This window comes from Stomoxys calcitrans, chromosome 1 (assembly GCF_963082655.1).
Source record: "Stomoxys calcitrans chromosome 1, idStoCalc2.1, whole genome shotgun sequence".
Taxonomy (NCBI): domain Eukaryota; kingdom Metazoa; phylum Arthropoda; class Insecta; order Diptera; family Muscidae; genus Stomoxys; species Stomoxys calcitrans.
The window spans coordinates 114986423-115130601 of record NC_081552.1 but is presented as its reverse complement, the minus strand read 5'-3'; the positions used below and the strand labels follow the sequence as shown (position 1 = coordinate 115130601).

Below are 144179 nucleotides of genomic sequence, written 5' to 3'. Positions count from 1 at the left end.
ATCCATGATGGAGGGTATATAAGATTCGGCCCGGCCGAACTTAGCACGCTTTTACTTGTTTTTTTCAGTGGATGTATATTACATATAAATAAATTTTTCCATATTTTATGAATAAGATGATGAAATATTTATCTAAAGTACTTCATAATAGGCATAATTAACTATGGCAAACTAATAAAACTAAACTAACATAATGCCTTATTCAATGGCAATGCAAGCATTAAATCAAAATCATGGCTATAGTCCAATTAAGCACTTTCCATTAGATTTAGAATTGTAGAATCGAATGTCCACTTAAAATTAGATTAACCTTTTTTTCAAATGATTGACAAGTGCAACGACGGGGCAAGGTTCATTTCAATCGACTGGTGGTCTTGAATGTCAATCGTCCTGTGGTTGTATATAAAAAACTTTCCTCATATCAGGATTTCTTTTTATTAAATCAATTTTTGTTTATTACAAAGCAGTGTTGATACTTAAATTCGTTATTACTCGCCCTCCCAATTTGGGATCATTAAAGTTTTTGTTGGTTTAATGTTATTCGCCGCTTGACACCTGCTAGCCTCATGAATATTCTAATAAAGATTTGGTGTGGAAGGATGTGTGAGCGAGCATTTGTTGCATTGGAAAATTGCTTGCCCATATCCATCATGCAACTAGGATTGTTGCAATGCATTCGTATATACACACACCACCGAGGGGTAGTTTGCGTTAAAATGTGAATAAAAATAATTTTATCGTTTGCACTGAAAATCGTTAAGCAGGTAGCTACAGCAAAATATCCCTTAAAAAGACACACTTTATGAAATTTGAATATGATCAATTTTTCTAAAAATTTTACATTGCAAATGCAAATTTGCCCATGAACATTCCATTAAGGAACAGAAGAAAACTTCTCACATATCACTGAGTGCTGCCCGATTCATATTGAGCTCAATGATAAGGGGCCTTCTTTTTATAGCCGAGTCCGAACGGCGTGACGCAGTGCGACACCTCTTTGGGGAAAAGTTTTTACATGGCTCTATACGCTGATACCCAGGCGTCCAGCGTCATAGGTGGACATGCTTGCCTCTGTGCTACGGTGGCAACAAACATTCAAACAAAAATTTTACATTAGGGATTCCATTCTTTTCATCGTTTGATTTTTGGCGCTACTACAGGAAAGACTCGAAGTTTTACCAAGTTCCCGCTAGTATAGCTCTTAAACTAAAAATAACAGCAACATGTTTTAGACAGCACATTAAATTTTTGTACAAGCCACCAAAAGCATTTGCTTCTCAGTTATTTTAAAAGAAAGTTATTCGTAATGGAGTTCAAGCGTAGTAGTGTGATTGCGTTGTACTTGGCTGGAAAATCGCCACCGGCTGTTGTTGGCGAACTCAAATACCTCAAATTGAACAAATTGTTTGCGAATCGCACCATAACTCGTTATAATGATACGATCTATGATATTCCATGAAGCGTAGTAGTGTTATTGCGTTATACTTGGCTGGAAAATCGCCACCGGCTGTCGTTGGCGAACTCAAATACCTCAAGTTGAACATGCGAGAACGTGGTGAATTTTCGAACATTATGTTCTCTGACGGGAAAATTATTCCCAACCGAACAATTAGTAAACTTTCAAAATGATCGATTCTATTAAACTAGCGCGCGTGCGGGAATTTGAGTCTACGACCGGCCACCGGAAGTAATTTTCCATCGCAAGTGATGGTATGCAGCTGTTACCGCCGATAGCCGCTTTCCGCTCGTTTTCAACGAGCTTGGAGTCAAAGCGAATGCGACTTATTATCGGGAAAATATTTTGAAAGCTGCTTTTGACCAAGAGAAACCAAACATTTTGTACTAACAAGACTCGGCACCAATCCGATTAACTTTTCTGTTTGGGCCATTTTCAATGCCAGAGTGGATGCGCTGAAGAAAGCCATTGCCGACAAATTACATTCAATTCCATTTTAAAGTTTTTTTTTTTCCTTTTTAGGGCGAAGATAATTTTAATTTTACAATTTTCATTTGTTTCTCTTTCGAGACAAGCTCAATGATCGGAGATTTTTTTTGGAAAGGAACGCCAGAGATCACCACAGTATGTGGTGCAGAAGCAAGACATTAAGCTCCTATCATGAAAGAGTGTGTTTCGTGTTTTTTACGACCCTGCTTCTTTTTGTGTCGATACCAAGAAAACATTAGTATTCGTCCCTAAAGTTAGTGGGTTGTAATCCTGCCACAGAGTAACCGTGAGGTGCCGGTGGCCACTTTAACGCCGCAAAAACAGGAACGTAACGAAATTCAATTCTGTTGGGCCCATTGTAGAGAGCAAGCTAAGGACTAAAAAATTGCAAGTATAGATGCGCTAAAGAATGCCATTGTTCGGAAATACGGAAAAATACCGGCAGATTACATTCAAGCAACTTGCAACAAGTTTTTTGACCGACTCAGAGCAATAGTCAAAGCAAAAAGGAAAAAAAGAGGGATTCTAAAATCTAGATTTCCTTAACACATTTGAATCAATAACAAATATTTTCACACAAAAATATGTGGTCGTAGAACTGTGTGGAATATGTAAAGGAAAGGTAGGATTGCCTACATGGGCATAAAATAGAAGAATTCCTGCATGCCAAGATGTACACAATGTTGATATGCATTGACATCGAGGCGGGTTTTAAATGTGAGAACCAACACACTGATCCAATCCTCAGACCTGTGCCAGGTGAACCGGGTCCTTAGAAACTGGATAAACCATAAACTAAGGAACAGGTGGATAAAGTGTGGGCCCTATAATTTAAATATAAGGGAGAAAGTGGCACAGGGGGTTTTACCGCCACTCCTATGGCTGACCACCATAAATATCCTATTGCGAATACTGACCGAAGAGGGATTCGAACCCGTCTGCTACACAAACTTCTACGGGGTAGACTATTGGGCATTATGTCGACGGCCACAGGGTCGGAATAGGGCCTGAATCCAAGGAGTGCCCACTGACTCTACAGGAGCAAGTTAAGACCAATACTTACTTACGTCTCAGTAGTTTGGTGGATGGGGTTGTAGGAAAGTGTAACATAAGAACAATACAATAGGTTCAGAAGATATGACGTCTTGTCGAAGGCGGGCTATGAGGACCACACCCATTGGAGTACTGCAAACTTTTCTAGATATCCAACCCATAGACATATAGATTAGGTTTGAGGCAACCAAATCTATTTCCGAGTGCTAAACCCTAATACAGTCCTGCAGGGGGATATCCGTGCGATCACGGAATGCGTGAGGTTGTATGGTGTTAACGAGGGGACGTCGAGTATGAACATCTTTACGGATGTTCATACTCGACATCAGCGCTTTAGCAACCTGGATTACGAACCATTCTAGCCTAGGTGATGAACAATCTGGAAGTGCAAGAAGGAGATAACGCCTTCTCTTAGGATTACACTATCCGCATCGTTTGGGTAACGGGCCGTAGACGATTTGGCAGTGAAGGTAAAATGAGCTAAGTTCAGCCGCGCTGAATCTTGGGACACCATGCATTTTGCTAAAAATGTACTCAAATGAACTAAGTTGAAGGGCACACGTGTATTTTGCGCACCAAATTTCTGCAAATAGGCAAACATTGAAGCTTATAGCGGCCGTAGAAAACAAAGCGGGAGATCGGTTCATATGGGAGCTATATCAGGTTATACACCGATTTGGACAATATTAGCCATGGTTGTTGGAAGTAATGAGAAAGCACTACGTACAAAATGTCAGCCAAAGCTGATAACAATTGCAGTTTACAGGGTCTCAAAATGTTGAATGGGGATATCAGTTTACATATGACGGTTTGTTGTGATTTCCAAATCGGACAACAATTGCGGCTCCTGGCGGCTCAAGAATTCGCATTAGGAGATAGGTTTGTAAAGGAGCTTTTTCCAAATCTGAACGGATATGGCGCATTTAAAATTCCCAATGACCTACATCAATTAGAAATCTTTACGCATTCGACTGTTAACGTGATTTTGACTGACGTATAGACGAACGCACATGGCTAGATCGCCTCAGAATGTCGAGACGATCAAGAATGGTGTGTTTAATTAAATAATAGACACCATTACTTTTGGACTTAATTTTCCCTTTTACATACTAATGTCCATACATTTATTTTGTTGACTGTTTATCCAAGTACGTATTTCTACTTTGGAAATGGTGTAAGGTAACACCAAGTTAAACTATATTTGTGTACCAAATGCTAACACATTTACCATTCTCTACGGTTTATACCTGCCACTATAGTCCGTATGGACAATGCACAGGTAATTTGTAGGCGTTTTTATATGATTGCCGACAGTATACTCACAAGAAAGAACATTCAGTGACCCACAAAAGTAATAGTTTTTCGGTTTTTGTTTTATACCCTCCACCATAAGATGGGGGGTATACTAATTTCGTCATTCTGTTTGTTACTACTCGAAATATTCGTCTGAGACCCTATAAAGTATATATATTCTTGATCGTCGCGACATTTTATGTCGATCTAGACATGTCCGTCCGTCTGTCTGTCGAAAGCACGCTTACTTCCGAAGAAGTAATGCTAGCCGCTTGAAATTTTGCACAAATACTTCTTATTAGCGTAGGTCGGTTGGTATTGTAAATGGGCCATATCGGTTCATGTTTTGATATAGCTGCCATATAAACCGATCTAGGATCTTGACTTCTTGAGCCTCTAGAGTGCGCAATTCTTATCCGATTTGAATGACATTTTGCACGACGTGTTATGTTATGATATCCAACAACTGTGCCAAGTATGGTTCTAATCGGTTTATAACCTGATATAGCTGTCATATAAACCGATCTTGGGTCTTGACTTCTTGAGCCTCTAAAGAGCGCAATTCTTATCCGATTTGAATGAATTTTTGCACGAAGTATTTTGTAACGATATCCAACAACTGTGCCAAGTATGGTTTAAATCGGACAATAACCTGATATAGCTGTCATATGAACAGATCGGAGGACTTGACTTCTGGAGCTTCTAGAGGGCGCAATTCCTATCCGATTTGTCTGAAATTTTCCATGACGTATTTTATTCTTACTTTCAACAACTGTGTCAAATAAGGTTCAACTCGGTTCATAACCTGATATAGCTGCCATATAAACCGATCTGTAATCTTGACTTCTTGAGCCTCCAGCGGTCGCAATTATTATCCGATTTGCTTTGCAATTGATCTCTCTATTTTACTTCTTGAGCCCCCAAAGGGCGCAATTCTTATTCGAATTGGCTGATATTTTTCACAGGTCTCCAACTTATAATTTAATTGTGATCCGGATCATATCTTGATATCTCTCTAATAGCAGAGCAAATCTTTTCTTATATCTTGTTTTGCCTAAGAAGAGATGTCGGGAAAAGAACTGGACAAATGCGATCCATGGTGGAGGGTATATAAGATTCGGCCCGGACGAACTTAGCACGCTTTTACTTATTTTGTTTTTTTTTTTAATACAAGTATATTATATTTTTTAACCATATCAACGTTTTTGTAAAAATATTTTACTTGGGATGCGTTAAGTTGTTTAAAAAGTTAAATTCTGGAATGCCTGGGGAGCCACTGCAAATAAAAAATGTAAGTGCAACAATTAAGCATGGTGATGGTTCAGTAATGGATTAGGGTTGTATGTCGGCGCAAGAAGTTGAAAATACAGTATTTATCGAAGGAACAATCGACGCAAAAAAGTATTTAAACAGTTTAATGATAAATCTTACCTTAAGTGCTGGTAAAATGGATTTCAAAGATAAAGAATTTGTTTTCCCGGAAGACGACATCGGACGCCAAAATGTGTGAATGAGAAATGGTATTTCAAAACACCACCGTAAAGTCCAGACACCAACCCGATAGAAAATCTTTGGTCACATTTGGAACCCCTTAAACAAGGAAGAATGACACAAAATCACTCCAGAAAAGTGTCGAAAATTGATAGAATCGATACAAAGCCGATTAGAGGCCATCTGTACCAATAAGGATTACCATACAAAGTACTAAATGTGATCAATATATAGTTCTAACTCTGTAATAAATTTACCGACGTATTGTTTTGTGCATGAAATACGTAAGTAAAGTAAATTTTTAATTGTTGTAAAATAGATTACATTTGCATTCACTACGATGCCTTCGGTACCCACCACCATGGATTCCGTTAAAAATGTACCCTTATTAACTGAGTTTGTATTTGAATTAGTTTGGTCTCAAGAAATCATGCCGGGTTATCGGTACTTAAGGAGGCCTATATCAGCATATTGACCGATTCGGATAAAACTTGGTATTTTAGCCAAATCAGGTGGAAACTTAGCCTTCTAAGGGCTGAAGAAGTCAAAGGGCTATAGAAAGAAAAAAGGCTATATCTGTTTATAGACCGACTAGCTGACCCGGGCCCGCTCCGCTGCGCCTTCTTTTACTTTATATGGACCATAAGTTTCCTTGGAATATTTATTTTTGACAATTAAAAAGCTTTTAGTGAAATACCATGCTAGGAAAATAGTATATCGCTGGACTAACAGTTTAACAATATAAGTGCCTTTATCTGAATCCCATATGGTCTTAATTGGTCTACGAATTTAATTTTGCATATAAGGTGTACTCCATTCTTAAAATACTTTATTTCAGCCCCTCTACTCATGATTTCTGATTTAGTGGTGTTTTCGGGGGAGAGGTGGTCCCCCAGATACTTGGCCCTGAAAAAGTATCAGCACCGTGTTCTTCTATCAAATACCAATTATTTAAACCCCATATTGCCATTGGCTTAAGACGAGATTACAGAATGAGGCGTCCCCCAAACACGTGGCCCCAAAATTGGTTATCAAATTCGTTTTCTAATCTTAAAAACCTTTCATTTGAGGCATATGTTGGCATGGTCGAAAAATTTTTTTCCTTTGGGGGTGTTTTGGGAAAGGAGTGATGCCCTAAATACATGGTCCTAAATTTTGATATCAAATACGTATTCTACTTCCAAATACCTTTATTTGAGCCCCATATTTCGATGATCACTAAAAAATTTCTGTTTGTGGGGTATTTTGGGAAAGGGGCCCGGATAATGGGTATAAATTCTTGCTCCCCAATTCCTTTCATTTAAGCTCCACATTGATATGGTCGGTAAATATGCCCGATATAGGGGTGTTTTGGGGATTGGGTTAGTCCCCCAAACACTAAGCCCGTAAAATATATCAGCAACGTGCTCTATTCTCATATATCTATATATGTATCATTTATTTGAACCCCCCATTGCCCTCAATATTGGATATCAAATTCGTCTTCTAATCTCATTTAAACTCCTTATTGCAAAAGTCAGCAAATATGTCCGGTTTTAGGTATTGGCCCTTGGGGTGGTCCCCCTAGCATTTGGTCCGACAATTGGATATCAGATACGTTTTCTTATCCTAAATAACTCTCATTTGAGTTCCATATTGTCGTGATTGGCCTAAATATATGTTTGGTAGGTTTTAGGGTGGGGCAGCCCCCCTAGGTACCCCATCCGAAATTTGGATACCAAATTTTTATTTTTAGGGTACTATATGAGAGCACACAAAATTACACAAAATTTCGCTTAAATCGCACTACCCATCTCCGAGATCTGGCGTTTCTGAAAATTATGGTAAGGTGGAGGGTCCGCCCCCCTTTTAGATATCAAAAAATGTAGTACCCTATTTTCACCACGGGGTCATTATGCACCATCTGTGAAAATTTCAAGAAAATCAGTTTAGCCCTTTCTGAGTCTATAAGGAACACACAAACATACAAACAAACAAATCTACAAACAAACACAATTTAATTTTTGTTGTCGTTGTCCTTCGGGCCCGGTCCTGAAAACTAAGCTTACACGTCGCTGGAGACATACCCACATATTCCAGTTTCCCTGAAATGTATAAGGTACATTCGCAAGCTCATCCGCTTTACAATTCCCTTCGATATATCTATGGCCCGGCAACCAGAATAGTTGAATTTTGGACTGTTCAGCCATCTCGTTGAGAGATCTGCGCTAGTCGAGGGAGGTTTTTATTGTTCAGTAATACGTCCTCAATGGATTTAATGGCTGTCTGAGAGATATTTATCCACCAATTGCTTAATTGCAAGGATCTACGCTGTATACATACTGCAGTGTTCGGTTTTACTTCTCGATATGACCAGTTCTACACCTTTAGACTACACCCCAATGCCCACCTTGTCGTCTTGGTTATAACCATCCGTATCGAAGTCTATGTAACTTCTATTACCAAAGATATCGTAATTCCAATCGTTTCTATCAGGAATATAAGGATAACGCAGTACCCGTAGCCGCCACATGACAAGAGAAAGCTCTCTTAGCCTCACGTTAGGGGTCGCAGCAATTTGTCTAGCCACAATGTCCAGAGGCATTAGATGTAGCATTAAATTCTCTCCTCAGTGCGGCTGTGATGCACAAACAAGCCATTCTTTGGATCCGGTTAGGTGTTGAAGCAACGTCCACCAGACCACAACACCATATAGTATAAAAGGCCTGACTACTGCAGTATATACCCAATGCTTGACGCGCAGTCTAAACCCCCCAACTTTTGCCAATGGCTCTCTTGCAGGTGTATAGGGTAAAATTGGTTTTTCCTGCCCTCTCCAAATATTGGATTTGAAGTCCAGCAAAACACCCAAGTATTTTGCGCTTTCTGTAAATGAAACATTCTCTCCTCCCAAGTAGACAGGTGCCACTGTAGGCAACTTGCATCTCCTGCTGAAAAGAACTACTTTTGTCTATCACAGATTTATACCTAGACCACTTTCGGTAGCCCACTTCTCTGTTGCACGTAGAGCATGAAGTATATCTCTTAGAGTTTTGGGAAACTTTCCCCTAACCGCAATTGCCACGTCATCAGCATATGCGACCATTTTTACATTTGTTTCTTCCAGAGACGATAATATATTGTTAAAGGCTATATTCCAAAGTATAGGAGACGGTACAACTCCTTGAGGTGTTCCTCTGCTGACTCATCTTTTTAGATCCCCAGATCCCAAGCCTTACAAATGCTACCATTGTATATTCCTTGACAGCGAGAGAGCCCTCTATGTAGCTAACTAGGTCGTGAAGGGCAGTCTCAGTGGATTTGCCTTTACTATAAGCATGCTTCTGCCACGACAGGCGATCTCCAAGGTATATTTGCCCTAAGATATATTTCTATCAACCTCTCAAGAGTCTTCAGCATAAAGGATGACAGACTAATAGGACGAATATATTTCTCAAAAGTAACCACGAAAGAGAAACTCTAAGTTAGGAACTCTGCGCTACTTACAAAATCATAGTTGTTTTCCATACCACGCTAAGTTGGTTCATGTCTGGTATTGTGTCCCCACTTAAGTGGCGGTATCTTTTAGACGCAAAAACTAGGAAATAACAAAGGAAATGCTCCAACACATTCTATCACTTGCCGCACCGATTTTACATAAGTGAGCTCGTAGTACTATGTGTCCCGTTATAATACCAATAGTTATACTGACCTCCTTCTTACTTCCTTTCAGTTATAGCCTCGTCTTCTCATAATCTGGATCTCTCCACAGGAATTTCGCCGTCCTACCGACCGTTTCACATTTCCACAATGTTGCATGCGCAAGCTTCATAGCCCACGCCTTTAACTCGGACTGTGTCGACCCGAAAGGCTTCGGGATAACCTAGTTTATTGACAGTCCTCTGGTCTTCACCGCCAAATCGTCTGCCCTTTTATTCCCCCTTACTGTGTTATAGCCTGGCAACCAAATGACGCAGACTTTGCCATCCTCAGAGAAGGCATTAATCTCATTCTTATACTGCTAGACTGTTCATGATCTTACCGTCCTTGTTGTTATTGCCCTTTAGCAATTTTACTGTTCGTAAAGATGTTCACACTCGACGTCCATGTTCACACTCGACGTGGCAATAGCACCACACCACCTCACGCATTCCGTGATCACCCGGATCTCCGCTTGTAGGACAGGCAGTCTAAAACAGATCTCAATCACTGGGTTCTCAATGTAGACCTCCAGGCCCACTCTGTCCTCTAGCTTTGATCCATCCGTGTAACATGATCTTCCAGATGGCAAAACTACACTCAAACATTTCGAAATGTGGCTGAGCTAGCTCGCATTTTTTGTTATTGCTCTTCCAATGAGGACATGACTTGCATGGCATTTTGTATCTAAATTTACAAAAAAAAAAGGTTATGGAAAGTATACATTCAATGGTGATTATAAACATCCACTGAGACACACGTTAATCCATGTGTGCCGCTGGCAGCAATGCCTCGCACTCGACCTCAAGGTTCATCTCAGGTACCCGATAGGAAACCTCTTCCCTTCCTTCCAGGTTTCCTATCGTCGATAATACCGCGATGGTATGAGATGATTCCATCCTCAATCCATTCTCCCATTTTCTTAAGTCTCATAGTCGCAGTGGCTGCCTCACACTAAATCTGTGTGTCAATGGGTCGGATATCTAGAATTGTCTCCAGTGCCCTGGTGGGCGTGGTCTTAATCTCTCCGCCTATGCCAAGACAATATGTTCCCTGAATTTGTTGTATGGCCCTTATGTAGCACTATTCTCCATATCAGTTCATCAAACTACTAAGGCGTAAGTAAGTATTGGACTAATCACGCTCCTGTAGAGCCAGTAGACTATCCTCGGATTCAGGCCCCATTTCGAGCCTACGGCCCGTCTACATAGTGCCCAACATTATTGAGGAAACGTGGTACGTTAAATTGGCACACCTTCGTCTTCCTCGTGAATAGGCATATTTCAGTCTTCTCTGGGTAAACATTGAGACCTCTGGGTCTTGCCCAGTCATATCCCATATGCAAGGCCCTTTGAGCCCTTCCGCATAGCTGGTTCGGATCCTTACCCCTTAGAAGTATTATAACATCGTCTGCGATGTTATAATACCTCCTCAGTCAGTATCCGTTATATGTCATTTATGGTGGTTACCCATAGGAGTGGCGATAAATGCCCACCTATGGCTTGCCTTGTGCCCCTTTCTCCCTTATATTTATGTCATGGGATACACAATTTATCCACTTATATCCGCAATACGTACTATGGTTTTGAGTAGAAAGGATGTAAGGCTTATATTTAGGTATGTAGGTCTTTGGTATCGCATAACTTGCCTTGCCGGACTTGGGTATAAATACCACCCTTACCTCCTGCCAGGCTTTCGGAGTATGTGCAAGTCCCAGGAACGCTGTGATAGTATTGGCCAGGTGGGACGCCAGATAGTCGGCCTTCTTCTGCTGTAACGTCGGAAATACTCCATCAGGTCCCGGTGGGTTTTTTTCGCAGAAAAGCTTCCAGTAGGCACGTTTTGCCGCTTTGGAATTCTTATTGTATTCCTTGAGCCGTGTGTTATCCACATCCCAATAAACTTCCGCGTTTTTAGGACGTGCTCTTTTATAAAATCTGCGGACCTCTTTTCCAATATTGCGAATATCCTCGGTCATCCATACTTTTTCTTAGGCTGATTTCTTTTTCCGAAGAGGACACCACTGCGGTCGTAATCCTGTTGACATTTTCGTCAATGTCATCTATGCTTGGACAATCTAAATTATCTTGCCCAAGTCTTCCTCTGAGTAGTCTTCCGAGTTTTGTCCAGTTGGTTTTTAACTTATTCCGGAAACTCATAGGATTCGGCGCTGGCCGTGCTATTATAAACCTAATAGAGCGATGGTCAGAGAAAGAGTGTTCCATCCTGAACCTCATGGATTAGATTTACCGAATATATTGTCACATCTAATACCTCCTCCCTAATCCTATTAACAAAGGTAGTGGTGTTACCAATATTAAATGTTATTAGGTCGTTAGTATTCAAGAAATCTGCCAGGGCTTGGCCCCGCGTTGGTACTACCCCACGAAATGTGGTGAGAGTTCGCATCGCACCCCATTAGTACCTCATTTCCTATCTGTTTTGCTTTCCTCACCAACCATTGCAGCTCCGAAGTGGGTGGCGATGGCGGAGAGTCGAAAGGTAAATAAAGTGCGTTGGTACTACCCCACGAAATGTGGTGAGAGTTCGCATCGCACCCCATTAGTACCTCATTTCCTATCTGTTTTGCTTTCCTCACCAACCATTGCAGCTCCGAAGTGGGTGGCGATGGCGGAGAGTCGAAAGGTAAACAGTGTGTCACCACTGTTTTGACATTGACAACTCTGGGGAAAATAGATATATTTAATTTTTATGACAACGCTGGCCGAGTACCAGTGTTAGCATAGAATAATTGGTAGTTAATATGGTTCAGCCCAGAAACTTTGTTCCGAGTCATCCATGGCTCCTGAATTAAGGCAATATGAATTTTTCCCTTGCTGTATTTCTCCAACAGAGCGTGTGTAGTAGTCTCGCTCCGATAGAGGTTTATCTGGATTACCTCAATAATTGGTCCTCCAGTAGATGGGCATCTTGGGAGTAGGTGATGATCTCATCGTCTGCTCCCTGTTCTTTAGACTGCATTCACTTTCCTGTCACTGCACTGCCTGATGTCATCGCATTAGGTTCTTTGCCTATCCTAGTCTTCCGAATCTTTATAAAGTTGGTAATGGTTCCATCGTCGGGTCCCTGTTCGTTAGGCTGTATTGAGTTTCCATTTCCTGTATTGCCTGATGTTTCAATACTAGGATCTTGCCTTTCTTAGTCCTCCAAATCTTAAGTAAATGGGATTCATGGGAGTAGGTGATGGTACCATCATCGGCTCCCTGTTCGTTAGGCTGCATTGAGACTCCTGTCACTGCTCTGCCTAATGTTTCAATATTGGGATCTTTACTTATCTTAGTTGGAGGCCACCGTAGCGCAGAGGTTAGCATGTCCGCCTATGACGCTGAACACCTAATGCTGCCGACATTTGTGAGGTACTCTGCCATGTAAAAACTTCTCCCTAAACTGGTGTCACTCTGCGGCACACCGTTCGGACTCAGCTATAAAAAGGATGTCCCTTATCATTGACCTTAAAATTGAATCGGACAGCACTCATTGCTTTGTGAGAAGTTTGTCCCAGTTCCTTAATGGAACGTCATGGGAAAATATGCATTAGTTATCCTAGTCTTCCGAATCATGACGTCAGTGATGGGCTTTGTTTGGTCTCTCGCCACCGCACTGTCTGATATTCTAGTATTAGGATCTTTGCTTATCCTAGCCTTTCCAATATTGAGAGAGGCGGTGATTGTCTCGTCGTCAGCCCCCTGTTCGTTGGACGGTATTAAGTCACCTGTCACTGCACGGCTTGATGTCTCAATATGAGGATTTCTGCCTATCCTAGTCTTTCTAATCTTGAAAAAGACAGCCTTGCTCCCATAGTGAGCCATGCCTTTAGTGTTAGGCAAACTCGTCACGGAGATTTGATCAATGCCAACCACAAGGAGAGTTCTTTCCACCTTCTCCTCCCTGTGAAAGCCTCCTACTTCTCTGCGAACAAACCTTGGTTTTGCTTGCCCACGAATCCCAACATGCGTTCCGTCGCAAATTTACTGCCCGATCCCATGATGAACACCGTCGCTCTTTAAACTGGGGGATGTCCATTTTTCTCACCAGGTTGAGCTTTGCGCCCTCCCAAGGAGCGTGGATTAATTTAACGAGCTGTTTGACGGTAACAATACATTCCGCCGACGGAAAACGCAGAGTAATAACGTCCCCTCTATACTCGCAGCACATCATTTGTATGGGTGGACCCTCTACATTGTTCCACACATGTTCAAAAATCCGGTCGATAACCGGATCTTCCACTTGGGACCGATGATCTGGCGGAATCCTACCGGATGCACAGGCGATATTGATGACAGCATAAGTCAGCTCATCGCTGTTGTGCTTCCTTGCCACTCGGGCGTAAGAGGGCGGCTCCTTACTATTCTCAGCGACCATCTTCCCCCTTTTGGAAGTAACAGTCCTCCATTAAGACTCAGGGGCCGGTCGCGCTTTCTTTGTTCCTGTTCCGACTTTGTCTACCTCTGCAGGGCACTGTCTGGAGTCTCCATTGCGGGATGGCTGGCTTGGTCTTCCCAGAGTACTTTAAAATGGAGAGCTCTTTTTCTTCTTCAGTATTTTAGCAGTGGTATGCTCTTAGGGAGATCTGATTCTCTTTCCAGGTTCTGCAGAAGTGCTTGGAATGTCAGTTCTATCCCTTCATATCCCACATACTCCTCTGTCTCCTTCGTCGTGTCCCAAATAGCTTTCTCTGTCTGCTTGTGAGCTTAGCAAAATATCGCTCACTTCTGCCGTCATCCCGCTGCCCTCATCTCTCGATTCGGCTGCAATGACTGTTTTATTGACTCCGTCGCTGACTTAATCCGAGTCGGAAACACCACCTTTATTTAAAGGATGGGGACGAACTGTGGAACTTGGATTTTTGGAATCCATTTCTACTGTGGCTTACTCCAAAAAGGTTTTAACATTTTATCGTAATAGGTAGTATCTTTTCTGAGATACGGATTTTTTTTTTTTTTTTTTTTTGGGAAGCGAAATAGAAACATGTCCTCTACACTCAGCGGCTATAATTGTTGTCTTTCGATTTCGTGTGGTAAGATTTTCCTGTCTTTGGAATGATAATGACCTTCGCGTCTCTCCATCCCACAAGTATATATGACATACTGATACAAGCAGAATATATCTCCCCAAGGAACCAGGCTACCAGACACAGCTTGTTATGATACATCATCAGGGCATGGTGACTTAAAGGAGTCGATACTTCTTATCGCCCAAAGGATTTTCGGCTCAGACACAATTTCCCTAATAAACTCTGACGAATGCATATCAGCGACAACCTCTTCTGGTGTTACGTTGTCCGGTGGAGAATTTACCGGGAATTGTGTATCAAAGAGTAGTTTAAGTGTTTCCTCACTAGACATTGTCCATACATTCTCTGACTTCTGAATATACCCTACCGTAATAGGTCTCGAGGATAGAATCTTCCTTAGCCTAGAGGTCTCAGATGTATCCTCCACGGAGCTGCAGAATTTTACCCAGGAATTGTTCTAAGCCTTTGTCAGCTAGCCCTTATATTTTCTTAACTCAGCCTTATAGATGTCCCAATGTGGTGTTCTTGTGGCTTTCGCTGTAGTGTTCTTGTGGTTTTCTCTCTGCTGAAGAGTTTTCTGCAGTCTTCCTTAGACCAACCAGCTCTGGGGTCCTTTGCCCCTTGGCTTGGTACTATGAAATGTTGACACAAGCGAGTCTTTCAGGACCTTCGTGATCCACTTGACCATTATGTCTACTCCTGCGCAGTTGCCACGTCCTTTTCTGGTCTAATAGGGAGAGACGTGCAAAATTTGTGCCGAAATGTACCCCAATCCGCCTTTCTTCTGCAATATTTTTTCCAAGGCTGAAACTTATATAAAGAAGATCAGAGAAGCTGTACACATTGCAACTGATAATATATTCGATAAGTAGCTCACCCCTTTCGTTGACATCCGAACTTCCCCATATCTGGTGATGTGTATTAGCATCTCTTCCTACAATGAGGCTCTTCTTCCCTGCAGAGCGGCTTCAACCAGCAACTTAAGGTTTGAAAGCGGCATCTGAGAATCGCGGGCCATATATAGGGAAACCAGCCATTAATGAGACTTATTTATTTCAAGGCTGGCTACTACTGAATCTTCATTTAAAAGAAGAAAAACATTTAGACTACTCTTGGCAAAAATACAGGCTCTGTGTCTCCCATTCCCCGTACCCTTTAGTAGTTTAAATCCAAAAATTTTTAGTCCACCAACCATTCCTCCACACATTCATAGTTCCTCGATAAGAACCACGTCAATCGGAAGGACCTTAAGTGCCGCCGAAGCGGAGATTTTTCTGTTGAACCTGGACCAAAGTCAGGATTCAGAACTTCCACTACTGGTGTGTCAGCCTCGTCTACTGATTCCGCCAGGAGTTCTTCCTTACAAGATTGGTTAGATCTTGTCATGATGAGCTTCCGTACGCATCCAGGGGAAAGTGAGGAAGCAGTGGAACCACTCTTCCTCAGGACACTGGACACTTGCGGTGTGGACGATTCCCCTTTAGATGCTGAAGTAGCTGCTGCTGTCGAAGTGCTTTTAGAGTTCTTGCCCTTGAGTTCTGTTGCACACCTTTAGCCCAGTCCAACCAGATGACCCACCCACAGAAGGCTTGTCGGGTCCCGTCTCAATGCCTTCCCCTCCCGTCTGGATTGTAACAGGGGGATTTTCTCCTGCAATCCGCCAGACCTTTACGATGTCCTCCTGCAAGTTTCAGCCAAATCGGATGAAAATTGAGGCTTTTAAGGGCTCGAGAAGCCAAATCCAGGGATCAGTTTATATGAGGGCTGTATATGTTTACAGACCGACTATGATCGTACTTGGCATTGATGTTGAAAGACATAACAAAAGACTTTGTTCCAAATTTCAGCCAAATCGGATGAAAATTGAGGCTTTAGGGGCTTAAGAATCTGGGGATCGATTTATATGGGAGATATATCAGGTTCTTGACCGATTCGGATCATACTTGGTATGAATGTTGGAAGTCATAACGCAAGTCTTTGTTCCAAATTTCAGCGAAATTGCATGAGAATTGAGGCTTCTAGGGATCGGTTTACATGGAGGCTATATCGAAATCTGAATCCTTCAATAAGAAGTATCTGTGCAAAATTTCAAGCGGCTATCTCTACGCGTTCGACCGCTATCGCGATTTCGACAGAAAATCGGAAGAACATGGCTAGTTAGAGTCAGAATGTCGAGACGATCCAGAATATATATACCTTATGGGGTCGCAGATCAATATTGCGAAGTGTTACAACCAATGACTAGATAAGTATACCCCCATCCTATGGTGGTGGGTAAAAAACAGAAACCCTATCCGCAACTTACTGTATCCAGTAAATTTCATACTTAACAATGTGAACCCCAAATGAATGAAAATTGAACTAAATGGAAGTAAAATTGACCATGATTTGGCGCTTTAGATTTTTTCTGTCCCGTTTGGTATAAAAAATTCATCGTTTTAAGTATGTGAAATTGTAATAAAATCAAGTTGAAATTTTTTTAAATGTTGAACATGTCAATTCAGCATATTTTGAACATAATTATAGGGAAAATGTTTTATGCATTTAAATACATACTCATACAAATTTGTCGTATGATAACCCTTAATTAATAACGTACTAGCTGACCCGGGCCCGCTGCGCCTTCTTTTACTTTATATGGAACAAAAGTATCCTTGGAATATTTATTTTCGACAATTAAAGATCTTTCAGTGAAATACCATGCTAACTTGACTAACAGTTTAACAATATAAGTGCCTTTATCTAAATCCCATATGATCTTTATTGGTCTACGAAATTAAGTGTGGATGTAAGGTATACTCCATTCTTAAAATACTTCATTTCAGCCCGATATTATCATGATGTCTGATTTAGGGGTGTTTTCGGGGTTGAGGTGGTCCCCAAGACACTTGGCCCTGAAAAATATCAGCATAGTGCTCTTCTCTCAAATACCATATTGCCATTGGCTTAAGAGGAGTTTACACGATGAGGCGTCCCCCAAATACATGGCCCCAAAATAGGTTATCAAATTCGTTTTCTAATTTCAAATACCTTTCATTTGAGCCACATATTGGCATGGTCGAAAAATCTTTACCCTTTGGGGGTGTTTTGGGAAAGGGGTGATGCCCCGGTTTTTTGAACCGCATATTGCGATTGGCCTCAAAATTGGATATCAAATTCGTTTTCTAATCTCATTTAAACTCCTTATTGCAAAAGTCACCAATATGTCCGGTTTGGGGTATTGGCTCTAAAAACTATGAATATTTAGTTCCACTCTCTTTAAGACCCAATGTTGATATCAGATACGTGGTCTACTCCCACATACCTTTAATTTGGTCGTAAATTTGTCCCCTTTTGGAGTTGTTTTTGGTGAGAGGCGGCCCCCCAAACACTTGGTCCCACATTTGGATATCAGATTCGTATTCTACTCGCAAATACCTTTCATTTGAGTCCCATATTGCCATGGTAGGTAAATATGTCCGATTTAGGGGTGTTTTGTTTCTTGGTGTGGTCCCCCTAGCACTTGGTCCCACAATTGGATATCAGATACGTTTTCTTATCCTAAATACCTTTCATTTGAGTCCCACATTGTCGTGATTGGCCTAAATATATGTTTGGTAGGTTTTAGGGTGGGGCAGCCCCCCTAGGTACCCCATCCGAAATTTGGATACCAAATTTTTATTTTTAGGGTACTCTATGAGAGCACACAAAATTACACAAAATTTCGCTTAAATCGCACTACCCATCTCCGAGATCTGGCGTTTCTGAAAATTATGGTAAGGGGGAGGGTCCGCCCCCCCTTCAGATATCAAAAAATGTGAATATTTCAAGAAAATCGGTTCAGCCGTTTCTGAGTCTATAAGGAACACACAAACATACAAACAAACACAAATTGATTTTTATATATAAGATAAAATTTGAAATATTGATGCATCTCTTCAAAATTAATCTCTTTTTCCTGTATTACGAGAATTAATTTGAATGTATGAGGTATAAGCAGAATAAATAAGAGATAGATTTTATTTGTGTTAGGTAGTACGAGTAGAAATAATAGTTCCCAGGAATACTTTTGCCCAAAAGCTTACATATTGTTTAATAAACTAAAATAAATAGTTTTAATAAGTAAGAAACGTATCATTTTATTTGGATTTTTCTTTTTTTACATTTATTTGATTTGAGCTTAATTAAAAAGTTTGAGTCAAACAAGAGTCAAATTTGAGTCAAACAAGAAGTTCAAGTTTGATCGCTTTTTAACACTTGCATTGCAATTTAAAGTTGCACTTATTAATAAATTACATAAAAACAAGTAAAAGTGTGCTAAGTTCCGAATCTAATATACCTTCCACCATGGATCGCATTTGTCGAGTTCTTTTCCCGGCATCTCTTCTTAGGCAAAAAAGGATATAAGAAAAGATTTGCTCTGCTATTAGAGCGATATCAAGATATGGTCCGGTTCGGACCACAATTATATGGCAGCTATATCAGGTAATGAACCGATTTGAACCTCATTTGACACAGTTGTTGAAAGTAAGAATAAAATACGTCATGCAAAATTTCAGCCATATCGGATAAGAATACAGCTATATCAGGTTATGAACCGATTTGAACCATACTTGGCACAGTTGTTGGATATCATAACAAAACACGTGGTGGAAAATTTCAATCCAACCGGATAAGAATTGCGCCCTCTAGATGCTCAAGAAGTCAAGACCCAAGATCGGTTTATCTGACAGCTATATCAGGTTATGGACCGATTTGAATCATACTTGGCACAGTTGTTGGATATCATAACGAAACACGTCGTGCATTTCACCGGAGTTAGGATGTTCCGAATGAAACGTCTAAAATGAAACAAAATAAAAATGATTTATGTAACAATAAAATTATTTAAATAGGACTTAAGTGGATATTTATCTGCTGCTTTAGACATTTTTCTGCTGCATAAGGCCATACTTGTGGTTTAAAAAATATCAGCTGCAGTTTGATTTATCAAGTAAAATATAATAATATATAATAGTATATCGCTTGAATAACAGTTTAACAATATTAGTGCCTTTATCTGAATCCCATATGATCTTTATTGGTCTTCGATTTCAAGTTTGGATGTTAAGTGTGCTCCATTCTTAAAATACTTTATTTCAGCCCGATATCCTCATGCTATCTTATTTATGGGTGTTTTCGGGGGTGAGGGGGTCCCCCAGACACTTAGCCCTGAAAAATATCAGCATCGTGCTCTTCTTTCAAATACCATTTATTTAAACCCCATATTGTAATTGGTTTAGGGGAGTTTACATAATGAGGCCTCCCCCAAACACCTGGCCCCGAAATTGGTTATCAAATTTGTTTTCTAATCTCACTTGAGCCACATATTGGCATAGTCGAAAAATGTTTACCCTTTGGGGGGTGTTTCGGGGAAGGGGTGATGCCCTAAATACATGGTCCTACATAATTTTATTTGAGCCCCATATTGCGATGGTCAGTAAAAAATTGCTGTTTGTGGGGTATTTTGGGAAAGGGGTAGACCACCAGAGAATTGGTCCCGAAAATGGGTATCAATTCTTGCTCTACCCCCCAATACCTTGTAGCTAAGCTCCACATTGACATGGTAAATAAATATGCCCGATCTAGGTGTGTTTTGGGATTGGGGTGGTCTTCTCACATTGCAAATGCAAATTTTGCCCATGGACATTCCACTAAGGAACAGGGACAAACTTCTCACATTTCAATGAGTGCAGTCCGATTCAAGTTTTTAAACTCAATGATAAGGGGCCTCCTTTTTACAGCCGAATACGAACGACGTGCCGCAGTGCGACACCTCTTGGGAGAGAAGTTTTACATGGCATAGTAACTCACAAATGTTGCCAGAATAAGGTAGAGAAAACCACCCTTGAAAATTTTCATAGGCGGACATGCTAACTTCTGCGCTACGGTGTCCTCTAACATTATCCAACATGGTCCGCCAACATTAAGCCAAAATCGTTTTCTAATCTCATTTAAACTCCTTATCGCAAAAGTCAGCAAATATGTCCGGTTTGGGGTATTGGCCTTAAAACTAAAAATATTTAGTTCCACTGTCTTGAAGACCCAAATTGTCTTAATGAACAAATACGTCCTACTTGAGGGTTGTAATGGTGGTGGGGAGTCCGCCAAACAGTTGGTCCCTAATATTGATATCAGATACGTGGTCTACTCCCAAATACCTTTAATTTGAGCCCCATATTTCCATAGTCGGCAAACATGACCGGCTTGGGAGGTGTTTTGAAGGATGGGCGTCCACTCAGTGAGTTGGCCTTGAAAATATATGTCGGATTCGTGCTCCACTTTAAAAACCCTCTTAATTGAGCCCCATATTGCAATAGTCAGCAAATACTTACTATTTGGGTGGTGTTGTGGGGATGGGGTGGCTCCATAGACACTTCCCGAATATTGATATCAGATTCGTTCTTTACTCCCAAAGACCTTTCATTTGAGCCTAATATTGGTCGTAAATTTGTCCCCTTTGGGGATGTTTTTGGGGAGAGGCGGCCCCCAAACACTTGATCCCATATTTGGGTATCAGATTCGTATTCTACACTCAAATAACTTTTATTTAAGCCCTTATATTCCCATTGTTAGTAAATAAGTACTGTTCGGGGGAGTTTTGGGGAAGGGGTGGACCCCTGAAACGTGCTCCCACATTCGGATATTAGATTCCTATTCTGTTCGCAAATAGCTTTCATTTGAGTCCCATATTGCCATGCTCGGTAAATGTGTCCGATTTAGGGGTGTTTTGGGGGTTGGGGTGATTCAAAAACCCTATTTCCACCACGGGATCATTATGAACCATCTGTGAAAATTTCAAGAAAATCGGTTCAGCCGTTTCTGAGTCTATAAGGAACACACTAACATACAAACAAACAAACCTACAAACAAACACAAATTGATTTTTAGATATAAGACTAGCTGAGCCCGGCCCGCTCTGCTGCGCCTGATTATGCTATGTTGGAGAGAAGTGCTCTAAATTTGGTCATTTATGCGTAGTTGTAGTTGAAAATGTATTCCAATTTTCCTGTGGATTTTTCTACACTCAAATACCTGTTATTTAAACCCCACATTGCAATGGTCAGTAAAAGTCCTTCTTAGGGTGTGGTGGACTTCCAGACACTTGGTTCCAAAAGTGAAAGTCAATTTCGTGCTCTATTCCCAAAGACCTTTCATTTAAGAACCATATTGCCATGGTCGCTAAATATGTCCGGGATTTATAGTGGTGGGGAGACCCAGGAAACACTTAGTTCCGCAATTGGATATCAGATTCGTTTCCTACTCTCAAATACCTTTAATTTGAGTCCCATATTGTAGTGGTTGGTCTATGAATCCGTTTGCTGGGTTTTGGGGGTGGGCGACTCTCCTAGGCATCCCACCCCAGAATTTGATACCAAATTTTTTGCTTTTAGATCCTTCCTATATTCCTATTTTTTATTTTTCTTTAATGACGAAAGGACGATAGATTGTCATAACAAAGATACAAGCTGATGATTGATTTTTACCACTCTGCCCTCTCTCTCTGTTCATGTTGGCATGTTTTTAATTGGATAAACTAAATCCAATTGGATGGAAGCTAATTTAAATGTTAGTGCTACTCGCTTAGAGTGGATCATATGGTATGGTGGTTGTCTATGAATAGTCATTCATAGACAACCACCATAGCATATGACTACCTGAAGACTAAATGATGACTATTTAGCCTTTTTTTTATACCCACAACCGAAGGATGGGGTATATTCATTTTGTCATTAAGTTTGCAAAACATCGAAATAACCATTTTTCTGCAACTTGGCCCAAATCGGTCCAGATTTGGATATAGCTGCCATGTAGACCGATATCTCGATTTAAAGTCTTGGCCCCATAAAAGGCGCATTTATAATCCGATTTCACTGAAATTTGGCACAGTTACTTATGTTAGGCTTTTCGACATCCGTGTCGTGTATGGTTCAGATCGGTTTATTTTTAGATATAGATACTAAAAAAATCACTATTTTGTTATGCACAATTGAACAATTGAATTGTACTTATTAGCATTTGGTCCAAATCGGATCATATTTCGATATAACTGCTATGGGATATAAGGTATGAAATTTTCACCGATTTTCACAAAACGATTTTCTGTGGTAAGAAACTATTTTGCCAGTCTATATATTTGGTGCGGTGGCGATAGTTTAAAACTCTTGAACAAAAAAGTGTTGCCCAGCAACACGTCGTTTGGTCTCGACTGTCGGTGAGCTAAAATGGTTGCAACATTATCGTTAAGGTTTGCAACTCCTGCTTTCACGCTGAATGTTATAATTTCGGGGCTATAGCAGCCTACACATTAATTAAATAACACAGTGTCCCGTTAGGTTATTATAATCGATCAACTGTTTTGGGGTGAGGTGGTCCGCTAGATATATGAGCAGAATAATGATATCAGATTCGCAATACACAAACTTATACCTTTAATTATACCCTCCACCATAGGATGGGGGGCATACTAATTTCGTCATTCTGCTTGTAACTACTCGAAATATTCGTCTAAGACCCCATAAAGTCCGTCTATCTATCGAAAGCACGCTAACTTCCGAAGGAGTAAAGCTAGCCGCTTGAAATTTTGCACAAATACTTCTTATTAGTGTTGGTCGGTTAGTATTTTAAATGGGCCATATCGGTCCATGTTTTGATATAGCTGCCATATAAACCGATCTTGGGTCTTGACTTTTTGAGCCTCTAGAGTGCGCAATTCTTATCCGATCGGAATGAAATTTTGCACGACGTGTTTTGTTATGATATCCAACAACTGTGCCAAGTTTGGTCAAATCGGTCCATAACCTGATATAGCTACCATATAAACCGATCTTGGGTCATGACTTCTTGAGCCTCTAGAGTGCGCAATTCTTATCCGATTTGATTGAAATTTTGCACGTAGTATTTTGTTATAATATCCAACAACTGTGCCAAGTATGGTTCAAATCGGTTCATAACCTGATATAGCTGTCATATAAACAGATCTGGGGACTTGACTTCTTGAGCTTCTAGAGGGCGCAATTCCTATCCGATTTTGCTGAAATTTTGCAAGACGTTTTTTATTGTTACTTTCAACAACTGTGTCAAACAAGTTTCAAATCGGTTCATAACCTGATTTTACTTCTTGAGCCTCCAAAGGGCGCAAATCTTATTCGAATTGGCTGACATTTTACACAGGTCTCCAACATATAATTTAATTGTGGTCCAAACCGGACCATATCTTGATATCGCTCTAATAGCAGAGCAAATCTTTTCTTATATCCTTTTTTTGCCTAAGAAGAGATGCCGGGAAAAGAACTTGACAAATGCGATCCATGGTGGAGGGTATATAAGATTCGGCCCGGCCGAACTTAGCACGCTTTTACTTGTTTAACCTCATATTGTCATGATTGGTGTATACAGCCGTTTGGTGCAGGGCGTTTCTATGAGGGTTGTGCGCCACACTGCCACTTGAGCAAAAATTTTTATGACGCACTCAACTCAAAAAAATCGATCACTTGATTCCCCATTGTTTTGATAGGTCAAATAACCTATTGAAGGCGATTTTAGGAGGTAAAACACCACCAAGGTTCTTGTACACAAAGTTTAATGTCATATTCGTAATATGCTCTCAAATGCCTATCATTTGAGTTTCATCAAGTTATGATTGAGTAGTATTCCCATTTGGGGAGCTTATCGGGGATGGGTAGACTATAAATTGCTTGGACCTCGTTTTTTTATGTCATATTCGTAGTCTACTCCCGAATACCATTCATTTGAGTCCTATATAGATATATTTACATCCAATATGTCTATTTGGAGCAGTTTTCGGGCTTGGGCTACCCCTTAGATACTTGAACCCATTTTTTAAACCACATTCGCTTTTTACCCTCCAAAATCTTTCATTTGATACCCATATTGTCCCAATCGGTCAACTTTTGATTTTGGGTGGCGTATTTGTGGTAACAGGGGAGGATTTTCCCCCTTCCAACAAATTACGTAGCCTATACCTCCTTCCTGAACATATTCATAATCTATTCGCGAATAGGTTTCATTCGAGCCCCATATTGTCATTATCGTCCAATAAACCAATTTGGGGGTTTTGGGGTCGGGGCGGCCCCCCCAATTATTTGGACTAAATTTTTAATATGGAAATCGTACTCTACTCTTGAATACCTCTCATTTAAGTCCCATATTGTCCCAATCGGTCCACTTTTAGTTTTGGGTGGTACTTTTGGGGTAAGTAGGAGGGTCCGCCCCTCTTGCGATATCAAAAACTTATATAGCCTATTGCTCCTACTGAACCATATTCGTTATCTACTCCCGAATACCTTTCATTCGATTACCATTTTGTCATTATCGTTCAATAAACCTATTTTTGGGGTTTTTTGGGGTTGGGGCGGTCCCGCAATTACTTGGATCCAATTTTAAATATGGAATTTGTACTCTACTCTTGAATACCTTTCATTTAAGTCCCATATTGTTCCAATCGGTCCACTTTTATTTTTGGCTGGTACTTTTGGGGTAAGGGGGAGGGTCCGCCCCAATGCGATATCAAAAAATTATTTAGCCTATTGCTCCTTCCGGAACACTCCCAACAATCTGTGAAAATTTCAAATAAATCGGTTTAGCTGTTTTTGGCCTGGCTCACACACACTCATACTCACTCCGCGGCCGCTGCCGAAATATACCAACACGTACAAAGGCAGACGAAACATATCCATTCATACACATTCAAAGAAATGTTAAAAAAATATTACATTCAGATTATTGTGATCTCCATTTGCCACCATTTATGAAAATTATGAATTTAATCATAAACAATTGACTACACACAAATGAATTTTGTTTTTAATGTGTGTAGGAAATTCCAAAAAAAACTAAATCAGTTTCGATAATGAAAATTTATTAAAAAAGTCTTAACAAAACATGCTGATTCGTTTGTAAAGGAGTATATCGTCCCCTAACCGCCAAAAAGATTTAATGCCAAAACAAAACTTTACAGGAGAAGGTTTTAATTTGATAAATCATAGCATATCTATGATTGAAATATGATTTTTACATATGCATAACTACTTTGGCTAATGCATTTGGTGGTAAATAAATTTTGTGCATTTAAATAAAGATAACGGCATTTTGGCACTTACATCCTTCTCGCTGTCACATAATTGACCTTGTTTTAAGTTATTTAGATGTAAGTGCAATTAAGCCCATTGTTTGAAAGTGAGCTGGAAGTCTTAATTTAAGCCCGATTTTAATGCAATTTAGAACAGAGAGTCATATTAGACACCTACACATCTATCCCAACTTTCGTCCATATCCGACCATATTTGGATATACCTGTTGTATGGACAGATCTCCCAATGTATGGTCTTGGGCCCACAATGGGGGCACTTGTTATCCGATTTCGCTGAAATTTAGAGCAGAGATATGTGTTATATACACATTTTCTTTATATGGTCCAGATCGGAATTTTTTTTTATGTAGCTGCCGTATAGACCGATCTGCGATCAAAAGTAGAATTAAGAATGGGACCAAATTGTACTTAAAACCCGGTATCAACGAAATTTGAAACTGTGATTTTTTTGAAACACCAAACCGTTGCCCGATATGCTCTAGATCGGAACGTAATATGATATAGACGCATAAATGTATAAAGATTTTTCGAATAAAATTCTTGCGTTATAAATATTGATTTTTTTTATCGAATTTAAGCCTGGCCGATCTTAACGTGTTTTTACTTACTTACAATCGGAGATTTGGAGCGGACTGAAGTGGCCAAAACTAGGCCGCTCCGCTCCCTTCTTACTTACATCTTTTTGGCGGTAAGGGGAGGATTTCTTCTACGATAATTTAATGAAAATGTCTTAGAAGCACATTTCCATTTAAAAAGGATCATGTATACCATATTTCATTCCCCACTTACTAAAAAATCGTATACTAAACTTTCTTTTACAACGTGGTAGACTTCATACCGACATGTCCTCAAACTATATTGTAATACGCTTCAGTAAAATTTTGCTAAAAATCTTTTTTCCATACAAAATTTTTTTTTGTATATCACAGATTACAATTTAGGATGTAGTTTTTCCTTCCGCAAATATTTTTGAATTTTAGGAAATTTCCATACCAATTTTAAGTATATGAACTATTTACAATTTCTTTGAAAATAGGACATGTTACCGAAGTTTAGCAAAATTTCATTACAAAAGGGAAAATTTTCAAAAAACGTAAAACAATTTTTATGCCAATTTTGGGTACATTTTTTACTTCATTATACGATACCCTTTTTTTCATTGCAGAACGTTAGGATGCCTGAATATTCAGTTACTTTACAGTGGGTAAGAATCGAAAAAAACTAGTAAAAATTCTTCCGTTTCAGAATGGGTAGTGAGTTAACGGCATTATGTGTTATATTTCAAAGCCAGATTTTGCCCGAGAGCCTCTCAGCGGGCCAGTAAAATTGGTCATCTCGACGTTTCGAATTTGTTTTTGGGCTGCCAAATCTTAATTTGTGCTCCGATTTCCAAAATGTTTGCTGGAAAGTGCTCAAAATTTCCTACAAAAAAGTTCGGTTATTTTGAACTTCAGGCTTCCAAAACAATTTTTTGTACCAAACAATATTTGTGGTCAACTCCACATCCAATTTATTAAGGAATATCGACATTGAAACATTATTCGCCAAAAATGTGTATTTGGGTATTTTATTGAAAAAATTCGGGTAGTTTTTATTTTTTAAGGCGAGTTTTATCTGAAAAACTTAAAAATTTAATATGTGAAAATCGGAGCACAAACCTCTGCAGTAACCATTCAAAATTTCAAAGAGCTATCATTACCCGTTCTAAAACGGCAGATATTTTACTATATTTTTGATTCTATCCCATTATGTATTTGTTTATTTTTGCACTTCGATCAAAAAAAAAAAACTAATTTTAGTCAGTTTCTCTATAGCGTAGTAATTCGTCGATCCCTAAATGCTACGTTATAGATAATTTCGACTGTATATGCAAATATTCGAAAACCCATCCCGTTTAGAGCAGTTCCTTCAATCTCCTTCTGATTCTTTGCGTAAAAGAAAGAAGGCGATCGATATTACAGTCATTAAACGACGAAATAAATGTCCTACCTGTTCCGAAATCATTCTTCCGGATAATCCCTCTACAAATGTATCCACGTTAAAAGTTAATGATGCAAATACATTAACAGCGGATATTGTTCCGTGCGAACGAATCATTTGTATTCGCAAGATAGTTTATATAACAGGGACATTCTATGTCAACAGCTTCGAATTTTTAGATCGTAACGATATTTCCAAATTAAGAGGTGTGCGGGGTACTTATAGCTGTAGCTTCTCGTTTTACGGCAGAATAAATGTCTCTTCCCTTGTCGAATGGTGCGGCAAAAGTCGCTGTTAGAGTTTTTCTTATGAATTTAACACTTTTTTTAAAAAAGATTCGCATGCACCACCTAGTTCGAGCGATGATATAAGTATATGTCAAGCACACGTCGTCTATTTAAAGTTCGTTTGAATCAACAAAATCTAACGATATTTTAATTGCTCTCGGAAACTTGAATTTGCTAAACAAATATTTTACCAACTATAACTAGAGAAAGTACTAACCAATGTATTGGTCCATTACTTAGTTCCGGCTTGTCACAAATCAATAATATTCGTTTTCGGCAAACTTCTTGACCTTGCATTCGTTAGTCATTTTCACGATATTTTGGTTTGTCCATGTGATCATTTAGCCCACCCTGAAGAAAAAAATCATCTCACCATTAATAAAATTTTCGTTATTGTCGTGCTCTAGTGACTCTGCTATTTTTAGGAAACTAGGTATTGTTTTTCAAAAACAGACTATAATCAAATGAATTATTTTTAAGTTCGACTGATTGGTCTGTACTCGTATCATTAGACTCATTAAATGAGATGATTGCAACTTTTTATTAAATTTGAAAAATTGAGCTTTCCGAATGTAACTATATGTAAAAATACTTGTCCCCCGTGGAATTCGGCTACTTGATCAACATTAAAGCGTTATAAAAAGTTTAAGAAAGTTGTCCTTCTTTAGACTCTGTAAATTATTCCGTCGCAAGATCGGAATACACTATCTTGAATAAACGACAATATCATGGTTATATATCGAGAATAAAGAATGAATTGGTCTCCAAGCCAAGACCGTTTTATGGATTCACAAACTTTAAGCGTCGATCGAATGATTGTCCAAAGAGCTACAATATATTTTGGGTCAGATAGTGGAGATAATGACACTTTGATTTTCAATATATTTACATTATTTTTTAAAACTAACTACTCTGAATGAGTATATAGTTTTACACCTTAATATCCCTGCCATAATACAGAATTCCCAACTATAAATGTTCCATTATTAAATGTTACAACAGTGTTGCAAAATTTGAAATGTCTGAAGGACATTCGGATGGTCCCAGGTTCGGTAGGAATCCCCTCATGTATTCTAAAAAACTGCGCAGGTCTACAATAACGAATCTCTTAGAGTTAACTACGATTGTGAATGAAGAATTTAGAAGCCGATATCAAACTGACTGTAGTTATACAGGGTTTATTAAAGCTTTTAATAAGATCAATCATGAACTTCTACTATTGAAGTTGTTTTTATGGGCTCCTCCAATGCATTCTTGAACTGAATAAGATCATACCTAATGGTCAAAGCTCAAATGGTGAAAGAAGGAAATGCAATATCTGACAAAATAATTGTGACATCTGGGCTTCCTCAAGGAAATCATCTCGGACCGGTCTTATTTACATTGTTTATAAATGCATGCCTAATGTGATCGATCAAAGTTTCTAATGTATACAGATGATGTTAAACTTTCCTACTCTTTTAATGAGGAAGTAAACCAGTGCATACTGCAATCCTATCTTAAAGATTTTTATAAAAGCGCAATACTAACTTATCAGAACTTAACACTTTGAAATGTAAACATACACGTGTCGTTTTTTCGATTAAAGAAGATTGACACAAGTTATTATTTGAATGATTGCACAGTGCAAGTGGATTCTATTGGACCATAAGTTAGATTTCAGAAAACGTATTTCCGTAATAATGAATAACGCTTATAAATGTCTTGGATTTATCAATTGTTGGAGTAAGGAAATTTCAGATCCCTAAGTAAAGTAACAATTATACTTTTCATGTGCACGTTCTACTTTGGAATATGGGATCCAACCTATTCCATTCATTTGAATGTGATTGCGATTACTTTCCTTCTCAAAATTACCCAAGGCAAAATAATCTCCGATTTCATTTTGAATATAATTTATATAAATGTTTTTTTTTTATCATTCCGTAACTACCAACTTCCTCATTTCATTTTTTTTTTCATCAAATTATGCAAATAACAACCCTTTACGCTACCTCTTTAAAAAAATTAATAATTCTATAGCCACATCGATCTCTTTGAAAAACGTGATTCTGTTAAAGAAAGTTAATACTTTACTAAAATACATAGTTTTTTATTTAGAATCTAAAATTTTTTTATATTAACATAATTAAGTCCATAGACTTAAGAATAAGAACAAATGGTTTATGGTTGAAACATCAATGTAAAGATAAAGATAGAGATCAAAATTGTTACCTAATCATCACGAAATTTTTCAAATATCACCTCAAAATCAAGCGTTATGAATTTTGGCAAAAATAGGTTCAGATTTAAAATTATATATGTATATTAGCATACCCCCGGTCTGCTTAGCTACGCCCGATGGTACCACCAATTTCAAGGTGTAACTATTGTATATTTCAATTTTGAGAGCTGAAGCTCAGTTGTATATTTTAGTACCTTCATGTACGAATTCTTCTATTGTAGTTGCCCGGTATATACTCTCAATGTGTATAGGTACCCCAAATTTCAAAGTTCCAGCTCAATACGTAAAGAATATACCAACTTGTACGATTTAGGACCTTGATGTAAGAATTTAAAAAAAAAAAAAAGTCTGGTCTCCCGATACATACTGTCAAGGTAAACCTATATTCCAATTTGGAGAGCTTTAGCTCAATCCATAAAGAAAGTACCAACTTTACGTTTTAGTATCAAAATTTACGAATTTCAAGAAAATTTTCTAGTCGCTCAATATTTATTGTCAAGGTGTACCTGTATCCCAAATTTAGGAGCTCAATCTGTTAAGAAAGTACCAAATACTACCAATTACGTCACTAAAAGTACGTTTTCTTCCTCTTCTGGTACGATAACAACATTTTGTGTCTAGTACAACTTATCAAATTAATTAACTCTAAATTATTCAGTCACCTTAAATATATTTCCTAGCTGCGCCTACGTTTGTATGTTTTAGTACCTAAATGTACGAATTTCAAAAAATCGTCTGGTCGCCCAATATATTCTGCCAAGGTGTACCTGTAACCCAAATGAAGAGCTTAAGCTCAATCCATAAAGAAAGTACCATTTCGTACATTTTAGTACTAAAATAAACGAATTTTAAAAACATCTTCTAGCCGGCCAATACATGTTATCAATGTGTACCTCTATCCCGAGTTTCAGAGTTCTAGCTCAATCGGTGAAGAATGTACCATTTTGTACATTTTAGTACCTAACTGTATGAATTTCAAAAAATCGTCTGGTCACCCAATACATGTTGTCAGGAAGTACCTGCATCTCATTTTGGGGAACTAAAGCTTAAGCCATAAAGATAGTACCATTTTGTACGTTTTAGTTCTCTAACGTACGGATATCAAAAAAATCTTCTGGTCGCCTGATACATATCGTCAAATTGTGACTGTATCCCAATTGGAGAGCTTTCGCTAAATCTGTTTTATACGTTTTCGTACCAAAATGTGTGTGTTGTTGATGTTAGATGTCTTTTTGAAGAGATGTTGTTAGAAGTTAGACTAGGTACTAAAAAGTACCAAATAGAACGAAATTGTAACTTTTTATTCAGGGCGAACGGATTGGACTAGAATTATGGCTTAAATTAAAAAGCGTGTCGAAAAATAAGATTTGGTAACAAAAATTTCTTAAAATCATACCGGAAATTGGAGAAATAGTACGTTTCGTACCGCAGCTTTGAATTTGAGTTTGGAAGGGTAAATGCCATGCTATGAAAACTACATGCATTAATTTTGCGTACTTAAATTCGAAATAGGGTGTGCAGTTCAAGTTGTTAGTAAAAGTTATTTTGAACCAGGAATGGATGAGATTTCAACAAATCAATATATATCAGGCAAATTTGGATAATTCGACATCCAAAGAAAGCTTAAAGCGAGAAGGATCCGTTTTAGGGGATTTAATCTCCATATCTTCATTTGTACAGCTGTGATTTGGCGTTTTTCGGGCATTTCTAGAAATGACTGAAACAGAAAAAATACTTTCAAAAGAAAGCCCTAAGAGAGCAGAATTCCCTAAATTCAATAACTTTTCTGTGTTTATGTTGACTGAACTCGTTATACATTTAAATTTTTTGAACGGACGTGCGAACCTCAGTTTCGACATATCTGGAAGGAACTTTCCAAAAAAATTGTATATGTTTTGTAAGCTGATCAGCTTCTCAGCATGATCAGCTTCTCGGCAGCTGGAACACACACCAACAAAATGGATACCTACATTTATATAAACTTTGCGGGCCACATTTCGGACATTTCCGGAGGAGATTAGGACAGAAAAGTGGCCCTCAAATGAAAGCCCCAGGGGAGCAGAATCCCCCAATATATTGATGTTGACTGAAGGCGTTACAGAAATCGAGATACTAAAATTTTTCTGAATGAGCAAGGGAGCTACCATTTGAACATCTCTGGATGGAATTTTCCTAAAAATGTTATATATTTGGAAAGCTAAAGGGAGCAAAATGCTCCATATCATGGATCACCTCAAAAATTAAAATTTTTTAAACTGCTGATAATTGGGGATAGAACCTAAACACCAAAATCCACCGCGTGCGGGTACTTCACCTATAAAACGCAAAATATAAATTTTATTTATGCTCATAATAAATAAAAGTGAAACCTCGCGACGCTACAAACGCCACTCTGGAACACTTACTTCCGACCCAACCTCGGCCATAGTTTCTTGTGGTTAGAGACGCCTATGTACAAACTGCAATTATTGCTTGGAACGTCAGCCAATGAAGTGACAAAACTTAAAGCCGAATTCAAAATATAGAAACTCTGAATGGCGTACATATACAAGAACAAAAGCCATTCACTCTTTGTGTAGTTGTTTGTGTATTATGAAAGCATGGAAGTAAATAGCACACCTAAAAATAGAATAATCCAGAGTAAAAATTTTTTCTTATTGGGCGCTACGCAATTGTAGCCAGCATACGTGGCGAAAACAGCGATATACTAATTTACGGCACATAGGTATTTGCTTATAAGACAACATTTACCATAATTAAAGCAAATCCCATTTAAGGCGTAGACAAGTTTAAAACATATAGTTTTATTCACTTATCTCCAAAGCATGAAATGTCACCCTATTGTATCTAAGTTAAATATTAATAGGTGTACACTGATTGGTCAAATTTGTTCAAAAGCTATATGTATTATACTATGTTCAGACCAAAGCTGTTTTGAGTAAACGACTCGTTTTCCCTTCATAATGCTCTGAAAACGACTCCCTTTTCCTTTACAATTTACAATATAATGGCAAAACGACTCGTTTGCCTCGAAAACTAGTCATTCAAAGCATGTGAGCCCAAATAAATGTCTAAATTGTGCTAAATATTGCCTGGATAATGTCAAAAAATGAAAATCGATTTACAAAATCAACAATATTTTACAGATAAAGCAAGAAGATATAAATCTTAATAATAGTGCATCAGAACATTTATGTTAGAGTGTGAAAGAGATAAACTTCCAAAACACCTCAACTAGTGTGAACGGTTGAGATGTTTTTCAAAACGGCGGAAGCAAAACGAGTCAATGCAGTTATGTTTTGTTGTTTGCGAACGTGATGCTTCAAACACAAACAAAATTTTATAATGCATTCTATTTCAGATTTATTATCTATCGCAATAATTTTTTTGATTTTTTTTTACCATTTTTATACCTACCTCCCAGGATTCAATTCTAAAGTGGGGTCATGCGAACAGCTGAGTACACTTTTTTATACCCTCCACCATAGGATTGGGGTATACTAATATCATCATTCCGTTTGTTACATATCGAAATATTGATCTGAGACCCAAGAAATATATATTCTTGATCGTCTTGACATTATTGGTCGATTTAGCCGTGTCCGTCCGTCCGTCTGTCTGCCAAAAGTACGTTAACTTTTGATGGAGTAAATCTAGGTGTTTAGGTATAGCTGCCATATAAACCGATATTGGATCATGACTTCCTGAGCCTCTAGAGGGTGCAATTCTTATCCGATGTTTTGTACTATGACGTCTTCTATGACATTTTATGTATGTACCAAGTATGGTTCGAATCGGTCCTAAACCTGATATAGCTCCCATATAATCCGATTTCCCGATTTTAGTTCTTAATACCCTAGAGGACGTTATTTTTGTCCGATTTTGGTGAAATTTTGCACGAAGTGTTTTGTTTTTTCTTATAACAACTGCGCCAAGTATGGTTTAAATCGATTCATAACCTGATATAACTCCCATATAATCCGATCTCGGATCTTGATTGCTTGCGACTCTAGAGGGGCGCAATTACTATCCGATTTAGCTGAAATTCTTCTATCTTTTTTTATAAACGTGCCATTTATGGTCTGAATCGGTTTATAACCTGATATAGCTCTCATGCATACCGATCACCCCATTTTACTTATTAAGTCCCTCTAGGGCGCAATTCTTATCCGATTTGTTTGAAAGTTTGCACAATGGGATCTACTATTGTCTATAACATCCAAGCCAAGTATGGCCCGAATCGGTTTATAACCTGACATAGCTTCAATAGCATAGCAATACTTATCCATTATCCTTTGTTTGCCTATAAAGAGATACTGGGCAAAGAATGCGACTCGTTGTGGAGGGTACATAAGATGCGGCCAGGTCGAACTTACCACGCTTTTTTTTATTTTTGTTTTGACTGTGCAATGACTGTAAATATCAAATATTACCACAGTTGCGATTTTTGTTTAATCTTAAAACCATGTTTTATTTAATCCGATATTCCACATGTAAGCAACAAAACAGTCTTATAATGATAAAAATACAAATCTAAAGCACATTTGAGGAAGATAAGTTGTAAAACAAAGGTTATTTCTAAAACCACTTTGAAATTTGAAGTTTTGGCATTTGCCAGTTAAGGTAGTTCCGTTGGGGGTAAATTTTTGCTGTTGTGCTAACGTAGATGGGCTATAACGGACTATATTTTGCTATATTTTACGGTGTTGGCACCATAAAATTGGCATTTATCACCAGATTTTGCTAAAATTCGACACAATGAGTTGTATTAGGCATCTTTGCCGGCAATGGTCCAGATCGAACACATTTGGAAAAGCTATGACCGTCCGTCTGTCGAAGTTACGATAGCGGCTGAAGGAATAAAGATATTTACTTGAAATCTTTGCAAATCGGCCATACCATTTCAGATTTGGATATAACTCTCATATAAAATGGGTATTCAACTTGGCTTCATGTGCCACTAAAAGCCGCAAATATTATCCGCTTTGGCTAACATTTAGGTAAAATTAAAATTTGTTTGCCCTCCGTTGTCTCTGCTCTCACTCCCATGTCGTCTACTAAAGTGTCCAAACTGAAACTTTAGTAGACGACATGGGAGTGAGTGCACCGACAACGGAGGACTTATTGTGGACACCATGATAAAGAGTATGACATCCAGCGAACTGCTCAAATACAAACAGCATGCCTATGTCAAAGGAAGGTCGGTGGAGACTGCCCTGCACGAGGTTGTGCATAAAATAGAAGAATCTTTCGATGCCAAAACGTACACACTGGCGGTATGCATTGACATCGAGGGGTCTTTTAACAATGTGCGGACCGACACACTGATCCACTCCTTAGACCAGCACCGGGTGGACCCGGTCATTAGAGACTGGATAAACCATATGCTAAGGAACAGGTGGATAAATTGTGTGTCGCATGGCATACATATAAGGAGAAAGTGGCACAGGGCACGACACAGGGGGGCATTTTATCGCCACTCCTTTGGGTGACCACCATAAATGACCTATTACGGATGCTGACTGAGGAGAGATTTGAACCCGTCTGCTACGCAGACGATGTTATAATACATCTAAGGGGTAAGAATACGAACGAGCTATGCAGAAGGGCCGATAGGGTCTTGTATATGGCATATGACTGGGCTAGACCCAGAGGTCTCAATGTTAACCCAGAGAAGACTGAAATATGCCTGTTCACGAGGAAGACGAAGGTGTGTCAATTTGACGCACCACGTTTCCTCAATAAGACGATTTCGATATCTGACAAGGTCAAATACAAACGTGTGTTCTTGGACAGGAAACTGAATTGGAAGTCACACATTCAGGAGAGTACTGAAAAAGCTCACAGATGTTGGCCACTATGTAGACGGGCCGTAGGCTCGAAATGGAGCCTAAATCCTAGGATAGTCCACTGGCTTACTTACGCCTCAAAAGTTTGGTGGACTGCTATAGAGAAAAAGTGCATCATAAGGACTATAGAACAGATTCAGAGAACATGTTGTCTTGGCATAGGCGGAGTGATGAGGACCATGCCCACTAGGGCACTGGAGACTATTCTAGATATCCGACCCATTGACATACAGATTAAGTGTGAGGCAGCCACTAGGCTATGAGACTTAAGTCGATGGGAGAATGGATTGAGGATGGGAGCAGCTCATACCATCGCGGTATAATCGAGGCGACGATAGGAAACCTGTAAGGAAGGGAAGAGGTTTCCGATCGGATACCTGAGATAAACCTTGAATTCGAGTGCGAGGCACTGCTGCCATAGGCACAGTATTGGATTGACGGAACCCTATATCATGTTACACGGATGGATCAAAGCTAGAGGACAGAGTGGGCCTGTGGTTTTACATTGAGAACCCAGGGACTGAGATCTGTTTTAGACTGCCTGATCATAATACGGTCCTGCAGGCGGAGATCCGGGCGATCACGGAATGCGTGAAGTGGTGTGGTGCTAACGCGAGGACGTCGAGTGTGAACATCTTTACCGACAGTAAAATTGCCATAAGGGCAATAACAACCAGGACGGTGAGGTCACGAACAGTCTTGCAGTGGAAGAAGGAGATTAACGCCTTCTCTGATGATGGTAATATCCGCATCGTCTGGGTGCCGGGCCATAACGGAGTAAGGGGAAAAGGGCAGGTGATTTGGCGGTGAAGGCCAGAGGACTGCCATCACCAACTTGGTTAACCCGAAACCTTTCTTGTCGACGCAGACCGAGTTAAGTGAGTAGGCGACGAATGCGCATGCAACATTGTGGAACAGCGAAACGGTCGGTAGGACGGCGAAAATCCTATGGGGGGATCCAGGTCGTGAGACGACGAGGCTATTACTGAAAGGAAGCAAGTAGGAGGTCAGAATTACTATTGGTAACATAGCGGGACACATAGGACTAGGAGCTCACTTATGTAAAATCGGTGCGGCAAGTCATAGAATGGGTAGGGCGTGCGGGGAAGATGATGAGACGTTGGAGCATTTCCTTTGTCATTGCCCGGATTTCGCGTCCAACAGATACCGGTACTTAGGATGATCGGATTATATCGGAGCTATATCAGGTTTAAGACCAATTCGAATCATAATTGGTACATCCAGCAAATGTCGTAGAAGAGGTCATCGTACAAAGTTTCAGCAACATCGGATAAGAACTGTGCCCTCTAGAGGCACAAGAAGTCAAGATCCGATATCGGTTTATACGACAGCCAGAGACGTAGCCAGGGGGCCCTGGGGCCCGAGCCTCCCCAAAATGATTTTGTCTAAAGAAAAAAATTAAATTAAATTTATTTCAAGCAAAAATTTTATTAACATTTTTATAATGACAAAATTTCATATTTATATATTCTACAAAGACAACATTTTGCTGAAGCCAGGGCCGCCTCTATATATAAAAGAGACGCGTGACTGGCTGACGGATTGATTAACGCCCAGCCCAAGCGGCATAAGCTGGAGTCATGAAATTTGGCACAAATGTGGGTCTTGGGTCATAGGCACGCGATTAGACGGGGTTTTGTGATATTCGTACGTTTAGGTACTAATAGTACGAAGTGGTGACTTTTTACCTAGCGCAAATGGATGGGGCTAGAATTACGATTTTAGGCTCAAATTAAAGAGAATCTCAAGAAAATAAGATTTGGTTAAAAAAAATTTTGCAAAATAGTAACGGAAGTGGGAAAAATGGTTCGTTTTGGTACCGCAATTGGTACTTTTTGGTACCTTGTTTGTTAATTGAGCTTTGAATTTTCGGTACACTATGGCAACCTAAATTGGGATGCCAAAAGTGTTTTTGGACATGTAGAAACAAAAACTACCAAAAAAGGTAGGAAATAGGTGAACTTTGCATAGGGCGAACGGGTAGAGCAAGAACTTCGAAATTTGGATTAAATGATTGTTGTTACGAAATAAAGGGGGTATATAGACAAAATATGGAAAACAGTAATGTAAACGGAAGAAACGTACGTTTAGTACCGTATTTGGTACCATTTCATACTTTCTTTACTGACTGAACTAGAGCTGTGAAAACTAATATGTAGATTCTACTAAGAAATATATGTTGGCTGACTAAGAAATTTTTAACAAATCATACATTTGGTACCAAAAAGTGCGAAATAGCTTATTTTCTTATATTGAGCTGAGAAAGGTAAAATTAAAAAAAAAAAATTTTAAAATGATCGATGTCTTGACACATATACGATAAGTTGTACCAAATATGAAATGTTTAAATCGTACCAGGAGTGGAATAAAAAGTACTCAAATGCTGTAATTGATACTATTTAGTACTTTCTTTATAGATTGAGCTACAGATCTGAAATTTGGGATACAGGCACATATTTGCAGTATGTACCGGACGACTAAGATATTGTGTTGATACTCGCACATTTTAGTACTAAAACGTACAATATGGCACCTTCCTTATGGATTGAGCTAAAACTCTGAAATTTGGAACACAGTTACATCTAAGCACTATAAGTGAGCGACTAGAAGTTTTTTCTTGATATTCGTTCATTTTGGTACTCAAGCGTACCATGTGGTACTTTATTTACAGATTGGGCTAAAGATCTCAAAATTGCGAGACAGTAACACCTTGACAGTATTTATCGGGCGACTAGAGTTTTTTTTTTTTTTAATTCGTACATTAAGGCACTAAAACTTTCAAAATAATGTTCTTTTTTTACGGATAAGGCTAAAGCTTTTAAAATTTCGATACAGTTACACCTTGATATTGGTTGTACCATCGGAGGTAGCGAAGCGACCGGGCATATGCTAGAATATTCATAATTTAGAGAATTTATATTGACGTAGCAATTTTTTCAAATGTTTGGAGTTTTACATATTTTTTGAAGATAAATATCTTCCAATAATAATAAAAATAATAAAAATCATGTTCTTATTATTTTATGACCATTTAGCGAAGAAAGCTGGATTTAATGATTTTGGCATAAAATAGAACCTGCTGTCAAAAGAAGTAGGATTATTGCCATCAATTTATTTATTTATTTATTTTTTTTTTTGTATAGAACCATCAAATGCAACAGGACATTAAAACGGAATTTTGAGAAAATTGTCGTTTGATTTTTGGGATATAAAAAATTGCCGACTTTTGACAAGCCGATTTTCCCACAAAACATGACGAAAAAAACTTGTAACTGTAACTGGTTTCTGTCGTCTACTTTACGCCAATCCAATTTACATTACGATACCTCTTTCAAAATTCGAGCTAGAATTTTTCTAAGGCGGCTCTATTCTTGAGTATTTTTTGTCGTTATTGCATACCTGGGCACACGGAGCAGCACGTTGCATGTGTCTAGCGTTCGAAGCCATTAATACAATCAGTGTTAAATTCAGCTCTGACTTTATGACCAAACGTCAGCGCCGATGTGTCAGTCCATGCACCAAATACCTTCAACAATTTTCAAAAAAAATTGATGTATCTTTACCAATTTTATAGTAACAAGAATTTTGGCGATTTTCAATTTTGAAAAGATGTGGGGTGGAAAATTTTAGCCATTTAGCTTTACTCCATCGAAAGATAGCATGATCTCGACAGACAGACAGACGGACGGACATGGCTTAATCGACTAAGAATGTCAAGACGATCAAATATTGGGTTGCCCAAAAAGTAATTGCGGATTTTTCATATAGTCGGCGTTGCCAAATTTTTTCACAGCTTGTGACTCTGTAATTGCATTCTTTCTTCTGTCAGTTATCAGCTGTTACTTTTAGCTTGCTTCAGAAAAAAAGTGTAAAAAAAGTATATTTGATTAAAGTTCATTCTAAGCTTGATTAAAAATGCATTTACTTTCTTTTAAAAAATCCGCAAATGCTTTTTGGGCAATCCAATATATATGTCTTGAGCCTCACATCAAGATTTCGATATGTAACAAACGGAATGATGAAATTAGTATACCGCCATCCTATGGTGGAGGATACAAAAATTGTACTCAGCTGTTCGCATGACCCCACTTTAGAATTGCATCCTAGGAGGTAGGTATAAAAATGGTAAAAAAAAACAAAAAAAATATTGCAATAGATAATAATTCTCAAATAGAATGCATTATAAAATTTTGTTTGTGTTTTGAAGAATCACGTTTTCACGTTTGCAAACAACAAAACATAACTGCATTGACTCGTTCTGCTTACGTCGTTTTGAAAAACATCCCAACCGTTCACACTAGTTGAGATGTTTTGGAAGTTTATCTCTTTCACACTCCAACATAAATGTTATGATGCACTATTGTTAGGATTCATTTCTTCTTGCTTTATCTGTAAAATATTGTTGATTGTATACATTTTTTTTTGGAAAAAATCGATTTTAATTTTTTGACATTATCCAGGCAATATTTAGCACAATTTAGGCATTTATTTGGGCTCACATGCTTTGAATGACTGGTTTTCGTGGCAAACGAGTCGTTTTGCCATTATAAATTGTAAAGGAAAAGGGAGTCGTTTCCAGAGCATTATAAAGGGAAAACGAGTCGTTTACTCAAAACAGCTTTGGTCTGAACATAGTAGTTTGACCAATCAGTGTAAACCTATCAATATGTAACTTAGATACAATAGGTGACATTTCATGCATTGGAGATTAAGTGAATAAAACTAAATGTTTTAAACTTTTCTACATACACCTTAAATGAGATTTGTTTTAATTATGGTAAATGTTGTCTTATAAGCAATACCTATGTGCCCAAAAATAGTTAATCGTTTTTTTTTGCCACGTATGCTGGCTACAATTGCATAGCGGCCAATAGAAATAACTTGTAACTCTGTATTATTCTATTTTTAGAATCTAGTTTATTATCTTTTTATACCCTCCACCATAAGATGGGGGGTATACTAATTTCGTCATTCTGTTTGTAACTACTCGAAATATTCGTCTGAGACCCCATAAAGTATATATATTCTTGATCGTCGTGACATTTTATGTCGATCTAGCCATGTCCGTCCGTCTGTCTGTCGAAAGCACGCTAACTTCCGAAGGAGTAAAGCTAGCCGCTTGAAATTTTGCACAAATACTTCTTATTAGTGTAGGTCGGTTGGTATTGTAAATGGGCCATATCTGTCCATGTTTTGATATAGCTGCCATATAAACCGATCTTGGGTCTTGACTTCTTGAGCCTGTAGAGTGCGCAATTCTTATCCGATTGGAATGAAATTTTGCATGACGTGTTTTGCTATGATATCCAACAACTGTGCCAAGTATGGTTCAAATCGGCCCATAACCTGATATAGCTGCCATATAAACCGATCTTGGGTCTTGACTTCTTGAGCCTCTAGCGTGCGCAATTCTTATCCGATCAGAATGAAATTTTGCACGACGTGTTTTGCTATGATATCCAACAACTGTGCCAAGTATGGTTCAAATCGGTTTATAACCTGATATAGCTGCCATATAAACCGATCTTGGGTCTTGACTTCTTGAGCCTCTAGAGTGCGCAATTCTTATCCGATTGAAATGAAATTTTGTACGACGTGTTTTTTTATTATATCCAACAACAGTGCCAAGTATGGTTTAAATCGGTCCATAACCTGATATAGCTACCATATAAACCGATCTTGGGTCTTGACTTCTTGACCCTCTAGAGGGCACAATTCTTATCCGATTTGAATGAATTTTTGCACGAAGTATTTCGTTATGATATCCAACAACTGTGCCAAGTATGGTTCAAATCGGTTCATAACCTGATATAGCTGTCATATAAACAGATCTGGGGATTTGATTTCTTGAGCTTCTAGAGGGCGCAATTCCTATCCGATTTGGCTGAAATTTTGCATGACGTATTTTATTTTCACTTTCAACAACTGTGTTAAATAAGGTTCAAATCGGTTCATAACCTGATATAGCTGCCATATAAACCGATCTGGGATCTTGACTTCTTGACCCCTAGAGGTCGCAATTATTATCCGATATGCCTGAAATTTTGTACGATGGATCCTCTCATGACCATCAACAAACGTGTTTATTATGGTCTGAATCGGTCTATAGCCCGATACAGATCCCATATAAATCGTTCTCTCTATTTTACTTCGTGAGCGCCAATGGGCGCAATTTTTATACGAATTGGCTGAAATTTTACACAGGTCTCCAACATATAATTTAATTGTGGTCCGACCCGGACCATATCTTGATATCGTTTTAATAGCAGAGCAACTCTTTTCTTATATCCTTTTTTGCCTAAGAAGAGATGTCGGGAAAAGAACTCGACAAATGCGATCCATGGTGGAGGGTATATAAGATTCGGCCCGGCCGAACTTAGCACGCTTTTACTTGTTTTCTCTTGTTTAGGTGTGCCTATACGCCTACAGACCTATAAGCCTAATATAAAGGAGAAAGTGGCACAGGGAACGCCACAGGGGGCATTTTATCGCCACTCCTAATGGTGACCACCATAAATAACCCATTGCGGATGCTGACTGAGGAGGGATTTTACCCGTCTGCTACGCAAACGATGTTATAATACTTCTAAGGAGTAAGGATCCGAACCAACTTTGCAGAAGGGCCGAAAGGGTCTTGCATATGACATATGACTGGGCTAGACCCAGAGGTCTCAATGTTTACCCAGAGGAGACTAAAATATGCCTAGTCACGAAGGAGGGCCAATTTAACGTACCACATTTCCTCAATAAGACGATTTCGATATCTGACAAGGTCAAATACTTAGGTGTGATCTTGGACAGGAAACTGAATTGGAAGTGTCACATTCAGGAGCGTACTGAGAATGCCCACAGATATTGGGCGCTATGTAGATGGGCCATAGGTTCAGAATGGGGCCTGAGTCCGTGGCCAGTCCACTGGCTCTATATGAGCGTGATTGGACCAATTGAGATACAGATTAAGTGTGAGGCCGCCACTGCGACTATGAGATTTAAGGCGATGGGAGAATGGATTGAGGCTGGTAGCAGCTCATACCATCACGGTATAATCGATGCGAAGATAGGAAAACTAGAAGGAAGGGAAGAGGTTTCCGATCGGATACCTGAGATGACACTGGAGGTCGAGTGCGAGGCACTGCTACCAGCGGCACAGTTTTGGATTGACGGAACCCTAGTATTGCCACCTGGAAGATCATGTTACACGGATAGATCAAAGCTAGAGGACAGAGTGAGATGAGATGAGTGAGTGACAGAGATGAGATGAGTGAGTGAGCGATCACAGAATGCGTAAGGTGATGTGGTGCTTACGGACAGTAAAATTGCCATTAGGGCAATAACAACAAGCGCGGTAAGATCACGAACTGTCTTGCAGAAGGAGATTAACGACTTCTATGAGGATGGCAAAATCCGCATTGTTTAGGTGCCGGCCATAACGAAGCAAGGTGAACGAGGCAGACGATTTGGTAATGAAGGCCAGAGGACTGCCGTTAATAATCTTGGTTAACCCGAAGCCTTTCAGGTTGACGCAGTCTGAGTTAAGGGCGTGGGCGACGATATGACAGCGACTGTAGTACAGTGAATATCCATGGCGTGGTCCAGATCGAGAGACGACGAGGATATTACTCAAAGAAAGTAAGAAGGAGGTCAGAATAGCTATTGGTATCAAAACGGGACACAAAGGACTACGAGTTCACTTATGTAAAATCGGTGCGCAAATGATAGAATTTTCTATTTAAAGGTTACTTTATAGCCGATTACTGGCTTAGGTGTATGTCCATAGTGGCATGGGGGCAGATTAACATCCGCACCCTCTTTTCAACCTAACCTTACCTACTTTGATGCTTTCATAATACACAAGCAACCACACAAAGAGTGAATGGCGTTTGTGCTTGTATATGTACTCCGTACAAAGTTCCTATATTTAGAATTGGGCTTTAAGTTTTGTCACTTCATTGATGATCCATTATATGGAGTATTGTGCTCCCTTAAGCTTTCCAAATATATAACATTTTTAGAAAAATTCCATCCAGAGATGTTCAAAAGGTAGCTCCCATGCTTACTTACTTAAATTGGCTATGACAGAATATTTCTTCCACTAGCCGAACGTAGAATAGCGTTCCAAGCGCCTCGATCTTCTGCGCTCATTCTAAAATCTCTGAAACCAAGTTTCGAGGTGTCTCCCACAACTTGACCTTTCCGTCGGGCTTTTGGTCTTCCCGGGCTTCTTCATCCATTCTGACAACATGACCTAGCCAACGCAGCCGTTGTATTTTGATGCGTGTAACTATTGAATGGGTAGCTCCCATGCCCATTCAAAAAAATTTCTATAACGTGTTTTGTCAACATCATTATATTGGCGGATTCTGCTCCCTTGGGGCTTTAATTTGAGGGCTACGTTTTAATCTCCTCCAGAATTGTCCAAAATGGGGCCCGCAAAGTTCATACAAATGTAGGCCTCCATTTTGTGCGTGTATGTTTTAGCTACCGAAAAGCTGAATACATGGTGAAATATTAATCCCCCTTTCCTTTCCACACATACCAAAATTTTGAAAATTTTCTTCCAGAGATGACCAAATTGGAGTTCGCAAACCCATTCAAAAAAAATTTAATATCTCGATTTCCATAACGAGGTCAGTCAACATCAACGCATTGGCGTATTCTGCTCCCTTTGAAGGCCAATTTTCTGTTTTAATTTCCTCCCAAAATGTCCAAAATGTGTCCCGGAAGTTTATAAAAATATATTTATCCATTTTGTTTGTATGTCTTCCAGCTCTCGAGAAGCTGATTACATGGCGATATAGTACTCTCCCTTACCTTTCCGCGCCCCGGTAGCCGAGTTGGTAGCGTGCTTGGATTACCAGTGCAGGGGGTCGCGGGTTCGATTCCCGCTAGAAGCCTTGGTCTGTCGCTTCTGTGGTATCACAATGGACTTAAAATTGTCTAAGTGAGTCTGTAAAGGACTATCACTCTTACCTAACCTAACCTACCTTTCCATACATACCACAATTTTGAAAAAAATTCCTTCTAGAAATGTCAAAGCTGCGGTTCGTATGACTGACCTTAAAAACAAAATATCTCGATTTTCATAACGATTTCGAAGTTTTTTACCTTGGGGAATTCTGCTCCCTTTAGGCTTTCTTTTGAAAGCAAGTTTCCTGTTTTAATATTTTCTATAAATGCCCGAAAAACGCCTATCAAGTTGTTCCCCAACATTGTGTGTCAATTCACAGCTGTACAAATGAGGATATAGAAGTGAAACCCACTAAAAAGGAATCATTTCGTTCTAAGCTTTCTTTGGATGTCGAATTTTTCAAAAATTTTCGTCCAAAATTCCCTGAGATTTATCATACCCTCCACCATAGGATGGGAGTGCTAATTTCGTCATTCCGTTTGTAACTACTCGAAATATTCGTCTGAGACCTCATACAGTATATATATTCTTGATCGTCGTGATATTTTATGTCGATCTAGCCATGTCCGTCCGTCTGTCGAAAGCACGCTAACTTTCGATGAAGTAAAGCTAGCCGCTTAAAATTTTGCACAAATTCTTCTACGACTTGTTTTGCAGTGACTTCCAATAACTGTGCTAAATAAGGTTCGAATCAGTCAATAACCTGATATAGCTGCCATATAAACCGATCTTGGGTCTTGACTTCTTGGGCCTCTAGAGGGCGCAATTCTTATCCGATTGGAATGAAACTTTGCACGACGTGTTTTGTTATGATATCCAACAACTGTGCCATGTATGGTTCAAATCGGTTCATAACCTGATATAGCTGCCATATAAACCGATCTTGGGTCTTGACTTCTTGAGCCTCTAGAGGGCGCAATTCATATCCGATTTGCCTTTGTACGACGGATCCTCTCATGACCATCAACATATGTGTTTATTATGGTCTGAATCGGTCTATAGCCTGATGCAGCTCCCATATACATCGATCTCTCTATTTTACTTCTTGTTTTGCCTAAAAGAGATGCCGGGAAAATAACTCGACAAATGCGATCCATGGTGGAGGGTATATAAGATTCGGCCCGGCCGAACTTTGCACGCTTTTAGTTGTTGATTTTAATTTTGTGTTTCAATCTCCCTCATCCCTGGTTTGTGCAACTGGATAATATTTTTGAAATTCGTCCAATTACGTATTATAACGTACAAAATGGTATGTTCTTTTCTAGAGCTATGAAATTTTGAATTCAGTTTCACCTTGACAATATATATCGGGCGGCTAGAGGTATTTTTTTATAAAATTCACATCTAGGTACTAAAACGTACAATCCTTTCTTTACGGATTTAGCAAAAACTCTCATAATTAGGATACTGTTGTTCCTTGCCAGTATAAATTGGGTACTAGAAGAGTTTTTTGAAATTCGTACCTTAAAGTAATAAATAGTACAAAATAGGACATCTTGGTTTATCTAAGTCTACAGTGGCACAAATGGCATCGTTAAAAATAGGATCGAAAAATACGTACGGAAAATGGGGAAAGGTACATTCGATTCTACTTTAGGTACCAATAAGTACTTATGGATTGAGCTAGAGCTTGAAATTGTCTTCGGGAAGTACAAAGAACAAAAAAGTACTTTCTTTGCGGATTGCATTTAATCTCACAAAATTTGGATACAGTTAAACCTTGACAATATATATCGGGCGACGAGAGTATTTTTTGTTTTAAATTGGAAGTTTTAGGCCATAAAACTTTTGAAATGTAAATTTCTTTACGCATTCGGCTAAAGGTCTTAAATTTGCGACACAGTTCCCCCTTGATATTCGGTATACCATCGGGGCTATACGCAATATCAAGGATATACTAGCATGCGTCCGGTCACACACACATATATATATATTCTAGCTGACCCGGGCCCACTCCGCTGCGCCTTCTTTTACTTTATATGGAACAAAAGTTTCCTTCGAATATTTATTTTCGACAATTAAAGACCATGCTACGAAAATAGTATATCGCTTCACTACCAGTTTAACAATCTTGAACAACGATCTTTATTGGTCCACGAATTTAAGTTTGGATGTTGGGTGTACTCCATTCTTAACATACTTCATTTCAGCCCGATATTCTCATGATGTCTAATTTTGTGGTGTCGTCGGGGGAGAGGTGGTCCCCATATTGCCATTGGCTTAAGAGGAGTTTACAGGATGAGGCGTTCCCCAAACACATGGCCCCAAAATAGGTTATCAAATTCGTTTTCTATTCTCAAATACCTTTCATTTAAGCCACATATTGGCATAGTCGAAAATTTTTTTCCTTTGGGGGTGCTTTGGGAATGGGGTGATGCCCTAAATACATGGTCCTACATTTGGATATCAAATTCGTATTCTACTCCCAAAATACCATTATTTGAGCCCCATATTGCGATGATCACTAAAAAATTGCTGTTTGTGGGGTATTTTGGGAAAGTGGTAGACCTCCAGAAAATTGATCCCGAAAATGGGTATCAAATCTTGCTCTACCCCCCAATACCTTTCATTTAAGCCACACATTGACTTGGTCGGTAAATATGCCTGATTTAGAGGTGTTTTGGGAATTGGGGTGGTCCCCCATACACCGGAAAATATATCAGCTACGTGCTCTATTCGCATATATCTATATATATCATTTATTTGAACCCCATATTACCATTGCCCTCAAAATTGGATATCAAATTCGTTTTCTAATCCCATTTAAACTCCTTATTGCAAAAGTCAGCAAATATGTCCGGTTTGGGGTATTGGCCCTAAAAACTATGAATATTTAGTTTCACTCTCTTTAATACCCAATTGTCTTGGAGAGGAAATATGTACTATTTGGAGGTTGTTATGGTGGTGGGACGTCCGCTAGACAGTTGGCCCCTAATGTTGATATCAGATACGTGGTCTTTTCCCACATACCTTTAACTTGAGCTCCATATTTCCATAGTCGGCAAACATGATATTGTCATGGTCGATAAATATGTCCGATCTAGGGGTGTTTTGGGGCTTGGGGTGGTGCCCCTAGCACTTGGTCCGACAATTGGATATCAGATACGTTTTCTTATCGTAAATACCTTTCATTTGAGTCCCATATTGTCGTGATTGGTCTAAATATATGTTTGGTAGGTTTTAGGGTGGGGCAGCCTCCCTACGTACCCCATCCGAAGTTTGGGTACCAAATTTTTTTTTAAAGGTACTATATGAGAGCACACAAAATTTCGCTTAAATCGCACCACCCATCTCCGAGATTTGGCGTTTCTGAAAATTAGGGTTAAGGGGAGGATCCGCCCACCTTCAGATATCAAAAAATGTAGTACCCTATTTTCACCACGGAGTGCACCATCTGTGAAAATTTCAAGAAAATCGGCCGTTTCTGAGTCTATAAGGAACACACAAACAAACACAAATTGATTTTTATATACAAGTAAAAAGGCGTTAAGTTCGGCCGGGCCGAACTTTGGATACCCACCACCTCGGGAATATATGTAAACCACATGTCATCAAAATCCTGTGAAAAGTGCATACCTTATGTCCCATAGCAGTTATATCGAAATATGATCCGATTTGGACCAAATACTAATAAGTACAAGTCATTGATCAATTGTGTATAACAAAATGTTGGTCTTTTTAGTAGCTATATCTAAAAATAAACCGATCTGAACCATATACAACATGGATGTCGAAAAGCTAAACATAAGTCAATGTGTCAAATTTTAGTTAAATCGGCTTATAAATGCCCCTTTTTTGGGGCCATATAGATATCAGTCTATATGGCAGCTATATGCAAATCTTCATCGATCTAGACCAAATTGCAGAAATATGTGGAGGGGCTTAACTTAACTCTCTGTCCCAAATTTCGGCAACATCGGAAAATAAATGCGCCTTTTATGGGCCCAAAACATTAAATTGAAAGATCGGTCTATATCGCAGCTATATCCAAATCTGGACCGATCTGAGTGAAATTGAAGAAGGATGTCGAAGCTCCTAACACAACTCAATGTCCCAAATTGCGGCGACATCGGACAATAAATGTGCTTTTTATGACCCACAAACCTAAAACCGAGAGATCGGTCTATATGGCAGCTATATCCAAATCTTGACCGAATAATGTCGAAGGGCCTAACACAACTCATTGTAAAAAATTTCAGAAAAATCGGATAATAAATGTGGCTTTTATGGGCCTAAGACCTAATCGGAGGATCGGTCTATATGGCAGCTATATCCAAATCTGGACCGATCTGAGCCAAATTGGCGATGGATGTCGAAGGGCCTAACACAACACTGTCTGTCTCAAATTTCAACAAAATCGGATAATAAATGTGGCTTTTATGCGCCTAAGACCCTAAATCGGCCGATTAGTCTATATGGGGGCTATATCAAGATATAGCCCGATATAGCCCATCTTCGAACTTAATCTGCTTATGGATAAGAATAGAATCTGTGCAAAGTTTCAGCTCAATATCTCTATTTTTGAAGACTGTAGCGTGATTTCAACAGACAGACGGACGGACATGTCTAGATCGTCTTAGATTTTTACGCTGATCAAGAATTTATATACTTTATAGAGTCGGAAATGGATATTTCGATGTGTTGCAAACGGAATGACAAAATGAATATACCCCCATCCTTCGGTGGTGGGTATAATAAGATATAGGAGGGTTGCCACATTTCGGAGTTGTTGCCCACTGCGATTGAATTAAATTTGTTTACCAATTTCGACAACAGTGCATCGATGAACTTAATTCATCGTCAAGGACCAGTGTTTGTCGATGATATGTTAAATTCAACCGAGGTCGTACTTCACTCCAAGACGAATTTAGTGAAGGTCGTCCAAAACCAGTTGTTGTTCCCAAAAACCATTGATGCTGTGCGCCAACTGATATTGCAAGATCATTATGTGACCTATCGTGAGATTGAGACAACCTTTGGCATTAGTGGGACCAGCATACATTCAATATTTCATGAACATTTTACTGTCAAAAAATTTTGTTCGCATTGGATACCACACAATTTGTCAATCGCTCAAAAAAAGGCTCGTATCGATTGATCGAAATAATGCTCCAAAAATACGAAACAACTGCATTTTTGAACGTTCAAAATGATTTGATGGGTCACCCGCCGTATAGTCCAGACTTGGCACCGAACGACTTCTTTTTATTCCCGTACGTAAAAAATAAAATGAGAGGTCAACGTTTTTCGACACCTGAAGAAGCGGTTGGTTCGTTCAGAAGGCATGTTTCGAAGATACCTCAATCAGAGGTGCAAACGCATGCATGTATAGATCTTAAAAGAGAATATTTTGAAAAACAATTATGGGATTTTTGATGATTATTATTTGTTTTTGTGTTCTCTAATTCCGAAATATAAAAGGCAACCCTTGTAGATATAGTCATTTCTTCGTATTTTCATAAATGGAAGATATTAGGAAGAATTTTAAATGCAAAATTGGTGGATTTTTATATCAAACCCACCCCGCTATCTGCCATTTACTTTCTCCTTTTTTGTATTTGAATTAAAGCTGGAAATGGTCTAGTGTTACTTTTAATGTTAAAAACCAAGTAGAACATCACATTTTATTGCACATATGAGTAAGGGACTTTAATTCTCTATCACTCCCTCTATAAAACATAAAAAACACAAAATTATCTCTATTCTATCCGAATTTGTGTATCCAGCATTATCAAAGACTATTTTTCAAAAATTTAAAATTTTCCAAATTTTGTTGTTGTCGTCACAATTAAACAAGAAAACAGATCGCCTTTACCAATTCGGTGCAAAAATCTCCATTTGGGAAATGTTACCCTATATGGGAGCTATTATAAAATATTGTTCGATTCGTCTATGAACTAGAATATACTTGAACCATGCGGAGAAAATGTCGCTTCCCACATTTTAGACAAATTGGAACTAGAATATGTGTTTCAGAGCAATGATACCGAAAATTGTGGGTAGGTTGGTATGGGACCTAAACCTAAAGTTGAACCCATATGAATCATATTCGTATTTTATAGACTTAAAATGTTTACTCGGTCTATATGGTAGCTATATAAAAATATGGACTGCGATGAGATAATTATCAAACAAATTTTCTAAATTTGAGCAAAATCGGGCATTAAATACACCTTTTAGGAACTGAAGATAGCAAATATAGAGTTCAGTCTTTACGGGGGCAATGAAAAGATATAGTCCTATACAGCCTATACTTAAACATTGACGCTTAATGAATAACAAATTCACTTGTGCCAAAACTCTGCTTCCATAAACATAAAACTTTTAAGCTGAGTCTTACACTTATAAGGGCGTTATCCCTAAAAATTTGCTTGGATATGGCACGAATTGTTATCACCATCTGAATACCGCTGCCGAAGTTCACCACATCGATTTAACCATGTAATGATATTACTAAATTTTGCCTTTCGTTTAAATAGTTATTGAATTTAAAAAATATCGTTATGGTTACAGGAAAAAAGCAAAGAGCAATGAATTGTAGCATTTGAGAATAAAGTACCCAAATGCATTTCAGAAAAATCCGAAACAATTCGTATCTCTGTCCAGCTTCGATTTCGACTATTCGACTTCAAAATCGATTATTCGATTTTTAATCATTGAAAGTCGACCTCGAATTTTTTTCACAAAAGGTCGACTAATCGATTAGTTGAAAGTCGACTTTGGGATCCCGAATTTCCACATCCTCCCTCCTCCCAAATCCGTTTTAACAGAGGTAGCGGTGTTACCAATATTAAGCGTTATAAGGTTGTTAGTATTCATGAATTCTACCAAGGCTTGGTCCCGCTTATTAATGTTCGCACTATCCCACGAAATTTGATGAGAGTTCGCATCGCACCCTATTGGTACCTCATTTCCTGTCTGTTTTGCCTTCCTCACCAACCGTGGCAGCTCCGACGTGGGTGGCAGTGGCAGATTCTATTCTTTTAAAATAAATACAACTCTTTTAATTTTTGAGCTAGTGGAAGAAATGTAGCGTTCGTTACATAACGTGCGTCACATAGGGTTCATGGATCTGAAAAGAAACGACAAACAATTTTGGTGGAAATGTATGCGGATTTGGAATTGTCGCATTTACATCTTAATTTGATGTAATTTTTGTGTTACTACGCATAATTCGCTTAAAAGTACGACGAACTTCCTTAACCTCGTATAGTACTTCCAGTAACAGTTTAACAATATAAGTGCCTTTATCTGAATCCCATATGATCTTTATTGGCCTACGAATTTAATGTAAGGTGTACTCCATTTCTAAAATACTTAATTTCAGCCCGATATTCTCATGATATCTGATTTAGGGGTGTTTTCGGGGGTGAGGTGGTCCCCCAGACACTTGGCCCTGAAAAAATATCAGCATCGTGCTCTCTTTCAAATACCATTTATTTAAACAACATATTGCCATTGGTTTAGGGGAGTTTACAGGATGAGGCGTCCCCCAAACACATGGCCCCAAAATAGGTTATCAAATTCGTTTTCTAATCTTAAATAACTTTCATTTGAGCCAGATATTGGCATCGTCAGTAAAAAATTGTTCTTTGTGGGGTATTTTGGGAGAGGGTATCAATTCATGCCCTACCACCCAATACCTTTCATTTAAGCCCCACATTGACATGATCGGTAAATATGCCCGATTTAGGGGTGTTTTGGGGAGTGGGGCGGTCCCCCAATCACTAAGCCCTGAAAATATATCAGCAACGTGCTCTATTCTCATATAACTATATATCATTAATTTGAACCCCATTGGCCTGAAAATTGGATATCAAATTCTCCTTATTACAAAAGTCAGCAAATATGTCCGGTTTGGGGTATTGGCCCTAAAAACTTTATATATTTAGTTCCACTCTCTTTAAGACCCAAATTGTCGTGGTGAGCAAACACTTTCTATTTGGGGGTTGTTATGGTGGTGGGACGTCACCTAGACAGTTGGTCCCTCATGTTGATATCAGATACGTGGTCTACTCCCAAATACATTTAATTTGAGCCCCATATTTCCATAGTCGGCAAACATGACCGGCTTGGAGGGTGTTTTGGGGGATGGCTACTCAGTGAGTTGGCCTTGAAAATATATATCGGATTCATGTTCTACTCTAAAAACCCCTTATTTGAGCCTCATATTGCAATAGTCAGCAAATACTTCCCATTTGGGTGTGGTTGTGGGGGTGGGGTGGTCCTACATTTGGATATTAGATTCGTTTTATACTCGCAAATACCTTTCATTTGAGTCCCATATTGCCATGGTCGGTAAATATGTTCGATTTAGGGGTGTTTTAGGGGTTGGGGTGGTCCCCCTAGCACATGGTCCCACAATTGGATATCAGATACGTTTTCTTATCCTAAATACCTTTCATTTAAGTCCTATATTGTCGTGATTGGTCAAAATATATATTTGATAAGTTTTAGGGTGGGGCGGCCCCTCTAGGTACCCTATCCGAAATTTGGATACCAAATTTCTATTTTTAGGGTACTATATTAGAGCACACAAGATTTGGCTTAAATCGCACCACCCATCTCCGAGATCTGGCGTTTCTGAAATTTAGGGTAAGGGGGAGGGTCCGCACACCCTATCTATTTGAAACGTATCTAATATCTATTTGTCGGACGAAGTGTTTGGGGGACCACCGGAACCCCCAAAACACCCCTAAAGTGGACCGATTTACCGACCGTTGCAATATGGGATTTAAATGAAAGGTTTTTGCGAGTAAAATCCAAATCCGGAATCCAAAGTGTTTGGGGGGCCGTCCCTGCCCAAAAAAACCCCCCAGAGGGAACAAATTTACGACCATAGCAATATGAGGCCCATATGAATGGTCTTTGGGAATAAAGCATGAATCTGAAATCAATATTCGGAAAAATGTATCTATGGGATCACCTCACACCCATAACACAACCCAAATTTGTTAACCATTGCAATATGGGGCTCAAATAAGAGGTCTTTTAGAGTAGAACACGAATCTGAAAGATATTTTTAGCACCAAGTCACTGAGTGGCCATCCCATCCCCCAAAGAGAACATGTATGCCGACTATAGAAATATGGGGCTCAAATGGGAGGTATTTGGGAGTAGACCACGAATCAACATTCGGGACCAACTATCTGAGGGACGACCCACTCCCATAACAACCTCTAAATAGGACGTGTTTGGGTCTTAAAGAAAGTGGAGCTCGATATATATAGTTTTTATGGCCCATACCCCAAACCGGACATATTTGTGACTTCTCCAATAAGGGGTTTAAATGAAAAGTGTGTGAGATTAGAAAACGAATTTGATATCTAATTGTGAGGACAATGGTAATATGGGGTTTAAATAAATGAGATTTGAGAGCAGAGCACGACGCTGACACATTTTCCGGTCTAAGTGTTTGGGGAACCATTTCACTCCCCATAACACCCCTAACTCAGACATATTTACCGACCATGACAATGTGGGGCCTTCCCCAAAACAGCAATTATTTACTGACCATCTGATATCCAAATGTGGGACCATGTATTTGCGGACCGCCCCTTCCCCAAAACAACCCCCAAAGAGTACAAATTTACCGACCATGGCAATATGTGGCTAAATTTCAATATGTGTCTCAAAACGTATTTTAGATTAGAACAAGTAAAAAGGCGTTAAGTTCGGCCGGGCCGAACTTTGGATACCCACCACCTCGGGTATATATGTAAACCACCTTTCGTCAAAATCTGGTGCAAAACTCATACCTTATGTCCCAGAGCAGAAATATGTGGAGGGGCTTAAGTTAACTCTTTGTCCACAATTTCGCCTTCATCGGACAATAAATTCGCTTTTTATGGCCCCAAAACCTAAAACCGAGAGATCGGTCTATATGGCAGCTATATCCAAATCTTGACCGATCTGTGCGATAATGCAGAAGTATGTCAAGGGGCTTAACTTAACTCACTGTCCCGAATTTCGGCGACATCGGACAATAAATGCGTGTTTTATGGGCCTAAGACCCCAAATCGGAAGATCGGTCTATATGGAAGCTATATCCAAATCTGGACCGATCTAAGCCATACTGACGGAGGATGTCGAAGGGTCTAAGACAACTCACTGTCCCAAATATCAGCAAAATTGGATAATAAATGTGGTTTTTATAGGCCTAAGACCCTAAATCGGAGGATCGGTCTATATGGCAGCTATATCCTAATCTGGACCGATCTAAGCCATACTGACGGAGGATGTCGAAGGGTCTAAGACAACTCACTGTCCCAAATTATAGCAAAAATAGCAAAATAAATGTGGCTTTTATGGGCCTAAGAGTCTAAATTTGAGGATCGGTCTATATGGCAGCTATATCCAAATCTGAACAGATCTAAGCCATATTGACGGAGGATGTCGAAGGGCCTAAGACAACTCTTTGTCCCAAATTTCAGCAAAATTGGACAATAAATGTGGCTTTTATGGGTCTAAGACCCTTAATCGGAGGATCGGTCTATATGGCAGCTATATCCAAATCTGGACCAATCTGAGCCAAATTGACGGAGAATGTTAAAGGGCCTAACACAACTCCCTGTCCCAAATTTCAGCAAAATCGGATAATAAATGTGGATTTTATTGGCCTAAGACCCTAAATCGGCGGATCGGTGTATATGGGGGCTATATCAAGATATAGTCCGATATAGCCCATCTTCGAACTTATGGTTATGCTTATGGACAAAAAAAGAATCTGTGCAAAGTTTCAGCTCAATATCTCTATTTTTGAAGACTGTAGCGTGATTTCAACAGACAGACGGACAGACGGACGGACCACTATCCGTCGGTGGTGGGTATAAAAAGAATTTGATAACCAATTTTGGGGCAAGTGTTTTGTAGACGCCTGATCACATAAACTCCCCTTAAACCAATGACAATATGGTGTTTTATTTAATAGTATTTGAAAGTAGAGCACGATGCTGATATTTTTTTCAGGGCTAAGTATCTGGGGGACTACCGAAAACACTCTTAAATCGGACATACATATTGGCCGACCATGGCATACGGGGCTCAGATGAAAGGTATTTTGGGAGTAGAGCACGAAATTCATACCCACTTTCGGGATCACGGTCATGGGGTCCACTCCAACCCCTAAACCCACCAACCCTTCCCACTCTCAGAACCCATATGAGAATATCGGGCTTAAATGAAGTTTTATAAGACTGGAGTACGTCTAACAACCAAACGTAAAGACCATGCATTCATAGACCAATAAAGATCATATGGGTTTCAAATAAAGGATATTCAGCTACTGTTATACTGTTAGTTAAGCGATATAAATATACCATTTTCATAGCATGGTGTTTCATTAAAAGCTCTTTAATTATCGAAAAAAATATTCAAAGGATAATTTTGTTCCATATAGAGTAAAACGGAGGCGCATCGGAGCGGGCCCGGTTCAGCTAGTATATATATACTCTTGAAATTTAATACAGATATTATAACCATCAAAACTGGTTCAGAATAAGATGTAGATATGTATATAGTACCAATTGGGACTTATGGCGTAGGTGTGGATATTATATAGACGGCACGGCCCGACTTTTGTCTTTCCTTACTGGTTTGTAATATATGAACCTTATTGCAAATCTTTCGCAATAGACAAAGATGCAAACCATTTATATAGCATGTTTTCGTTCAATAGAGATACCAAAAATAAACCTTATTGGGTGGAATGTCATCTAACAGTGACACATGTTATCTGCGAAGAGACGAACGAAACGAAAATGTTAGGAATTCCTCATTGTGACCGTGTATGAAATTTTGGTAAAGTTGTTAACAATTCCTTTTAAGGGTTTGCTGGTGTAACGGCAAAACATGCTCCCCCAACTCAAACACAGACAGGTGAATGCTGAACATATGTGAAAATAGGAAGTATTTTTTGGTAACACAGTTTATGAGTTTGGCAGGCAGTTGGTAGTTTGAGCAAGGATGAACAAACTTATGTTGATTGTTAATGCCAAACTGTAACAACAGCACCAACAACAGTAGCGCAGTCATCATCATCATCATCGACGGCAACTGCCAAAACCCGAATAAACAGCCGCCGCATGTCACTGCTCTGCTGGTGCTCGGTTCATTGTGTGCGTGTTTATCCGATTGTACATTTGGCTTTACCACCACGGCCTTCGTCTACCTGTTTCCTCATGGCTCGAGACATTATTACCGCTGGTAGTTTTTAATGTCCAGTGTATGGTAAAAACCGAAACCGTATAACCGGTTTAAAGCATCAAAAACTATGACATATGAATATATATCTGATGTGTTTTATACACACAGATAGTTCTTATTTACATATGTAGGTCGTTGGAGATTGCATCATAGTTCTTTAGCCTCTGAAGAATTTTTTTGATTTTATGTGATCTCAATTTTGAAATCAATGTATATATATTTATGCCATTCTCCATAACAAGAACACTTCAGTTAGGTCCTCCAAATTTGCTACAAACTGAAGCAAATACGTTTCATTGAAGATTTAATGTTTGTTATTTAATAAAAAAATAAAAGAAAAAAAAAACATGGATTCGCTATCTAAATCAAGATTTGATTTCTCACCATTTCACAACAGAGCATATATACCGGTTGGGATAATATGGGTATCAAATGAAAGTTTTTTGGAAGTAGATATAAAATGGGCTCTTGTGTCTCGGGGGTGCAATATGGTACTCAAATGAAAAACTTTTCGGAGTAGAGTAGGAATTATATAATAAACAGGATCCGGATTTTAATGCAAAATCGAAATTTTGCCAAATACCACTGCATTTGGAACAAAAAGAATGTCAAAATTTCGATTTTGCATAAAAATCCGGACTATAACAATAACACATTTGAGAACAAATCACTTCAAAGCATCCAACCCCTATATAGATATAAACGTCGAACGTACGTAGTTCTCTGCCAAATTGAGGAAAATGGAGATAGTCATTCAACTATTTTGGCCGCTTACTATAAATAATTTTTTGCAATAGAATAACACATTTCACTTTTAGGAGGTTTTCCAATTTAATGTCGAATATTTTGTAGGCGAATTGAGAATTTTGTCTCTCCTTTCCTCTCAAATATGTAGCGAGTAAGCAATAACACCACAATAAATTAGAACCAGAAATGTAACCCTTTTATTATCTATGTTTTGCCTTAGTTTCTTTTTGTACGAAATCCAGCTCTTTCACATTCAGAAAGGTATCAATTTGAGTATTCACACTCATAGAAAAAAGCCTGCTGATAGCAGCAAACATTGTCTGCTGGCTGTAAGTAGTTCATTTTACTGCTATTACATCAGTAGTTCTGCTATTTGCAATTTCAGAACATCCGCGTGACTGCTGAAAAAATTTTGTTTGGTGAAAATGACTGCTCCCCAATTTATGAAGCGGTTGTTGAAAAGAAAGTAAACTAAAATAGAATAAAATGAGAGAGAAGATTCAAATAGTATCTTGAAAGAAAGGAAATTAGAAAAAAAATATCTATTATAAAATCGAAATACATGATCGTTTGTAACAGGCAAACCTAAATAATAGCTCAACATTTCACATATCACGCGTGGTGTACAAAAAAAAACAACATTCAAGTGATGAAAAATAGCAATAAATAAAAAAGGGCCGGGCCAAATCTTATATATCATCCATCATGGATCGCATTTGTCGAGTTCTTTGCGTGGCATCTCTTTTTAGCCAAACAAAGAATAATGGATTAGGATTGTTATGCTATTGGAAATATATCAAGTTATAGTCCGATTCGGACCATAAGTAAGTTGAATATTGAAGGCCATATTAAGATTCATTGGGTAATATTTTAGTCCATTCAGATAAGAATTGCGCCTTGAAGCTCAAGAAGCTTAATTGGGAGATCGACTTATATTGGAGCCGTATCAGGCTATATATCGATCAAAACCATATTGGACACGTATGTTGAAGGTCATGGAAGAAGCCGTTGTACAAAATTTCAGCAAACTTGGATAAGAATTGCGCCCTCTAGAGGCTTAAAAGTCAAGTTCCAAGATCGGTTTATATGACAGCTATATCAAAACATGGACCGATTTGAACGATATTTGGCGCAGCTATTGGAAGTCATAACAAAATACTTTATGCAAAAGCCGAATCGGATAAGTATTGCGTCTTCTAGTGGCTCAAGAAGACAAGATCCAAGCTCGGTTTATATTGCAGCTACCTCTGAACCGATTTGAACCATACTTAGCACAGTTGTTGAAAGTCAACAAGCAAATTCATGAAAAATTTCTAAAATCGGTTGAGAACTGTGCCCTCTAGTGGCTTAAGAACTCAAGATCCAAAATTGTTTTATATGGCAGCTATATCAGGTTATGAACCGATTTGCACCATACTTAGGACAGTTATTGAAAGTGATACCAAAACAACACGTGCAAAATTTCAGCCAAATCGGATAAGAATTGCGTCCTCTAGATGCTCAAAATATCAAAACATGGACTGATTGGGTCCATTTACCATCCCAACCGACCTACAGTAATTAACGAATAAATGTGCCAAAAGATAGATTTAAGGAAGTTTCATGACTGAGATGGTGACTAGTAGGCAATTTACATTCCATATTAATTTGTTATATGAAATACCAATAAGTAGCATCGAAAGTTATGAGTACAATAACATTAAAGAGCAGTCACCTACCAATGGATGCGATGAAATCTGTTGATCAGGTAATTCGTTTTCACAAATTAAATTCTTCTCTTACAATATATTTTTTCATCCTCGTCTCCCTTGGGAACAAATGCCTAAAGCAAAACACATCAGAAAACACTAAGAGAGAACGGCATAAAATGAAGCAAAAATGTTTTTGTTGGTTCAGTAATATCAAAATTTGAAATCGAGATAAATCGATACAGGTAAGTGCAGTTGCCCAACAACAAAAAGTCGAGTGCACTATCAGTCAAAATCAGACTTCGCGAGAAAAAAATTTACTCAGCTGTATGTTATCTCTTTGTTATATAATGATTGAAATAGCAGTCGAAAATATATACTAAAACAGCAGTCCTATGTCTGCTGAAACAGCAGTATTACCTGCTTTCCCATTTTCAGCAGACAAAAACTGTTGTTTTATCAAACAATTTTGCAATTTTGAATAACAAATTTCGTTAAGTGTATATAGAAGACATCTTCGCAAGGTACTTCATCCAATCTTTGATGCTAAAGTGCCCAGTCAATGTTTTTGAAGTTGCGATATGTTGAGGTAGAAATAATTGGATTAATTTGAAGTTGTAAGTGACAAGCAGATCATGCTTGGGGAATGGGGTGGCGGGTAGCTGATAAAGCTGACAAAAACACATCAAGATGACTCGTGTTACTTATAGTAAAGTGAGTTGGTTTGGAATAATTCACAGGAAGTATCCGGAAGATCTGCATAGAGTCTGCCAGACATCGCTCGACAAGCAAGTTGCTATTGAATACACCAGCAACGATAATATCATACTCGATGGAAATTATATCAATAGTTTCTAATATTAGTACTTTTGACGAATTTGGACTATAGACGCAAGCCAGAAGTTGTTAAGTCTTGTCATCAGATAAAAGTTCCAGGAATAAGTATCCAATGCGGGAAGCGGTTTGTCATACATTTGAGAGAACATTTTATACTATTTTTGATACATATAGCTATTCCGCTGCCATGAATATGACGATCCGCACTAAGCAGTTTGTATCTATTAACGTGCAAAATGCTGCTATCTATTTCAGGGTGGAACCACGTTTCAGATATACAAATGAAGTCGATGTTTGAATCAATAAATGTATCGCGAAACTCATCCATTTTGTTTTTAAGACTTTGGGCATTTACACACCAGTTTTAGCCCTCTTTTTTGTTTTGATAATATTCGTATCATGCATTTTAAGTTGTCTTTGGAACTTTGGTTTGCTCTGTCTATTATAATAAGCAAAATAAATAATACAGAGGATTGTATAGTAAGTTAGTAAAATTGACGTAAAATAAGTGGTGTAAAATTTATTTTGTCTAAGCTAGAAAACAGTGAGTAACAATTACTGAAAAAATAATGAAAATTGCGATTTTTTTTATATATTGATAAGTGATATAGTCTAGTTTTATTCATTGTTATAACCGGAATATTCCGCTGGCAGGTTGGTCGTTTCAGGCCCTCCGCGAAAAAGATTAATTAGTTTTGTTCTTTTGACATATACGAGTCCATGAAGACTGAACGTTGACTCAATGCATTATTGCCTTTTTAGTTTAAGTGCTTTTTGCAGTGTCTTGTGTTATATCTGGTAAGATTTTAGTTTACATAAATTTGTTTATCGGAATCATATCTTTATGACTTTTTCGAATTGCGATATATTTTTTTTAAATAAAGTTTTTGAAGGTCACTCACGACATTAAAATTTTCGTGTTTTTGTTGTTTTACTTTTACTTTTAGTTTTTCGATTTAATTTTTCAAAATACATCCATATCAGAGAACTGCAGCGAGTAGCAAAATTTTCAAGCTCAAGCACACCCGATTTTTGTTGATGCTTTGGTTTGGGTGGATGAACGGAGAGTGATTGCTTTCATATTTGCTCGAACCGAACATTCAGTTCGAATCACTTCATTAGAAATCAAACATGAATGTTCGTACTCGCTGGTTTCATTCAATAACGAGGGATGATCAAACAAGCTATCTTGAATTGAATGAACTTTTTGTTTCCATTCGAGTTTGTTCGCGACAACTGATGGTGCCACAAAAATTCATCCAGCTCGGTGCAGGTGCACTTAAAATAGCAATAAACACTTGTTAGTTTTTCTGTTTTCTTTGTTTGAAATGGCTGAAAGTGGAAATCGTCTGGCCAACACAAAGGTCAGAATTTTGTGTGGATCATTTTGCCCAACATTATTAAGTTTGACTTTCCGGGTGGTTCATCAGCCACCATCGACATGTGGACGGGCAATTATGTTAAGCGAATGTTTTTAGGTGTGACATTCCATTATCAAAAATACCATAAGATAATCGATTTGGTGTTAGGCAAGAAATCAATGGATTGCGAGTGGTCCACCATCATAAACATTCGAAAAAGTTAAATTTTAAGTTTTTTGTTATTTTAATGAAAATAAATTTCGAATGTTAGAATTAAGCCATAAAGCCAAACGATATTAAAGGTTTTGTTTTCTAAATCTGTGTTAATTTATTGAAGCAAAGGGTAATTTATGAAGCTTGATTCCAATCAGACTTGTTCATTTGCACTTTGAACAAATCAAATCAAATACAACAAACAGTAATATCATATCTAGCACGAGCTGTAAAATTGAGCGTCCCGTTCACTGCTTCCTAACCAAAACAAGCACGTGAGTTGTTCGTTTGGAACCTAACGCTGCAATCAATTCATTTTTGAGTCACAACATTTTCGTTGCGTTTTGAGCGAGTTGAATATACTGGTTTCACTAGTGCACATGATCGATTTTACTCGTTTTTCAAAACGGATGATCAAGCCTGCACAATCACACTCATTGCAGCTCTCTGATTCATATTTCCAATCTTGTCTGTCACTGTCTCAATTTTCTCAACACGATTGGTAATATTTTAGCTTATGTTTATTTTATGTGCGGTGGTTTTTGATGTTACTTAAGAATTCGCACTGAATGTTAGTTGTGTTTTTTATATATTTTATGAGTATAGACACTCTCGAGCATTTAGATAAAATAGCACAAAGAGATGTAAATCTTGAAGTTATCTCGTTTGACTTTTATACATCAAAAATACAGATATACGTGCATGCAGCAAACAAGTTTTGTTTATTTTGTATTTTGTTTTGTTTAAGGCTCTATCACGCTATATGTTCTTGTCTTATTCGCTAATTTCAAATTTCGCTATTGTTAAAGTTGCACTCATAGTGTGATACGAATGAAACTAAGATAAGTCACATTTCATACAATAAGGCAATCACATTGCAAGTAATTTTTTTGTGATTATAGCGATGCTCTATTTCTTCTGACAAAAACATAAAGAAATGAGTTGTTTTTGCTGTCAGTCGGATGAAAGCAACGCCAAATTATGATTTGACCAGCTTTCTCATAACTGTTACAGCGGTCAAAAAAAGTATTCATCATTAGCAAAATTGATAATAAATTCACTTATTTTGGGTAATTGAAGAAAATTTAAAGTAAACAAATAATGCAGTTTTATGCAATAGTTTATTTTTCGTAATATGTTTTAAAATAAATTCAAAAAATAAATTTAATTAGCGCATAAAATGCAATTTTATATAATAACACCAAAAACAGAACAAAAAAAGTATTCATCATTGATGTGCTATCATCAAAGTCAAATTCAAATATTATTTGGGAATCCCCCTTTTCTGTTTTATTTAGTAAAGGAGGCTTTGCCCTTGACAGCAAATATTTAATTTCATTGAAAATATAGTTTTTGTCAAAATGGGTCGTAAGCAAAACGAGGTTTCTGATGAGGTAAAAGTTTTGATAATAAAACACCACAGGAATGGTTTAACTCAAAAAACTATCAGTGAAATATTAAATAGACCACGATCTACTATACAATCCATCATCAGAAAGTGGACAGAAACGAAAACTGTTGACAATAAACCAAGATCTGGTCGACCAAAAGCACTTTCAGTTGGAGATGTGCGTTGGCTAGTGCGGCAAGTTCAGAAAACTCCGAAGACAAATGCGACCATTCTTCGTAAAAACACTATGGAATATTTAGGGAAGGAAGTTACTACACAAACAATTCGAAATACACTCAAAAGGCATAGTTACAGAGGAAGAACTGCACGTAAGAAGCCCTTTATAAATAAAATAAACCGAGTGAAAAGGCTAAACTTCGCCAAAAAGTTTGTATAACAGCCCGAATCATTTTTGCAGACGAGAGCAAGTTTAATCTTTTTGGGTGCGATGGAAAGGTCATAGTGTACAGAAAACCAAATACAGAGCTTGAAGAACGAAACACAGTTGCTACTGTAAAACATGGTGGAGGTGGTTTAATGGTTTGGGGGTGTATGGCGGCTTCAGGAGCGGGAAATCTTGAAATTATTAATGGAGTAATGGATCATAAGTATTACATTGACATTTTAAAGAGGAATTTAAAAGATAGTGCTGTAAAACTTGGGCTTGGTAATAACTTTCAATATTATCAAGATAATGACCCCAAACATTCTGCTTTAAATACCAAGATGTGGATGCTGTATAACTGCCCCAAAGTCATTAAAACTCCTCCTCAAAGTCCCGACTTGAACCCAATTGAACATCTTTGGGAACATCTCGAACGCAAATTGAGAACGCGCAATTTTTCGAGCAAGAGTCAAATGCAACAGGTGATAATGGAGGAATGGACTAATATAGACCAAAATATAACCGCTAAATTAGTCCAATCGATCTCAAACCGTTTAAAAGAAGTTATAAGAAGCGGTGGTCGAATAACAAAGTATTAATTTTTTTAAATTATGTTATTTATTTTTTTGTTTTTTTGCAATGATGAATACTTTTTTTGTTTAATTTTTTGTGTTCAGCTGTAAAATGGCCCTTTTTGTTCTAATAAATACTATTTTTTTCTTTAAAAACAATGAAATTGTGTACATATATATCACACAAGCACTACTGCATCATTAGTTTAATATGTTTTTATTCCAATTGTCTTTTGTAGACTTATTAAAAAAAAAAACATTGAATGATGAATACTTTTTTTGACCGCTGTATATTTTTAAGTATACAAATATAAGCTGTTGTTACATTTTTGGGTGTGTGTGACAAATGATGAATCGTATGTTAATTGACAAATTTGGCACACATAATGAAATACCAATGAAATACATTAAAAGTCACATGTCATCAGACAAGAACGTATAGTGTGATAACAGTCTTATTTGCATGGACTGTTTTTCTGGTATTTTACATATCATTTGGAAGTGACAATGGATTTGCTTTGGTAATCTTTGGTTGTCGGTAAATTGATTTGAATTTAAACTGATCTTTTTATTAAAACTTCATGGAACACGTCCGCTCTCCTGAATGATAACCCAAATTCTTCCGATTCACCAACCGGTTATTAAACATTCTTAATTCGAGAACGCTGAACAAATTTGTATAACTTTTAAAAAATCTATAGTAAGAGTCGAAAAGGTCAGATTTTAACAACTACAGACCAATTTCCATATTACCAGCTCCCGAAAAATCAATGGAGGAAGTTATGGTCAGAAGATTAAGAGATTTTTAACAAAAATTTAATATAACTGATGAAAACTTCGTTACTAAGAACAAGCGATGTAACTAGTCCCGAGGATGTATTCACCCAACTATTCACGTTTTCCACCATAAAAAAATTGTCTAATATTGAACGAATTTATGCCTTTTCGAAAACGTAATGCTCTTATATCTGAAGTTAAGTGACATGAATTAATTCCATTACACGATTTGAATGAGTCGATTGTTGTATTTTATGATACTCTTAAGTGTTGTATTCAGAAGTCTATTCCTGTTAAATTTAATTCCAACGGCTATGGGCCACCTTGGAATAATAACAAACTGCGCAACTTGAAGAATAGGAAAATAAACTGTATAATAAGTTTAAGAAAACAAGTGCTGTAATAGACTTTACAGCTGCAATAAGAATACATACAACACAAACTTAACAAATATAGTAATTCAAATATAGGTTAAGCTTAAATCTTCTTAAAAATTTGTAAATTCCAAATGTTGAACGAACACCTTTCTGTGAGTTTTGAAATTTGGATTCATTGAAGCGGATGATGACCTTTCCATCAGCAATATATATCCGACTTATTTTCCACGACATATTCCAGAAAAACATACGACAAAGTTATTGGACTCTCTAATAACCTATACGAAAGTATCGCAATATCTGTTCTTTCAGATTTACTTAAAAGAGGAAGTAACTCTTCTGTCACAAACTACAGAGGAATAGCAAAGCTTAGCGCTTTTCCCAACGTGTTGAGAAAATCATCAATGACTGACTGTCACATCCAGTTTCTTTGATATCAGCATGGATCTCATCAATCATATTTAACTGTAACTACAACTGTAAACGAAGGATTTGGAAACCGTGTGGAAACTGATGTCAAATGCACCGATTTTGATTTCAGCAAGGCTTTTTATAAAGCAAATCATAGTCTTCTGTTACCTAAACTGGATCTGCTGGAATTTTTAGAATCATTGCTTGCATAAATATCGAATAACCTTTCTAATCGGAATGGATCTGTAAAATTTCATAATTATATTTCTAAAACTATTGATATTCTCTCTGGGATTCACAGGGTCCACAATTTAATAAATATTACAAATACATAGATCTCTCCGAGAACAAAAATCATCATGATTTTCCTGAATTCGTAGTTATTTAGCGTAGTTTTGTATATAGTCGAGTCTGTAAGGATTATTAATAATATCTATAGACTAATATATAAAAAATATAGCTGATGACCCTTGTTTTCAATGCTTTCCATTTCATTATTCTTATATTATTGAATAAGATAAAAAAAATTTGTATGCTTTTCAGAAGGAAAGAACATCATACAATTACTCGGACATTTCTTCTCACATATTAATCAATGCTTTGATCGTAAAGCATATTGTTTGGTCTTGTTTCTTGATTTAAGCAAATCTATTACTATACTGACAGAAACGCTTGAAATAAATGGAGTTCATGGTAATTGACTGGATTGGTTTACAAATGTTTATCACTTAAGTATGTTACAGGATAAAAACAAAAATTAAATTAATTAAAAACAACAAATTTCCAGACTTTGGAAACATTTTACTACATTAAGCTGATGAATGTTAAGGTTGATTTATTAATTTATTTTATTTTTATAGATTTACCTTAATTCCCTTTTTTCGGATCATCAAGTCCATTTATTCCTCTTCAATTAATAAATTCATTTAAGTTTTTTATTTTAAATTCAAATCTCCAAATCCACAAATGTTCGCTTTATATATATTGGGTTGCCCAAAAAGTAATTGCGGATTTTCCATATAGTCGGCGTTGATAAATTTTTTCACAGCTTGTGACTCTGTAATTGCATTCTTTCTTCTGTCAGTTATCAGCTATTACTTTTAGCTTGCTTTAGAAAAAAAGTGTAAAAAAAGAATATATGATTAAAGGCCATTCTAAGTTTTATTAAAAATGCATTTACTTTCTTTTAAAAAATCCGCATTTACTTTTTGGGCAACCCAATATATATATATATATATATATATATATATATATATATATATATATATATATATATATATATATATATATATATATATGCGTGTGTGTGTATGTATGTATGTGTATATGTGTACGTATATATATATGCATATTTAATAGTATTAATTTAGTAAATCTACCAATATGTATCAATTTATACATAATAAATTATTCATTCAAAATCTATGATGTATTGTATAGCTATAGATTCTTACTTTTAAGTCTTCTATGTACAATTGTTGGAGAAATTACACGCACTTTAATTATAAGAATTTTATCTTCTTGTGCGGGTGTAAATAAATATATTACAAATTTGGTAATTTGTCAACTGATCTTCACGAAATTTGACTCGAAAACTTTTCTTATGAATCTTGAGATTACTGGTGAATTTCACGGAAAACGTTTTATTCTTAGATATTGCTCCCATATATATGTTTCGACCGATGTTCACTTTAAGAGTCTTTGCAAGCGCTTTTATTAAGATATTTTCATTAAATTTCGCACAATGGCTTCTTCTATGATTTCTACTATATTTATGGAATTTGTTCGAAACCTGCTCAGGTTTACATGCAGCTTCCATGTTTATATATTTTTATCCGATTTGAACTAATATTGCAATAATATGATGATATTTCCACTGATCCCCACAAAATTTGGCTGGTGGGATACTTTTATAACGCTTGCAATTTTTATTGAATTTATAGAAGATTGTTTAGAATTAGATATAGCACCCATATATATGTATCACCATAATTTCAATTCTAGAGCCTTCACAACCTCTTTTATTTACACATCTCAACATTTTCTTTTATCTCTACCACTATGTCCAAATGATATGGGATCAGACTAGGATATTATTCTCAATTATAATTATTATTTAAAAGGTCGTAGAATTTACGACCAATCTGCACGAAATTTGGTGAGAATCTGCACATCTCTATCTTATTTCATCAAAATCCATTCCGAGTTAGATATTGCTCTTATTGTATATGCATTGCCCGATTTGCACTTCTAAGGCCGTAATTACTGCATCGGGCTTCTGAAAACCTCCCCAAAGTCCATCAAAACTGGTGCAGATTTAGATATGGCCTAATTTAAACGTATAATGCAGTTGTTAGGTATTGTTTCCCTTTACATCTTGTTTAAACTTACAAATATAAGCAGGAAAAGTATAACTTACGTTGAAAGTTGTACATATTTGGAGAGGTGATGTTATTCAATATCCTCTGCCAATATTTATCAAAATCGATCAAATTTCGCTTACACGATTTTCGCGGGAAGAGCTCAATATGCCAATGAATTAGTTGGCCTGCTAAACGAAATCGATCGTTTGTTTTTACCGATGATAAGGCAATTGTAGTGTCAAGGACAGCGGAGGAAATAATACAGACAGAGACCGATACTATTACAAAATGGTGCGATGATAAAGGATTAAAAATCACTGTAAAATAAAAACATAAGTCTTGCATATTAGAAAACCAAGCCAAACCATCACTAAAAAACACAACGACGGAAATAATCCGAACGATAATTGCACTAACTACATTGAAGTAATCGATGCATGTGCAAATTTGCCCTTGAACATTCCACTAAGAAACAGGGGCAAACTTCTTACGCAATGCTGCACATTTTCCTTGGAAAAATTCAGAGTCGTTCAGATTTGTCTACCCAAGTGCACTCTGCCTTTAAGAAAAAAATAGGTCAAATTAGTTCTCATTTCCAACAGAACTTCCAAGAATCTTACAAACCTCACCATAAAATATGTCACTCTGTTGTAGTCTTCGAGCTGATTATAAAACATTACCCAAAGACCTGGCAAGTTACAAAATATGGTCGTATTTCTTCAAAATGAGGTAAGGAAAATCGCAAAATTTATTCAAACTGATCTCTTTTATGATTTTTCGAACATATTTTAGCTCGAAATCATTTAAATTCAATGGTTTCTATTCAAAACAATAGCATAAGATCGGTATGTATATGCTGTTCTAGAAACACTTTAACTGGCATAGTGAATCGCGATTTCTAATACGCCATGTATCTTCATCAACACATTTGTCAAATTGATTAAGGTGCTCTACATACTCAAGAACTATTGAGAGCAGTGGGAACACGCTTTGATCTATGAATTGTCATGAGTTCTATACATTTTTGGCAAGTGAGGAGCGGAGTCACCAGACCAATGCAAGAGTACATCCCGACACGGGATGACTATATGCACCACACTGGTTGGAATTCCGAGCTTGATTTTGTGTGGTCCATCGTCATTACGAGAAGCTCAGCAGTGAGCTGGAATGATTCGTATACGGAGTAGCTACAATTGCGGTTGCGGACAATCAGCGGCATCGAGTGGAGAATCTCAGTGAGAGGCCGGGCGGCACCAGCTCTTGCTTAAAACCTAAGTTCTTAGGCTATTGTCCTTTGCGTTAGTCTAAGGAACGAATCGGTTCAGATATAGATAATGCTCCAATAAATATCTTCCATTCGATATTGTGTCTATAGTTTGCTGTCTCAATATTCCGTTATTATAAAAAACACAATGCGGTTAACAAAAAAATAATCAAAGAAAATTTATCCGTTTTATAATTGCAGTAGGATTTTCAGGATTTGTCGATTTAGAATCACCATTGGTGGGCCCCTCCTGAATTGAAATCCTGGCAAATCCCTGGTGTAAGTGTGAGAGGGCACATAAAAAACAATGCTGTTTACCTAAAAATCCGAATACAAAAAGAAAATATCCGAATTCTTAAATGTTCCCAATGGCACTGGTGATGACATCAAGTATTCCTTGTTCCTGCATGGAAGCGAGAGTATTCATTTTGGTGCTTGTTGGCTCTATGACATGCCACCGATATTGGTGTGCTGCTACTACCATTGCTGTTACCACTACTGCCACATACAATACCATTGCCATTGTCATACCAACCAGGTTAATAGCACTATTCTGGCCAACTCACACACCTTCAAATAAAACTTACCCCTATGCAAAAGGCACCACCGAACCATGCCGAAAGATAGATTGATGGACGGACGGGCGGACGGACATACGAACGGAGGTAAGGTGCCTGCGACAGGTTCTTCTACTAGGGGTTTTTTCCACTTTTCTGCATTTCATTTCATATCAATTCGATTTTATTCTGACTTAAGTTTTGTGGTAACAAATAAACTACAAGTTAGTCATTCGTCGTCAAGGATACTGTGCGTTACATATTTCGCTAGAGCTCGCGACTCCTGTGTCTTGTGTTAGTTGTGCTGTGCTGTCTTGTGTTAGTTGCCCTAGTAACGAGCTAAACGAAAAAAACACTACTCGGGTGCCAAGAAGCAAAAACGAAAAAAAGAACTGCACACTCTATTGTCAGCAATTCTGAGAACTATTTACATACTCGCCTGCCCGCATAGTGCAGAAAAGTATACTGGAACAGCATAAAACACACAGTTTTGCTTAGACTAATGCGCTTTGTTGAACAGAGATAGACTCTAGGCTAGCGAACAGTGGCGCATTAGATGGCGCAACAACAATTGCCTTCAACTTACTGCGGATACGAGTGACGCCTAGCATCTAACAGTCAGTCAGTGTTAAGACTGGTGCTGAAGTCGTAACAGAAATTCAAATTTGAAAAGTAGTCGATAATGAAAGCTCAAAGGATTAACATGCTTTCCACTAACCAAGATCTAAGCTAGACGACTATCAAGCAAACAATTTCAGTGTTAAGCAGTGCCAAATTTAAATGTCATTGATTTGAGCAAATCCTTTGAAACAGTGTGCAAGCATTGTTTTGTTTCTTTATTTCGATTTTATGTAACTTTTTTTATTTGTGTTGCTCCATAAAATCATTAACTTAATTATTTAAAAATTAAGTGGTTTGTGCTTGGATTTTTAACTTTTTTTTAATAAACCGATTTCAAAGTGCCAAAAACTATTGGAAACCAACCTGCTCCAAGGAGATTGTAGTAACAAAAAGTAAGTTTCCTTATCAATATTAGAGATTGTCCTCACTTGACTTATAAACTTTCCTCTTTAGCGTTTAAACGATTAGGTCTCTTTATGATCTGTGTTAGCTCTTGGCACTGGGAGAATTCACAGTTGTTTTTAATTCGATTCTGTGGTTCTTTGGGTGTCAAATGTTAATGCAGATCACACATCAATAAAATCGCAAAATAAATTAGATTTGTAACTCAAATCACAAAATTGAACATGAGTTTCCCCATTTTTCAAATATCTCAACTATTGTCTGTTGGCTGCCATGTTTTTCACTTGGGCTTGAACATTGGGTTGAATTATATAAGAAATTGCAGATTTGAATATGAACATTCCATTCAGGAACCGCAGAGATACATCTCTCATATCAATGATTGCTTTCCACTTCAAGTTTAGCTTAACGATAAGGGCTGATTTAAGTCTCCTTTTCATTGCCGAGTTCAAATGGGTTCAAAATCTGTCCCCGTTTAGCTAAGCTGCTAATCTTATCGCCGTTTATTAAGAGATATGGTGTCATCATTCAATTTGAATGACAAAAATAAAAGAGGAAGAACGCAACATATTTTCTCTCTGAAGCAAAATTGCATTGGATTTTAATAAAATCACATTAATGAACTCCGAGAAACATTTATTTAACATTATAATGATTTATTTGTTTTTTTTTTTTTTTTTGATATTTAATTATTTCAGACGTGGTGTCAGTGCTGCCAACGTGAAAGTATAAAGCATTTAGCGGGAAGAGCTTTTTATTTATCCATAAGCCAGCGAATCCGCTAGACTGGTAAAAAAAACACAGCAAACATTGATTCCGATAGCTGATTCTTCCAAAGATAAATTATATATAGATATAGATAAAGAATTTGGAGTTCGCACCTAGACTGGTTGGTGGCGCTTGTAAATATCGATAGATGAGAGTTATCTAAGAACATGGAACGTATATAGGGTGTCGACAGTATTAGCTTCCAATATGTGCATCTTTCTTTCTTGTTGATGTAAATTTCATTATTTTAATTTTGTCGGCAGAGCTGCTTGCCTTGAAGAAATATAATTAACGACACCAATAAGCTTGACATTTGCTGTCAAATTTAGAGAGGAATGAAATTCCTTTGTTATTTCTATCCTCTTTGTTTTTTCGTATCTTATTCAATATTGCCAACACCAAAAACATTTTAGTCAGAATGAAATTGTAGGTCACAGAGTTCTGTGTGTTGTATGCACCATACCGATCAAAACTATCGCGAGTTTTGTTTTTAGTTCAATCCTCAAGACTCTAAGAAATCATTTTTGTGGTCAATCGTAGCTTATCGTCCTCCTTTCATGTGCCTCCTCAGTTTTGAGAACGAACAAAAAATCACAGAGGATCAGGTCTGGGGAATACAGCGACCGCGGCCAAAAATCCGGGCACAAGTAACGATGGGTGAGCGGGGCGTTAACAAGTTTACAAAAACCAATTTATTCTTTTCAACAAAATCGGGTACTTCCGGCAGATTGATTCTTGTAAATTGCCCACAACTTGCAGGCAATATTCCTTGTTTGCCATACGATTCTTTGACAGTAACAGTAACTGTGCGCAAACCATGAAGAGTTTGGATCGAACTTGATGCAATTTTTTGGTCTTGGATGGATGGACAGAAGCTTTCAGGATAAGGGCTGTTGTTCGATGCATGGCTTGAGTACAGGGTGATATTCAGAATGTCCAAGGTACCATTGGGTACCGTTAACGATGTATTAATAGTTTAATATAAAAATATCGAAATTCTACTTTCGTTTTTAAGCACAAATTGTGGCTGTACATGTATGTAAGTACAAAATAAAAAAAAACAAGTAAGAGCGTGCTAAGTTCGGTAGGGCCGAATCTTATATACCCTCCACCATGGATCACGTTTATCGAGTTTTTTGCGCGGTATTTCTTTTTAGGCAAACAATGAATAATGAATAAGAGCTGTTATGCTATTGGAGTTACATCAAGTCATAGTCCGTTTCGGACCATTAATGAATTGAATGCTGAACATTGTAGAAGTCATTGTGTAATGTTTCAGTTCATTGGGATAAGAATTGCGCCTTGTAGGTCAAGAAGCAAAATCGGGAGATTGGTTTATATGGAAGCTGTATCAAGCTATAGATCGACTCAGACCATATTAGACACGTATGTTGAAGGTCGTGAGAGAAGCCGTTGTAGACATTTCTGCCAAATGTAGTGCGGTCTAGAGTCTCAAGGAGTCAAGATCCCAGATCGGTTTATATGGCAGCTATATCAGGCTATGCACCGATTTGCGCCACACTAAGCACAGTTATTGGAAGTCATAACAAATCATCCGATTTGGCTGAAATTTTGCATGAGGCTCAAGAAGTCAAGGTCCAAGATCGGTTTACATGACACCTATACCAGGTTATAAACCGATTTGAATTATACTTAGCACAGTTGTTGGAAGTAATACCAAAACACTACATGCAAAATTGCAGCCAAATCGGATAATAATTGTACCCCCTAAAAGCTTAAGAACTCAAGACCCACGATCGGTTTATATGGCAGCTATATCATGTTATGCACCGATTTAGACCATATTTTATTCTCTATCACCCGGGCCGAATCTTATATACCCTCCGACATGCATCACATGTGATAAGTTCTTCGAATGACTTTTCCAAACATATAAGAGCTGTATCGAGTTATAACCCGATATGGACGGTATTTGTCATGGCTCTTAGAAGTCTTAACATATACCACTTTCAAAATTTCTGGCACATCAGTGCGCCCTCCCGAGACTCCAGAAGTTAAATAAACAGTTTGGTTTATATGGGCACTATATCAAATCATAGACCGATTTGAACCATACTTGACTCAGTTTTAGGAAGTCATAGTCATATGTCATAGTCATAGACCCACATCGCCCATTTACAATCCCGGCCGACCTACACTAATAAGAAGTATTTGTATACAATTTCAAGCCCCTAGATTTACTCAATCGAAAGTGAGCGTGCATTCGGAAGGCTGACGGACAGACACGGCTAAATCGATTAATTGGGTCTCCGATCAATATCTCGATAAGTTTCAAATGGAATGATGAAATAAGTATACCCCAATCCTATGGTGGACGGCATACAAGTTATAGGAAAACATACAAACATAAGAAATACTTCAGTCTTCATGTTTATAATATTCATGTTTAAAAAATTTGCAAACTTTGTACCACAAAAGTTGTTCGCCTTAAAGTTGGCCAGTAAATGAAATGATATTGTTATAGATAAGTAGACGGCAATACCACGAATACCGAAAAACATTTGTAACAAGCTCTTTTCGGAGCAGAAAGCTGATGCGATCAAATTCAATGGAATCAAACTGAATTGCTCTAAAGTTTTTAGTAATTAATGATTTATAAATTTTTCTATTTGTGTCATACGTTTTCAATTCAATATTAACAAGATCCAGATATTTAACTTCCGATGATGATAAGAGGGGCAAAAATTGGGTCACTTCAAAAAAAAAGTGATGATGATACCGACACATTTGCAAATACTAAATTAGGTGTGTTTGTGTGGAAGAAAAACAATCAACCAATTGAAGTAGCTATGTAGAAAAAAAGTTGGAATAACCACCGCTGGAAATTGTTCCTGATGTTCTCGCCAGGATTAGACCCCATGCGTTCAGCATAAAGGCGGACATACTAACCTCTGCGCTACGACGGCCTTATATATACGAAATGGTATTTCTAAGTATAATACATTTTACGCCTGAATGCCAAGGGTGTAATAATGACTTTTTTCTATTATTACCAATAAGTGGTTATTCTTGAGCTTTCTCGAAGGTTGTGTGTAATGGCATTTGTATTACCGTTAACATAGGTGGTATTCCTGTTGATAACTTGTTATGTTTTAGCAGCTAGTATATCGAAGGATTATGAGTTATCCATTATTTTACATGCCAAAAATAATGACATTTACTTATCAAGTTTTTGCTGGGAAGTGATCATATATATCTCAAACTATCTGATGGACTAAGGGAAAATATCTACATGAAGAAATACAAATAAAGCGTTTAGAAATAAAGAACATTAAAAAACTTACAATTTAGCAAAAAGTTTCTTATATTAAGGACTTCATGCCTTATAACACCACTAAGAATACTCTGTCTCAATATTTTACATTAGTTTACTCGTTTTTTGTTAAAAACCACTTTCAAAGGCCACTATCAACCATTACTGATTGAATTGAAATTGTAATCCACCTGTGTTTACATTTCCAATATTTTACTATGTGCACTGAAAAAATGTTGCCCTAATTTTAAAGATTCAAATCAAAAATAAGAAAACTCGATTTAAAGATAATTAATTGTCCAACATTTTAAAGAAACATTTAATTTGGTGAACTTTCCTTGATATTAAAGATTTTATTTCAAATGGTAGGTTTAAAGATCCTTAATTTTGCTTCTTATTTTTAGAAACAAAAATGTAAAATGAAGGTCAAAATATCGTTGAAAGTTAGGAAATTGACTTTGGGACAAGACAGCAGTGTATCTTAGTTAAGGACGCTAAATAGCCATAGAAATAGAAGCGCCTTTAAATGTTTAGTTGTTTTATGTTAACATGCTTAGTTTAAACAAATAAAACCGTGCTAAGTTTGGCCGGGCCGAAAATTGAAACCCCACCACCATGGATTCTGGTTAAAATTTATACAAACTAAATTTAGTTGCAGGGCATAATTTTGTTCTACATAATTAACTTCTGTCAAACCAAAAAAATTAAAGCTTCTAGGAACCGAACAAGGATGATCAAGAGACAAATTTACATGGGAGCTATATGAGATTACAGACCGATTTGTACCGTACTTAGCGCAACTGTTGGAGTTCGTAACCGAACACCGCTTGCAAAATGTCAGCCAAATCGGACAACAATTGCGGCTTGTAAGGGCTCAAAAGTTCAAATCGGGAGATCGGATTATATGGGAGCTATATCAGGTTATAGACCGATTCGGACCATACTTAGTCCAGTTGTTAAAAGTCACAACAAAACACTCTTCAGTCAAATCGGACAAAAATTGTGGCTTCAAGAGGCTCAAGAAATCAAATCGGGAGATCGGTTTATATGGGAGCTATATCAGGTTATAGACCGATTTGAACCGTACTTGTCACAGTTTTTGGACGTCTTAATAGAACACTACGCGCAAAATTTCAACCAAATCGGACAAAAATTGCGGCTTACAGGGGCTCAACAAGTCAAATCGGGAGATTGGTTTTTATGGGAGGTATATCCGGTTATAGACCGATTCGGACCGTACTTCGCACAATTGTTAGAAACCATAACAGAACGCTACGCGCAAAATTTCAGTCAAATCGGACGAAAATAGCGGCTTCCTGGGGCTCAAGAAATCAAATCGGGAGATCGGTTTATATGGGAGCTATATCAGGTTATACATCGATTTGAACCGTACTTGTCACAGTTTTTGGACATCTTAATAGAACACTACGCGCAAAATTTCAACCAAATCGGACAAAAATTGCGGCTTACAGGGGCTCAACAAGTCAAATCGGGAGATTGGTTTTTATGGGAGGTATATCAGGAGGTATATAGACCGATTCGGACCGTACTTGGCACAATTGTTAGAAAACATAACAGAACACTACGCGCAATTTCTGCCAAATCGGACAAAAAAAGCAGGGGCTCAAGAAGTCAAATCGGGAGATCGGTTTATATGGAGGCTATATCCAAATCTGAGCCGATATAGCCCATTTGCAATCCCCAACAACCTACAATAATTAAAAGTATCTGTATAAAATTTCAAGCGGCTAGCCTGACGCGTTCGAACGCTATCATGATTCCGACAGACGGGCATGGCTAGATCGAAACCAAAATGTCGAGACGATCCAGAATTTATATATATACTTTATGGGGTCGCAGATCAATATTTCGAGGTGTTACAAACAGAATGACTAGATTGGTATACCCCCATCCTATGGCGGTGTATAAAAGGGATTTTTTTTCAAAAAATTATAACTGGAAAATCATCTGTGTAGTTGACAAGAATCATTCAGCGATCGAAATTGGAATGGACGGTCGTGTCTGTTTGGAAATAGGAAACAATACTAAAAGATAGCATCTTTATATTAAAATGTTGGATCTTTGGCTCGTTTTCATTGATAAAATCCTACATATAATCAAAAATCTTAAATTTTGGGCCAATTTTTTTCTGTGTATAAACTTCCAATGTTACCTCGTCATTCCTTGTTCATTGACAAAGTATGAAGGGATGTAATACGCGTTTATCACCCCCCACTGTCAACTATTTTAATATGTGTTTGAACTATAATCAAGAATCACTACATTTTATACATTCGTTTCAACGACAACGATTGGAAAACTTGCAAATCATCGAATGCAAACTGGCATTGGAAATAATTTAACCCTTTGAGGACGAATGGAAAATATATATCCCATTTTGTATTTTTGCTCTTAAATCTCAATTTATAAATGGATTTTGAAAAGTTTGCATTTAATCAATAGAGAACTACTAAGGGTCTAAAATTCCGTCACAAAAGTTTAACACAATTTTCCCGTTTCGTTTTGGTAAGGTGTGAAACACAAAAATTTTTATTATTTTTTCAATAATTTACAAATAAACCGTCCTAAGTTCGGCCGGGCCGAATCTTATACACCCTCCACCATGGATCGCATTTGACGAGTTTTTTTCCCGGTATCTCATTTTAGGCAAACAAAGAATAAAAGAAAAGAATAACTATGTCATTCGAGCTATATCAAGTTATGGTCCGATTCGGACCATAATTGAAATGAATGTTGGAGGCCATAGTAGATGTCATTGTGTAAAATTTCATCCAAATCGGATAAGAATTGCGATCTGTTGTATCCAAGAAATCAAAATCCAAGATCGGTTTATATGGCAGCTATATCCAAACATGGACCGATATAGCCCGTTTACCTTCCCAACCGACCTACACTAATAAGAAGTATTTGTGCAAAATTTCAAGCGGATAGATTTACTCCTTCGAAAGTTAGCGTGCTTTCGACAGACAGACGGATGTACGGACATGGCTAAATCGACTTAAAATGTCATGACGATCAAGAATGTATTTACAAACGAAATGACGAAATTAGTATAACCCCATCCTATGGTGGAGGGTATAAAAATGTCTCTCTTTCGAAGATTTGATAGACTATGGAGCTAAATTTGCATTATGATAGGTGTCAATGCTTCCTCTAGCAGTAAATTTTTTCATAAGTTGATTTGGAGATATACCTTTCCTATTACACTTGCTACACTGATGGGGATGCAAAGGGTAAAAATCTGTTGGCTTGGTTTTCTCCTATATATTTATATTTAAGGGTAAAATATATATATTTTTTAAACGCTAAAAAACAATAACTAATAGACAAAGTCTAAAATTAACTAAATGAGAGCATCTATATATTTAACAGTTTCCTGTTGGAATAGTTCAATTATCAATCAAGTTATTTCAGTAGGTAATATAAGTGCATCGGAAACTCTTTAAGGCAGTATCAGCGTTAAATTTCGAATTTTCAGAGCGAGTTTTGCAAAGGGTTACGAATGCTTGAATGCCGTCTTCCTTTGTATTATGTAATACCATAGAGCTGTTGAAAATATGTAGCGAGAACAAATCGCGCATGAATTATTATTAAGGGGTATTCATCTCTGGCTGTCTAAGCAGAATACACGATCTGATTTCTTTTGAATTCGAAGCAATATTTTTTACTCAAATATTTCCCTTTGAGGACGAATGGGACGTATATGTCCCATGATTTTTGCATAGAAGGAGCAACGATTATACCATTTTACCGACACTTTAATTAGTAAATAGGATTACTCTTAGAACGAATATGCAAAAAAATCAAAACTTAATCAAGTGGCTACTTCTACGTCCTCAAAGGGTTAAAGAATGTTTATGTTTGATTAGTCAGCAATGACTGTGAGTGTCGCCAACAATTGTTGGCGACTTTACTTGTCCTATCACTGAAAAGGTCTCCCAACCAATGAGCTATTATTATTTAATTTGTTTTATTTGCGATGCCCAAGGAATTCGTTACCTGAATTCGCCTTATGTATGCCTCTAATATCAAACGTTCAATTTGAAATTTTAACATGGAAAGTATTTCTTGTTAAATTTTCATCGGATCAAAATGAAATAAAGCATCCAAATACTTTTTTTTATTTATTCCTAAGTCTAAAGATTACATAATCTTTGCAGACTAAATTATGACAAAATTATATGCTAAATATAAAATAAAAATATGTATTTAAGTGAAGTGTTTACTTTTTCTTAACAGAATCACGTTTTTCAGAGAGATTGGTGAGGATTGAGCAGTCTTAATTTCGAAAAAAAATGTGGCGTAAAGGATTCTTTTTATACCCTCCACCATAGGATGGGGGTATACTAATTTCGTCATTCTGTTTGTAACAAAAAGAAATAGGCGTCTAAGACCCTATGAAGTATATACATTCTTCATCGTTATGACATTTTATGTCGATCTAGCCATGTCCGTACGTCTGTCCATCCATCCGTCCGTCTGTCGAAAGCACGTTAACTTTCGAAGGAATAAAGCTAGCTGCTCGAAATTTTGCACAAATACTTCTTATTAGTGTAGGTCGGTTGGGATTGTAAACAGGCAAAATCGGTCCATGTTTCGATGTAGCTGCCAATATAAACCAATCTTGTGTCTTGACTTCTTGAGCCTCTAGAGGGCGCAGTTCTCGTCCTATTTGAAATTTTGTACGTAGTGTTTTGGTATGACTTCCAACAACTGTGCTGAGTATGGTTTAAATCGCTCCATAATCTGATATAGCTGCCATATAAACCGATCTCGGGTCTCGACTTCTTCAGCTGTTAAAGGGCACAATTTTTATCAGATTTGGCTGTAATTTTGCACGTGGTGTTTTGTTATGACTTCCAACAACTGTGCTAAGTATGGCGTAAATCGGTACATAACCTAATGTAGCTGCCATATAAACCGATCTGGGATATTGACTTCTTGAGCCTCTAGAGGGCGAAATTCTAATCCGATTTGGCAGACATTTTATACAATGGCTTCTCCCATGACCTTCAATATGCGTGTTCAATATGGTCTGAATCAATCAATAGCTTGAAACAGCTCCCATATAAACCGATCTACCGACTTTGCTTCTTGAGCCCCTACGAAATTCTTATCCGAATGCACCGAAATATTACACAATGACTTCTACAATGTTTAGCATTGAATTCATTTATGGTCCGAATCGGACTATAATTTGATATAGCTCGAATAGCATAACAGCTCTTATTCATTATTCTTTATTTGCGATCCATGGTGGAGGGTATATAAGATTCGGCCCGGCCGAACTTAGCACGCTCTTACTTGTTTTGAATAATTTGATGTAAAATCATTTAATTAAGGCAGCTAATAGTCACGGGATGGTCTAAAGGAAACACATGTATGTTTACATTTCAAAGTGTTAAGTTCTCACAAGTTATTGTAGTATTGCATCATTTATAAAACTCATTTATATCGGACTGCAGTACACATCGGCTTGCTTTCTCATTTAAAGAATAGAAAATGTTAACGTCATCTGCATACATTAGAATCTTTGAAAACTAATTGACCCCGCCCCGGGGTCATATATTTCATCTTACATAGGGTCCCTTTTGAGAGGTGGAGTGTGGGATTGTTGGGTGCTACGGGGCGCCTCCACAGGTTGCGGATAGTGGAAATCCCTGTAGAATGCAAGGCAGTACAGAATATACGGCCTTCAGTCTCCAACCAAAACAGGGTGCTAAAAATCCCCCCAGGTAAATCGCAACGCAATCTTACAAGCACGGAGTCTTTACGAAACCGGAAAGCTTACCAACGTTATCACTGAAATGAACCGACTTCAAGTGGATGTTTTAGGCATCAGCGAAGTATGGTGGACAGACTGCGCGGATTTCGATCAGGAGACTTCACGGTATACCACTCCGGGAACCAGATCGAAATTCACAGAAAAGGTTTACTTCCACAAATTTGTATAATCTCCACCATAGGATAGGGCTATACTAATTTCGACATTCCTCTTGTAACTTCTCGAAATATTCGTGTAAGATCCCATAATATATATATATATTCTTGATCGTCATGACATTTTAAGTCGATCTAGCCATGTCCGTCCATCTGTGTCTGTCGAATGCACGCTAACTTTCAAAGGAGTAAAACTAGCCATAGCCAATTCTTATCTGATTTGGCTTAAATTTGGCAAGAGGTGTTTTGTTATGACTTGCAACAAATGTGCTAAGTATGGTTGAAAACGGTCCATAACCTGATATAGCTGCCGTATAAACCGATCTGGGATCTTGCCTTCTTAAGCCTCTAGAGGGCACAATTAATATCCGATTTGGCTGAAGTTATGTACAATGGCTTCTTCCATGACCTTCACCATACGTGTCAAAAATGGTCTGAATCGGTCTGTACATTGATACAGCTCCCATATAAACCGATCTCCCTATTTTACTTTTTGAGGCAATGTTCTTATTCGAATTGGTTGACATTTTACACAGTGACATCTACTACGGTCTCTAACTTTCGACTCAAATGTGGTACTATAACTTATACCAATAGCACAGTAATTCCTTTCTTTTATCCTTTGTTTGCCTAAAAAGAGATATCGAGAAAAACTCGCCTTGTCATATCGAGTATCATACGCACTCCGTTTTTAAACAAGAGTCGACAACGCCCGGCCTCTCACTGCGACTCTGCACTCGATGACGCTGATTGTCTGCGACCGCAATTGCAGCTACTCCGAATACGAAGCACTGTTTTGAATATGAAGCATTACATCTAAATGATTTCGAGCTAAAATATGTTCGAAAATCATAAAAGAAATCAGTTTGAATAAATTTTGCGATTTTCCTTACCGCATTTTGGAGAAATACGACCATATTTTGTAACTTGCCAGATCTTTGGGTAATGTTTCATAAACAGCTCAAAGACTACAACAGAGTGACATGTTTTATGGCGAGGTTTGTAAGATTCTTGGAAGTTCTGTTGGAAATGAGCACTAATTTCACCTATTTTTTTCTTAAAAGCAGAGTGCAGTTGGGTAGACGAATCTGAACGACTCTGATTTTTTTTTTTTTTGTGTTTCATATGAAAGTAGAACGATATGCAATCGCGTTAATACTGAAATTTCATTCGATTACTGAGTACGATCAAATGTCCCGATTTTGCGATATTTCTTCCCAATACTCGAGATTGGCAGAGAAAGCCGGTCTAATCGCTATCAATCCCGACCATCTGCAAGCCTAGTTTCACCATTGTTTAAATGGTAGTGTACATTAGTCTTACGTAGTTTTTTATTTTTCATGTTCAAGTGAGTTTTGCAGTTAACAGGTCCAAAGTAACACTAAATATTTGAAGTTATCGATTACAATGTGAGAAGTTTCCCCCTGTTTCTTAGTGGAATGTTCAGAGGCAAATTTGCACTTGCATCGATTACATTAATGTAGTCAGTGCAATTATTGTTCGGATTATTTTCTGATGTTTTATTTTGATGAAGACAATCGTTGTTGTGTTTTTTAGTGACGATTTGGCTTGGTTTTCTAATGTGCAAGATTTACGTTTTTATTTTACATTGATTTTTAATCCTTTATCATCGCACCATTTTGTAATAGTATCGGTCTCTGTCTGCATTATTTCCTCAGTTGTCCTTGACACCACAATTGCCTTATCATCGGTATAAACAAACGATCGATTGCGTTTTAGCAGGCCAACTAATTCATTGGCATATCGAGCTCTTCCCGCAAAAATCGTGTAAGCAAAATTTTTCCGATTTTGATAAATATTGGCAGAGGATATTGAATAAAATATTACGGCCTTAGAAGTGCAAATCGGGCAATGCATATAAAATAAGAGCAATATCTAACTCGGAATCGATTTTGATGAAATAAGATAGAGATGTGCAGATTCTCACCAAATTTCGTGCAGATTGGTCGTAAATTCTACGACCTTTTAAATAATAATTATAATTGAGAATAATATCCTAGTCTGATCCCATATCATTTGGACATAGTGGTAGAGATAAAAGAAAATGTTGAGATGTGTAAATAAAAGAGGTTGTGAAGGCTCTAGAATTGAAATTATGGTGATACATATACATGGGTGCTATATCTAATTCTAAACAATCTTCTATAAATTCAATAAAAATTGCAAGTGTTATAAAAGTATCCCACAAGCCAAATTTTGTGGGGATCAGTGGACAGATCATCATATTATTGCAATATTAGTTCAAACCGGATAAACATATATAAACATGGAAGCTGCATGTAAACCTGAGCAGGTTTCGAACAAATTCCATAAATATAGTAAAAATCATAGAAGAAGCCATTGTGCGAAATTTAATGAAGATCTCTTAATAAAAGCTTGCAAAGGCTCTAAAAGTGAACATCGGTCGAAACATATATATGGGAGCTATATCTAAGAATAAAACGTTTTCCGTGAAATTCACCAGTAATCTCAAGAGTCATAAGAAAAATTTTCTAGTCAAATTTCGTGAAGATCAGTTGACAAATTACCAAATTTGTAATTTATTTATTTACAACCGCACAAGAATATAAAATTCTTATAATTAAAGTACGGGTAATTTCTCCAACAATTGTACATAGAAGACTTAAAAGTAAGAATCTATAGCTATACAATACATCACAGATTTTGAATAAATAATTTATTATGTATAAATTGATACATATTGGTAGATTTATTAAAAATACTATTAAATATGCATATATATATACATATACACACATATACATACATATATATATATATATATATATATATATATATATATATATATATATATATATATATATATATATATATATATATATATATATATATATATATATATATATATATATATATATATAAAGCGAACATTTGAAAAAACTAAAAGAAAAAACTTAAATGAATTTATTAATTGAAGAGGAATTAATGGACTTGATGATCCGAAAAAAAAAGAAATTAAGGTAAATATATAAAAATAAAATAAATAAATAAATCAACTTTAACATTCACCAGCTTAATGTAGTAAAATGTTTCTAAAGTCTGGAAAAAACATGTCTACTTGTATGAAATACCAACAGCTATTATTGCAATATTAGTCCAAATCAAACTAAAAGAAATATGGGAGCTTTATATAAATCTGAACCGATTTTTTCCTTCTGAAAAGCGTACTAATTTTTTTATCTTATTCATTATTAAAGTTAAAGTAAATATAAGAATAATGTAAAGGAAAGCATTTAAAACAAGGGTCATCAGCTACATTTTTTATATATTAGTCTATAGATATTATTAATAATCATTGCAGACTAGACTTTATACAATATACAAAACTACGCTAAATAACTACGAATTCAGGAAAAGCATGATTTTCCTTCTTAAGCCATGATTTTTGTTCTCGGATAGATCTAACGGTTAGTAATATTTATGAAATTTTACTTATAAATGGGCCATTGTTCGCGTGTACCCTGTAGAATCCCAGAGAGAATATCAATAGTTTTGGAAATATAATTATGAAATTTTACAGATCCATTCTGATTAGAAAGGTTATTCGATATTTATGCAAGCAATGATTCTACAAATTCCAGCAGGTCCAGTTTAGGTAACAGAAGACTATGATTTGCTTTATCAAAAGCCTTGCTGAAATCAAAATCGGTGCATTTGACATCAGTTTCCACACGGCTTGCAAATCCTTCGTTTACAGTTGTAGTTACAGTTAAATATGATTGATGAGATCCATGCTGATATCGAAGAAACTGGATGTGACAGTGAGTCATTGATGATTTTCTCAACAAGTTGGGAAAAGCGCTAAGCTTTGCTATTCCTCTGTCGTTTGGGACAGAAGATTTACTTCCTCTTTTGAGTAAATCTGAAAGAACAGATATTGTGATACTTTCGTATAGGTTATAAGAGAGTCCAATAACGTTGTCGTATATTTTTCTGGAATATAAGTCTGATATATATTGCTGAAGGAAAGGTCATCATACGCTTCAATTAATCCAAATTTCAAAACTTACAGAAAAGTGTTCGTTCAACATTTGGAATTTACAAATTTTTAAGAAGATTTAAGCTTAACCTATATTTTAATTACTATATTTGTTAAGTATGTGTTGTATGTATTCTTATAGCAGATGTAAAGTCTATTACAGCACAATTTTTCTTAAACTTATTATACAGTTTATTTTATTATTATTTTTCAAGTTGCGCAGTTTGGTATTATTCCAAGGTGGCCCATAGCCGTTGGAATTAAATTTAACAGAAACAGACTTATGAGTACAATACTTAAGAGTATCATAAAATACAACAATCGACTCATTCAAATCGTGTAATGGAATTAATTCATGTCACTTAACTTCAGATATAAGAGCATTACGTTTTCGAAAAAGCATAAATACCTTCAATATTAGACAATTTTTTTATGATGGAAAAGGTTAGAAAGATTAATATCAACGTGAATAGTTGGGTGAATACATCCTCGGGACTAGTTACATCGCTTGTTCTAGTAACGAAGTTTTCATCAGTTATATTAAATTTTTGTTAAAAATCTCTTAATCTTCTGACCATAACTTCCTCCACTGATTTTTCGGGAGCTGGTAATATGGAAATTTGGCTGTAGTTGTTAAAATCTGACTTTTTCTACTCTTACTATAGATTTTTTAAAAGTTATACAAATTTGTTCAGCGTTCTCGAATTAAGAATGTTTAATAACCGGTTGGTGAATCGGAAGAATTTGGGTTATCATTCAGGAGAGCGGACGTGTTCCATGAAGTTTTAATAAAAAGATCAGTTTAAATTTAAATCTATTTACCGACAACCAGAGATTACCAAAGCAAATTCATTGTCACTCCCATATGATATGTACAATACCATGCAAATAAGACAGTTATCCATGCAAATAAGACTGTTATCACACTATACGTTCTTGTCTCATGAATGTGACTTTTTATGTATTTCATTGGTATTTTATTATGCGTGCCAAATTTGTCAATTAACATACGATTCATCATTTGTCACACACACCCAAAAATGTAACAACAGCTTATATTTGTATAATTAAAAATATAACAGTTATGAGAAAGCTGGTCAAACCATAATTTGGCGTTGCTTTCATCCGACTGACAGCAAAAACAACTCATTTCTTTATGTTTTTGTCAGAAGAAATAGAGCACCGCTATAATCGGAACAAATTACTTGCAATGTGATTGCCTTATTACATGAAATGAGACTTATCTTCGTTTCATTCGTATCGCACTATGAGTGCAACTTTAACAATAGCGAAATTTGACATGCCATAAGACAAGAACATATAGCGTGATAGAGCCTTAAACAAAACAAAATAAAAATAAACAAAGCTTGTTTGCTGCATGTACGTTTATATGCACTTTTGACGTATAAAAGTCAAACTATTGGGTTGCCCAAAAAGTAATTGCGGATTTTTTAAAAGTAAATGCATTTTTAATAAAACTTAGAATGAACTTTAATCAAATATACTTTTTTACACTTTTTTTCTAAAGCAAGTTAAAAGTAACAGCCGATAACTGACAGAAGAAAAAATGCAATTATAGAGTCACAAGCTGTGAAAAAATTTGTCAACGCCGACTATATGAAAAATCCGCAATTACTTTTTGGGCAACCCAATAGATAACATTAAGATTTACATCTCTTTGTGCTCTTGGTTCTGCGGTATTCTCTTCGCCGCTAACGTCAGACATTAGCAGTTGGGTAGAATGTTCTTTCCATATCCTCAGCATGCTATCTGTGTCAGTTACCAGATTTCCTTCTTTGTCTCTGCAGCAGGATGTGCCTGCACCAAAGCCATCGGTTTGATGTTTAATTCTTTGGTAGAATTTCCGGACTTCAGTCCGACTCCTAAATACAAATTCCAAAGAACAATTAGATATATTCAGTTATAAATTATTTGAATTGTATCAGCAATGGAATGAAACATTTTAAGGGCTCCGATATACAATATAAACCCCCGAAATTATCACCCTGATTAATTTATATTTTAAAATAATTACTTAAAATGAAACGCATAGTGTTTTATAATTTTTTTGGAATTCCATAATTCACAATACAGTATTTAAGACAGTTGATACAGAGCTCATAGTGGTACAGGGTCGAAATCTATCAGTCAATAAATAGCAAGCAGTGTGGATTCTCGTTTAAATGTATTAATTCTGTAGACTTTGACCGTAACATTTAATTTTTGATTTTCTTCCAAGAAAATCTTTTTGCAATGACAAGAGTTTGCGAATAATGATTGTCTTGGCGGTATGAAGTTTGGCCCCACGAAATAGCACCCAAAACGAAAATATGCCCCAAACGTGCATTTTTTCAAGCAGCTATTGGAGCCAATGAAGCTTTCCCTCAAGTAAATCCATATCTCTCAAATTAAATTTTGGGTAAATCATATTGGGGTATATTTTCATTTTACTGCGGACCTTATTTCACTATTTTGGGACTACCCAAAAACAGAGAATTGGGCACATTTTCTGAAATTTAAATAAGTAAATGCAATTGCCTGCATTGTGAAATGACATTTTAAACACACAACTAAATGTTTATATATATTTAATCATAACAAAACAAGCAAAGACGGGCTAAAGTCGGGCGAAGCCGGCCTTTTAATACCCTACAACACAATTGATATGTAGGCTAAGTCGTCGAATTTAAAATTAGCTAACATTGATAAATCGATTGATAAATGGGTTAGCAAATGCCTTAAGAGTGAAAATCGAGAGATGCATATACATGGAAGCTATATCTAAAACTGAACAAAGTTGTAGGAAATTCATAAGTCATCAGAATATTTATAAGAGAAACCTTCGTGCCAAATTTTGTGAAGATCTGTGATTACTAAATTATTATGAATTATTTAAAATCGGACAAAAACATATATGGGAGCTACATCTAAATCTAAACCGCTTTCTTTTAAATTCAATTGCAATGCCGGGAATCATAAGGGAATACTTTGTGGCAATTTTCGTCTGAGTCAATTAACAAATGACCAAATGATTGCAATGCTAGTCCAAATCGGACAAACATATATATGGAAGCTATATTTAAACCGGAACCGATTTCTATGAAATTCACCAATAATATCGAGACTTTAAAGAGAATCACTCATGTGAAATTTCTTGAGAATCGGTTTACAAATAACGATATAATTGCAATTTTAGCAAATAATAGGCTTCGTCTATAGACCCAATAAAACACTTGTCCCAAATTGGAAGACGTCGGGATAAAATTGCTACCTACACTTTGAACACAAATTAACATTGACAAACGGACATAGCTAAATCGAATCAGAAAGTGATTCTGAGTCGATCGGTATACTTATCAATGGGTCTGTCTCTCTTCCTGTTACAAACAAATTCAAGTTATAATACCCTTTACCACAGTAGTGGTGTAGGGTAAAACAAATGTTTTAAAAACATCGCTCGGTTTTGAAAATATTTATCGACAAACAAATTTTAAATATTTTCCAAAAACTACAAGACTTTTAAAAAAAAAATCGAGTGCGGAAAATTTTAAATACAGGGTGGCTGATGAATATTGCTACAATGATGAATATTGCTACATTTTTTTTTCGGTGTATGGAATACATTTTTCTTTTATTCATGTTAAATTAAATTATTAAATTAATTATTAAATTATTATTAATTAAATTAATTAATTAATTAATTAAATTAATTATTAAATTATTATTATTAAATAGAAAAAAAGTTATTACATTTTTTTTTGGTAGCGGCTTTCATCAGCCACCCTGTATTATCAAAAAAACGAAAACTATTTTCAAAAAATTGCGCCATTTGTGAAATTATTTTTGACTGCGGCACTTTGGGATGAGCTCGAAAAATTTAAAAATATTTTCAATTAATCGCGATTTTTGAAAATATTTTTCATCTCCGACGTTTTTCTTGAAACAAAAAAATTAAAAATATGTTAAACAAATCGCGCGATTTTTGAAAATTTTTTCTGACTGCAGCGCTTATTGATTTTTTCGAAGAACTGAGCTTTTTTTCAAAAAAATTGAAAACATTTAAAAAAATCGGTCGATTTATAAAAAATTTCCCATCTGCTGGGCTCTTTGCTTTTTTCAAACATACTTAAAAATATTTTTAACAAATTTCGCGATGTTTAAAGTCATACGAGAATTCCTCTTGCAAAGTTTTGTTGAAATCGGTTAACAAATGACGAAGTTATTGCAATATTGGCCCAAATCGGACAAACATATATATGGCAGCTTTATTCAAATCTGATCCGATTTCTTCCAATTGCAATAGGCTTCGTCTCTAGTCCAAATTTGAAGAAGATCAGATGAAAATTGTGAACTGTACTTTGTACACTAATTAATGGACAGACAGACAGACAGTCGGACATAGCTTAATCGAATCTGTGAGAGATTCTGAGTCGATCCGTATAATTATCAGTGAGTCTATTTCTCTTCCTGCTGGGTGTAACAAACAAATTCACAGAGTTTCAAAATAGAAAGGTGAATAATGGCTGTTCTTACTCTCCTGCCAATTTTTACTGGAAATGTATGTGAACGCACTTAATATTTTGTATTCCTTCTCTTTCAGCCAGTGTCATTTAGATTGAATGAAGACACCATATGTAAATATAAATGTCGTAATAAAAAGGGACCCAATCTTTCAGTTACATTTAATGTCATATATGCGTTCAAAATGATCCCTAATCGACTTTTGCAAATGCCGAATCTTTACATATTACATATCTTTCATGTTTTCTATTTTACACGCTTACCAACAATCTCATTAATAATCGCCAATAAATAGAAGGTGAAAAGGCAAGCCGCTTCGTTATCTTTTTTTTCATACAAAAACGCGAAAAATCCATTTATGGGCCAATAGGCTTGATTCCTTTTTTTTCAGATAGATCTCGTAAAACCCTACAAAAAATATGATCAAATGTCAGATACTTCTCTTACGGTTTATGAGTTAATGGGCTTACATCAATTTTTTTTGTTTAGAAAATATAGTCAGGGTATCGTCGGTATTTCTGAAATTGTGGGACTATTTGTGAACCGATTGAAATTTTGTTTACATAGTTGAAAACGTTACAAAGTTCTTCTAGTATTAAATAAAATTATTTTTTCCTATTAAAAGTTATTCGCTTCAGAATCAAAAATTTCCGAAAAATATCAAAATTTTGACTTTTTTCCAAAAAAATTTAATATTATTTTTTCCCATCATAACATTTTTTTCTTCCAGTATGTGCTATTTTCTTTATTATACCCTCCTCCATAGGATGGGGATATACTAATTGCGTCATTCCGTTTGCAAAACCTCGAAATATTTGTCTAAGACCCCATAAAGTATATATATTCTTAATCGTCATGACATTTTAATTCGATTTACCCGTGTCCGTCAGTCTGTCCGCCTGTCTGTCGAAAGCACGCTAACTTTCGAAGGTGTAAGTCCAGGCGCTTATTTGCATAAGTACTTCTTATTCGTTTAGGTCAGCAGCGGACCCTCACCATTACCCTAATTTTCAGAAACGCCAGATCTCGGAGATGGGTGGTGCGGTTAAAGCGAAATTTTGTATGCTCTCTTATATTAACCTACAAACAAAAATTTTGTATCCAAATTTCGGATGGGGCACCTAGGGGGCCGCCCCACCCTAAAACCTACCAAACATATATTTAGACCAACCACGACAATATGGGACTCAAACTCAAAGTATTTAGGATAAGAAAACGTATCTGATATCCAATTGTCGGACCAAGTGTTAGGGGGACCACCCAACCCCATATGAGTCTCAAATGAAAGGTCTTTGGAAGTAAAACACGAATCTGATATCAATGTTCGGAAAAGGGTTTATGGGGCCACCCCACCCCCATAACACCACCCAAATAGGAAGTAGTTACTGACCATTGCAATGTGAGGCTCAAGTAAGAGGTATTTTAGAGTAGAACACTTTAAAAGCCAAGTCACTGAACGGTCGCCCCATCTCCCAAAACAACCCCAAACCGGTCATATTTGCCGACTATGAAAGGGTATTTGGGAGTAGACCATGAATCTGACATCAACATTCGGGACTAACTGTCTAGGGGACGGGACCAATTTTCTGGGGGTCTACCCCTTTCCCAAAATACCCCACAAATAGCAATTTCTTACTGACCATCGCAGTATGTTGCTCAAATAAAGGTATTTGGGAGAAGAATGCGAATTTGATATCCAAATGTAGGACCATGTATTTAGGGCATAACCCCTTCCCCAAAACACCCCCCAAAGGGTAAAAATTTTTCGACCATGCCAATATGTGGCTCAAATGAAAGGTATTTGAGATTAGAAAACGAATTTGATAACCTATGGTGGGCCATTTGTTTGGGGGACGCCTCATCGTATAAAATCCCCTACACCGATGGCAATATGGGGTTTATATAGATGGTATTTGAAAGAAGAGCACGATGCTGATATTTTTCAGGGCCAAGTGTTTGGGGGACCGCCTTACCCCCGAAAACAGTCCTAAATCAGATATCATGAGAATATCGGACTGAAATAAAGTATTTTAAGAATGGAGTACGCCTTACATCCAAACTTAAATTCGTAGACCAATAAAGATCATACGGGATTCAGATAAAGGCACTTATATTGTTAAACTGTTAGTCAAGCGATATACTATTTTCGTAGCATGGTATTTTACTAAAAGTTCTTTAGTTGTCTAAAAAATATATTCCAAAGAAACTTTTCTTCCATATAAAATAAAAGAAGGCGCAGCGGAGCAGGCCCGGGTCAGCTAGTATTATATAAATTCAAATATGCTTTTGACCACAAGACAAAACTGCTCATTTATCAGGCATTGGTTCACAGTCTACCGAGATTAATGTATACAATAATTTAATAAAAAAAGTATATTGTGGGCGCAGTTCTTATCCGGTTTGGCCGAAATTCTGCGTGAGATGTTTTTTATGACTTCCAACAACTATGCTAAACATGATCTAAATCAGTCCGTAACCTGATATAGCTGCCATCACATTTAGTCATAAAGTCAGAGGTGAGTTTTGCACTGATTGCAAATATCTTTTGGAAGTTGTCTAGCTTCGAATGCTAGACAACGGCTCTTGTTGCTGCTACGTGTGCCCAGGTTCGCATTAACTTCGAAAAATACCCAAAAATAGAGCTGCCTTAGAAATATTTTTTATTAGGAAAGAGGTATCGTAAGGAAAATTCGATTGGCGTAAAGTGGACGACCAGTAACAAAAATTTTTCCCGTCTTGTTTTCGGGAAAATTGGCTTGTCGAAAGTCGCCAATTTTTTTAAATCGCAAAAATCAAACGAAAAAATTGTTAAAATTCTTAGGAGTGAAAATTCTGGAATCCTTGTTGTTGTTGGAAGTCTTGTTGCATTTGATGGTTTCTATAAAAAATAAATTTATGGCAATAATACGACTTCTATTGACATCAGGTTCTATTTTATGTCAAAATCATTAAATCCAGCTTTGTTCGCTAAATGGTCATTAAGTATTAAGAAAATGATTTGTTATGTTGTAGGATCTAAGGAAATAAAATGGATTTTTTTTTTTTCAAAAATTTTTAAAATTCAAAATATTAAAAATAATTGCAACGTCAATATAATTTCTATAAATTATGAATATACAAGCATATGCCCGGTCTCTTCGCGGTCCCCGATGGTGCACCCAATATCAAGGTGTAAATGTAGCGAAATTTTTAATAGCTTTAGCCTTATCAGTAGGAACATTTTGAAAGTTTTTGTGCCGATATGTAAGAATCTAAAAAAACATACTGAAGGTTTAACTGTATCGCAATTTTGAGATTTTTTACTCATTCTGTAACGAAATTACCATTTTGTACGTTTTAGTACCTAAATGTACAAATTTAAAAAAAAATCTTCAAGTCATCACGTTACATACTGCCAACTCAGTCTGTAAAGAAAGTACAATTTTGTACGTTTTAGTACCAAAATGTACGAATATAAAAAAAAAATCATTTAGTCGCTCGGTTCGTAGTGCTAGATGTAACAGTATTCCAAATTTTAGAGCTGTTTTTCAATACGTAAAAATGTACCATTTTGTACGTTTTTGGTACTCAAAAGTACAAATTTCAAAAAAAAAAATCTTCTAGTCGCCCGGAACATACTGCCAAGGTGTGCCAGTATCCCAAATTTCAGATCTGTAGCTCCATCTAAAAAGAAAGTACTAAATAGTACCAATTATAGCACTTAAGTACTTTTTATTCCACTACTGGTACGATTTCAACTTTTCATATTTAGTACAACTTATCGTATATTTGTCAAGACATTGATCATTTTTAGCAATTTTTTTAATTTTACCCTTAAAAGTAAATAAGCTATTTTGTACTTTATGATACCAAAATGTATAATTTGTTGAAAGAAAATCACTTTCTCAGTCAACATATATTTCTTAGTAAAATCTAGATGTTAAATTTCAGAGCTGTAATGTAATCCGCAAAGAAAGTATGAAATGGAGTCAAATACAGTACCAAACGTACGTTCCATTACTATTTTTCAAAATTTTTCTATCAACCCCCTTTATTTCGCAACAGCAATAATTTAAGCAAACATCTAGATTGATTCAGACCATATCATGGGAGAAGTTGTTGCACAAACTTTCTGCCAAATCTGATGAGAATTGGGCCCTCTAGAGGCTCATGAAGACAAGATCTCAGATTGGTTTATATGGCAGCTATATCAGGTTATGTACCGATTTGCGCCATACTCATCACAGTCTTTGGAAGTCATTTCAAAACACCTCATGCAAAATTTCAGCCGAAACGGATGGGAATTGCGCCCTCTAGCGGCTCAAGAAGTCAAGATCCAAGATCGGTTTATATGGCACCTACCAGGTTATGGACCGATTTGGACCATACTTCGCACAAATATTGAAAGTGATACCAAAACACCACATGTAAAATTACATCCAAATCGGATAAGAATTGCGCCTTCTAAAAGCTCAAGAAGTCAAGACCCAAGATCGGTTTATATGGCAGCTATATCAGGTTATGAATCGATTTGAGCCATACTTAGAACAGTTGTTGGAAGTGATACCAAGACACCAAGTGCAAAATTTCAGTCAAATCGGACCAAAATTGCGTCTTCAAGAGGCTCAAGAAGTCAAGACCCAAGATATATGGCAGCTATATCAAAACATGGACCGATTTGGCCCATTCACAATCTTAACCGACCTACACTAATAAAAAGTATCTGTGCAAAATTTCAAGCGGCTAGCTTTACTCCTTCGAAAGTTAGCGTGCTTTCGACAGACAGTCGAACGGACGAACGGACATGGCTAATTCGACTTAAAATGACATGACGCTCGAAAATATATGTACTTTATGTATACTTATACTTTATTTCAAGGTGTTAGAAACAGAATGACGAAATTAGTATACCCACATCCTACGTTGGAGGGTATAAAAATGCAGATTGAAGATAGGCAATATCGGACTATCTTTGATACAGCTCCCAAATAGTCCAATCTTCTCATTTCTCTTCTTCACAGCATAGAAATCGTATATTTTATCCAATATCGCTTAACTTTGAAATGCGTGTTAGTCCGCTATAGATCTGTGCAAACACGCTCAAATTTCGGAATGGCCTGGTATAGAATAATCTCCTACAGTTTGTTCCAGCCAAACTTAATGCCGTTTTTACTTGTTTTAAATATGAACGATAGAATTGAAGTTGATGAGTGATTTTTTAGCTATTATCTTCAGTACATATTCAGTTTGGTTTAAATTCAACCACGAACCTTCTTACAAATGAAGAGCGCTTGCAAATTATTGAATTTTATTATCAAAATGCGTGCTCTGTTAAGAAAGTTCATCTCATACTTCTTGTGTTCAGCGACGAAGCTCGTTTTTGGCTGAATGGGTACGTAAATTAGAATAATTGTCAATTTTAGAGTGAAAATCAGCCAGAAGCATTGAAGAGCAATGCCAGGAGTCATAAGGGAATCCTTTGTGTCAAATTTCATGTGAATCGCTTAATAAATGACCACATTATTGCACTATTAGTCCAAATTGGACGAATAAATATATATGAGACCCATATCCGAATCTAAACCGGTTTTGACCAGAATCCGCACGCAAATTTAGAAGGAGATCGGTGGGTAAATGTGAATGCAAAGGCTCTAGAAGTGAAGTGATCAGGCCGTACATATATATGGGGGCGATATATTTGAATCTTAACGATTTCTATAAAATTCACCATTAATGTCGAGATTCATTTGTGTCACAATTCGTGAGAATCGGTTCACAAATAACGATATTATTCCACTTTTATTATTATCGGACGAAACATATACATGGGAGCTATATCCAAATTAAAACCGATTTTTCCAAATTCAATTCGTCTCTAGGCCACAGAATGTCTGTGCCAAATTTGAAAACAATCGTATGCAAACTGGGGCCTGTAATTTGTACACAAATTAACATGTAAATACAGACAGACGGACAGACAGACAGATGGACGTAGCTCAATTGAATCAGAAAATGATTGTGTGTCGATCGCTATACCTATCAACGGGTCCAGCTCTCTTCCTTCATGGTTTATTATACCCTGTACCGTAGTAGTGGTATTTAAGTAAAACTATTAACACTAACTATTTCTATACTCACTACAAGCTAATTTTATTTCTACAAAGTTAATTTTCTAAACTTTTGTGAATTTTAAATTACACGTGAGTAAATCTTATAAATCAACGTGTGTTATGTAATTAACATGTATTTACGATAAGCATTTTTTTTAGTGTTTCATAACTAGTTTTATCTTTAAGATACATTCGAAAAGACCTTCAAACTGTTAAAACCTAGTAGGTGCGATACATGGTGAAGTGTGTAAAAGTAGCCGTTCTGCCAGAATTACAATTGTTTTACATATAAAATAGTTGAACATATTTTTGAACCACCACTTATTTATAATACACTTGAAGAGTAAAATAAAACTGCATTCTTAGCGGGTACGAATATACACAACCGGAAAATATGCATGCAAACAACATATTCAGTTCTATGGTCTGTTTAAAAAATACGCGAATGTACATACCTCTGATTTCTATGGAGCATATAGTGGAAGGGTTTTGAAATCCTTCACTCCACATGTTTTTCATATTTTAGCTGTCAAAAAAAAAATGTGCCCGCTACAGAAGGAAATTTACCATTGGCTTCCGGTAGTATAAAACATTGCCTGCAATATGCCCAAAGAACTGTGTCGTTCGTTAACTGGTGCATATGTGGATATGCACATGCATCTGTGCATATATATATATATAAATATATATGTATATGTGTGAACATATAATACAACATTTGAATTTCATCGGAATAGTCGAGGGAAAATCGAAATGAAGCAACCATTTTGGTATTTTCTAAGTTCACTTACCAAATTAGAGGGTACAACAATTTCACCACCCACAAACCACCATATCAACAGTAAAAACAAAAACTTGAGTTTTGTCAAAAATGAAAGAAAATCCACATCATTGCTAGCATTTTCGTGTGTATGGTTGGTAATTTATTTTATCGTTTGTTAAAATCTAAATTGATCGTTAGCTGCAAACAAAAAATTATTCCGACATTGCGGCGGCGGCATTCCTTTTTTTTTCTTACCTCCACGGGTCAAACAGTTGAACAAACAACCGAAGCACATTTACGGGCTTAGGCGCGAGTAAGGGGTGACAGCGTGAATTACTTTCATGGAAATTCACAATTTTCACAACTACTCTTTTATCGAAGAACTTTGGAATACGATAAAAAACCAAATGACTAGAGAACTGAATAAGGGAAATTTCTCAAAAAGGCACCTAGCCACATTTACTGTTTTGTACGCTGTTATGGAAATACAATGATTGCATGCCTCTCCAATCAAACAAATAAACCTGAACAACAAAAGCAGCTAGAGTCTATGAAGAATAATACATACCTTCATGATTTTACGAAAATGAATAAATATTGTGTTCCTTTCCTTAACTTTTTCATTGCAGTTTTTAACTTGTAACGACATAAAATGGCTCCTCAACAAAATTCCACACTTATTGATGAAAATCTTGATGTTAGTCCTTCGTTGATTAATATACCGGAAGAAATTAGTCATTACAGTCCCATATTGCCACCAAAAAATAAACACAATCACGATAAGGATAATAAAAATAATAACAACAACACCAAAAGAGACGACGTCATCGGTAACAACAACAATAACATCAGTGGTCATCAGCAAGATGTCAACTTTGTACGTAATTGGGAGCAAATGGAAGGGGACAAAGGGCACTATCACAAAAACAAACACCACCGCAGCGGAAGTTATCGCAGTGGTCATAGCAGGCGAAGTCGTTCAATATCTTTGTACGGAGTGAATAGTACAATTGTAAGTACATAACCTTTAATATACATCTTCCTATGTATACAAATCAATTTGTGTTTGTTTGTATGTTGGTTTGTTTGCTTGTTTGTTTGTTTGTTTGTGTGTGTGTTCCTTATAGACTCAGAAACGGCTGAAACGGTTTTCTTGAAACTTTCACTGATGGTTCATAATGATCCCGTGGTGAATATAGCGTACTACATTTGTTGATATCTGAAGGAGGGAGCGGACCCACCCCCTTACCCTAATTTTCAGAAACGCTATATCTCAGAGATGGGTGGTGCGATTTAAGCGAAATTTTGTGTGCTACCTTATAGCAACCTACAAACAAAAAATTGGTATCCAAATTTCGGATGGGGTACCAAGGGGGGGGGGCGTCCCATCTCAAAACCTACCAAATATATATATACACCAATCACGACAATATGGGACTTAAATTAATGGTATTTAAGATTAGAAAACGTATCTGATATCCAATTGTCGGACCAAGTGTTTGGGAGACAAACCAATCCCCCAAAACACCCCTAGATCGGACATATTTACCGACCATGGCATTATGGAACTCAAATGCAAGGTATGTGCGAGTAAACTACGAATCTAATATCAAAATTTGACACATAGCTTCTGGGGGTCCACCCCATACCCAAAACACCCCCCAAACAGGACTTATTTACTGACCATGGGAATATGGGGCTTAAATAAAAGGTATTTGAGTGTAGAATACGAATCTGATATCCAGATGTGGGACCACGTGTTTGAGGAGCAGCCCATCCCCGAGAACATCCCCCAAAGAAGAAAAATTTACAACCATAGCAATATGGGGCTCAAATTAAAAGTCTTTGGAAGTAAAGCACGAATCTGATATCAATGTTCGGGAAAAGTGTTTATGGGTCCACTCCACCCCCATAACACCACCCAAATAGAAAGTATTTGCTGACCATTGCAATATGAGGCTCAAATAAGAGGTATTTTAGAGTAAAACACGAATCTGATATATACTTTAAAAGCCAAGTCACTGAACGGTCGCCCCATCTCCCAAAACAACCCACAAACCGGTCATAATTGCCGACTATGGAAAAATGGAGCTCAAATGAAAGGTATTTGGGAGTAGACCATGAATTTGACATCAACATTCGGGACCAACTGTCTAGGGGACGTCCCACCATCATAACAACCCTAAGTAGGACGTATTTGCTCACCAAGACAATTTGGGTCTTCAAGACAGTGGAGCTCGATATTCACAGTTTTTAGGGCCCATACCCCAAACCGGACATATTTGCTGGCTTTTTCAATAAGAGGTTTAAGTGAGTAGTATTTGAGATAGGAAAACAAATTTGTTATCCAATTTTGAGGCCTATGGGGTATTTGAACCCCATATGGTAATAGAGTATGTTGCTGATATATTTTCAGGGCTTAGTGATTGGGGGACCACACCATTCCCAAAAACACCCCTAAATCGGGCATTATACCATGTCAACGTGGGGCTTAAATGAAAGGAATTGGGGGGTAGAGCAAGAATTGATACGCAATTTCGGGACCAATTTTCTGGGAGTCTACCCCTTTCCCAAAAAACCCCACAAACACCAAATTCTTATTGACCATCGCAGTATGAGGCTCAAATAAAGGAATTTGGGAGTAGAATACGAATTTGATATCCAAATGTAGGACCATGTGTTTAGGGCATAACCCCTTCCCCAAAACACCCCCCAAAGGTTAAAAATTTTTTGACCATGACAATATGTGGTTCAAATGAAAGGTATTTGCGATTAGAAAACGACGAAATCCAAGGGCAATATTGGGTTTATTTAGATGGTATTTGAAAGAAGAGCATGATGCTGATATTTTTTCATGGCCAAGTGTCTGGGGGACCACCTCACCCCTGACAAAATCAGATATCATGAGAATATCGGGCTGAAATTAAGTATTTTAAGAATGGAGTACACCTTACATCCAAACTTAAATTCGTAGACCAATAAAGATCATATGGGATTAAGATAAAGGCACTTATATTGTTAAACTGTTAGTTTAACAATACGAAATTAGTATACCCCCCAATTAGTACGAAATTAGTATACCCCCAATTTCTTCATTCTGTTTGTAACTACTCGAAATATTTGTCTGAGACCCCATAAAGTATATATATTCTTGATCTTCGCGACATTTTATGTCGATGTAGCCATGTCCGTCCGTCTGTCTGTCGAAAGCACGCTAACTTCCGAAGGAGTAAAGCTAGCCGCTTGAGATTTTGCACAAATACTTCTTATTAGTGTAGGTCGGTTGGTATTGTAAATGGGGCATATCGGTCAATGTTTTGATATAGCTGCCATATAAACCGATCTTGGGTCTTGATTTCTTGAGCCTCTAAAGGTCGCAATTATTGTCCGATATGCCTGAAATTTTGTACGACGGATCCTCTCATGACCATCAACAAACGTGATTATTATGGTCGGTCTATAGCCCGATACAGCTCCCATATAAATCGTTCTCTCTATTTTACTTCTTGAGTCCCCAATGGGCGCAATTCTTATTCGAATTGGCTGAAATTTTACACAGGTCTCCAACATATAATTTATTTGTGATCCAAACCGGACCATATTTTGATATCGCTCTAATAGCAGAGCAATCTTTTCTTATATCATTTTTTGCCTAAGAAGAGATGCAGGGAAAAGAACTCGACAAATGCGATCCATGGTGGAGGGTATATAAGATTCGGCCCGGCCGAACTTAACATGCTTTTACTTGTTATATAAGATATGACGTGCTCGACGTTTAAAACTTTTTGACTGTTAAGCAGAGTTTACATGGCACATCATGATCGCACTCATCGTGTGTACGTGTTGATTAAAGATTTTGCCTAAAATGGTACATCGATTTTTCCTTTCCTTTGATTTTATTTAATTTTTAATACCTTACTTCTCATTTCTTAACCTTATTTGTCACAGAACGTGTTTTTCAATATCTGTCAATGATTACACACTTCTTTGTAAACGGTAGTAGATTTTTCAGCCATGACTGATGGTTATGTGTACATGTGACGAATACGACTTTGTTTTCACCTATACCATTACAATGATCATACATCAGATGTGCCATGTAAACTCAGCATAAAAGGACGCTATCTCTCGAACGCATACAACTATTCATTCCAAATTTTACACAAATATACCTTATTGATGCTGTCTGTAAAACACGTTTCACATTTCATTAATGGATACAAAGTCTAAAAGTTTTTATGCTCATAAGCAATATCTTATGCTTTTACTTAACGCTTTCACTATTTTGTTTGACTTCAAGCGTTTAATCAATTTAAAAGAGTTTATTTTGGTTTATTTATTCCATTACGACTTTTTAACTACAATTAGGATCTTTCTTTTAGAACATTTTAGAAGTTTTGCCACACCTATTGTATATTCCCGTGAAAGACGAATTCAATCTTTTTTGAATAAGGGAATTCCTGAGATTTCACAGCTCGAGAAAAAAATCCCTGTGCCAAACCCTAGTTACATTGCAAGTTTGATCTGATTTAAGTTGTTAATATATTAAGAAGATTATAAGTGGAAAAATATTTTTTCCATCGTTTACGAAAGCCCAAGCAATGAAATGCTTGTAAAGTTTTTTCACAGTCTCCACCTATTAAAATGTGGGTAAACGTTGATAAACTTTTTTTAGAGGACTTATTAAACCCTGAACAAGATATGTCAAAATAGACATGTGCTATATTTACTTCAAAATAGACAATTTTTTATTAAACAAGTAAAAGCGTGCTAAGTTCGGCCGGGCCGAATCTTACATACCCTCCACCATGGATCGCATTTGCCGAGTTCTTCTCCCGGCATCTCTTCTTAGGCAAAAAAGGATATAAGAAAAGATTTGCTCTGCTATTATTATATTATTACATGTTGGAGACCTGTGTAAAATGTCATCCAATTCGAATAAGAATTGCGCCCTTTGGGGGCTCAAGAAGTAAAATAGAGAGATCGATTTATATGGGAGCTGCATCGGGCTATAGACCGACTCAGATCATAATAAACACGTATGTTGATGGTCATGAGAGGATCCGTAGTACATAGTTTCAGGAAAATCGGATAATAATTGCGACCTCTAGAAGCTCAAGAAGTCAAGATCCCAGATCGGTTTATAAGGCAGCTATATCAGGTTATGGACCGATTTGAACTATACTTGGCACAGTTGTTGGATATCATAACAAAACACGTCGTGCAAAATTTCATTCCAATCGGATAAGAATTGCGCACTCTAGAGGCTCAAGAAGTCAAGACCCAAGATCGGTTTATAAGGCAGCTATATCAGGTTATGGACCGATTTGAACTATACTTGGCACAGTTGTTGGATGTCATAACAAAACACGTCGTGCAAAGAAGTCAAGACCCAAGATCGGTTTATATGGCAGCTATATCAGGTTATGGACCGATTTGAGCCATACTTGGCAAAGTTGTTGAATATCATAACAAAACACGTCGTGCAAAATTTCTCACCCAAGATCGGTTTATATGGCAGATATATCAAAACATGGACCGATATGGCCCATTTACAATACCAACCGACCTATACTAATAATTAGTATTTGTGCAAAATTTCAAGCGGCTAGCTTTACTCCTTCGGAAGTTAGCGTGCTTTCGACAGACAGACGGACGGACGGACAGACGGACGGACATGGCTAGATCGAAATAAAATGTCGCGACGATCACAAATATATATACTTTATGGGGTCTCAGACGAATATTTCGAGTAGTTACAAACAGAATGACGAAATTAGTATACCCCCTATCTTATGGTGAAGGGGGTATAAAAATTGGAAAAACCCCTCGAGTTCTCAATTTCCAGATTCCCTATTCGGGACAATATTGTTTTTACTTCACATGTCCCCTAAACCCAAGCAAAAATTTTTTTTACCTATCAATATTTGTAGCCTCCACAAGAAATGTAAAACAAGTAAAAAGGCGTTAAGTTCGGCCGGGCCGAACTTTGGATACCCACCACCTTGGGTATATATGTAAACCTCCTTTTATCAAATTTCGGTGAAAATTTCATACCTTATGTCCCATATCAGTTATATCAAATTATGTTCCGATTTGGACCAAATACTAATAAGTACACTAGCAATATCTAAAAATAAACCGATCTGAACCATATATGACACGGATGTCGAAAAGCCTAACATAAGTCGCAGTGTCAAATTTCAGTGAAATCGGATTATAAATGCGGCTTTTATGGGGCCAAGACTTTAAATCGAGATATCGGTCTACATGGTAGCTATATCCAAATCTGGACTGATTTGGGTCAAGTTGCATAAAAGTGTCGAAGAGCGTAACACAAAGCACTGTCCCAAATTTCGGACAATAAATGACTCTTTTATGGGCCCAAAACCTTAGATCGAGAGATCGGTCTATATGACAGCTATATTGAAATCTGGACCGATCTGGGCCAAATTGAAGAAGGACGTCGAAGAGCCTAACCAAACTCACTGTCTCAAATTTCAGCGACATCAGACAATAAATGCGTCTTTTATGGCCCCAAAACCTAAAATCTAGATATCGGTCTATATGGCAGCTATATCCAACTCTGGACCGATCTGTGCGATATTGCCGAAGTATGTCAAGGGGCTTAACTTAACTCACTGTCCTAAATTTCGGCGACATCGGACAATAAATGAGCATTTTATGGGCCCAAAACCATAAATCAAGAAATCGGTCTATATGGCAGCTATATTCAAATCTGAACCGATCTGGATCAAATTGAAGAAAGATGTCGAAGGGCCTAACACAACTCACTGTCCAAAATTTCAGCAAAATCGGACAATAAATGTGGCTTTTATGGACCTAACACCATAAATCGGAGGATCGGTCTATATGGCAGCTATATCCAAATCTGAACCGATCTGGTCCAAATTAACAGAGGAAGTCGAGAGGCCTAACACAACTCACTGTCCAAAATTTCAGCAAAATCGGATAATAAATGTGGCTTTTATGGGCCTAAGACCCTAAATCGGAGGATCGGTCTATATGGGGGCTATATCAAGATATAGTCCGATATAGCCCATCTTCGAACTTAACCTGCTTATGGACAAAAAAAGAATCTGTGCAAAATTTCAGCTCAATATCTCTATTTTTAAAGGCTGTAGCGTGATTTCAACAGACAGACAGACAGACGGACAGACGGACGGACATGTCTAGATCGTCTTAGATTTTCACGCTGATCAAGAATATATATACTTTATAGGGTCGGAAATGGATATTTCGATGTGTTGCAAACTCAAGAAGTAAAATAGAGAGATCGATTTATATGGGAGCTGCATCGGGCTATAGACCGACTCAGATCATAATAAACACGTATGTTGATGGTCATGAGAGGATCCGTAGTACATAGTTTCAGGAAAATCGGATAATAATTGCGACCTCTAGAAGCTCAAGAAGTCAAGATCCCAGATCGGTTTATAAGGCAGCTATATCAGGTTATGGACCGATTTGAACTATACTTGGCACAGTTGTTGGATATCATAACAAAACACGTCGTGCAAAATTTCATTCCAATCGGATAAGAATTGCGCACTCTAGAGGCTCAAGAAGTCAAGACCCAAGATCGGTTTATAAGGCAGCTATATCAGGTTATGGACCGATTTGAACTATACTTGGCACAGTTGTTGGATGTCATAACAAAACACGTCGTGCAAAGAAGTCAAGACCCAAGATCGGTTTATATGGCAGCTATATCAGGTTATGGACCGATTTGAGCCATACTTGGCAAAGTTGTTGAATATCATAACAAAACACGTCGTGCAAAATTTCTCACCCAAGATCGGTTTATATGGCAGATATATCAAAACATGGACCGATATGGCCCATTTACAATACCAACCGACCTATACTAATAATTAGTATTTGTGCAAAATTTCAAGCGGCTAGCTTTACTCCTTCGGAAGTTAGCGTGCTTTCGACAGACAGACGGACGGACGGACAGACGGACGGACATGGCTAGATCGAAATAAAATGTCGCGACGATCACAAATATATATACTTTATGGGGTCTCAGACGAATATTTCGAGTAGTTACAAACAGAATGACGAAATTAGTATACCCCCTATCTTATGGTGAAGGGGGTATAAAAATTGGAAAAACCCCTCGAGTTCTCAATTTCCAGATTCCCTATTCGGGACAATATTGTTTTTACTTCACATGTCCCCTAAACCCAAGCAAAAATTTTTTTTACCTATCAATATTTGTAGCCTCCACAAGAAATGTAAAACAAGTAAAAAGGCGTTAAGTTCGGCCGGGCCGAACTTTGGATACCCACCACCTTGGGTATATATGTAAACCTCCTTTTATCAAATTTCGGTGAAAATTTCATACCTTATGTCCCATATCAGTTATATCAAATTATGTTCCGATTTGGACCAAATACTAATAAGTACACTAGCAATATCTAAAAATAAACCGATCTGAACCATATATGACACGGATGTCGAAAAGCCTAACATAAGTCGCAGTGTCAAATTTCAGTGAAATCGGATTATAAATGCGGCTTTTATGGGGCCAAGACTTTAAATCGAGATATCGGTCTACATGGTAGCTATATCCAAATCTGGACTGATTTGGGTCAAGTTGCATAAAAGTGTCGAAGAGCGTAACACAAAGCACTGTCCCAAATTTCGGACAATAAATGACTCTTTTATGGGCCCAAAACCTTAGATCGAGAGATCGGTCTATATGACAGCTATATTGAAATCTGGACCGATCTGGGCCAAATTGAAGAAGGACGTCGAAGAGCCTAACCAAACTCACTGTCTCAAATTTCAGCGACATCAGACAATAAATGCGTCTTTTATGGCCCCAAAACCTAAAATCTAGATATCGGTCTATATGGCAGCTATATCCAACTCTGGACCGATCTGTGCGATATTGCCGAAGTATGTCAAGGGGCTTAACTTAACTCACTGTCCTAAATTTCGGCGACATCGGACAATAAATGAGCATTTTATGGGCCCAAAACCATAAATCAAGAAATCGGTCTATATGGCAGCTATATTCAAATCTGAACCGATCTGGATCAAATTGAAGAAAGATGTCGAAGGGCCTAACACAACTCACTGTCCAAAATTTCAGCAAAATCGGACAATAAATGTGGCTTTTATGGACCTAACACCATAAATCGGAGGATCGGTCTATATGGCAGCTATATCCAAATCTGAACCGATCTGGTCCAAATTAACAGAGGAAGTCGAGAGGCCTAACACAACTCACTGTCCAAAATTTCAGCAAAATCGAATAATAAATGTGGCTTTTATGGGCCTTAGGCCCCAAATCGGAGGATCGGGGTATATGGCAGCTATATCCAAATCTGAACCGATCTGGGCCAAATTAACAGAGGGAGTCGAAAGGCCTAACACAACTCACTGTCCAAAATTTCAGCAAAATCGGATAATAAATGTGGCTTTTATGGGCCTAAGACCCTAAATCGGAGGATCGGTCTATATGGGGGCTATATCAAGATATAGTCCGATATAGCCCATCTTCGAACTTAACCTGCTTATGGACAAAAAAAGAATCTGTGCAAAATTTCAGCTCAATATCTCTATTTTTAAAGGCTGTAGCGTGATTTCAACAGACAGACGGACAGACGGACAGACGGACGGACATGTCTAGATCGTCTTAGATTTTCACGCTGATCAAGAATATATATACTTTATAGGGTCGGAAATGGATATTTCGATGTGTTGCAAACGGAATGACAAAATGAATATACCCCCATCCTTCGGTGGTGGGTATAAAAATATCCCGATTTTAAAACCATCTTGGCCTGAAAGGTGTATTTTGGGGATTTTTGTGAAAAATTCGGGCAGAATTTATTTACGACCCACAAATGGTATTTTTGATCACTTTTCAGCTAAAAACTGTGGAAATGGAACCACAAACGAAGATTTCGCAGCCCCAACAAATTTTCGAAATACCGAGGTTACCAACTTTAGGAGCTGCCATAAGGCGTCCGGACAACCTCACTTCTTTCTTTACTTGGCTATGACAGAACATTTGTTTCATTAGCCGAACGTAGAATAGCGTTCCAAGCGACTCGATCTCCTGCGCTCATTTTATAATCTCTGACACCAAGTTTCGAGGTGTCTCCCACCACTTGATCTTTCCATCGGGCTTTTGGTCGTCCCGGTTTGCGTGTACCACCGTGTTTGCCTTCAAAAGAATTCTTTGTTGGAGCTTCTTCATCCATTTTGACAATATAACTAGCCAACGCAGGCGATGTATTTTGATACGTGTAACTATGCTATCGTCGTCATACAGCCCATACAGCTCGTGGTTCGTACGATGCCGATATTCTGCATTAACGCAAACTGGTCCATATATTTCACGAAGACTTCCCTTCTCTCACAGACTCCAAGCACTGACTTGTTTGCTTTCATAAGTTCCCATGCCTCAGAACCATATACAATAATAACACGGTCTTGTATAGTGTTATCTTCGTCTGTCGGGAGCTAGCCTTTTTTCTAAACTGCTTACTTAAACCAAAGAAGTTTCTGTTTGTGAGTATTATTCTTCGCTTAATTTCAAAACTGGTGTCATTCACTTTGGTTACGGCGGTGACGAGGTTGATAAAGTTGTTGACTAAAGTGGTTCCCAATTTCTCCATTTTCTTTAGCTGATCGATTGTACAGGGCGTTTTGGAAATTGATGCTATCCACTTCGTTTTATCGCCATTTACTGCCAGGCCCATTTTCACTTATTCTCTTTCAATTCTTTTAAAGGGTGCAGTTATTACTTTCGGTGACCGACCTATGATGACGATGTCGTCGGCATAGACGAGTAGCATGTGTTCTCTTGTGATTAGTATGCCACATCTATTCACATCTGCATCTCGTATAATGTTCTCCAGCAGGATATTGAAGAAATCACACGATAAGCACGATTGTCTGCAACCTCGTTTGTTATCGAATGATCCGGAGCGATTCTATCCTATTCTTAATGAGGTACGTGTATTACCAAGTGCCTTTCTGCAGAGTCTTATTAATTTTGCAGGTATAGCAAACTCAGACATGGCTTAAAACACATTTGAACGTATAGGGCTGTCGAAAGCGGCTTTGTAGTCAACAAAGAGATGGTAGGTGTTGATTTGTTCTTCTCGGATTTTTTCTAGGATTTGGCACAGTATGAATATCTGGTCAATGGTTGATTTGCCAGGTCTAAAGCCGCATTGATAGGGCCCAATTATTGACTTAAGGTTTTAACCTTAGTTCAGCGGGCAACCCGTTGGGTCCTGCTACCTTGTTGTTCTTCAGTCGGGATAAAGCTAATTGGACCTCATTCTGACTAGGAGGTTTACATTCTATACCATCATCAGGGATTGGCGGTATCCTCTTCGTCGCTATCGTCGGACACTACCATCTGTACCAGTTTCCAGATTTCCTTCTTTATCTCTTCAGGAGGATGTGCCAGCACCAAAGCCATCGGTTTGGTGTTTGATTCTTTGGTAGAATTTCCGGACTTCAGTCTGACTCCTGTGCATCTCAATTCTCCTTACCTTACCTTCTTCTTTCTGCGGAATAGGCGTTTCTGCTCTCTTCGCTCTCCTCTTCTCCCGATAGCTCTCCTTCATCTGGCGCGTTGCTACTGATTGCAGGGTTGCTCAGTTTGCCACATTCTTGGCTCCAGTAGCATCTGGACAGCTTGGTCGTACCATGGGTTTCTTAGGGGAGGCTTCCGATACCCAAGTACGGATTTCGCGGCATTTTCTATGGAGTGAACAATGCTTTGCCACTACGCCGTTATATCATCGGGACAAGGAGTGCTTTCATCAAGCAATTGGGGTCAGTTGAGTGGAGTATCCCGTTGCCATCTGTTGTGTTTGCAGATTTTCAATGTCCAGCTTCCGTGCAGTATCAGCTCGTAGTTTTCTCGCCATGCTTAGACCTTTGCTGCAACAAGGTAATGATCCGAATCTATTGTTACTCGATCGTACATCTAACACGCTAGATGAATGCCTTCCACCTATTACGACATGATCAATTTGGTTTCTCGTGTTTTGATCGGGTGGCAAACCTTCGATGTTGAAATCTGGTGCTTGTCGAAAATAAATATTCCAATTAAACTTTTGTTCATATAAAGTAAAACAAGGCGCAGCGAAGCGGGCCCGGGTCAGCTAGTAGAACAAATAAAATGAAATTGGACGCGGCTGTACGAAATGCGTAGGGTGATCAGTTATGTTTTTGAAAACCAGTTATTCGGGTTTTTGAACCCAAAATACTAATCACTTTCTAGAAAAATCTTAATTTTTCGGGTTTTTGATTAATCGGATTCTTGCCGAAATTGAACAGTTTCTTTCTAACCGTTAATTTCGAATGATATTTTGCGATAAATATTATTTTTATTGTTACCGTTGTTTTTATGATAGTAACCGTTGAGTGGAGCGGACGTGTTTTCATTTCGCTTGTCAAAGAAAAATATCCGGGAATTTCTCGGAATAGGTACCTATTAAGTCACCCAGATAAACCTTTACCGAAGCGAGATGGCTGCACACGCTGTGATGGAGAACATCAGAAAGGACAAAATTCATATTGCCCTAATTCAAAGGCTACGGACGACCCAGAACAAAGTTTCTGGACTGACCATATCATATACCAATTATTCTATGCTAACACTGGTACTCGGTAGAGGACCTGCGTTGTTTGTTATAAACATTTATATTATGTATTGGGTTGCCCAAAAAGTAATTGCGGATTTTTTAAAAGAGAGCAAATGCATTATTAATAATACTTAGAATAAACTTTAATCAAATATACTTTTTTTCTAAAGCAAGCTAAAAGTAACAGCTGATAACTGACAGAAGAAAGAATGCAATTACAGAGTCACAAGCTGTGAAAAAATTTGTCAACGCCGACTATGTGAAAAATCCGCAATTACTTTTTGGGCAACCCCATATTACCCCAGAGCTGTCAACGTCGAATACAAGAGTGATGAGACAGGGAGACGTTGGAGCATATTTGTCATACCTTTATCTACAAGGCAAAACCGAGAGGAAGTGAGTTACACATTTCGTGGGGTAGTACGAACATTAATAAGCGGGGCCAAGCCCTTGCAGAATTCTTCAATACTAACAACCTAATAACACCTAATATAGGTAGCACCGCTACCTTTTTATACCCTTCACCATAGAATGGGGGTGTACTAATTTCATTCTGTTTGTAACTACTCGAAATATTCGTCTGAGACCCCATTAAGTATATATATTCTTGATCGTCGTGACATTTTATGTCGATCTAGCCATGTCCGTCCGTCCGTCTGTCTATCGAAAGCACGCTAACTTCCGAAGGAGTAAAGCTAGCCGCTTGAAATTTTGCACAAATACTAATTATTAGTGTAGGTCGGTTGGTATTGTAAATGGGCCATATCGGTCCATGTTTTGATATAGCTGCCATATAATCCGTCTTGGGTCTTGACTTCTTGAGCCTCTAGAGTGCGCAATTCTGTTCCAATTTGAATGAAATTTTGCTCGACGTGTTCTGTTGTGATATCCAACAACTGTGCCAAGTATGGTTCAAATCGGTCCATAACCTGATATAGCTGCCATAGAAACCGATCTTGGTCTTGACTTCTTGAGCCTCTAGAGTGCGCAATTCTTATCCGATTGGAATGAAATTTTGCACGATGTGTTTTGTTATGATATCCAAAAACTGTGGCAAGTATGGTTCAAATCGGTTCATAACCTGATATAGCTGTCATATAAACAGATCTGGGATCTTGACTTCTTGAGCCCCTAGAGTTCGCAATTATTATCCGACTTGCCTGAAATTTTGTACGACGGATGGCCATCAACATACGTGTTTATTATGGTCTGAATAGGTCTATAGCCCGATACAGCTCCCATATAAATCGATCTCTCTATTTTACTTCTTGAGCCCCCAAATGGCGTAATTCTTATTCGAATTGGATGACATTTTACACAGGTCTCCAACATATAATTTAATTGTGGTCCAAACTGGACCCTATATTGATATCGCTCTCATAACAGAGCAAATCTTTTCTTTTTTCCTTTTTTGCCTAAGAAGAGATGACGGGAAATGAACTCGACAAATGCGATCCATGGTGGAGGGTATAAAAGATTCGGCCCGGCCGAACTTAGCACGCTTTTACTTGTTTAATATGATTAGGGAAGAGGTTTTAGATATGACAATATTTTCGGAAAATCTAATCGATGAGGTTCAGGATTGCAGGGTCTCCATGGAGCACTCCTTCTAAGACCATCGCTACATTAGGTTTAAAATAGCACGGTCAGCGCCGAATCCGATAAGCTTCCGTAATAAGTTGAAAACCAACTGGTCAACCGAAAGACTACTCGGAAGAAGACCTAGGAAAGATAATTTATATTGTGCAAGCATAGAAGACATTGACGGCAATGTCAACAGGATTACGACTGCAGAAGATAGTTGTTCTCTTCGAGAAAGGAAATCACCCCAAGAAAACCACTGGATGACTGGAGAGATTCGGAACATTAAGAAAAAGGTCCGCAGACTTTATAACAGAGCACACCTAAACAAGCTGAAATTAACTGAGATGTGTACTACACATGGCTCAAGAAATACAATATAATTACCAAAGCGGCAAAATGTGCCTCCTGGAAACTTATGTTGAAACCGGTCGATAGCGTTAATGACATCACCTAGACGAAAAACTTTCACTAAAACCCCGTATCCAAACTGAAACGTTAATAGACGAAATGAGAGTGAGAGCAGAGACAACGGAGGACATGTTGATGCTTTTGCTAAAACTTATTTTTCCCAGGATGCGTCGGAACTCATGGAGACACCGAAATCTTGAAGTAATGTGGCTGATCGAAGACTTATCATTACGGAATTCATTGTAAAGAAAGCCTTGAGAAGCTTGGAAACATTTAATCACCCAGACCTGGTGGATTATATTGGACGTTACTGAAGAAGGAGGTCATTTATCTGGCGCCCCATCTGGACCCTATTTTAACAGAGTGCCTAGATCTTGCAATACTCCGAAAGCCTAGCAGGGCAAAGCAAGTTATGCGACACCAGACCTTTTAGCTTTACGTTCTGTTTACTCAAAACCATGGAACGTATTGTGGATACCACGATAAATAGTAGGACATCCACGGAACTGCTCCAATACAGGGGAAGTTGGCTGGAGACTGCCCTGCACGAGGTTGTGCATAATATAGAAGAATCCTTAAAACAGAAGAAAGTGGAAAAGGGCACGCCCAGTTCTTATTTTCGTTTGAAATATAGGAGATGGCAAAACAACGATAGTTTGCCAGCTCTAATACAACTGGAATAGACCTAGACGTCTTTATGTTAACCCCTAGAAGACTGAAATCTGCCTGTTGACGAGGAAGATGAAGGTTTTACAGTCTTGAATTGACAGAACTCTGGTATTGCCATCTGGGAGATCATGCTATACAGATGGATCAAAGCTGGAGGACAGTGTGGGCCTGGAGAATTGGGCGATCACGTGTGGGGTGACGTTCAAACTGGCCATCAGGGCAATAACATCCAGGACGGTAAGATCACGACCAGTCTTGGAGCGTAAGATGGAGATTAACGCCTTCTCTGAGAATGGCACAATCAGCATTGTCTTTTTCTAGCAAAATTGGTAGGATTTACATTCAATTTTAAGGGTTTTGTCGGATAGACAGCCGATTTTGGTAGATTTTTAGCGAAATTTTATTTTTATGTTCACCGCCATGGGATAGAGGGTTTATTATATAAAGTCGTTCTGATTACAACACATCAAAATATCCATTTATTGATCGTCGTAACATTCTAGGACCATTCGACCATATGTCCGTCTGTTGTATTCACGTTACAGCCTTTAAATATTGAGATATTGATCTAAAATTTGGAAGAGTGAGTTATGTTAAGATCCCCAATACGCGCATGGGGTATGGTCTAAATCGGATTGTATCTTGCGTTCTCATATAGATCGATCCCCAGCTTTCAAGCCTAAAATCCATAAAAATCGACTTTATTGCCCGATTTCTCTGAAATTTGACACAGTGAGCTGTGTTTTGCTCTTTGACGGCCATAAAAATATGGTTTAGATCGGCCATTTGTTGGGTTTTTTCCCCCACATAGACCGAACTTTCGGTCTATATGGTAGCTTTCGGTATCATAACGGGACAATAGGACTACGAACTCACTTATGCAAAATCGGTGCGGCTAGTGGTAGCATGTGTAGGGCATGTGGGGAAGATGATGAGACGTTGGAACATTTCCTATGTTATTGCCCAGCTTTCGCGGCTAACAGACATGGGTACTTAGGTGGGGACACAATACCAGACATGAAGCAACTTAGGAGCATGATATGGAAAACAATTAAGAATTTTGTAAGTAGCATGGAATATAGCCATCCTCTACTTTTGAATATAGCCATTAAAAATACAATATATTATTGTCTCTGGAAGCAAAAGGGTGTAAAAGTGGTCGCGTATGCTGATAGCGTGGCAATTGCAGTTAGGGGAAAGTTTACCAGCACTCTAAGAGATGTACTTCAGGAAGCTCTACGTGCAACAGCAAAGTGGGCTACCGAATGTGGTCTAGGTATAAATCCGTGCAAGACAGAAATAGTTTTTTTATGCAGGAGATACAAGTTGCCTACAGTGGAACCTGTCTCCTTGAATGGAGAGAATGTTCCATTTACAAAAAGCGCAAAATACCTGGGTGTTTGCTGGACAGGAAATTGAACTTCAAATCCAACATTTTGGAAAGGGCAAGAAAGGCCACTCTTGCCCTATACACCTGCAAGAGAGCCATTGGCAAAAGTTGGGGATTTAGACCGCGTGTCATGAATTGGGTATGTACTGCAGTTGTCAGACCTATTATGCTATATGGTGTTGTTGTCTGGTGGACGGCGCTTCAAAAGTCCACCTACTGCTCAATACTTAACCGGATCCAAAGGATGACTTGTTTGTGCATTACAGCCACACAGAGAACGAAATAATGCATCTTATGCCTCTGGACATTGTTGCTACCTAAATAGCAGCGACCACTGCCGTGAGGTTAAGGAAGCTTTCTCATTGGTCATGTGACGGCTACGGACACTGTGTTATTCTTAATACAATATTCGATGTTGCAGGCTGTATGGATTACACCCTACCTGAGTCGCTTAAAGTGTACCACTATTCCTGATAGAACCGATTGAAACTACGATATCCCTGGTAATAGAATTACATAGACTTCTGTACACATGGTTCCAAACTAAATGAACATATGGGCTTTGGTGTGTACTCCAAAGATCTAGAACTGGTTATATCGAAAAGGTTGCCCGACCACTGCAGTGTGTATCAAGCGGAAATCCATGAAATTAAGGAAGTAGTAGAATGGCTAAGGTATAATGTTACGACGATTGGCATATATATCTTCTCAGACAGCTAGGCAGCCATTAAATCCCTGGTGTCATTGCTACTGCTTTGATGTCATTGGCTAGAACAGACGTCTCAGTCATTGTGTTCGTCATGACAGGTCACTGTCTGATCGGAAAACATGCAGACAGACAGAAGGTTGCCAGCATTGATTTTTGCAGAAGCTGTGGGGACATCGAAGAAGAAGAGCCTATAGGACACCCTCTGTGTGTGTGTCCCGCACTAGCAGTCAGTAGGAGTTACACTTTCCCATTTCTTTGAGAACCTGTCTGATTTGGCGGATGTGAACATTCGCAAGTTATTGGGCTTTTTAAAGCGATCTTGATGGTTCAATGGTAGGAACGAAAAGGCTTCTTCCTACTTTTGTTCCTGTGGTATCACAATGAAAAAAAAAACGTCTAAGTGAGTCTAATGGCAGACTGCCACTTAAAGCTAAACTAACCTAAGTAGCACGGAATTTCCAATTTAGATTTTCTTTTTCGAGATTACAGTTTAGTATTAAGAGCGCACAACAAACCGATTACCGGCTCAGATGTATGTCCATAGTGGCATGGGATGGATTAATATCCGCACCCTCTTTTCAACCTAACCTATCCCAACTTATTATTTTTATTTCATAAAATTTTTTTCTTTCGAGTATATTTTCTTGGGGTTTGACATTTAGAGGAAAAGTTTTAAAAATGTATCGGAATTCTGTCCCTATGCACCTCTGGCGAAATTTTCGTTACCATAAGAAATGCATTGACATATCCTAAGCGAAATTTTCGTCCTTTTTTACCAAATTTTTGTCTTTATAAAAAATTTAACTAAAATTTTTTCTTTTTTATTAAAATTTTGTCTTTCAAAATTTTGTGGAGTTTTTTCGAACAAGAGAAATTTGATCGAACTTTTACTTTGAAATCTCAAAAACTTAAACTTGTTTTTAATAAATAGTCTTCTGAATCAATTCAATTGACGCATTGCAAGACACCATTATAGCATTTATTCGTGAGATACCGGCCGAAATGTTGAAAAAAGTATGCCTAAATTGGACTAAGCGGATGGACCATTTGGGGCGCAGTCATGGTCAACATTTGGATGAAATAATCTTCAAACATTAAGTTATAGGGACCGTACTATCGATTCAAATAAAGATTTCATGCATTTTTCTGAATTTTATGTGCTTTTTTTGGAAAAACTTTCCTATAGCTCTTAAAAAATCACCCTTCATACACATACATACAGCCGCATAAAATCTTCGATGCCATAAACAAACTATATAATATCAATTGGAATTTTTTCTCGTTATAGAAACAAGGGCATAAGGAGATCACAATATGGCTTGGCGATGAACCACGATACGTTTCTGGCGTTACCAATAAAACTTCTTGCAATGACATAATCAAAGCTTTGATTGATGATGAAATCCGTTGTGGCAATTATGAATACTGTCAACGCTTAAAAGGTAAATACCATTTTCCTCATTTCTTAAACTCACACACGCACAATTACAACAAATATGACAGCTGTACGGATTAGCATGCAGCTAAGAAATTTTACAAGAAAACTTTCCGAATGTGCCAGTGTGTGTGTGATCATAACTTTAGTAATGATAAAAATAATGGCAATGTGATGACGATGTCGGTGATAATGATGATGTATTACCTATAAACAGCCATAAATTACCTGAACTTAACGGATTTTTGATATTTTTTTATTTTCTTTTATATTTTGATGACTGTACTTCCGGTGCCTACCTCTACCGCCAATATTTTCGAAAATGATGGCGCCATTCCTGCTGTACAAAAAAAAAAACAAACAACAAAAACATGTGCAATATCAAACAATGAAAAAACTTACGAATATACACTCACACACATGTTAAAGATGGCACAGCATCGCGTGACTACAGCGATTACGTTATAACGGAATGTTGGCGCGGTATTGAACGCAGCTACGATGGCAATATGGCGATTTTACCGGTGTGGAATGCCTGGAGTCGTGTACACAATGAGGTAATTTTTTAGTACTTTTCCTTCGTGTGTATTTGTATGTGTGTGAGGGTTAACACACACTCAAATACACACCGGGCAAACAAACACAGATACACACATATTTACACAGCCCTCACCAAATATTTTGAACTTTACCAACACTCTCGTCGTGCGATTTTTTACCGTGATTGCATAATTTGGCGAGTATCAACGAAACAGAAAAGAACGCCCAAGAGGTAGAGACAACTTATAGGCGCCTCACGCGAATCATAAAACAAAAGCTAAACACCGGGATCTGAGTTTGAATACACCACTACAACGTGTGTCATTTGTGCGTACACATACACATTTCTGCACATACACAATTCTTTGAAAATCCGTTTGCTTTGAAAAAAAAATGAACGAAGTAACGCACACACATTATCGCAATATTCTCTCCGCTGTAGCCATGCTAGGCATTTCAATCCATTTCGCTTTATTAGTGTTAATAACTTAGCAAAGATTTGCAAGCAAAAAGACTGGAGAGTATAAAAACTGAATTACAAGGCAATTCTTTGGGGAAATTCAATTTTAAGGGTGTGACTGAGCGCAATAAAATACTGTGCTCCCCACTAATTTACTTTGCTTTAAAAATCCTCGGAAATAATAGCATTTAATTTTTCTCTTTCTAATGTTACTGGACAAAAAATCCGAAAGATATGTGTTATCTTGCTTAGACTCTTAACTATAGCACACAACTAGTGGTAGTTGTATTAAAGTTGTATTTTAAGGTATATTTTCCCATAATTGGGTCACTTTAAAGATTTGTTTTTGATAAATATATCATTGTGCACCACATGGTTTTATGATAAGGCCTGCTGTTTTTTTTTAACCTAAATGGCACCCCTAAGGCTGGTGCAATGTTTGCTTTTCGCGATTATTTTTTTAGATAATAGATTTTGAATCAAAAACCTTGTGCATTTTATTCATTAGGACATTCTCTCATTAAGCTGAGTATTCTATTCAGCTTTTCAGGCGGAATGCTGGAAAACTCCATAAAATAACAAATAAGAACATGCTAAGTTCGGCCGGGCCGAATCTTAAATACCCTCAACCATGGATCTCTTTTAAGGCAAACAAAGAATATTGAATAAGAACTGTTATGCTATTGGAGCTATATCAAGTTATATTCCGATTCGGACCATAAATGAATATTTCAGTTCTTTCGGATAAGAATTGCGCCTTGTAGGGGTTCAAGAGCAAAATCGGGAGATCGGTTTATATGGGAGTTGAATCAAGCTATTAATCGATTCAGACCATATCAGACACGTATTTTGAAGTTCATGAGAGAAGCCGTTGTACAAAATTTCTTCCAAATCGGATGAGAATTGCCCCATCTAGAGGCTCAAGAAGTCAAGATCTCAGATCGGTTCATATGGCAGCTATATGAGATTATAGGATGGGAGTATACTAATTTCGTCATTCTGTTTGTAACACCTCAACATATGTGCTAAGACCAAATAAAGTGTATATTCTTGATCGACGTGACGTTTTAAGTCGAACTAGCCAAGTCCGTCCGTAGGTCTGTCTGTCTAAAGCACGCTAACTTTCGAAGGAGTAAAGCTAGCCGCTTGAATTTTTGCACAAATACTTCTTATTAGTGTAGGTGTTTTGATATAGCTGCCATTTAAGCCGATCTTGGGTCTTGACTTCTTGAGCCTCTAGAGGGCGCAATTCTCGTCCACATAACTCAGAGAAATTTGATGGTAATAGCAACAAAAAGCCTGCAAAATGTAAGAACAGTAAAACATTTTCTGCTGTTTTCAGATAATCAAACATTAGGTTAGGTTAGGATGAAAAGTGGGTGCGGATGTTAATCCGCCCCATGCCACTATGGACATACACCTAAGCCAGTAATCGGCTTGTTGTGCGCTCTAAATACTAAAAAAATATATTAAACATTAACTGTAGCTTAAAACGCCGTAAATATTTTAAAATGTATATATTACATTTTATCTTTCAATTTAAAAAGTATATAGCGTACATTTGTTCTAATTTTCTACAAATTGATCATTTTTATGACTTAAAGAACAGCCGACAAAATATTTGCTAACATCATATTCACACTCTGATACGAAAAAATTGTCAAAAATTAATTTTAGAGCATCGCTAAGATTTTAATTAACGTTTAGAAGTTAAAAAATGAGAAATAGGTTCGTTCAAAAGTTAAAAAAGTTTAATTTAAAATCAACAGACAGTGTTTGCTGATCAACCAACTTATTTCTTTGGGTATACGGTGTTGGTTTCTTTTATAAAAAAACGGCGTTAGTTCACTTGATTTTCAATTGGACCGCAAATGATCCGTCTATCTTCGTAATCAATTGCAAATGCAAAATCGCCCATGAACATTCCATTAAGGAATAGGGATCAATGAGTGCTGTCCTATTCATGTTTAAGCTCAATGAAAAGGGGCATCCTTTTCATAGCCACGTCCGAACGACATGCCACAGTGCGACTCCGTTTTGTGGAGAAGTTATTACATGGCTGCCAAACCAAATGATACAGTAAATTACAAATGTCGCCAGCATTAGGAGAGGATAACCACCGCAAAAAATTGCTCTTATGTTCTTGCCAGTATTCGAACCCAGGCGCCCAGAGTCATAGGCGGATATGCTAACCGCTGCGCTACGGTAGCCTCGTCCTCGTAATAACTTAATTGTGTTTAAATTTGGCGTTGTAAAAAAATACCTAAATTGGTTCATGTTTATGCAGTGAGCCATAAAAGTTGTTTGCCTATGATTTTACTACTATAAACATGATCTTCTTCTGACTACAAAATTAATTGCAGACTGACAGACGTTCATTTCAATATGGGACTCAAACTAAAGGGGGGTGACGCCACCCTTCAAAAACGCCATTGGACACATTATGACTATACGATACTTGGCTGAACCGATTTTCTTAAAATTTTCATAGGTTGTGTACGTTTGTCTGGAACGAAACATAGGCTATATAATTTTGAGATATCGGGTGGAGGCGGACCCTCCCCCTTACCCCAAAAACGCCACCCATATCCGAAGGTCGTCCGATGGGCACAATAAGGGTATAAAATGAAAGGTATTGGGAACCAGAAAACGAATATGGACCTAAGATTTGGGTCCAAGTACCCAGCGGGCCCCCCAACCCCAATACTTCTCTAAACAGATATATTCGAAGTTCATGTCAATATGGGACTCAAGTGAAAGGTATTAGGGAGTAGATTACGAATATGGCATTAAAATTTGAGTTCAAATCTACGTGGCGCTTTTCCTCCTAAAGATACGTCAAATAGATTATTTGAACCATTATGGCAATATGGGACTCAAATGAAAGGTATTTGAGAGCAGAAAACGAATTTGATATCTAATTTTGGAGCCAAGTGTTTTGCGGTACGCCCTAAAGCACCCCCTAAACTGAACTTCATTTCCGTTGGGCATAAAAACGAAATGCAGCACGAATTTGATATCCATATTTGAGTTGAAATGTATGAGGTCCCATCCCTACCCTAAGGAAGAACATTACCACCAGGAATCGAGAAGGGGCAAATTCTCACACATCAATGAGTGCATTCCGATTTAAGTTTAAACTCAATGATAAGGGACCTTTTTTATAGCCGAATCCGAACGGCGTCCCGCAGTGGGACACCTCTTTGGGAAAAAATTTTTAAATGACCATGCATGGCATTGTACTTCGGAAATGTCGCCAACATTAAGAGCTGATTCAGCGTCATAGGCTACAATGGCACGAATTCGAAATCTGCATTCAGGGCGAAGTGTCTCCACCCTAAAAAGATATTAGAGAGTTAAAGAAGGCGCAGCGGAGCGGGCCCGGTTCGGCTAGTCTCCCATATAAACCGATCTCTCGATTTGGCTGAAATATTGCACAGTGAATTTTTCTATGGTCTCTAACATGCGTGCCAAGTATGGCTTGAATCGGTTTAAGATTTTAAAGAGCTCCCAGATAAACGGATATCCCGATTATACTTCTTGAACCTCAAGAGCTCTGTTCATATCTGAGTTGGCTGACATTTTGCACAACTACTTCTCCTTTGACCTTCAACTTCAACAAACGTTGCTCCCATATAAAACGATCTCCCGACTTTAATTCTTGAGCCTCTATAGGAGCAATTCTTATACGATTTGGTTGAAATTTTAAACAATGGCATCTACTAAGTCTCCAACATACAAGCCAAGTATGGACCGAATCGGTTCATAACCTGATATAGCTCCACTAGCATAGCAATTCTTATCAATTAGCCTTTGTTTGCCTATTAAGAGATAGTGAGCAAAGAACTTGACAAATGCGATCCATGGTGGAAGGTACTTAAGATTCGGCCCGGCTGAACTTAGTACGCTTTTACTTGTTAAATAAAGAAAAATTGGTTATTAAAGAAAATGTGTGGAAGTAATTTGAATTTCAGATTCCCTTTTCTTTTTCCCGATATGACCTCGTTTTGCTTTGACTATGCACGAGTGTAACCTGCTGATATTTTGGCCCATTCTCGTATAATGGCTGTCTTCAGGGCCAATATGGCATATTTTTTAATTCCATACCTTGCTCTCGAAAAAGTCCGAAAAAGAAAAGTTCATCGTATTGGCATCTGGTGAATTGGAGAACCACTGTGTAGATGAAGTGAAGTGCGAACCATGAATTTCTAGCCATTCTTGATTTACTCGTGCGTTATATGACGGTGCTGAGTCTTTTTGGAACATCCATGGTCTACGGCCGAACTATTTATTTGCCCATGGCTCTAAAGCAGCTTCCAACAATAAGTCGAACTTACTTTGACGCCAGGCTCGATGAAAGCGATTGAAGAGCGGCCACCGGCGATAACAGCTGCTCATACAATGATTTGAGATGGAACTTATAAGACTTTACCTAAAGCTCGTTTATTTTCAGATATTTACCCGTTTGATTAGGTTAGGTTAAAGTGACAGTCTGCTATCAGACTCACTTCGACGTTTTCGTCTATTTTGATACCTCAGGAACAGGAGAAGGAAGATGCCTTCTAGTTCCTACCATTAAACCATCTAGATCGCTTAAACAAGCCCAACAACATGCGAATGTATCCATCCGTAAATCAGACAAGTTCTCAAAGAAATGAGAACCTAAAATGTAACTCCCCCTGACTGCTAGTACGGGACACATATTGGGTTGCCCAAAAAGTAATTGCGGATTTTTCATATAATCGGCGTTAACAAATTTTTTCACAGCTTGTGACTCTGTAATTGCATTCTTTTTTTCTGTCAGTTATCAGCTGTTACTTTTAGCTTGCTTTAGAAAAAAAGTGTAAAAAAGTATATTTGATTAAAGTTCATTCTAAGTTTTATTAAAAATGCATTTACTTTCTTTTAAAAAATCCGCAATTACTTTTTGGGCAACCCAATATATAGTCTCTTCTTCTTCGACGACCTTACAGCTTCGGTAAAAATCGGTACTGCCAACCTTCAGTCTGTCAGCATGTTTTCTGACAGCCAGGGATTTAATGGCTGTCTGGGAGGATGTTTATTCCAGTTGTCGTTATGACATTGTAACTTAGCCATTCCCCACATCTTTGATTGCAAGGATCTCCCCTTGAGACACACTGCAGTGATCGGGTAACCTTCTCTATATGCCCAGATCTAGTTTTTCAGAGTACACCCTGAAGCCCTAATGGTCGTCTTGTTTGGAACCATTCGTGTAGAAGTCAATGTAACTTCTCTTACCAGGGATATCGTAGTTGCAATCGGTTCTATCAGGAATAGTGCTACAGTACATTTTATCAAAAAAACGCCTCAGACTAAGTGTAATCCATACTGCCTGTGACATCGGACATTGTATCAAGGATAACACAGTATACTTAGGCTTCACATGACCAATGAGAAAGTTCTCTAAGCCTCACAGCAGTGGTCGCAGCAATTTGTCTCGCCAAAATGTCCGCAGGGATTAGGTGTAGCATCAAATTCAGTGCACCAGATGGTGTCGTCCTCAGTGCAGCTGTGATGTACGAACAAAGCCAACCTTTGGATCCGATTGAGTATTGAACCGTACCGCCTGTGACATCAGACATTGTATCAAGGATAACAAAGTATCCTTAGTCTTCACATGACCAATGAGAAAGTTCTCTTAGCCTCACAGCAGTGTTCGCAGCAATTTGTCTCGCCAAAATGTCCGGAGGCATTAGGTGTAGCATTAAACTCAGTGCACCAGATGGTGTCGTCCTCAGTGCAGCTGTGATGCACAAACAAAGCCAACCTTTGGATCCGGTTGAGTATTGAACCGTAGGCGGACTTTTGAAGCGCCGTCCACCAGACCGCAACACCTTATAGCATTATAGGTCTGACAACTGTAGTATATACCCAGTGCATGACACGCGGTCTAAATCACCAACCATTGCCAATGGCTTTCTTGCAGGTGTATAAGGCAAGAGTTGCCTTTCTTGCCCTTTCCAAAGTGTTGGTTTTGAAGTTCAATTTCCTGTCCAACAAAACACCCAGGTATTTTGGGCTTTCAGAAAATAGAACGTTCGCTCCCTCCAAGGAGACAGGTGCCACTGAAGGTAACTTGTAGCTCCTGCTAAAAATAACCCCTTCTATCTTGCTCGGATTTACACCTAGACCACTTTTAGTAGCCCACTTTGCTGTGGCACCTAAAGCTCCCTGAAGAATATCTCTTAGAGTGCTGGGAAACTTCCCCTAACGGCAATAGCCACGTCATCACCATACGCGAACACTTTTACAACTTTTTCTACCAGAAACGACAATATATTGTTAATGGCTCCAAAGTAGAGGAGACAGTACACCTCCTTGAGGAGTTCCTCTGCTGACCCTTATTTTTAGATCTACAGATCGCAAGCCTGCCGTAATGCATCATATAGTAAATAAGTTATTATTAAACTTTCCAGTATATCGGAAACAGCTTGTAATTCAACCGGTAATACATCATCAGGACCTAGCAGTCCAAACTTTTTTATCGGCCAAAGGGTTTTCGGTTCAGACACATTACCTCCGACAAGAGCCACGTTGTTCGTTGGAGAGTTTCCCAGGAAATGTGTGTCAACGAGTAGTTCTAGTGTTTCCTCAATAGACATTGTTCATATAGGTCTCGGGGATAGAATCCTCCGTAGCCTAGAGGCCTTAAATGTATCCTCCATGGAGCTGGAGAATTCCACCCAGGATTTGCTCAAAGCCTTTTTTAGCTCGCCGTTGTATTTTCTTAGCTCAGCCTTGAAACCTCCCAATCGTGAGGTGCCCTTGTGGTTTTCGCTTTCTTGAGGACTTTTCTGCAGTCCTTTCTTAGACCAATCAGTTTAGGGGTCATTCAGAGCCTTCGTTATCCGCTTGACCGTTATGTATATATCCTCCGCATTTTTCGGTTTCTTTTCTGGTCTAGAAGGGATAGTCGTGCAGAATGTGTGCCGAAATCTACCGCCTTTCTTCCGTTTAGCCGAGCGACCACTCCTGCAGTATTTTCCCCAAAGCTGAAACTAATATACCGATGATCAGAGAAGCTTGGGTCATCACAGTCGCATATCCTTCTGCTAAGAACTTCCGATACCAAAGTAACATCTAGTACCTCCTGCCTGTTCCTTGTAATAAAGGTCGGTTTATTCGCTTTATTACAAATCGCTAGATTGGAACTTATAATATATTCGATAAGTAGCTCACCTCTTTCGTTAATATTTATATCCTTGTCTGTATAAATATATATATATATATATATATATATATATTATATAATATATATATATATAAGAATACAGGCGGAAATGGTCCAATTTCGATGCCCTCCTCTCCTGTTCCGATTGTGGCAGGAAGACTTCCAGTCTCCTGCAAACCTTCAGAGTTTGGAGTGGTCAATAGTTCCTCAGACAACCCCAACCACTTCTATATACCTTCAGCTTCAACTTGTTGAATCCGTAGGACACAACTCCATCACACTTGTTGAGGTCTGCCGGACTCTAGTAAGAATACTGCATATCTCCGGTCGCCATCAGCCTCCTTCAATCTACCAATCTTCCACTCTGTGGTCGAAAGATTGGAATTGCAAATTTGCCCATGAACATTCCATTAAGGAACAGGGGCAAACTTCTCACATATCAATGAGTGCAGTTCGATTCAAGTTTAAGCCCAATGATAAGGGACCTCCTTTTTATACCCGAGTTCGGACGGCGTCCCACAATGCGACACCTCTTTTGAGGAGAAGTTTTTACATGGCATAGTACCTCATGAATGTCGTCGGCATTAGGGGGGATAACAACGGCTGAAAATTTTATGATGGTCTCGCCAGGATTTTAATCCAGGCGTTCAGCGTCATATGCGGACAAGCTAACCTCTGCGCTACGGTGAAAATATTGGGATTACAGTCCCTTAGTCTCACAAGTATGGATCTGAGGGAATATCATTCTTCTTCACAAAATCCAGTGCTGTGCCGGGCAAATCTCGCCAATCTTCTTTACGACGCAACGATACATCTCAATTGAGCGTTGATCCCTGAAGGCATTTAGTTTGTATCGTTCCCCGATCATCGCAGACTGGAAGATGCCCAGGTAATTCTGCAAGTCCATTGATTAACCCACTCTAATTGTTCCTAGGCTTGCAGCCCTGTTATCCTCCCTTGTCGACAAATACCATCACCAAGCTGTCCTTAGCGACATTATCAAAGACCCTTGGATCCATTTTACTATTGTTCGCCTTAGTTGTTTTGGGCATAGAATGCCTCGTAGGTGACCGCAGCTTTTTGGCTGACTGCAGTGCCGTTTACGCATCTAGCCGTGTAGCCTTTGGTGTAGGCTGTTCAGTGAGTATCGGTGAGAGTCTTGGGATCATACGCCTTGAGCCTTTCAAAAAACCTAAGAGCGATGCGCCTCTCATTATTCCAACCTCTTAAAGAGCATATTGGTTTGCCAGAGAAGGCCGATAGCCGGAAAGTGATACTTGCTAGAGACGTGAAATTTGATGAAACGTCATTCCCTTCCAGCAAATCATATAGTCAGCAAAGAAGAAAACTAAAAATGTATCAATTTGGAATGACTGAGTGTAATGATGAAAGAACACCAATTGAGAAAGATCTTCTTCATATCGAGAGTTATTGATATCTCTTATGTACATTATGTTGAGTGTTCGTCCTGATTTATGTTATTCTGTTGGCTACATGAAAAGATTCCACCAAAATCCAGGAAAAATACATTGGAAAGCTTAAAAAAATATATTTTTTCAATGCAATAAAAATAATGAAATTCTTTGTGGACATGCAGACGCTGATTGGGCATCAAGCTTGGATGAAGGGAAATCTACCAGTGGATTTGTGTTTTATGTATTTGGAAATCTGGTCTCTTGGTTGAGTATGAAACAAGCCACTGTCGCCACATCATCCAGTGAAACCAAGTATGTTGCACTATGTCAATTAGTATGAAGGATCATGGATTTGTGTCTTCGATGGGGAAGACTATCAATATATAGAAATTTGCGAAAATCATACAATGTAAACGTTCAAGCGTTATATCCTACGCCGACCGCACGATGATATAGCGAGAAATGTCCTAGACTGGAATCTGCAAGGACAGCGAAGGCGCGGACACCCGAGAAGCATATTAATCTGCTGCACGAAAGGAGGGTTGGCATCGACCCATAAATCGTGGAATCGGCCAACAATAGAATTGGATGAATAGAGCTTGTTGATGCCTTATGTTCACACGAACTTTTTACTATTGGTCATGTTTTTATACCCTCCACCATAGGATAGGGGTATACTAATTTCGTCATTCTGTTTGTCGAACTAGCCATGTCCGTCCGTCCGTCTGTCAGTCTGTCGAAAGCACGCTAACTTTCAAAGGAGTAAAGCTAGCCGCTTCAAATTTTGCACAAATACTTCTTATTAGTGTAGGTCGGTTGGGATTGTAACTGCCCATGTAAGGGCCATCTTTTGATATAGCTGTCATATAAACCGATCTTGGATCTTGACTTCTTGACTTGTTGAGCCACTCGAGGGCGCAATTCTTATCCGATTTGTCATGGCTTTCAACTACTGTGTCAAATATGGTTCAAATTAATCTATAACCTGGTATAGCTGCCATATAAACCGATATGGGATCTTGACTTCTTGAGCCTCTAGAGGTTGCAATTATAATCCGACATGACCATCAACATACGTGTTTATTATGGTCTGAATCGGTTTATAGCCTGATACAGCTCCCATATAAACCGATCTCTCTAATTTACTTCTTGAGCCCCCAAAGGGCGCAATTCTTATTCGAATTGGCTGAAATTTTACACAGGTCTCCAACATATAATTTCGCTCTAGTAGCAGAGCTGATCGTTTATTTTATTATTTAGTTTTTTTTTTTTTTGCCTAAGAAGAGATGCCTGGAAAAGAACTCGACAAATGCGATCTATGGTGGAGGGTATATAAGATTCGGCCCGGCCGAACACGTTTTTACTTGTTTTGTAATATACTTAATATAATCCATTTGTAAATAAATTACATACATATAAATGTTCCAAACATATCGATCAACGTTATCAGTTTCTAAGGGATATTATAATACAAATAAATCTAATTACACAGCCTGTGACAAATAAAGAACAAATCGCTGATATTTTTGCAAATCATTTACATGCTATATCTTTTGTTACAATTCGAAATATATTGAAATTGTCCCATGGAGAGGGGTATTGTAAACATAGTTCATGCATAATACTTTGCTCCTATTTTGTTAAAATTTCATAATAAGACTTCCATTAGATATTTTTATGCCTAAGCCTAAAACTGTTTCCAATAGGGAGAGTAGCCTTTTATATTTCGGAATTTGAAAACCCTTGTGTTGCAATCTACGAACTGGCAGCTCTATCGTAAAGCTTGACATTTTTGAGGTTATACGTACTCGGAACGTTTTGACATATGAGAGCTATTTGTGTTACATCATCGTCCAAAAAATTTAATTAAATCGTTAACATTTTCGAGCAATTTTTTTTTTACAATCGATGAACTTAATTGAATTTTTTGCGATGAAGCTCCATCAAGGACCAGTGTGTATCGATGGTATGGTGAATTCAACCGAGGTCGTAGTTCACTCCAAGACGAATTTCGTGAACGTCGTCCAATATCATTTGTTGTTCCAAAACTCATTGATGCTGTGCTCCAACTGATGTTGCAAGGTCGTCATGTGGTCTATCGTGAGATTGAGACAACCTTAGGCATTAGTGGTTAGGCCAGTACAAATTCAAAATTGCATGAACATTTGACCGTCAAAGAATTGGTTCGCGTTGGATCCCACACAACTGATCGAAAAAAATGGTCCAAAAATACGATCGCGGTGCTTCAAAACACGTCTATGACATCGTGACCGGTGATTAATCGTGGATTTACACGTATGAGCCCGAAAGTTAACAGCAGTCGACTGTATGGGTTTTCAAGATGAGCCAAATTCAACAAAAGTTGCTTAAGCATTAATCACTTCCAAGCAAATGATCGCCGGTTGTTTCGGAAAACTGGAAATGTCGCAATCGCACCACTAGAACAACGCAGAACAGTCAATTCTGAGTTGTACACAACCATTTGTTTGCCAGTTGTCTTCCAAGAAATCAGGAAAAGCAACCGCCGAATACGGATCACTCTTCACCAAGACAATGGGAGCTCTCACATATCGCACAGTGTGACTTTCTTCACATTTAGGATGACAAAAGTCCAAAAAAATGTCCCGATCGCTATGAATTTTTAGCATATGGTAATCAACAGTACTAATGTTACGAAAATGTATTCAAAACAAAACGAAGAAGAACTATAAGAATAAGAACCATTATTAAATATGTTACATTGTGATGTTACATTAGTGTATGTTTGAAATAATCTAAGTTTAGTTCTTAACACTTTTTTGAATTTGGACAATCCTCAACAATTCTGGTAAGTACTAATAGAACAAATTTGAACTCATAAAATGTAATTCATTGAAATAAAAAAACACTTAAACCGCACAAATAAAAACAAAATATTTGTTTTCCATGGAGTAAATCATGTGAATTTTGTCGAATTGCGTCAAGTGTTTATAACAAAAATGTCAAATAAATCTTCCTGTTTCAGAATCTGAAAACATCTTCTCTCTATTTTTGCCCGACATTTTTTTATTCAGTTTCCAAAGATGTCTTTGCCGTGGGCCCAGCATTTTTATGAGTGGCTTAAAAGCAATAAAGATAAAACTGCTTTGGAAAATTCATTTTAAGCCTAATTGGGAGAGAAATTATTCATAATGTATGTTTTAGCATTAAGAATAGATGGATACGTTCAAATCGAATGAAAACCCGCTTTCTTGAACAATACTCGGAATGGTTATCTGAAAATCAGGATTTTTCAGCCTGCCTGCATCTAATAGTAACTGTAGAAAAGGTGGGCCAAAATTGAAATTGGCAGAATCTTCCTTGCGAACAAAAAAAAAGAAAATCCAAAGAGCTTATTAACAATACTGACTATTTGTTAATGGCTACAGAAATGGAATTGAAAGCACCAGGGAAAAGAAATTCTGCAAAATTCTTCAAGATTTGGACATAGATTCTCCGTCAAAGGCACAGCTAATTAGCAACCCGAAAAACACTTGCATAAAGAAATCAAAGGTTCAATGCTACCCTGTAAATATAGCGATAACGGAATAGGGTGCAGAAATTGAATTACCATCATTAATTGATCATAGCTTAAGAAGATTTGGTATTGCGCAAGAGGAGGTGTTTCTATCCAATCCAGGAATAAAAGGTGTAAACGCAATTATTAAATGGGGATGCGATGGCGCTAAACAGAGTAGCTACAAACAAAAAATTTCTGAAGAAAACCTGTCTGACTGCAGCATGTTTTTCATTTCAATAGTGCCCCTTAATTGCATGCTGCTCTAAACGGACTAACAGTTATAATGTGGAATAATCCAGCTCCATCTTCTACCAGGTATTGTCGTTTATTTACAAAAGAAACTCGAGATGTTACCAGAAGTGAAGTAGAATGGGTCAAACTTCAAATTTCGACTCTTCAGCCAACACATATTCAAATCGAATACCTCCAGATAGAGGTAAAAAGTAAGCTTATATTGTGCATGACTGACGGCAAAGTCTGCAATGCACTGTCCGCATATACATCATCGCAGGTCTGCTATATATGCGGAACTTCTCCCAAAGATATGAACCGTTTGGATGCATTGTCAAATCGTAATGTTGACAAAAGTATGCTTACTTTTGGTATTTCGCTATTACATTCGTGGATAAGATGTATGGAGTGTATGCTGCACATCGCTTATAGAATAGAAATAAAAACTTGGTGTACGCGGGGCAAAGAAAATAAAGAGATTGTTGAGAATAGAAAGAAACACACCCAAAATAGATTTAGAAATTAAGTTAGTTTGTTAGGAGATATGCCCAAGCAAAAATGTGGCAGCACTAATGATGGAAATACCTCGAGAAGATTTTTCGGAGATCCTAAAACTACTGCAAGCATAACTGGCTTAAATGAAATTATTTTAAAAAGGTTTCATACTATAATTTCTTGCATCGGATGTGTGTTACGAATAAATCATGTTGTTTTTGATAACTATGCGCGAGAGACGAGAGAACTTTATTTGTCCGAATATCCTTGGTACATGATGCCAGTGAGTGTACACAAAATTCTTTTTCATGGAAAGGAAATAATTTCATCGTGTCTTCTTCCTGTTGGTCATCTTTCAGAGGAAGCTCAAGAGTCAAGAAACAAGGATGCAAGAAATTATCGTGAACTCTATACTCGAAAAACGCCAAGAAAAGAAACTGACACTGACTTATTCCACAGATTGCTTATATCTTCAGATCCATACTTATGCAGTTTGCGGAAATCAACTTTAACGAAGAAGCGAGCAATCGATTCCGAAGTCCTTGCTTTATCGTCCGAACCAGGAACAGAATATCTTTACTCTGAATAATTTTTGTCATAAAACATTTTATATTAATCTGTACATATATAAATTCTCTTTAAGTGTAAAATTATCCTAATATTGAATAACATACAAATAAATTTGTTATAAACTTATGGCAAACCTGTTTTTAATTTAGCAAAAAATGAGTGCACTAATCTGTGCGTTACGATAAAGGTATATTTTTATACCCTCCACCATGGGGTTATACTAATTTCGTCATTCTGTTTGTAACACCTCGAAATATGCGTCTAAGACCCCATAAAGTATATATATTCTTGATCGTGATGATCGTCCACCATAGGATGGGAGTATACTAATTTCGTCATTCTGTTTGTAACACCTCGAAATATGCGTCTAAGACCCCATAAAGTATATATATTCTTGATCGTCATGACATGTTAAGACGATTTAACCATGTCCGTCCATCTGTCTGTCGAAAGCTCGCTATTCGAAGGAGTAAAGCTAGGCACTTGAAATTTTGCACAAATACTTTTTATTAGTGTAGGTCGGTTGGGATTGTAAATGGGCCAAATCGGTCCATGTACTGATATAGCTGTCATATAAACCGATCTTGGGTCTTGACTTCTTGAGCCTCTTGAGGACGCAATTCTCGTTGGATTTGCACGTGGTGTTTTAGCTGCCATATAAACCGATCTTGGAGGGTACACTTCTTGTTGGATTAGGCTCTTATTTTGCACATGGTGTTTTGGTATTACTTCCAACAACAATTTTACGTATGGTTCAAGTCGGTCTAATATCTGGTAGAGCTGCCACGTAAACCGATCTTGGGTCTTGACTTCTTGAGCCGCTAGAGGACGCAATTCTCATCCGATTTGGATGAAATTTTACATGAGGTGTTTTGTTATGACTTTTAATAACTGTATTAAGTATGGTGCAAATCGATGAATAACCTGATATGGCTGCCATATAAACGAATCTGGGATCTTGACTTCCTGAGCCTCTAGAGGGTGCAATTCTCATCCGATTTGGCTAAAATGTTGTACAACGGCTTCTCGCATGACCTTCAACATACGTGTCCAATATGGTCTGAATCGATCTATAGCATGATACAGCTCCCATATAAACCGATCTCCCGCTTTTGCTTCTTGAGCCCCTACAAGGCGCAATTCTTATCCGAATGGACTGAAATATAACACAATGACTTCTACAATGATCAGCATTTTATTGTTTGCCTAAAGCATTGTTTGCCTAAAAAGAGTTTCCGTGAAAACAACTCGACATATGCGATCCATGGTCGAGGGTATATAAGATTCGGCCAGGCCGAATTTCGCATGTTCCTACTTGTTTAGGAAACTATTGTCATTTCAGATTCCAACATCTTTCGTTCACCTTTTTTAACATCGAACAAAAAGGAGGCGGGAGGGGGAACAACAACAACAAGCTGCTTCCCGCTCCCGCCTTCCTTTCTGGTTTGATGTTAAAAATAGTGAACGAAAGTTGCGTAGGTTTTGCCCAACACTGTAAGTGAAGTAGGTGTAGAAGTGGGCGGATCACGCCCATTTTTACTTTGACCTTTCACATAACGTAACACAGTGTAGCCTCTTCCACATGGGAAATATTAATTTTGGCTTCCTAAAAGTGGAAAAAGTCACACTGTGCATCGGCTCAAACAAAACACTTTCAACGTTTTTCGAGTTTGTGCGTCAAAATAACATGAAACTTCATATCAGAAAATGGTCCCAAAAGAAGAAATATTCTCCATCATATTTCACTAGAAGACACAAAATAGACAATACATATAGGTGTAAAATATTTTAAGAAAATTAAAATATAACTTCAACGGTTATTTTAGAATGTTTTCGAACTAAGCCGAAATCTTCCACAATATTCCACTTTAGAAGCAAAGTGTCAAAGGCAGAAATATTCCACATCAAATTTAACCATGAGTCACCAATGAAATTAAATCAGTCAACCCAATATAATTCATATAAACACCGCCAACAATATATGTACAAAAAACAAAGACCATAGTTTTGGTATATTTGGTATTTTTCGGAATTCGTTGCATGGTGTCTCCAAAATATTCACTATAAGAGGACGATGTCAATGAAATAAATGTTCGCAATCCAATTTGACTAGGGGTTCCCGAAGAAACGAAGTAAGTATCGGAAAGAGTTTGATCATATTAAAACATGCAACGCTATTTTTGGTTTTGTATACGTTTTACACTATACGATGGTTGCCTTTTATATTTGGGAATTAGAGAACACAAAAAGAAATATTAATCATCCAAAAACCCCATTATTATTTTTCAAAATATTCCCCATTAAGATCTATACACTTTTGCATGCCTTTGAACCAATTGTCGAATCACGGTTCGCACCCTGATTGATATATCTCCAAATCTTTTTCTTTGGAGATGTCATTGACCTCTCATTTTATTTTTTACGTTCGGAAATAAAAAGAAGTTATTCGGAAGACTCATCAAATCGATAGTTAAGTGCTCAAAATTGCAGTTGTTTCGTATTTTTGGAGCTTTCGACCAATCGACACGAGCCTTTTTTTGAGCGATTGACAAATTGTGTAGGATCCAACGCGAACCAATTTTTTTGACGGTCAAATGTTTATGCAATTTTGAATTTATACTGGCCTAACCACTAATGTTTAAGGTTGTCTCAATCTCACGATAGGCCACATGACGACCTTGCAGCATCAGTTGGAGCGCTGCATCAATGAGTTTTGGAACAACAACACATTTTGGAAGACGTTCACGAAAATCGTCTTGGAGTGAACTACGACCTCGGTTGAATTCACCATACTATCGATAAACACTGGTGCTAGATGGAGCTTCATCATCGCCAAAAATTGAATTGAGTTCATCGATGCATGTTGTTGAGTTCATCCACGTCAAAAGTTGTAAAAAATAATCCACCGAAAATGTTTACGATTTAATTCCATTTTTTGGGCGGGATGAATCTTTTAAGTTACTGCAAACAACACAAATAGCGCTCGTATGTCAAAACGTTCTGAGTACGTACAACCTCAAAGATGTCAAGCTTTACGATAGAGCTGTCAGTTCGCAGATTGCAACACAAGGAAACTCTCGTATTGCATTTAAAAATTCTGCCACAAAATTAACAAATAAAAATTTTGCCATATATTTTGTAACACCTCGAAATAATGTAAAATTACAAAGCAAACATTTTTGTAGAATATTTTGAAAAGCAAATTCATTTTAAATGAGTTCGTGGCGGTTTTTGTAAAAGGGACCAAAACACCCCTTTGAGAACCCAGGGACTGAGATCTGTTTTCAACTGTCTGACCATAACGCGGTCTTGCAGGCGGAGATCCCGGCGATCACCGAATGCGTCAGGTGGTGTGATGTTAACGCGAGGACGTTGAGTGTGAATATCTTTACGGACAGTAAACTGGCCAACAGGGCAATAACAACCAGGACGATATGGCAACGAACACTCTTGCAGTGTTAGACGGAGATTAATGCCTTCTCTGAAGATAGTATGTTCCGCATTATTTGAGTGCCGGGCCATCGGAGTAAGGGGGAATGAAAGAGCAGACGATTTGGCAGTCAGGGACAGCCGTCAATAAACTAGGTTAACCGAAACCCTTCGTGTTGACGTAGTCCGAGTTAAGGGCGTGGGCGACAATCGCATGTATCGCTGTGGAGCAGCGAAAGGTCGGTAGGACGGCGAAAATCATAGAAGAGATCCGGATCGTGAGAAGACGAGACTATTACTGAAAGGAAGAAAGAAGGAAGTCAGTATAGCTTTCGGTATCATGGCGGCACACATAGGACTACGAGCTCACTTTTGCAAAATATGTGCGGTAATTGATACCATGTGCAGGGCATATAAGAAGATTATGAGACGTTGGAGCATTTCCTATGTCATTGCGCGGCTTTCGGGGCTAACAGACACTGCCACTTAGGTGGAGATACAATACCAGACATGAATAGAGATGAGTTTCTACCGAGTACATACCCAACGCTTGGGTATCTATAATTTTGGCGATATCTTAGATGAATTGGATGAAATTTGAATTGTTTTTTGTACCCCTCTAAACCTTTTTGTTGAATATCGTTCAGATCGGACCATATTTGGATATAGCTGCCATTAGGCCGATCTCCCGATATGGAGAATTGAGCTCATAAGAGGAGCATTTTTCGTCAGATTTTGATGAAATTTGAAACAGTGAGCTTTGATATTCAACAAAAAGGTTTAGAGGGTACCAAATCGCACTGTTTCTAATTTCATCAAAATTGGATGAAAAATGCTCCTTTTATGAGCTCAATTCTCCATATCGGGAGATCGGCCTAATGGCAGCTATATCCAAATATGGTCCGATCTGAACGATATTCAACAAAAAGGTTTAGAGGGGTACAAAAACGTACTGTTTAAAATTTCATCCAAATCGGATAAAAATGCTCTTTTTATGGGCTCAATACCCTATATCGGGAGATCAGTCTATATGGCAGCTATATCCAAATATGGTCCGATCTCGGTCTCGGCTATAAAAAGGAGGCCCCTTATCATTGAGCTTAAACTTGAATCGGACTGCACGCATTGATATGTGAGAAGTTTGCCCCTGTTCCTTAGCGGAATGTTCACGGGCAAAATTTGCATTTTTTACACTTTATCAGGAGATCGGTCTATATGGCAGCTATATCCAAATGTGGTCCGATCTCGACCACATTTGACAGTAATGGGTCTACCAGAACACACATTGCCAAATTTCATCGAATTCGGGTAAAAACTGGATCTTTTATGGCCACTATACCCTCTATCGGGAGATCGGGTGGTCGGTCTAAGGGCAACTATATCCATTTACTGTCCGATCTGAACCACACTTCACAGAAATGGGTAGGGACCTACCAGAACTCACTGTGCCAAATTTCATCGAATTCGGATGAAAAATTACCAATTTTTTGCCTCAAGACTTTAAGACTGGAGATCGGTCTATATAGCGGCTATATATAACTAAAATCCGATTTTATGAGATCAGAAGATCAGGTTTATATACAAGGAATCCGAAATCATTTTTTATTCCCAAGATATCTGCAAAATTATAAATACCCAGCTTTTGTGTATAAATGAGTAAATACCCAGGTATTTACCCAATTTACCGGATAAATACCTTTTGGGTATTTACCCATCGTCCATCTCTAGACATGAACCATGAACCATGGACGTGGTATGGAAAACAATTTGGGATTTTGTAGTTAGCACAGAATGCCTGACTTAGATTTTCTTTTTCGAGATAACTTTTTAGTATTCAGAGCGCACAACAAGCCGATTACTGGCTTAGGTGTATGTCCATAGTGGCATGGGGCGAATAAACATCAACCTAACCTAAACAATTTCAAAAAAAAATCATAATTGCCGAATTTTCCTCCAAAGTTAAGGTCCCTACTCTCTTATAACGTAAACTTATATCATTGAATATGTAGTAATTAAAGTTTCTCTTTTTTCAGATTCGATTAAGTCTAAAACATAGCAGGGACATACTAGATCCAAGCAAGGCCTTTAAGAACAATAATACCACACTGTCGATCATACGAAATTATATTTGCAAATTCCTTACATTTGGCAAGAGAAAACCCTATAAAACGAAAAAAACGCCAAAATATTCAAACAACAGTCAAAAACATAAGTCAAACCAAAATTCACAGAAGGCCGATGTTATTCCAAACATAATACCTTTGGCCGATTGCCAGAGAGATTTTCAAAAGCCCAATTCTAATATAATGCCAAAACAAGAAGAATCGAATCTGAGAGCCAAATCAAAAACCAACAAGGAAAAACTTTTCCGCCTATCTGAAGCGCGATCTTCACAACGTAAGCGAAGGTCCAGCCACAAACGCAAAGAAAAACGTTTATCCATAGACAAGTTGTCTAATGTGGACGCAGGTACAAACTATTTACGCAGACGAAAAGATTCAAGCATACGAAACTCTGTACGCAGTAAACTGGCCCAAAAGAACGCCGAAATGAATTCCCTATACGAGAGGGAATATGCCCTTACCAAACAACTCGCCAACAAATGTAAGCTGTACAAACTTCAAAATGAACTCTACAGAGACCCCGACAACGATCTCGACATTTCCGTGGGACAAATTCAGCACAACATAGAGGCCTATGCCAGAGAAATTATTCGTACGGAGCATGAGCTGCTTGAAGTTAAAAAAGAAATAAAAAACGACATTTCGATCATAAACAATCTCAAGCGATTGACATTAGAATCCGACCGAAATGAGTGCGGTGTGCCCGTAAACCTGCAAGAAGTTTTAAAACCGGAAATTCATCCTGATCCAAAGGCTTCGACTTCTGTCCACGACCCAACGAGTGATCAAATGTTATTTGTAGACAATATTTATGAATTCTGTGACAATAATGCCAGTATGTTGGTTTAGTTCCACATGTGCATACGTCGAAAACCGACATATCTATACAACTACATTAAATGTTTCACTGCCGTCCAAAAAAATTGCCAATGAGGCCTTAAGCCTCCGTCTAAATGTTTTTGTTAAGTTTACTTAAAAATATGTTAATAAGCTAATTATGTACGTCGAAAATAACAAAGCGAATTTAAATCGAACAAATAAAACCAGTTTTATGCACTCTTAAAATTTTTTATATTCCTTTTTTGAACAAGTAAAGATGGACTACGGTGGTCAATGCCGATATTTTATACACAATTGCAAAATAGTTTAAATGAGTTTAATGGAAACTGTAACCAAATATTCAGAATATGGGGTAGATTATCAAAAAAACATTCATGTTATAGCCCTACTAGCTGACCCGGGCCCGCTCCGCTGCGCCTTCTTTTACTTTATATGGAACAAAATTTTCCTTTGAATATTTATTTTCGACAATTAAAGAACTTTTAGTGAAATACGATGCTACTAAAATAGTATACCGCTTGACTAACAGTTTAACAATATAAGTGCCTTTATCTGAATCCCATGTGATCTTTAATGGTCAAGGAATGGAATTTTGGATGTAAGGTGTACTCCTTTCCTAAAAGACTCATGATGTCTGATTTAGGGGTGTTTTCGGGGTTGAGGTGGTCCCCCAGACACTTGGCCCTGAAAAAATATAAGCATCGTGCTCTTCTCCAAATACCAATTATTTAAACCCCATATTGTCATTGGTTTAAGGGGAGTTAACCGGATGAGGCGTCTCCCAAACACATGGCCCCAACATTGGTTATGAAATTCGTTTTCTAATCTCAAATACCTTTCATTCATTTCATCAAGCCACATATTGACATGGTCGAAAAATGTTAACCCTTTGAGTGGTGTTTTGGGGAATACCAAATACTTTTATTTGAGCCTCATATTGCGATGGTCAATAAAAAATTGCTGTTTGTGGGGTATTTTTCTTTGGGAAATGGGGTAGACCACTTTTCCAAAAGAAAATGGGTCCCGAAAGTGAGTATCAATTCCCACCAATACCTTTCATATGCCCGATTAAGGGGTGTTTTTTTGGGGAGCGGGGTGGTCCCCCAAACACTAAGCCCTGAAAATATATCAGCAACGTGCTCTATTCTCATATATTCATATATTATTTATTTGAACCCCATATTGCTATTGGCGTCAACATTGGATATCAAATTCGTTTTCTAATCTCAAATACCATGCATTTAAACCCCTTTGTTATGATGGTGGGACGTGACCTAGACAGTTGGTCCCACATATTGATATCAAGTTCATGGTCTACTCCCAAATAACTTTCATTTGAGCACCATTTTTTCAAATACCTTTTATTTGAGCCCCATATTGCCATGATCAGTACATAAGTCCTGTTAGGGGGGTGTTTTGCGGAAGGGGTCCACCCCCAGAAACTTGGTCCCACATTTGGATACCAAATTCGTATTCCATTCGTCTTTCCCCCTAGGTACCCCATGCAAAATTTGAATACCAAATTTTTAGAGCACACAAAATTTCGCTTAAATCTCATCACCCATTACCGATATCTGGCGCTTCTGAAAATTAGGGTAAGTGGGAGGGTCCGCCACCCCTTCAGATATCAAAAAATGTAGTACCCTATTTTCACCACGGCGTCATTATGCACCATCTGTGAAAATTTCAAGAAAATCGGTTCAGCCGTTTTTGAGTCTATAAGGAACACACAAACAACCATACAAACAAACCGACAAACAAACACAAATTGATTTTTATACCCTCCACCATAAGATGGGGGGTATACTAATTTCGTCATTCTACTACTACTCGAAATATTCGTCCGAGACCCCATAAAGTATATATATTCTCGATCGTCGTGAAAATTTATGTCGATCTAGCCATGTCCGTCCGTCTGTCCGTCCGTCTGTCTGTCGAAAGCACGCTAACTTCCGAAGGAGTAAAGCTAGCCGCTTGAAATTTTGCAAAAATACTTCTTATTAGTGTAGGTCGGTTGGTATTGTAAATGGGCCATATCGGTCCATGTTTTGATATAGCTGCCATATAAACCGATCTTGGGTCTTGACTTCTTGAGCCTCTAGAGGGCGCAATTCTTATCCAATTTGAATGAATTTTGGCGCGTAGTATTTTGTTATGATATCCAACAACTGTGCCAAATATGGTTCAAATCGGTCTATAACCTGATATAGCTGTCATATAAACAGATCTGGGGACTTGACTTCTTGAGCTTCTAAAGGGCGCAGTTCCTATCCGATTTGGCTGAAATTTCGCAAGACGTTTTTTATTGTTACTTTCAACAACTTTATCAAATAAAGTACAAGTCGGTTCATAACCTGATTTAGCTGCCATATAAACCGATCTGGGATCTTGACTTCTTGAGCCCCTAGAGGTCGCAATTATTATCCGATTTGCCTGAAATTTGTACGACGGATGACCATTAACATACGTGTTTATTATGGTCTGAATCGGTCTATAGCCCGATACAGCTCCCATATAAATCGATCTCTCTATTTTACTTCTTGAGCCCACAAAGAGCGCAATTCTTATTCGAATTGGCTGACATTTTACACAGGTCTCCAACATAAATATAATTTAATTGTGGTCCATACCGGACCATATCTTAATATCGCTCTAATAGCAGAGCAAATCTTTTCTTATATCCTTTTTTTTGCCTAAGAAGAGATGCCGGGAAAAGAACTCGACAAATGCGATCCATGGTGGAGGGTATATAAGATTCGGCCCGACCGAACTTAGCACCTTTTACCTGTTATATATAAGATTAGCTGAACCGGGTACAATCCGCTGGGACTTCTTTTACAAAATAAGAAACACAATTTTCATTTAATTATTTTTTCTACTTTTAAGAGTTAAGAGACCCTTTTATTTTGTACTACATTTTTAAAAACCTTTAATATTTTCCCCTGGGAAGATTTTTGGGATAAAATTTTAATCCCAGTTTCCGGTTCCCCTAGTTAGGTTTGATTTAAATGGCTGTCTGCCATCAGACTGGCTTAGACGTTTTCGTCCATTGTGATACCACAGGAACTGCAGAAGGAAGATGCCTTCTAGTTCCTACCGTTTAACCATCTAGAACGCCTCAAAAGCCCAACAAGTTGCGAATTTTCATACCCGCAAGAAACAAGAACCTAAAGTGGAACTCCTTTTGCCTGCCATTGCGGGACACACACAACAGGTGTTCTATAGTCTCCTCTTCCTCGACGTCCTCACAGCTTCTGCAGAAGTCGTTAGAAACTTAGCTAACATATTACTAAATGCATATCCACATCGGCCGCTTTACAATTCCCTGGTATATCGCTGTGGCCCGGCGCCCAGAACAGGTTAATTTTGACTTTTCAACCATTTTTAACTATTCAACCATCTTGCTGAGACATCTGCGGCAGTCAAGGGCGTTTTTTTTTTGGCTGCCTGAGAAGATATTTATGCCAATCGTGGGTATATCCGAATGATACACATAACAATTGTCGTTGAACCTTCGCGACAAGACCAATCCTAGTTATTCAGAGTACACCCCAAGGCCAACTTTGTCGATGTAACTTATATTACCTGTGTTTAATAGTGCACAGACTATTCTCTTAAACTATAGTTCATTTTCAAATATCTCTTTAGTTTGGTTGGAACTAAGGTTTCATTTGTAAAACAAACGGAAAAACTCAAATCCTCGTGACAATTTAGGAAAAAAGCTATGAGTTCGTGCTTTCGCTCTTTAACTATCTACAACAGATTGGCACATCAAGACCAATTACTCACATCGTTTACACCAAAATGAAAAACCACGGAGTTGTTGTTTTAGCGATAAATGGGGAGGTTTTATTGCGGGGGTTTGTGTTTTGCCTAAGAGCTTGTGGCCTGCTTTGGTGATGGTGGTATGCAAAAAGAGGCAGTTTAAAGCTATAGTATAGTATAGTAGCAGGCTACTTCATGAGAAGAAGAACAAAGGAGAATGGTGTTGCCATCCTACCCTAACAATTCTGCCTTTTCATACCCTCCACCATAAGGGGTATACTAATTTCGTTATTCTGTTTGTAACTACTCGAAATATTCGTCTGAGACCCCATAAAGTATGTATATTCTTGATCGTCGCGACATTTTATGCCGATCTAGCCATGTCCGTCCGTCTGTCCGTCTGTTTGTCGAAAGCACGCTAACTTCCGAAGGAGTAAAGCTAGCCGCTTGAAATTTTGCACAAATTCTTCTTATTAGTGTAGGTCGGTTGGTATTGTAAATGGGCCATATCGGTCCATGTTTTGATATAGCTGCCATATAAACCGATCTTGGGTCTTGGGTCTTGACTTCTTGAGCCTCTAGAGTGCGCAATTCTTATCCGATTGGAATGAAATTTTGCACGACGTGTTTTGTTATGATATTCAATAACTTTACCAAGTATGGTTCAAATCGGTCTATAACCTGATATAGCTGCCATATAAACCGATCTTGGGTCTTGACTTCTTGAGCCTCTAGAGTGCGCAATTATGAACTACGGATCCTCTCATGACCATCAACATACGTGTTTATTATGATCTGGATCGGTCTATAGCCCGTACAGCACCCATATAAATCGATCTCTCTATTTTACTTCTTGAGCCCCCAAAGGGCGCAATTCTAATTCGAATTGGCTGACATTTTACACAGGTCACCAACATGTAATAATATAATAATAGCAGAGCAAATCTTTTCTTATATCCTTTTTTGCCTAAGAAGAGATGCCGGGAGAAGAACTCGGCAAATGCGATCCATGGTGGAGGGTATGTAAGATTCGGCCCGGCCGAACTTAGCACGCTTTTACTTGTTCTTTTTCCTATTGCATCCCTTCCTTAAGCTAGTACAATTTACTTTAAACTATTATGCTTCAATGGCTATTAATTCAAGTTATCAATTCACAATGAGTTTTATTTAAATACATTTGAAATGCATGTTAAAGCTTAGAATTTATTAAAACTATATAAAAACGGGTAAACTTGGCTTGGGCGAGAAGGACGATCAATGATTTTCCATAACCTCGTTGAGGCGTCTTAGGATGCGGATGGTAATACGCAGCATTTGTTGATGGAGAGTAAGTGGCGGCTGATGCCTTCGGGCAAGGCGGATTTCTCGCCTGGGAACCACCTCAACTAATACTCGCCTCGCCTCCTGTCTATTTAACTATTCCAGGAGGTCCTCCGGTAGTCTGGGGTCATCACGCCTCCTCTCCAGCTCATCACGGCTGATTCTCGGCATCGGATGGAACTGCAGGAGGGAATGGTTGTTGTTGTTGTAACAGTGTGTTATACACTGGGGCGGCAGCCCTTGCCGATGAAGAACTCCATCGGCTCAATCCGCTACGTACAACCATCTGCCAGGGGATTGAGGGAATGGTAGTCGTCATTACACACCTTGCACCCATTCTCCGAGATACACTCGTTCTGTTCTGTGAAATCGCGCAGTGCCTCAACCGGCCGTCATCCCTGCGTCGAGCTCCTACGTCCATTTCGGAGAATCGACGACAAAGCCCTGTAAATATAAATAAACATTTTGGTTTCGATTTGTAATAAGGTAGATTGTAATTGGTGACTAGCAGTATCTATTAGGTAGATACCGATGCGATAGTTTTCTTGAAATTGGATAAGGGAGTAAAATAAGAGCTCCGAGAGAGGAAATTGCGATGAAGTTTCAAAAAAAGGGTGACGAGTAGAGTTAAACGTTAAGAAGTCGTTGTTTCTTTTTGGTTTTCAAGAAAGAGAAGACAAATGTTGGTTACATCCCTGGTAACTGTTCCATTAGCTGTGCGGAGGTCCACGACCCGAACAAGACACTATGTCCCTGATGCACCCCATTAATGCGACCGAGTTTCCAGTTCGCAAGGTGGCATTTGGTCGTTTTTATTACCACTAGTTGGTAGATTCCAAGGTTCTCTTTTGGGTATTGCCACTTATAACGTTGTTGTGACTCCTTAAGATACTCGTCTTTTCATATACGGGCAAATTCATTGTGCAGTGCCTTAAGTTTGTTATTGTCAAACCGTACGGACGTGTTTTTCTTTGCGCATACTGTTCCTATCTATATCTGTTGTTAAATAAATTTAAAGTTGCTAAAAACCAGCCCAAAAGATCCAAAAATTCGTCTTTCATTGTGTTTCACAAATCTTTGAAAGCCCTCTTAACTAGCTGTGGTGCAAATTTAAGAACTGTTTTTTTATCATTTCGTCACTAATTGTGTTTTCTTATTTGCTGTTTGATCTTTATTATCAATAGTGAAAGATTATTTGTTCCTTAATTTGTAATTGTACTCTCTTGAACAAACCATCGGAGCATTGTCTTACTCTGGTGTTGTTGTAATCGCTGTCAACATCGTTGCTGCTCTGCGTCTATTCTACATTTGACAACTCTACTCTACTTACCACTCCAGAGGTTGTTGAACACGCTTAGCTTTTTTGTTACTTATTTGCTGTCTCTTAAATACACTTTTATTCACCTCTGCTACTTAAACCCCACTAGGGATTGAATCTATTAACAATGAGTTGCTCCAAGTCAAACTGCAAAATTGATAATGAAACCGAATCCGTGGTCTCATGTTGACATGTTAGCAGCCCGCACTGAGGATAAAGGACTTCGTTGGTGCTGTCCAATATGTAAAATATATGATGCTGTATTTTTCACATTTTTTAAGAATACAAAGCAAGAATTTGAAGTCATAAGTAATTAACTTAATATGGTTGTTGAAAAGTTTGGGAAACATAAAGAAATGTTCACTAATGCCGCTGTCTTGAGAAATATCTACATTCACCTTCCGACTCTTTAAGGAAAAGAAAAAACCCATTGATGTCAATAATAACGTCTCAACTAAATCTACAACTTCAGTTCCTTCTATCAACATGGGTGAATCAACTGGAGCCGCCGTAAATAGCGCTTCTACACATATTCAGTTTCCAACTGCAAACCTCATCTCAAATGATAAGGATGCTGTGAACATATTTCCTTCTGAATCCAATATATTCTATTCTCCTGCTACGTTACCTGGTACACCCAGAAAACAGATTTGTTGCCTCATGTGCACTTCGGTGATTTTTTTTCTAAGTCAATTATTTTGAAATCCGGTGTTCCACAGGGCAGGGCTAATCTGTTTATAAATGATTTACCTTGTGTTATTAAAAATTCTTCAATCTTCATGTATGCTGATGACGTCAACAGTTTCCAATCGCTCTGTGTTCCTTCAGAGCAGGATTTGTTACATCTCGATCTTGATAACTTTTGTTGGTGGAGTAACGTAAATTTAATGGAACTAAATATCTCAAATCGTAAATTAATGTAGTTCTATAGAACGCGACACTTGTCTAAAAATTATCATCCTAACGGTCGTGAAATTGACATAAAAGAAACTTTTCTAAATCTTGATCTCCTCTTAGATCGTAAATTGAATTTTAGACAACATATTTCTATAATGGTGAATAAAGCTTTTAGTTCTCTTGGATTTATGAAAAGGTGGAGTAAAGAATTTGATGATGCTTCAGTTACTAAGAACTTATATATTTCTCTTGTCCGAAGTACACTTGAATATGGATCCGTTATTTGGGATCCGGTTTATACTATTCACAGATATAAAATTGAGTCCATATAGAAACAATTTCTACTATTTTACCTTCGTAATCGTGGATGGAATTATCAAACACTTCCTTCCTTACGTTTAGATTAATTTTAATAAAGCTCCCTGCTCTCAGTAGCCGCAGAAAAATGTTGAACATCACTTTCATCTCAAATGTTTTACACGGTAATTTGAAGTCCGAATTTTTGTTGAGCCGGCTTATTATTAACGTTCCTTCAAGACCAACGAGAAACTGCTTAAAATTCTATATCATCAAAGCGATTTTGCAAATAATGATCCTTTTCGTCGTATTTATTTAGATTTTAATAAATATTATCATTTTTTTTGTTCTTACTGAAGATAGATACTCTTAAAAAAAATGATGCTACACTTAAATCCTAGTTAAATATCAATGTTGTTTGTATATATGTATGTATATCTATATTA

General features: G+C 37.7%; 1 protein-coding gene and 1 long non-coding RNA gene across 2 annotated transcripts; one reads left to right on the top strand and one right to left on the bottom strand.

Moving 5' to 3' along the window:
* The first annotated feature begins 70290 nt into the window (after positions 1-70290).
* Positions 70291-136355, top strand: LOC106094373 (ras association domain-containing protein 10). The gene is made up of 5 exons (XM_059370907.1): positions 70291-71054; positions 97091-97473; positions 115157-115310; positions 115733-115860; positions 135207-136355. The coding sequence occupies exons 2-5, from the start codon at positions 97114-97116 to the stop codon at positions 136143-136145; spliced, it is 1581 nt and encodes a 526-aa protein (XP_059226890.1). The 5' UTR covers positions 70291-71054; positions 97091-97113; the 3' UTR covers positions 136146-136355.
* Positions 136356-141038: 4683 nt separating this feature from the next.
* LOC131994288 (uncharacterized) lies at positions 141039-142520 on the bottom strand. Its single transcript, XR_009396596.1, has 2 exons — positions 142474-142520; positions 141039-141665 (listed from the first exon to the last, which is right to left on the bottom strand). It is a non-coding gene; the product is annotated as an uncharacterized LOC131994288 (long non-coding RNA).
* Positions 142521-144179: the final 1659 nt, after the last annotated feature.

What these genes read in the sequence shown, in the direction of transcription:
- LOC106094373 (XM_059370907.1), top strand. Translation starts at nt 97,114, where the DNA reads ATGGCTCCTCAACAAAATTCCACACTTATTGATGAAAATCTTGATGTT. An exon ending in ACGGAGTGAATAGTACAATT is followed by an intron (nt 97,474 to 115,156) that starts GTAAGTACATAA and finishes TTCTCGTTATAG; the next exon opens with AAACAAGGGCATAAGGAGAT. An exon ending in ATACTGTCAACGCTTAAAAG is followed by an intron (nt 115,311 to 115,732) that starts GTAAATACCATT and finishes CACATGTTAAAG; the next exon opens with ATGGCACAGCATCGCGTGAC.